This window comes from Gordionus sp. m RMFG-2023, chromosome 4, assembly GCF_954871325.1.
Source record: "Gordionus sp. m RMFG-2023 chromosome 4, tfGorSpeb1-WG-v2, whole genome shotgun sequence".
Taxonomy (NCBI): Eukaryota; Metazoa; Nematomorpha; class Gordioida; order Chordodea; family Parachordodidae; genus Gordionus; species Gordionus sp. m RMFG-2023.
Genome location: NC_088778.1, coordinates 34315532 through 34459710, shown reverse-complemented (window position 1 = coordinate 34459710; position 144179 = coordinate 34315532). Strand labels below are relative to the sequence as shown.

The following is a 144179-nucleotide window of genomic DNA, read 5'->3' as shown; positions in this document are numbered from 1 at the left end:
GGATTACGTTAATATTTCTTGGCTAAATTATTGGGATCTCAAAAACTGTGCAGTTTAACAACACTATTCTAGACTACTCCTGGCTCTCGCAGCAGGTCTCAGGGAATTTAGTAGAAACAGGGAAATGGAATGAGCTAAAAAAAATAAAAATATAGGAATATCTTGTATATGTTGAAGTAACTAAGTAAAGCATGATTGAATTTTTTTTTTGCACAGCTTTTTTGCAAAAAAATGTTCACTAATTCATAGGATAATTTTATTCTTGCGTTTCGTCTTTTCTAAATTCAGAGAGTGGATACGATACAACATATCGATACTTCTGATAAAATTTTGATAAAAATAGTTTTCCATTAATATTTGTATCCAGCTCCTCATTTTTTTGTTTTAATCTCTGGATTTTATATTGAACCACATCAAGATTAAAATTTTGATGTCTAGCAGCTATCAAGAATTCCACGAAACTTTAGTAAGGAGAATTGTGAAATTTATCAAATTTAAATTTAAGATTCGTTAAAAATAATATATTTTTTAAAAAAAACAAGATACTTTGCCATTGGGTTTTGGAAAAACCTGTTTTAAAACGGAATTATTTATTTTTTTTAAATGTTGTGGGATTCATTTTAGAACTTATTCTCTAGAAAAAAATTCTTTCAATAATTTTAATAAATCTTGAAATTTCGCCAAATCCAGGAAATGGAATTCCGAACCCACTTTTTTAAAAATTTTAGGAAATTGACCACTTTCCAAAAACAAAATTTACGAATAATTTGTACAAATAAATTTTTAATTTCTTATTGGTCAATATATTTTTTTATATATAATCATTATTAGTGTTCCATTTTGATTCTCGAATCGAATATCAAATAATTTTCGATAGACCTATGACCAATATTTTATTCCAAATGTGGTTATAATTTTTCAAAGAGAGCTCATTTTCAAAACCTAATAGCTACTTTAGTGAATATTATTAGATACTAATTATATTCATATACATAATTTATTTTTTCTTGTCTCGTTATCATCACGAAAATGAAAACTAAAACCTAACAATCAAATATTTATATAATTTAGGGAGATAGCGGTGGCCCATTAGCCTGCCAGTTTCAGAAGACTTGGTATCTTCGTGGCATAGTGAGCTGGGGCATATCATGTGCGAAGGCAAACAAGCCTGGAATATACACCAATGTGAATAGATATCTCAATTGGATAAGTAGAAGAATCGGAAACAATATGTGATTTAATGTTATCATTGTTTAATTCATTTCATATATCGCGCATTATATTATTAGAATATATTATTCGGAATTTAAATTTTCTTCATACTTATTAATTATTATCACCACTCATGCTCAAAAGTAAAAAAAAAAATAGAACTAAAAACGAGGGTATTGAGTTGCATATAACACAATAAACTTTGAATATAATGCTAGTTTTGTTAAAAGATATCGTCAGGCCCTAGAATTGGCGTGCTCCACGCCCAAATGTTTAAAGTGAGAAAATCAACATTAAAAATCTTAAAAATCAAATATAAGAATACCTTATTGATCAATTTTGACAAAGCTATAACTTCGGCAAAAATTAATTTTTTTTTTAAAAAAAATCTAGTTTTGTTGGGAATAAATAAGTTTTTATCCACCACTTCCGGTTCAAAAATTTTGAAAATGTCGATAGACAGACGATATATTAATTAAGTCTCATGGGGGTTCATGATAAAATAATATATATTTAATTTAATCATCCGCATAAATTGTCATCAGTCGATTTGAATCATAGCATAGACTTCTGTTGTAGTCAATGCTTTGAATACATTTTTTTTTTAAAAATATATAAAATATAACCTTAGACATCTCGTATAGATATAGAGTAGCATTATTTCAAATCATGCCTTCATCTTTAGGGATTACGTGGTTGACCATGGTAAAAGCCATTTTTTACATATATCGTTCGGGAAGATAGGAGTAGGCTCTTAGGGGAGATGGTAGAGTAGAAAATAAAATAAATAACGGGTAGCAAGGGGTATGTAGGTAAACTTGAGCAGGCGACTGCCGACAATTTTGCCTTTCACGAAGAAGGTCTTAACCCACCAAGGTAAAAATGAGAAAGATATTGATTAAGAATCATATCGCATTTCGGTAAAAGGACGAATTAATTAAAGTGAAGGCCAAATTAATGTAAAAACTTTTATCGTATTTTATTGTGTGAATTTTATATAATTTTATTTATGGAATATATATATATGTGGAAGAGTATTTATTTTTTTTAAAAAAAATAAGGAATATTTGATGATTATAAATAAAAAATTTAACGCGGTGAATTTAGTGTTGTTAAACGGCTCGTTTTGACGCGATTTTTAAAAACAGCTGGCTAACTCGATATTTCATCCAGAAAAATATTACGTAGTAGCCCTGAAGATTTTGCTTATAGAAGGAACAAAGGTCTAGACATATATTATCGGGATCTCGAGGATTAGGCAATCATTTTCTGGAATATTGAAGTTGGCTTTAACAACACTAGGTAAATTAAAATAAAATATATTTTTTTTGTGCAAATTTTTTAAAATACATATTTATTGATAAATAGTTTTAAAATGTGCTTAAATCTAGTTGATTTGTGGTTTTTTTTAAATGGTGGCATAAGAGTAGTGAGTATACTTTTTTAATTTAGGGCTATAAGCGCGCCATTTTTTTAAAAAGTAGCTTTAGATGTAGCGCGAATTGAAAGTAACTCTAGAATATGGAAATGTATCTCACTCTCAAGATTTTGTTATATTCTGCAATCTCTCTCGATTACAATATCTATGTATATCATCATAAACAATATTTAAGGTATTATAATTTAGGCACTCCATAACTTAGTGTAAAACGGTATCGCGTCATTACAGAGAAACCATTATAGAGAAAACAATTATAAGAGAAACTTTTACGGAGAAAACAATTATAGAGAATGTCGATTACAGAGAATGTATTTTACAGAGAATTTTTTATAGAAAAAACAATTATTGAATGTCATTTATAGAGAATGTCGTATATAGAGAATGAATGATTTTACAGAGAATTATTTTATAAAGAATAATTTTATAGAGAATTATTTTATAAAAGAAGTTATAGTATTTTACATAATTTTAAATATTAGAAATACCCTATATAAGCGAGGTTTTTCGATTATTAGATGAATTAATGGTAGAATAAAATTTTGACATGATTTTTAAGGAATTTTACGAAATTTATTTTTAAAGATAAGTATACAAAATAAAATAGATAGTGTTGTTAAAAGTTACTTTGGCAATGTAATGTAACTAGTTAAGTTAGTAGTTAAATTTTGGATAATATAACAAGTTACAGTTAATAGTTTTCATTTTTTTTAAATATAACTAGCCACTAGTTACATTTATTTTTAGTGGATAGAAGATTCAGGGCTAGCCTGATCTATTAAATTACGTTATTTATATTAATATAAATTCATTGGCTAAGATTTTAAATCATATAGCAAAAGAATGTTAGAAAAAAATTTACAAATTTTAATTTATTATGTAATTATATTTATTGAAATATATATATAAATTAAGTAACCAGTTACTTTTGCGCGGATGCCTGTTTCATATGTCTTAATGCATATGGCGCACGGTTCAAAAATAATCTGGCTAATTTGCAATGCATACAAAACTGAAACAAATTTAGCTACGCACATAAAAATGTTAATGTCACTGGCATATGTACCAATTGAGAATGTAATTCATGGATTCGAGGAATTATATGTCTCTAAATTTTATCAATAAAATAGGGATATTCTCTCCCCCTTGATAGAATACTTTGAAGAGACGTAAAATGATAACTATGGAGAGAAAGTAGCCAATATTTAGCATTTCTCTATGGAAATACTACTAATTGACACTATCTCGTGAACCGAATACAAATAATTCAGTAGAGAACTGGCATCGAAGTTTTTCGTCTCATATAAGTTCTCATCATCCAACGATCTGGAAATTTATAAAGAGTTAGTAATTATATTATATTATAAATTTTAGAAGATCCAAAAGGATTTTTCTAATTGTTGAAGATTTTTATTCAAGAACCATGGTGGATTATTTAAGGGCTCTATCCCATAATTTAAATTTAAATGTTTAATTTAATCATATAATTGTATTTTTTATATTGGTATATTATTTACACTATGTTTATTTGGATTTTTTATGAATAAAAATTTATTTGATATTTCGAAATAAATATTGTTAAGCTCAGTACATTATCAAGGTTTATCTTATAAAAACTTCATATACAAATAGTATTAAACATATTCTTTAAGTCACATTGCCAAAGTATCTTTTAACAACACTATACATTCACATTGCCAAAGTATCTTTTAACAACACTATACATTTTATTTTGTATTCTTATCTTTAAAAATAAATTTCTTACAAATCATGTCAAAATTTGGTTCATCTCTTAGTTACAAATAACTTTTAACTTGAAAATTTTTAGGAAGAATAATAATATAAGAACTAAATAAATTTTGCTGAAAATAAAAAAAGCTTATAAAATGAAAATTTCTACATTAGTTTTGTCAAATTAAGTGGTTACCATTAACTAGCTACACTTTAGCTAAAAAATATTTAAAAACTAGTTACATTTACAAAAATGATAAATTTAAATTTGTAAAAAAATTTAATCATTGTCAAAAATTTTGTTCTACCATTAATTCATCTAATAATCGAGAAACCTTGCCCCAAAGATAAACAAATAATTATCTGTACCGATCAATAATTCAAAAACTACTCTTATATAAGGTAATTCTAATATATAATATTATGTCAAATACTGTAATTTTTTTCCCTATGACTATAAATAACATTTTTTATAAAATAATCATATTTTTAATAAAATTCTTTATAAAATAATTCTATAAAATACATACATTATAAAATAATTCTCTATAAAATAATTCTATAAAATACATACATTATAAAATAATTCTCTATAAAATACATTCTCTATAATTGTTTTCTCTATATAATACATTCTTTGTAATGACGTGAAACCATGCAAAACTACCTTAACCCTGAATTCATAGTGAGAGCGATTGCGATCGCGATTTCGCAGCGACTGATCAGCTGGATCGATCGCAGCGATTTACATTCATAGTGCTAAGCGTTATTATTAATTCACAAAGAGCCGCCATATTATTTCTCTTATACAAAATAATATTGAAGAGGAGGAGATTAAACAATCTTAATATTAATAAAAGAAAAGAGGGCGAATTTTACATTCTCTTTCCTAAACTCTTAAAAAATAAGGTTAATTTTTTCAATTATATGAGGATGACCAAAGTATTTTTATCTATAAATCATTTTAATAGGAAACCTTTTATTACATACTTGAGCATGTAAAACCAATATTGCTTACAACATCCACAAATTTTATAAAATATCCAATAAGTGTTGAAGAAAAGCTAATGGTTTGTTTAAGGTAAAAATAAAGCAATTTATTATTTAAATATATTTTTTATTTAGATATTTAGCTACAGGCTGTAGATATCCTACCTTAGCTTATTCCTTCAAAATGGGAATATCTACAAACCAAAAAATTGTTAGGACCACTTGCAAAGCTATATGGCAAACTTTGGTGGTTATGGGCCGCTATTTCTACTATTAAAAAATGTTAAAAAAGCAAATAAGCTAAAATGGCTGTCAAAATGGCCCCTATAGGTTTGAAGCGAGAGATTTAAAAATATTAAAAATTTAACTTTTACAGATTAGACAGATTTTACTATTTATAGTAATTTATGTAATTAAAAATTTAATAATATAAATTTAAGAAAATATACAATTCTAATATTAATAATTTTAGTATATATATAATTCTAATATTTAATATAATTCTAATATTTAATATAATTATAATATAAATATAATTCTAATATTTAATATAATTATAATATAAATATAATTCTAATATTTAATATAATTATTGAAGTATCTTTGAATATAGGTGTAATCCATAAAGTATTTTTGAAGATTAGTTTATATAAAAAATCGTTTATTTAAACTATTTATATTTTACATTCTCTTTTAAACTAATAGACTTTGAAAAGGTTGCAGAAATCAAAAGCAGAACATAAATGGTGTAAACGTATATTACGTGAAATTTATTGATATTTATTAAAAAAATATAATGATCACATATTCAAAAATAGTTTGCTATATATATTGACAATGTAATTTATCATAAATTGATCTTTTTTTAAAAAGTTAATAAATAAAAAATTGAACATTAGTTTGTTAAGTAAATTGATTTATAAAATATAAAATTTAATATTAGTTTATAAACAAATTGATTTAAAATAAAAAAAGTTGTTTTTAACATAAAGAAAGAAATCAATTTTTATTACATTTGAAATATTTAAGTTACGCCATAAATGACTTAAGGATAAAAAGAAATATTTTTTTAAAGTTAATATTATTTAACATTTCACACGTATATTTTTTATTTTTTATTTGCCCTCTGTCTTAATGAGTTGTATGTCATTCTTGCTCGTTAACCCCTTCGTTGATCTTTTGTACGTTTTATCTATTTAGTTCCACACACATAAAAACTAATTTTGTTTTAATATAAGGAAAAGAAAAAAAATTTTTATTATCAAATTTAATTCATTATAAAATTTTCAAATTTTCTAGGCAACACACTATTTCTAACTGGTCTTTGAACGTTGCGATTCTGATCATTTACTTGTACGTTTTGGTTTCTTGGTTCATCAACTCTCCTTCTAAAATTCAATGTATACAGGTGATGCTATTATATATTATACATTCGCTTTAAAAACTGTTGCACCATTAGAAGAAAGTTCTACATTAGTTGATCTTCTTTCTTATTTGGTCCAAGTGTCTTATTTATAATTTTGTTCCGCATGTATCTATATCATACATTACAAATTTCCGAGATTTTTGACGCATTATTGTACCTTTTTCTTACCAATTATTATCTTATATAAAGTTTTATACCAGTATGCTGTCTCCTATTTCTATATCACTATCTATTGATATCTTGCGATTTAGTATATGATCTCTTTCATCCCTCGGTTTTATCAACTCCCATTTTGTCCTAATCATTCTGGAGAACATTACTTCGCTTGGTATTTTGTTGGTCGTTGCGTTGGGTGTATTACGATAATTAAAAAGAAACTTTTCTAGAGCTATGTCTACGTCTATTTTATTATTATTTTCCATATTCCTTTTCATATTCATTTTCATTGATCTAATCATACGCTCACATTGGCCATTGGACTGTTGGTGGTGAGGTGCGGTGAGCAATTTATTCTAAATAAATAACCAAGAGTTGTAGAACTAGGAGCCATTTACTTGCATCGTTTTCTGAATATAATTTCATGAGATCTTGTAGCTGGGTAATGGAAATAAAAATAAATTTGAGGGTACTAAGAGGTTCATATCAAATTTATTACAGTATCCTTCAAATATGCATATATTTTAATTTTTTTGAGATTTCTGATAATTAATGGGACTGTTAATCCTTTTTCATAGTAAGAACTCCTTATATAAATTTTTCTACCGTATGTTTCTATGTATATTATTTTAATTTTTTGAGATTTCTGATGATTAATGGGACTGTTAATCTTTTTTCTTACTAAGAACTTCTTATAAAAAATTTTTACAGTATGTTTCTATGTATATATTTTAATTTTTTTGAGATTTCTGATGATTAATCTTTTTTCTTACTATGAACTTCTTATGTAAAATTTTTACAGTATGTTTCTATGTATATATTTTAATTTTTTTGAGATTTCTGATGATTAATCTTTTTTCTTACTAAGAACTCCTTATATAAAATTTTTACCGTATGTTTCTATGTATATATTTTAATTTTTTTGAGATTTCTGATGATTAATGGGACTGTTAATCTTTTTTCTTACTAAGAACTTCTTATAAAAAATTTTTACAGTATGTTTCTATGTATATATTTTAATTTTTTTGAGATTTCTGATGATTAATGGGACTGTTAAGATTTTTTCTTACTAAGAACTCCTTATATAAAATTTTTACCGTATGTTTCTATGTATATATTTTAATTTTTTTGAGATTTCTGATGATTAATGGAACTGTTAATATTTTTTCTTACTAAGAACTTCTTATATAAAATTTTTACAGTATGTTTCTATGTATATATTTTAATTTTTTTGAGATTTCTGATGATTAATGGGACTGTTAATTTTTTTCTTACTAAGAACTCCTTATATAAAATTTTTACCGCATGTTTCTATGTATATATTTTAATTTATTTGAGATTTCTGATGATTAATCTTTTTTCTTACTAAGAACTTCTTATGTAAAATTTTTACAGTATGTTTCTATGTATATATTTTAATTTTTTTGAGATTTCTGATGATTAATCTTTTTTCTTACTAAGAACTCCTTATATAAAATTTTTACCGTATGTTTCTATGTATATATTTTAATTTTTTTGAGATTTCTGATGATTAATTGGACTGTTAATCTTTTTTCTTACTAAGAACTTCTTATAAAAAATTTTTACAGTATGTTTCTATGTATATATTTTAATTTTTTTGAGATTTCTGATGATTAATGGGACTGTTAATTTTTTTCTTACTAAGAACTCCTTATATAAAATTTTTACCGCATATTTCTATGTATATATTTTAATTTATTTGAGATTTCTGATGATTAATCTTTTTTCTTACTAAGAACTCCTTATATAAATTTTTTACCGTATGTTTCTATGTATATATTTTAATTTTTTTGATATTTCTGATGATTAATGGGACTGTTAATCTTTTTTCTTACTAAGAACTTCTTATAAAAAATTTTTACAGTATGTTTCTATGTATATATTTTAATTTTTTTGAGATTTCTGATGATTAATGGGACTGTTAATCTTTTTTCTTACTAAGAACTCCTTATATAAAATTTTTACCGTATGTTTCTATGTATATATTTTAATTTTTTTGAAATTTCTGATGATTAATGGAACTGTTAATATTTTTTCTTACTAAGAACTTCTTATATAAAATTTTTACAGTATGTTTCTATGTATATATTTTAATTTTTTTGAGATTTCTGATGATTAATGGGACTGTTAATCTTTTTTCTTACTAAGAACTCCTTATATAAAATTTTTACCGTAGGTATTTATACAATATAACTATGGATACATACAAAATTTATGTTTATTTCAAGTGCATAATGTGACAACACAGAACATTCAATTATTATTCATTATGAAATTTTCTAAAAATTCGCGTAGACAATATTATAAAGTATTCTATAAGGATGTAATTAATTATATTATATCAGGTTAAATAAAAAAATAATGTTTTAATGGTGCACGCAACAATAGTATAAACGATTATGATAGGTAGGGTATTACAATATGAAAAATGATTATTTTGAATTGAAATAATATATATAAAAAAATATCGACAATAAATATAAGTTATATAAACTGATAAAAAAAAATATATGAAGGAAGGGTTTAGTGTACTATTAGCATTCGAATGATAATTATGATTAGTAGTATTATGAACTTTTACTTAAAAAACTCTTCACAAATGATGATATAGCAATAGTTGAGGAACATAACATAGATTTTGAAATTGGCATATACCACTTCAACCGAACCCAACTACAATAAAATAACTTGGATCAACAGTAATGATATTTTTCTACTGATATCATAAAAAATATAAAACAAATAGAGTTAGATGATGGGTAAAAAAGTCACCAGTATAGTAATATAAAAAAAAGGGCTAAATGCCAGTAAATTTTTTGGAATATAAATATCTTGATATTTTTCCCAAATATTCAATAGGGCTATACAAATTTCCACAATATATGATTATTATCTCTCTTATCTTATCATCTAGTATGATATATTTTTTTTTTCTTTCGGAAACTTTTCGCCCATCATCTAACTGCATCAATACAAGATCCATATCCTGCTCTATATTTTTTATGATATCAATAAATAAATAAATGTTGGGGTGAGGATAAGGAACGTATTCCTTTAAAGCTCGATGAAAGCCTTCGACGTGGTTATTCGTCCTCACCCCTCTAACATCAAATGTGTTCCACATTTCATATTTGAACTTGGCATTACTGTTAATCCAAGTATTTTCAAAATAATTTAAAAAATCATAAATAGAACTCAATTGAAATGATTGAGCTTGGCGACTTAACTCAATCATTATAGATGGCACATCCCTTTCTAATAAAAATGGGATGGCCATTATAATACGAAAAAATTTATAAATATTAGGATTTCGTCTGCGCAGTTGGGTCAGGCGATATTCCTGAATGCGTCTTACGATGCATTGACAGAAATGGAAGTAGCAACCCTTTACAATAATTCTAGGAAAATTTTCCTTAAGGGCTAAAATACGCCAATTTTAAAATCTATTGTTGCACTTGGTGGCGAAAAAATTAAGCCTAATGATAAACAATAATTTTTTAATAAATAAAACATTCGAATATATGTATTTTTAAATTTATCTGGTAAAAGAATATACGCGCAAACAATTAAAGTATTGTTTATAATAATATTTATGGTGTAAAATTGTTTAAATAATTTAGGGGCGGCATTAAACGTGCCATCTAGATATATTTTATCTGCCCAACAAAGGCGAGATAAAAGAATACGAGTAGAAAAAATAAATAATTTATTATTATCATTACAAACTAAAAAATTATTATTATTCAAGGTAACTTTATGTTCATCAAGCAACGCTATATCAGCATTTGTGCGAGGTAACGATGGCCGCGTTGATTGAATAACGCGCGCCATAATTGTTTTTACTGACAAAAATGTCGGTAAGGTTTTAGGGTGTCGCATCGCAAAGGAATCTAATTTCCTTTTGCGCATAACTTTTTTATATACTTTATGTAAACTTAGGTATTTATTTACTTTTATTTGATTTTTAATTCATTTACTGTTAGTAAAAGTTCATAATACTCTTCATCATTATCATGACTATGTTGCTTAGTCATTGTAAAATGAGTACCTAATACACCCCTTCCTTTACAGTTATGTAAATGACATTTATAATAATGCTTAAATTATTATTAAATTTAGAAGTAATAAATTTATATGGGCACTTTTTTTTAAAAAAGTAAATCTGATTCTCTTGATAATTAGCTTTGTTTAAAAATAATGAATATAAATTATTAATAATATATTAAAGTACCTTGAATTCCTCTATCAGTAATAATTTCATTAGGTGCTGAAATTTTTATTATAATGATTGGTATGTAAAATTATATTTTACTTAAAAGAGATTCATTATCATGAAAAACAAAGTTTTCATTATCATTCAAGGCTGAGTTTTCATTAGTAGGTGCTAAAATTTTTATTATAATGATTAGTATGTAAAATTATATTTTACTTAAAAGAGATTCATTATCATGAAAAGCAAAGTTTTCATTATCATTCAAGGCTGAGTTTTCATTAATAGGTGCTGAAATTTTTATTATAATGATTAGTATGTAAAATTATATTTTACTTAAAAGAGATTCATTATCATGAAAAGCAAAGTTTTCATTATCATTCAACGCTGAGTTTTCATTAGTAGGTGCTGAAATTTTTATTATAATGATTAGTATGTAAAATTATATTTTACTTAAAAGAGATGCATTATCATGAAAAGCAGTGATTTCATTATCATTTAAGGCAGAGTTTTCATTAGCTATGTTTTAGGATTATGAATATAAATATAGATAAAAGTTTACTTTGACATTCATTTGAAATATAAATTGCCGGTCTGAGTAAATTTATCTATGGAATTTATATCTTCAGCTAAATAAATTAAAATTTTTTATATTTCTATTTATCATAAACTTTGTGTTGATGTTGATTTAAATTTTTGCAAGTAGCAATTAGGATCTTTAATACATTTAATTTATATTATTTAAAAATATTTTATCTACCAGTACACTCTTTGGATATACTAAATACATTATATTTGAGAATACCTTTCCCCTTACATGATGTTTTTGAGCATACATAGTAAGAGGTTGACTCATTATAATATTTGTGTATTCTGTAATTTGATGGTACTGGCATTTGGCTTAATTAAATGTAGTAAAGCTTCTTTTTTTATACTGTGCCAATTGAGATAAAGAGCTGCAAACAATATTTATGAATTATAATAGTAAGGCTAGTTTTACTGTAATTTGGCTTAATTAAATGTAGAAAAGCTTCTTTTTTTATACTGTGCCAATTGAGATAAAGAGCTGCAAATATTTATGGATTATTGAATTATAATAGTAAGGCTAGTTTTACTGTAATTTAGCTTAATTAAATGTAGAAAAGCTTCTTTTTTTATACTGTGCCAATTGAGATAAAGAGCTGCAAATATTTATGGATTATTGAATTATAATAGTAAGGCTAGTTTTACTGTAATTTAGCTTAATTAAATGTAGAAAAGCTTCTTTTTTTATACTGTGCCAATTGAGATAAAGAGCTGCAAACAATATTTATGAATTATAATAGTAAGGCTAGTTTTACTGTAATTTGGCTTAATTAAATGTAGAAAAGCTTTCTTTCTTTTTTTATACTGTGCCAAGCTGTAATGGAGGTCCTTTAGGAATAATAGTATCTATTATAAGATCACTATCAATACAATCAACTAAATAAAAAATATATTACCAATTCAAATGTTATATTTTACATTCATTTGTCTCCCCAATAATTTCATTAAAGATATTATTTACATCTTTTGGAATAGATCCTTCCCCCATATCTAAAGAGGATAACTGTAACCTTGGTGTTACAGTTTCTACCAGGAATAGCATATCCTGGTAGTATGGCCATGAAATATGATGGTCTGCCTGTGACCCACTCTTAAGTTTGGTCATTTTTAGTCTTTCTCTCATGAAACAATCTCTTAGATTTTTCCAAAGAGCTTTGAGAGATGAATCTAAAAAGGTTTATAAATATAATATATATGCAAAATTATTACTGTGCATATTATACTGGTGGGCTAATAATTCCCAAATATTATTCTTGTATATAATATTTTTATATAAATTATTATGTTTATTATACAAACATTCATATTCTCTGATACTATAAAAGCTGTTTTATCTATTTTCTAAAAAAATTTTTTAATTTAAATCATAATTTTAACTTGATGATTCTTTGATTTTACATCATCAAAAAATGTAACCATTGAATTCATTTCAAATAATTTAAAAATAGCGCTAAATCTTAAATTTTAAGATAAATTCACCAAAATGTGTATTTAACGAAGCAATATTTCAAAATCTTCGCGATAAACACAAAATGATTATTTCAATTTAAATATTGGACGAAGGAATTATAAAAAATAACTATGGTTGAGATTAAAACCGGTCGAAATAATTGAAAATACCTTATAGACGGGACCTACACTTTTAGATAAATCACCGAACTATATAATACCTTATAGACGAGATCTACACTTTTAGATAAATCACCGAACTATATAATCATAATCAATGAAGGAGCATGGAAGCAAAACCTTTATTAGAATCTATCAATAATTTACGGAATAGTGGTAGAATTTATACATAAGCAACTTTTTAACTTCCTTTAAAATTGGTAGCCCTAAAAAGGGCTGTTGGGTATTATTTGCTTTGGGAGCAAGATTTATTTTATCCGCCAAAACCATAAAGGGTTCGTCCTTGTCTTTTCAGGGCATAAACAACGTCCATGGCGGTGACCGTCTTCCTCTTCGCGTGTTCAGTATAAGTAACGGCGTCTCTGATAACATTTTCTAGGAAAACTTTTAGCACGCCGCGAGTTTCTTCATAAATGAGTCCAGAAATTCGTTTGACACCACCTCGTCTGGCCAATCTTCGGATAGCTGGTTTGGTTATTCCCTGGATATTATCTCTAAGAACTTTTCTATGACGTTTAGCTCCTCCTTTTCCTAAACCTTTTCCACCTTTGCCTCTACCAGTCATTTTATTAATATTATATTTTTAAAAAAACGAAGAAAAATGAATGAATAAATAAAATTTAAAAAATTCAAACTATTTATAATATAATTTATTAATAATAATAAAAATAAACATTTGGCAAAATACTATTGGATAGAAATAATTATAAAAAAAGGCGCAAAATTATTAGACGTTATTATTGGATGTTAAAAAAATACACATAATATTTTATTTTATTTAAATAAACAAAACAAAAATGGAGGGATATTGTTATTTTATTATTTTATTTTATGCATTCTTATTGGCTACTATTTAGAGACACATATATTTTTCAATTTTATTATAAATATTAAAATATATACGTTTTATATATTATAATTCAAATATTTTTTAAATTTATAAGTTTAAAATTAAAATGCCACCTAAACCAGCAGGAAAAGCCGTTAAAAAGACTCACAAACCCAAGCTCGCAAAAGGTGATAAGAAAAGGAGGAGATCTAGAAAAGAATCCTATGGTATCTACATTTACAAAGTGCTGAAGCAAGTTCATCCCGACACTGGAATATCTAGCAAAGCCATGTCCATAATGAATTCCTTCGTCAACGATTTATTCGAAAGGATTGCAGCTGAATCCTCCCGCTTGACGCATTACAACAAACGTTCAACCATTTCTAGTCGGGAGATCCAGACGGCCGTGAGACTATTGTTGCCCGGTGAGCTGGCCAAACACGCCGTGAGCGAAGGAACGAAAGCAGTCACTAAATACACTAGTTCAAAGTAGGCGTGCCCTATTTTGCGACTAACCAATACCCAACAGCCCTTTTTAGGGCTACATATTTTATTGAAGCAAACAGTTTTAGGAATCAAATTATAATATTGTACATTTTACCACCCCCCACCGAGATATTTAAAGGTTAGTTCGATATCATCTATTTTGCTTTTTAGTTTATTCCTCGCCAAAATAAAATCTCTAGAAATAATTTTATACTCCGGTCTAATGGATAAAATGACTTGAATATATTTTTAGTCCTTTTTTTTATTTTAGAAAGTCTATATTCAAAAAAGAAAATTAGCCTAAGAAATCTAGCGTGATTTGCGCAGAATTTGCTTCAGGGAAATAATTTCTGAGCTATCATCAGATAATAAATTTGTTATATTTTAGCTTTCTAAAAAAGTTGTTTATATAAATTTTGAAAGATTAGTTCTTCTACAAGTTTGAGATATTGTCTACCAATTCTTTTTAAAGTTATGTTATTTATTTGCTCCGGATATGCTTATAATACGGCCGCCTGGTTGGGACATTTAATTTTAACGTATGATTGCTAATATCATCATGGGAAATGCCAATTTTAACGATCAAGATCTAGCATATTTCGTGTAAAATTGATTGTACTTAGGTTTTATCTTTCATCTGTCACGAACTCAAATTCAATCTCTGCGATTTCTCTAATTCAAATGATAAGATTTTTAAGAAAAGGTATTTAATATAATATTAATCCACTATAACCAGACCAGATTATGTAAGCCATGACCCAAGTATACCTAAAACGAATTATTTGTTATTCGATTCGTATTTTACGAATACGAATAACACAATTATTCGAATCGAATTCGAATAAGGAAAATATATTATTCGTCGAATAATTTTTTATCTATTATTCGACTAAAATAATTTATACTATTAATATATATTGGAAAATAATCATATATTATTATTAGGAATTATTTCAATTTAATAAAATCTCCTAGTGGAATAATGAAAATTGCGCCAAATTTTGAAACTCCATTTTAATTTATCTCATAATAGACCATTACTTTAGAAATTTCTTTTATGATAGAGGTCGACGAAGAAGGTAATTTATATAACACATAACATATACAATTATAATAAACTGTTAATCCCATCACATCAAGAATAACGGGCAAACCTGATATTTCTCTTTCATTTGATGATGGAAAAATCATAAATTTGACTTTTTGCCTAAAGTTTTTACCACTTTATTTGTAAAATATTGCTAATGCCGTGTTATCTAAAATGGCGAGGGACATATTGTCGATACAGGGATCTTCAACCCATGTGAGCGACTCTTTTTTTCTGTTGGAGCTCGTATGGTTACAAAATACAGAATGTCGTTATAGGAGGAAACAATCCGAAAAACTTTATGTTTGAAAAATTGGCTGTTGTCAGATTTATCTTCTACATTATAGATATGAATATTATATTGATTTTTCCACATTGTATATAAATATATTATATATGTATGCTTCTATTTTGTCTCGCTAATAAAATTTGTTTGTCTTTATCCTTAGTTAAATTTTATAATAGATCTTTTTTAATTCATGGTAAATAAAATTTTCGAATCGAATAATCATTTTATTATTCATACGAATACGAATAATAAATTATTCGATTCGTATTTTTGTAGGTAACCCAAGCATAAGTGTTGTTAATATTCAACTTAATGTACCCACCTATCTAACATTGGATCTCCATTTTAAAAATATGTAAAATTATTAGAAAGAATTCCGTCTTATAAGATATCCCATTTTTTTCTTAAAAATAGCTGCACAGTTTGGAGGATATCCATATTTATTCCACCATTGAGGTTAAAATATTTGAGTTGAGACACTGTGTACCCTTAGTTTTCTTTATTGATGTAAAAATGATTCATATTGCAGCCAATGAATTTCAAATTAGATTAACAATCTTGAGTGAAAATTTACATAAATTATAGGATTTTGGTGGTTGATGTGAAATTAAAAACTGGAAATTAATTACAATAAACTGTCCATATTTTTCTTAAAAAATATAGATCCGAATGGCGTTCCTTTCCTTCAAAAAAAAAGGTAACGAAGTTACTTTACAGCCCTGATTAGAGGTCTGAATTGGGTGGGTCGAAAATTTTTAATGGGCGGTTTGAAATAAATTTTTGATATTTTTCAGGCGAAGCGAGCAGAACGGACTTGAATTTATTAAAAATAATAGTTTTGTTCCGTAATATTACACATTATGTTTAATTAAAAAATAGATTTAAAATAAAGAAATAGCCAGGCCAGCCATTTAAAAGATTTCTTAAACATTAGGCTAGTGGAACAACATTTATAGAAAAGGGGGAGATGGGCGGGTGGTTAAATATTCAAAACGAGTGGGCAAACTTTGTGGCTAAGACCCGCTAATTGCAGACCTCTAGTCCGAATTTTTCTTTAGATTAATATATTTTTTGTATACGAGTCAATTTTTTTTTATTTGATTGAAATGACATTTAAGCAGGGATCCAAACCGAACCTGACCGTTAAACCGCTAAAAACCGGTATTTTTATTGAATCTGAACCGAACCTAAACCGCTAAAAAAAATTCTAGCCGAACCTGAACCGTTATTTTTATCCGATATTCGTTTCGGTTAGGATCCCTGCATTTAAGAGAACAAGGAAATTGGCTTTGGGTACTGTAAATTTTTTAATGATTTTATTTGCTTAATGAATGCATGAACAGGTAAATGCCTGTCATGCGCAAAGAACATAAATCTTTTTCCCTTAATCATCTCAAATAGCCACACAAGGTTAAAAATATTTTAATCGGCCTTCCATATGGGCGAGATAAAAAAAATAAAACCAGTAGGGTTTAGCTTTTTAAACTATAACTTGCTCAAATTTATCAAGATTAAATATATTTCGCTAAGCGGTTAATCAAGAATACTCAAAAAAAACTTTATTAGAATGAAGCACTACATTTATTGGTTATGTTAATTATTACACTTTAAAAGCTGTTTAGCATCCATAAATTTTTGGTGGCCCTAAAAAGGGCCGTTGGGTATTTAATCATTTAAGATTTAAGCGGAGGTTTCGGACTTTTTCGGCAACAAGATACTTTGAATATTGGGCAACACTCCACCCTGGGCAATCGTTACGCCGCATAGGAGTTTGTTCAATTCTTCGTCGTTCCTGATAGCTAGTTGCAAGTGTCTAGGTATGATCCTCGTCTTTTTGTTGTCTCTTGCCGCATTTCCTGCCAGTTCCAAAACTTCGGCAGCTAAATATTCCATCACAGCTGCGAGATATACGGGGGCTCCAGCACCGACTCTTTTAGCGTAATGTCCTTTTCTCAGTAGCCTATGAATTCTTCCAACGGGGAATTGAAGTCCAGCACGGCTCGATCTAGTCTTTGCTTTGCTCTTTATTTTTCCACCTTTTCCTCGGCCAGTCATTTTATATTAATTTAATTTTTTAAAAAGGAAGGATAAAAAAAATTTATAATAATAAAAATTAATAATTTCCTTGCATTTATAGAAATTAGTATGTGTCTTTTTAATAAGCCAATCAGGTGAGAATATAAAAAAACAAATAAATAAAAACGCGCCTAAAATTTATTTACTCTCTTTTATAAAAAAAAAATAATAAAAATATTTTAAAAGAAATGGCGCAAAAATAAAAATTTTATGTGTACATTTTTAAATATTGTGTTTCTGTGTTAGTTTAAAATAATTTTTGGCGCTAAAAATGTTATTTTTTTTAAAAAGGCGCAAAAATGAAATAAATTATGTGTATATTTTAAAAATGTGTGTTTCTGTTGTTTTAATTTTAAAAAAGGCGCAAATGTATGAATTATTCTTCTCTCTTCACTAAGAGCTTTGCGAAGGTCGGAAACCGGTCTTAAAACCGGAATTCAAATAAAAACCATACCAAATACCGATATCGAAGGATGGGATAATTTTAGTGTTGCGGAACTTCCGTTCGACCATTTTTTTAAATGTTTTTAAAATGGGGAATTTCTTAAAATTATTAGTTTCTTCTGCTAGTAAAGTAAGTTTTTTTTTAAAAAAACCCAGGTCAAATTTTTAGTACTAATCTATCCCCCCCCTCCTACTTTCTCATTGAAATCAGGAAGAAGAAAAAAAGTATTTTCAGAATGGTACCATTTAAATTCATGAATTTTTTCTGGTGTCGTTGGTAATCCAAAGCTATAAAATTAGCCCTAAAGCTGTTGGCGATAAAAGTGAAATTTTTTTACAAAATGCAGAAAATATTTATAAATCACAACCGTGTTGTAGAACAGCTGAATTAGCATTTGTAGTGACTTCTGGAATAAAATGAAGCCTGATTTCAAATTTTTATTTCACATATCCCAAAATTAGAATAAATGCTAAGTCACTGAAACTAGGCGAAATTTTTGGTTATATCTTTTTTTTTTAAATTGGTGTAAATTTTTCCATGTAAATTTAATGTATAAGGTAATATTTTTTTAAATTTAACAAATATTTTTTTCCCCTTTTTATTGGATTACATAAATTTTACCGAGATCATAATTTCGTATACAAGAACCATGGCTTTCTTTAAAATGAGTTTCCTATTAATCATAATCACACGTGCTGTTATATAATAGCCTCAACATCTTATAGAGTAAGATGTTGAAAATGAATCTTTCCTGTAAACAAATGTATTCATCTATTACATCTTTTAGTGTCCAGGATTTTTATAAGTGATTGTCTTCGTTTAATAGGGTTGGCTTGGCAACAAAGTAATCTATAAAATTTGTGTATAAGCTTTTTTTAGGTATAAAATATTTAGAAAAATCTGCTGCAATACACAGGCAATATCTTTTGAAAAAAATAGGGGGCCCTGGGCATATTATGTGATCGAAATAGATGAATCTAATAAAAGGAAAAATATCTCAGGGATTTAAAATAAAATGCCATTTGGGTTGCCAGATATTCTTCACTTGAAAAAGTTAGTTTTTCTTTTATAATAATTAATGGGTTGGTTAGTTGGACTATATTAACAAATACTACAATTTTTTTTAATATTTTAAAATAAAATTATATTTGTTTTTAAAAATATTTTAAAAATATTTTGAAAAAATATAAACGTGAGAAAAAGTGTGATTATTTTAATTTACTCAAAAAACGTGAGAAATGCGTGAAGTGTGAGAAAACGTGGGTAGGTAAAAAATTAGGTATGAAGTGAGAATCAAGGCTAAATCGTGACATCTGGCAACCCTGGTTGCAATTGGGACTATTGATTTTAATCGGGCCTAATTTTTCCGAAATTATTACCGGCCTGGCCCAGCCCGAATTTATTTAAATATAGAAATTAATTCTTATAATTACTAAAAATAAATTCCATGTTATATGGCGTCTACTCTTCTATAAATAAAATCAAATATTTTTATCTTACATTCCAAATTCTAAAGAAAATTGATTAATTTAGATATATTATAAAAAAGAATTCCAAAGCGACCCGAAAGTCTTAAAAAATATTAGGCCCGGCCCAACCCGAACCCGAATAATTTAAAAAAAAATAAACCCGGCCCTAAAGTCGGTAAGGAATGATAAAACAGAAAAAAGAAACCCTTCCTGTTATAATCAGTAAGCACATCCAAACTGATTCAACTAACGATGGACAAATTAAATATTGATAAATCTTGAAAAATGGATAATGCTCGGTCAAACACAGCAGAAACAATGATATATAGATAGACCTATATTCAATCTGTTGAGCGTTTATGGATGGATTTTAAAGAGGGCATCTAGAAGCTGGAAGAAAATCTTCTACTCATTTATATATATGTGAATATTCTTATTTTCGTAATATTAAGAGTATGTCAAATTTAAGTAAATTAATTAAATGATATAAATTTATACAGAAAATTTCCTTAAAATTATATGAATTCCGGGAAAATAAAAATATTTTTATTTGGATTATATTAATAGTATTTTTAGAAAAAAATATAATATTAATAAGCTAAATTTTTGGCCCTAATTCATTATTAGATTACTCATATACCCTCCATAAAAAATGCTCACTCTAACAAGATAAAATTCTGACGTTCAAATTGATACTGGCAGTGACTTACCTATTTTATTTCCAATTTTAAGAGCAAATCAATTGGCCAAGTGAAAAATACAAATGTACAAAACTGACCAAAGTGCATTTTTAGCTTCTAGTGAGAAGGAAGACGTTCATCAACAACCATTCCATTCTTACATTTATCCTTAAATTATAAAGAAAAATATTTATAAGTTGATCTCAAAGGTGGGAGAGTTAGTAAATGCCATTAAAAATTCCCAAAAGTCAATTACATTCGTATAAAAATGAATATTTTTTGGTTAGAGCCTTGGAAATTTATGCAAAAATTCTTAATGGGCGGAGGTTTCTGATCGATTATAAAATAGTAAAATCAACCAATGATTCATAAAACTATTTGCTTCAATAAAATATGTAGCCCTAAAAAGGGCTGTTGGGTATTGGTTAGTCGCAAAATAGGGCAAGCCTACTTTGAACTAGTGTATTTAGTGACTGCTTTCGTTCCTTCGCTCACGGCATGTTTAGCTAACTCTCCAGGCAATAACAGTCTCACGGCCGTCTGGATCTCCCGACTAGAAATGGTTGAACGTTTGTTGTAATGCGTCAAACGGGAAGATTCGGCAGCAATCCTTTCGAATAAATCGTTGACGAAGGAATTCATTATGGACATGGCTTTGCTAGATATTCCAGTGTCGGGGTGAACTTGCTTCAACACTTTGTAAATGTAGATACCATATGATTCTTTTCTAGATCTCCTCTTTTTCTTATCACCTTTTGCGAGCTTGGGTTTGTGAGTCTTTTTAACGGCTTTTCCTGCTGGTTTAGGTGGCATTTCAATTTTAAACTTATAAATTTAAAAATATTTGAATTATGAAAAATAAAACCGATATGTTTTAATATTTATAATAAAATTTAAAAATAAATGTGTCTTTAAATAGTAGCCAATAAGAATACATAAAATAAAATATATATAAAATAACAATTTCCCTCCATTTTTTGTTTTGTTTATTTAAATAAAATAAAATATTATGTGTATTTATGTAACATCCAATAATAACGTCCAATAATTTTACGCCTTTTTTTTATAATTATTTTTATCCAATAGAATTTTGCCAAATTTCCCTCCATAAATTTGCCGTTTATTTTTTTTATTATTATTAATAAATTTATAATATAAAAAGTTTGAATTTTTTTTAATTTTATTTATTAATTCATTTTTTCAAGTTTTTTTAAAAATATTATATAAAATAAAATGACTGGTAGAGGCAAAGGTGGAAAAGGCTTAGGAAAGGGAGGAGCTAAACGTCATAGAAAAGTTCTTAGAGATAATATCCAGGGAATAACCAAACCAGCTATCCGAAGACTGGCTAGACGAGGTGGTGTCAAACGAATTTCCGGGCTCATTTACGAAGAAACTCGCGGCGTGCTAAAAGTTTTCCTAGAAAATGTTATCAGAGACGCTGTTACTTACACTGAACACGCGAAGAGGAAGACGGTCACCGCCATGGACGTTGTTTACGCCTTGAAAAGACAAGGACGAACCCTTTATGGTTTCGGCGGATAAGAATAAATCTTGCTCCCAATGCAAATAATACCCAACAGCCCTTTTTAGGGCTACCAATTTTAAAGGAAGTTAAAAAGTTGCTTATGTATAAATTTTACCACTATTCTGTAAATTGTTGATAGATTCTAATAAAGGTTTACCCTGTATGCTCCTTTATACTGTTCGGTAATTAATCTAGTTAAACTTACGTTTGGTCTCTGGTTCCCTTATAAGATATTTTCAATCTTTTTGACGTGGTTATTTTTGAATTGAATGAGTTGGTCTTTTATTTTATGTAAAATGCGATTCACAATATAGAAAAATAATTTAAAGTTTTTAAATAATTGTAATTTTTTAAAAAATACTTTAAATTTCATTATAAAATATGTTTTTATCTGCCCAATGTTTGAATCTTTTACCCCACCTCTAGAATGGTTGGATTTGCGGTCATCTATATACCGACTTGCATAGTTGACTGAACAATTGGAATCAGTAATTCCTGAATCTAAACCCATTTTTCTTATTAGTAAATCAACAAATATTTTTTACATAATTTTAAGACCCTATATATATGTATTAGAGATCCAATTTTTGTGTATGTTTATATTTAAAAAATCTTTTCGGCTTGGGGTCTCGTCTAATCATTTTTGAAAAAAAATTGGATAGCCCTTAAATTTTTTAACTATTGTTATAGATATCATTGAATTTTGTCAAGTAAATTGGTATATTTTAGATACAATCAAAAAATTAAATTCTAGCGGGTCGGGCTTTTCGAGATAAAGAAAATTCGAGCCGGTCTTGAAGATTCAGGGCCTATACAGTTCACGATTATATCTGAAATATTCTAGGAAAACTCCCATCGCAAGTAAGAGAAAATCTATTCGTACTATTTGTAAGTTTTTCCCTTTAAATTTGCACAAAAATCTGCATACACTATAAAAATGGCATCTGCCAGATCCATCTAATGCATCATGCTCTTATGAATGCGATTTTTATAATTAAATTTTATTTAACATAATATATTGGTAATTCGATGAAGATTTATGATTATTTTATAATAATTTGGTCTAAAGCTAAATTGATTATTAAATTATATACAGCAATTTTAGAGAAAAGTGAATAGTATTTATAAGAGTCGTTTAGTTTAGGTATCAAGAAAAAGAAATGTTTACCTTAATATATGATGGGTAGTTATATCTACCGCTGATTAACAAATTAAGATATATTTTTAATAATATGTATCAAGATTTAACTAAAAGCAAAAATATAAATTTGTTATTTTTTTTGATCTAAAATTCTTAAGAACATTTAAAATGAATAATTCTATAGGGCTAGCCCAGGCCAAAATTTTGATGTATTTTTATAAAAAATTATTGAATTTTTTTTATTTATGATAAGATCCTATTATAAATCCAGAATACAAATATCTAAAATAATCAATATGTAAAATGGTTAGGAAAAAAATATAGGTAATAATGTGATTGACGGAAATTCCGGGACTGATTAACGGTCCAAGTCTGACATTTCTTAGAGCTGTAATAGACCGTGCTTTGCAAGTATTCAGGGCTCTAGCATGGTTACTTTTAAATTTGGCATCTGTAGCAATAAAAAAGCAGTCAATTAGATGTTATGGCATCTTCGGAATGTGATAGTTAAATAAGATTAATTAGTTATAGATTATGACCCAAATATATTTTAGAAAACCTCAAAATGTCAAAACTTTTGTAATTTTGTAAATTTATTGAAATACGTCAGAAATCTTCCATTAAAACACCTTTTAAAAGTTTCGTAAATTTCTAATTCCTACTATTTTAATATTTACCATTTAATTTAAATCTTTTCCATTTTGATTAATATAGCTGCTACACGCGATCCTGTTAATGAATTTCTATCCCGCGAAGACGCGACTCAATGTCCGGAGAAAAAATAAAAAATCCCGCCTCGCTAAATAGTCATAAATCTTAAGATTTTATCTCTAGTTGATTTCAGGGCCCCGGAGTTAACCGGAATGAACCTCTAAACTTTTATAAATATCTGAACCGAACCAATCTAACTTGTTTTTGATGGAGTAAAAAAAACGTTTATAAAAATTTAAACCGGTTTCAAAGTTAATATAATAATTACCATATATGCTTCGTTATTTATAATTATTAAATTATCAAAATATTTGTTTAATATCCAAAGAAGTATGTATAGGGCTGTAGTTATGGGGGAGTCCCGGAGTATCGCCCCTCCTCCAATTTTTTTGGCCCCCAAACCTGGCCCTCAAAAATTTTTACGGTCCCCCAAATTTTAAAAAAAAACTGGACTGCTAAAACATGAAATCTCAAAAGCTCATTTAAATTCAATAACAATTTGCCATGATAAAAATTTTAACACAGATAAGGATACTGAAACAACAACAATTTTGGTAAGCCAGCAAATTAACCTTAATCGTTATTATCTTAGATCAATATTTGATTTTATGCTACTTCAAACAAAATTGTGAAAATTAATACCCAAAATAATTCCCAATATACATCACCCCAAATTCGAACGAAGTAATATCTATTATGGCAGATATGGTAATAGATAAATATAACAAGAGTGAGTGTCTTTCTATTGTCTTAAGGCCGATAAGGCAAAAGATGCATCATATTGTGAAAACTTGAGCAATATTATTCGTTATATTTTTTTTCTGAAGAAATCCAAGAAAATTTAATAAGAATTATTAATTTACAGTGTCTTTTTAAAACAACTTAATGAGTTAAATATTAATTCAATGAATAAAATAAGCCAGGCATATAATAATGCAAACGTCATGTCTGATGGAAATGGAGAAGTGCAAATCCTACTTCAAAAAATAATTAATAAAAATGTTCCTTTTATACATTGCTAAAACCACAAGTTGCATCTTATTGTTCAAAATTGATATAATACTGTTATCATTTCTAATTTTTTTATAATTTTACTAATGCATTGTAATTTTTTAGACATTTTAACGTATCCCGTAAATATAAAGGTCATGCTCTTTAGAGACTTTTAGACCAGAGATGGACTGGTCATTTAGAAACATCTAGAACTCTTAACTCAAAGTACTCAGGATTCAGTCGAAGCCTTTGGCTATTATCTCAATACGTTATTTTAATTATGTTATATTCGCCATTATTAGATATTAATACCAATAGATACATTAAATAAGCATCTATAGTCAATAGCCACTATTGATTCCACGGTCAATAAAAAAATAAAAGAAGCGGAAGTTCTTTAGATTTGATTAGAATTAAGGCTGAAAAACTTTCAACAACTAGTTAGCCAGATTAATGGAACTCTATTATAACATATTCAAATTTTTTCTTTCTACATCACTTCCAACACCATCTACCCATTAGTAGTTTGATAGAATGATCATTATTCCCATATAAATTTAAAAATAACCAAATTTATTATATTTTAATTTTATAAACTATTAATAGAATTTTAGAATTTGAGCTTTAAAGCATCAGTAGTTATTAGGTTATTATGAAAAATTGATTTTGTGTTATCTTGAAATTTTGTCAATTTTATACTATTTTTTAGGTGTGACGGATTATAAATTTTTAAACAAATAATATCCAAATGATGTGGCTTTACAAATTGTTGTTGAATTCTAATTAGTTGATCATTATCATAATTTCAACTTTAAATATTTTTTTAATATTTGTCCCTCATAGTATTAGAGTCTGCATTTCTAAATACAATTTATTATAGTCGAAAGTTAATTAATCTAAGAAATAATTAATTTTTACATATTAGAAATCAAAAAATTTTTGAACAATCAGAATTATATTAACTTGCTCTTATATTACTTGTGTCCCCCACAACACAAATTTGTTTTGAAAGGGCCTTTTATTGGCTAAAATTTGTGTTATTAAGCATCGACCAATTATGAATCCACTTATATTGAAAATGTATAATTTAATCGTTCAAATAATATATATAAAAATGAGTTATGATTTTTATTGTTTTTTTATATATAGTATTTAAATTTATAGATACTTAATAAAAAAAATTAATTATTTTCATCTATTTTAAAAATAAACAATATATTAATTTATGCGAAGGCAAAATTTTAATGAATAATATTTATAATTAAAATAACTAGTTGAAAGCCCGTCAAAAATGACGGGGAATGAGATTTTTATTCATTTTTTACGATAGATGTCATGCCAGGTTCAAGCTCACAATATTAGGAAGCATCCAAGATCTTATAATTTTAAAAAAGTTTATCAAGCTCAACTCAACCCTTAATAATTTGATTTTGAGGTTCCAAGCCCAGTCCTGCCCATTAAAAAATTTTTCCCACCTCGGAAATAGTTAAATTTTTAATATCATCACGTGAACAGGAAATATCTGATTTACCAATTAGTCTAATAAAAAACATATAAATTCCGTATTAAGGGAAACCGGGAAGGCCTGGGCAACCACTTATTAGATAATCATGACAAATAAAATAAAAATAACCGACTCTTATACTTTTTTGTAATATGATCAATTAAAATTATATATAAAAAATAAATTGTAGTTTATCATATAGGGTTATTGTTGTTTTTTAGATAAATTTAATGTATGTATTGCATTTCCGAAATTATTTGTCAAAGAATTTAATAAGGGATATATATATTTTTATGTTAAGTAAGAAAAAAAATGCTATTTATACAAATTACAAAAATGCCATTAAACTATTTATATACTTTTTAAGATATTTTTTTTATTGACATATAAATTTAGGATATTTTTTAAAAAATAATGAGGATTATTTATTATGTATTTGATAAAATTAAGAGCAAATCCTTGTTGACATTTTAATTTTTGATGAAAAAAGCGTAAAAATAAATCTTGGCGGTCGTCTGGAGAGGAAATAATTTAATGTATAATTTTATATCATTTAGGGTTGTAGATGAAGGTAATGACGGATTAACAAAGCAGTGTACAAAACACATTACGTCCTGATAAAGATGATATGCCTAGGCCTTGGGATACTGGTAAAAGAAGAACGCAAAGCGATATTTCTGTCAATGTCAGCATTGGTATCCCCCTTTAAAATAGAATCATGAACGACAATGTTAACTCAACCATTAAAACGGTAGTAAGTATTGTTATAAAGGCCACAACAGAACTACCATATTTTTCCATTAATAAAGTTGATGAAATTGGTCGTACTTTACATTCAAATTTGAACATTCCTCTAAATATTCATGAAAGTTTCTCAGAGAATAGGAGAAAGTAAAATTTATATTAACTCCTAGTGAAGTGAATGATTGTACGGAATTAAATGCTTATATTTGTTAAAAAATAGGCGGAGGTGGCATAAGGATTGTGGTAGTGGTGATAGAAATATCATTTGGAGAACTGGGTGTAAATAAAATAAACATAGATATAAAACATAAGATAAAAAAAACAAAATAAACCTCCAGATGAGTTCATTTCAAGCGTAGTTCTTTATTAATTTGTCTACCAGTAACTCTGGAACGGGTAAGGCGTTTTTTTAATCGTCATTATTTTCTTTGTTTATCTTTAATAATAGATTCATCATGTTTCATAGCAATGTGAGGGATTAGGGTTAGCCTGGACAAATAAAGAAATAGGCAAAGATATAAATAAACTATTGTTAATATTTAAAGAAATCAGGCAAAAATATAAATAAACTATTGTTGAAATTAAACAAACATTAAAATAATGTAAACCAGTAGATGGGTCAATATTAGATGCTTATTTCTAACAGTTGTAGGTCAATCGTCAAAAAATTTTTTTGGGGGAATCAAGCCTATTATGTATGATATTCATAAGGTTTTTGTTTATTATTTTTGTTAAAAAAGGTAGGATCCTTAAGAATAAATATATAATTTAATTTAATTGAATAAAAATAAATATTGTAATTATATATTGATATTTTGGAATAATCCCTATATAAAATTATTTATAATATAAATAATGTACTCTGTATATTTTTTTGAGCATTACACAAAATATTCAGCAGGGATAATAGAGCAATGGTGGATCCGACAAAATGGTAAGCTTTTAAAAAAGTAGGATCCTTAAAAATTGTTATATTAATTTAGTTAAATATTAAAAATGTACTTTGTATATTTTTCAGTTAGTTAGACAAAATATTCATAAGAGATAAAAGGGCATATTGTGCGGCCCGACAAAATGGATAGCTTTAAAAATACATAGGAGGATGCTTAAATAATATAAATTTGTTTAAATTATAAAATAATATCATACTAAGTAAATTCTAACAATTTATTTTTTATAATGCTTAATGATTTTTATTCTTTTTTTGTATTATGATCAAGGTTATAATTATATTTTGATTTTATAGCTTTTATAAAAATAAATTAGACTGTTGGTAGGCTTATCTGTTTGTATAAAATAAATAAATAAAATCAACAAATAAAAAAAATAAAAATAAATATGACGTAGCGAACATCACGTCACGATGACGTAGTGAGAACATCGGAAAATTATAATATAGACTATTCTATGGTTTTGCTTCAATATAATTTTCGATTATGAATAAACCTTTACAATTAACTGAACCTAATCGAAACTTTATAAAATATTTCTTTAGAACCGTAACTGGAACGTAACCATTTTCTGCATACTGTACCATAACCAAACTGAAGCGTTATAAATGGGTCTCTGGTGGCGATGAGAAAATAAGGTGCAAAATATTCAAATTAATGGAAGTAAAACGATTACTGAGTTTATATAATATATCGATGAAGATATTCATAATGAAAAATTATCAAAAAATTCTTAACACTCTGGATACTTTATCCTGTAGTACTATCGAGTGTAAAAAGGGTTTTAAAGATTTAATTTTGATCAAGTAGATAAATGAACAAGTGAGTTAATAACTTTTCAAAGTTAGTGTTCATAAATATTATTAGGCTTTCGATATAATAAGATTCAAGATTTATGTTTTAAAATTTTAAAAAGGAATCATCGCGGGACAATGAAATCTTATCAAAATAAAAATACCGCCATAAAGAAACAAATGGAAATTTATTATTTCATATCTATATATTTTAACTTATACACTCTTCTCTCCATGCCTATAATAATCAGTAAAACAATAATTTAGCCGATAATTTAAATATATATATACGTTTCATAAACGTAATGTTTTTATTATTCTACTGAACTCTCTAGATGTTTTAAAACATTTTTGGTATATATTTCTTATTGTTCTGATCTAGGTTATATTAAACACATGTTTTAATAGAAAAGGACTTGGGATTATTTTAATAAAAGTTTATATTTTCCTCATGTAGAATTTATAAATCAACTATCTGATATCGATCATATGATTTTGTTATTTTTCATATAATTGAATGAAAATTTCTTTGTCTTACTGCAATATGAAACCTTAGATCTGATTATGTATTGATTGCATTTAAATAAGTGCATGAATCATTTTTCGCGAAACAAAATTGATGTAAGATTTAAACATTATTCATTAAAAAATAACCTAAAATTAGATTATTATTATCTTAATTTGATTAATTTTTGAATATATTTATTTTAATTCTTACTAGGTTTACTATATTTCTAACATTACTATTAATATGATAGGAAGGGTTATTAATTTTTTATGCTAAATTAAAATAAAATAGATGAATTGATATTGATTAAACTAATAAATTAAAATATTTTATACATACTTTAATTTGATTTATTTTTATAAAAATTAAATTTTTGTTATCTACATTTTTTTAAGTTAAACATTATCTCAAAAATGTTAATTTATTTTGTATAACATTTGCCAATAATTCTTATATAGAGTTAAGGTGCTCTAAAAAGCTATTGAATGGGAGATTATATCTTATATATTAATAATATAAGGGAATTAGAGATATGATTGAAAGGCCAATATTAGTGTATACTTTCCTACCAAAAATTGCAATGACCCCCCCCCCCCCATATATTTAAAAGAAATTAAATTTACCCATTTTAAGCCATTAATTAATTTAAAAAAACAGTGATCTACAAATTTCTAAACCATTAAGGGAATAAGTAAGAAGATGTTTTTTAAGTTTTAATTTATTTGATTTTTACAAATTTACTATATTCATTATAAATTACATATATAAAAATAAGATAATATTAATCAATTATATCTTAACTTTTTCTTCTTCTATATACATTTATATTTTTATAATATTTTATTTTGGTATTGATATCGGTAGTATCAGCTGACATCACATTGATATTGTTGGTGTCAATAATTGCCAAAAAAGTTGTATGTGTGTATCTCTCAATTAAATCGTCGTATAAGCTTAATCAGGACCTCCCCCCCCCATAATATTTTATTTTGAACCTTGAGCTAATTCTTACAATGCGCTGACTGGCTTACATTATATATTTGATTCTAACTATATAATTAGCGTATTGTATTTTTTATAAAAAAATTTAAAATGATAATTATTTTTTAAGTAATTTTACACTTTACTTTACTTGCTACTATTATAATAAAGAATTCAAGACTCCTTTAATAATATTATAATTAAATTAAACCCCCTCACATATACTGCAGTTAAAAATTCTGAAATCACTATTTCCCAATCTCATAGGATTTTCCATCCTAAAGATCTTCATTCTTTTCATTGAAAATAATGATGATTTATTTTTATTTATTCTTACAGAAGGCAGATTGGGGATTAAGTGTAGCATTTTCCATGCAGATTTTGCCAAGGAGCCTCCCACTTTGCCATGCTCATTGTTCTTTGTTATCTTCTTCTTTTTAAAAAAAAAAAAACTTAAGTTAACAAAGAAAGGAACAATAATTTTTTCAATTTTAAAATCTCAATTGCTTAATTATAATTGTACACAAAAACGGAATTTTTACATCATACATTTTCTAATATCGAAATTTCGATAACAGATTATTTTAAAAAAAGTTAAAAATCTATAATAGTGCTCACAAATTGAACATTTCAACGCTGCGTTTCAAAACGCAAATAATGCATTTTAATTGCATTCGTTTAAATTGAGTACGTTTGCGTTTTGTATTTTAAAATATTGATTTGCGTTTTAAAACGCTGCGTTGAAACGTTCAATTCGGAAAAAATTTGATTTAGAAAGTCTTTCAAAGCATTTACAAATTGCATTTTAAAAACAACTTAGTGGTTTAAAGATTAATTTATCTGATATAATAAGCCAGAGGCGTGTGATGGTGCAAATTAGAGATCTACAAAGTTAGGCCCGAATCCGCCCCGGCCCAAACGGGCTTCGGGCCGGGCTCGAGCCTAATCTTACTAAAAATCGAGTTCGGGCCGGGTCGGGCTTAAAAAATTAGGCACGATGCAGATCACTAGTGCAAATGTCATGTCTGGTCGAAATAGAGGAGTACGAATAATGATCCAATTTTTTTTTTCATAATTAAAACGGTGCTTCGTATACATTGATTTGCATCTTGTTAATAATTGGTATAACAATATTCCTAGCCTTTATGCAGATCGTACTCTTAAGAGACTTTTAGTTTAGAGTGGGAACATCTATCATTTATAAGAATTTTAAGCTTATTCGAATTTACAAATTTTCAATTAAGAATAGTTAAAGAACTATACTCTAGTGTCTGACTGCTTGTTTTACTTCAAAAAAAAAAATAGTGCCCCCCCCCCCCACAAAGAATTTGCATGGTGGTTAATTTACATTTTGCTGGAAAATTTTCTTAGAGAAATTATTATCTTATATTTTGTTTTATTTCCTAGGATATCGTTTTTCTAAAAAGAAACGAAGTGGATAAAAATGGTCAATTCTTTTCATATCATATCGATTAATGCTCAAATATGATATTCTAAAAAAAAAAAAATAATCCTAAATAGAAAATCTAGCCTGGGGCGTGTCTGCACCCGCAAACAAATCAGAGGGGGTTAAAACTAAAATAAAACTTATTTCTTAACCCTCTCTTCTCTATCGACCCAATAATTTTTTTTTCCTGCACACCTTGAGAAGTGATATTTCCACAATTCAATTTTTAACCGATAAATCTTAATGCCACGTCATAAATCTTAGTTCAAATTTTTTTTTAAAGCAAATCGATTTTTTTTTTTCTTCTAAAAAAATTTTTTTTTAAACTCCCGGGGTTCAATTTTTTTAACGTAAGTACCTCGAGTTCGTTATTAATTATTATTTTTTTTATATATAAAACGATTTACGATATTAAATAAATCAATCAATTTTTTGATTGGCTTAATTCGCTTTCTAGGAAATGACGTGCTAAGCGTTTTTCTAATTCTAGAACGGAGCCTTAATTTTCACCCACTTTGATAGTTATTACGATTTGTGTGTAATGGTGGCTTGAACGTCTTTTCACGCAATTCTGATCACCTATTTTTTTGATAAGTTGAGTGTTGTCTATCAAAACTTATGCACTAAAATCGATTAACGTTTTATTTTTTGAGTACTATAATATAAAAATAATTTATTTAATCTATTTAAAAGGAAAAAAAAAGTTCTGAGGACAAAGGGAGAGGGGGGGGGGGTAAGAAAAAATAAATTTAATGATATAGTGCCCCCTTTGAAAAATTAAACTATCCAAAAGATTAGTTTGCAAATTTTTATATTGCAGAGCAAGGTAGTATCTCTTTAAATAGAGGTGATATGCCCCTGGTTAAATAATAATTATAGCTAGTTACTATAACAGTTACATTTTTTTTGTATTTTAACGATACAAAAGAAATGAAATATGTATATGAAAAAATAAATCAGTTTTATGAAATTACCCTGTATTCACAGCATGCTGGAAAATACATTCCTGCTAAAATAAAATTAATTAAAGATCGCATTCGGTAAGGGATTTAAATTTGATAGACTCTGGATCGCCGTAAGTCCATATCCCATATGTATAAAAAAATATATTAGTTCTAAAAAAAGTTTCTAATTGATGTGACTAAAAAAAGGCTAAATATATAACTTGAAAAAATGGTATGGGGTTCATCTAAGATAGGGTAGTGTATCCTCCGGAAGTTTGATCAACAGATTTCTATAGTAACTGCAACTAGTTACTTGTTAAGGATAAACCAGTAACTGTAATTGCTTTTCTAAAGTAGCTTCAAGGAATACTGAAGAAAAATTTCATAGTTTTTAAAATAACTGTCTTTAGGCCCGGAGTGACCCTTACAAGAATAAAAATATATATTTCACCGCGTCATCTGCTGACGGATTAATGCGATTTTTTTTTAGCTTCGAATTTGAAGAGCTGGCTGGTCGGTATTTTTTTTCTTTCCCTTTCTTCCATCATTCCCCTCCCTCTATAAGCGTGGTTATTTAAATTCTCACGGGGTCCGTTAGGCCTCACTTATAGTAGCCAGCCATCATAAATAACGCGCACCGCTGCACGCAGCTTAAGTTACATAATACGTAATGCTAAATTATGCAACTATGATATCCTTTAGCCATAGACATCTCCTCGCCCTAAAGCCGTCATAGCGGGTACTATAAACGAAGCCTTAGTTTCTTTATGAAATGATTATATATAATGCCAACAGATATAGTTTTTATTATTTATCCTTATCACGCCGCCATCACCATCCGCGTTTATTACCGGTCGCGTCTTATGACCAGAGAATCAAAGTGACCTCAAATTTGGCGTTAATTAAAACAGAGTATAAAGAGAGATGATAGAAGTGCATTATTTACCCTGGGTCGTGTGCCGCACTGCAGGGCTTCGAAATAACCATGCATTCATTATTGATTCCTTCAATATTCAAAAATACGGAAATGGAATTTGTCAAATCATACCTCGATATGGATAATACGAATTTAATTAAAAATGACACGAACAAGATTTGAAAATCATAAAAGGATAAACTGCCAATTCATAAAAATTAATATCCCTTACAAATTACTTCTTACTAAGGTGTATTTCGCCTTCTCAAATTTATCACGATTTCCACCGAGCCGGGCCGGGTCGGGCCTAATTTTTTTTAATAAAATTCGGGCCGGTTCGGTTTTAAGAAATTTGTTTTTAAAAATATATCTTAAATTTATCAATTTTATGTTGCTTTTTTTTTTACGTAAAATAAAAAGTATTCGATTTTATTTATAGAAAACTAGACCCCCATATATAAATTGTATCGTTTATTTTAGTAATTTTAATTAATTTCTTAGTTTAAATAAATTCGAGCCTGGCCGGACTTATATAATAAAGGTTTTGGGGAGATGGGTGGGCAGTTACTCGTAGAATAATTTATCTTTACGGTTTTTGATAAATGACCTTTACGTTCTTCAAATTCCCTTTCCATTGAAATCGAAGACACGAAAGTCAAAATTTACCGGGTGGATATGAATTTTATTTCCCATTTTTTTTTATGTAAAATAAAAAGTATTCGATTTTATTTGTAGAAAACTAGACCCCCATATATAAATTGTATCGTTTATTTTAGTAATTTTAATTAATTTCTTAGTTTAAATAAATTCGAGCCTGGCCGGACTTATATAATAAAGGTTTTGGGGAGATGGGTGGGCAGTTACTCGTAGAACAATTTATCTTTACGGTTTTTGATAAATGACCTTTACGTTCTTCAAATTCCCTTTCCATCGAAATCGAAGACACGAAAGTCAAAATTTACCGGGTGGATGTGAATTTTTTTTTCCCATTTTTAAACCCGACCCGGCTCGGCTCGAAATTTATAAAAAAAAAATTCAATCCCGGAATGGCCCCAAACCGACCCGGAGAACCGATGTGCCCCGGTGAAAAATAACTTCCGAGGCGAAGTTGCTAAGGGAACAATGGTACCATTTCAGTATATTACAGCTGTTTTCCTATCGTAATTAATATACAATATTTGTTAATTTAAAAAAAAACAAAATTATATTTAAAAAAAAATCCCGCCCGATAAAACGAAGTAGTTTTGTTAGTTGAAACATGAAATTGTTTACCTTTAAAAAAATAAACGTAGCCCTTTCACGCCTAACGTTACAGCGATACACACCACTGGTTATAAGTCGGAGCAGCGTCCTGACTTAATTTTGATACTTAATGTTGTTTAACTTAGGCTAAACAGGGTGTTACCTGAAACCCCTATTTTTATGGTCTTTTCACCGTTACATATTTCTCTTACTTTTTAATCGCAGCTAGCTAGCTGTCTAAACAGCTGGTGGCTATTCAGTAATAATTCGAAGCAAGGCGCGGCTCAGAAACTTGGTACCATTTTTTCTTCTTCTCCGCTTCTTAGCATCAAGCGCCATATCAAAATCTGAATACATGATTTAGGATTAATATTTAGAAACTTTTAATCTTGGATCGACAAAATATTGAATAAATAGTTATCGAGCTGGGCAAAAGAAATAACGAGACCTTAGATATCTTATCTCCTTCCATTTTAACAATAATTAAAATGATCTTTATAGTAGGAGTTTATTACGCCAAAAATTTAGGGATCAACACTTCGTTTAGTGTTCCATTTTCAATGTTCATCCGTGAAAACCAGTTTCCCTTTTGATCCACCTTTCTCAATTTTTCATTGTCCTGACCTGAGCATCGCTACAAATCTAATCCAGCATTTTCACTTGGCTTGTGTCTTTGATCGCTCTCTGGGTCTTGTTCCTTCCGCTTCCATCAGGCGGCATCTACTCATCCAATCATCTTTTGCCGGATGTTAGGGAGCAAAATTTTTTACAATCGGATACCCCATTTGTACTAATATTCAAAATATAGTAAAATGAGGTACGATGAAAAAAATCGTACAAAAAAAAAGGAATTGATTTATATGCTTGATCGATTTAAATCAATATAATTTTTAAACATGCCAGTCTTAGTCTATGATTAGATAACTTTAACCCTGTCAATCATTCATTTTAACCCACCCATAATCTTTCAAAATTCATTCCGTGATTTAAACCAGGCGGCATTCAAGGGCTCATATAATTTTAAATATCAATGTTATCATGTTTACGTAACCTTTCGAGTCACGCATACATTACGATATTTTATACATTTTTTTAAAAATAATACTTCGAAGTTTCTCGAATGTTGAGTATGACATGTTACATTATTATGATGCGATGCGATATGATATGATATGTATGAATGATTATTTTGTTAACCTTGACTTACAAAATAAAATAATAAAATATTATATCAGAAAAATGAAAGAAAAAATTGATAATTCGAAATTTAAATAAAAGTTTTGCATAAAAAATTATTCGTTCGGTAAGTAGAGAAAGTAAAGATTTTTTTTGTATTGCTTTGAGGGTGAGGGGAGGGGGGTGGGTGGGTGGGAATTTAAAAAAAAACATGATGGAGTATTTCCGGTTAATTTGCGTACTAAAATTAAAAGCAGTCCTTTCGTACTAACTTTACTCGTATAACGATAAAAGATAGGAACCGATCATATCAAATTCTGGAATCATTTTTTGGCATATTGCTAAACGATCTACGTCACTTAAAGGGAACCGTGAATAAGTTCCTTAGAACATATTGTTTAGGTATAACACTGAGTTGGTATAAAGGTCGTAAACCGCCGACTTCCGTTTTTACGGGATCCTAAACTTGCGGACACCCCAAATGTCTCCCTTCCCTTTGTTGTGGACCCCTTAAATTTTGCCGCCAGAATATTATTTGGGGGTTGGGAAGCGTTACGGTAAGCGTTTCCTGTTAAAGATGAATTTGATTGTTAGTAGCAGAGTTGTTAAAGGATCTAGATACAAGTATCTAGATCCTGTATCTAGATATATAAATGTGGTATCTGTATCTAGATAGATTTTTGAATAAAATATCGGTATCTAGATATTATTTTATACGATGTATCTGTATCTAGATCCATTTAAAAAGTATCTTTTAACAACTCTGGTTAGTAGGAAGCACGGAAAATGATCTGATGGCTCAATACATGGGGAATGGGAATGAAATTTGTGCGCATAGAATTAGGTCTCGTTTGCTCGCGGTTAAAATGGCCCTGGGATTCGTATTCCTCAATTTTTAATTTAAAAATAAAAATTTATCAACCTTCATTCAAATCTTCCACTGATAATAATCGAATACTTTAATAAAACTATTCGTAATGTATCGGATACGAACATTGTTATTATTCGATACGGATATCGAATTATTCGAACAATAATTTGAATTATTCGTAAATAATGAATTTAAATGTCGATATTTCACTTTTCTAAAACAGACAAATAAATATTTTTTGATTTTCCAAATGGTAGGTTATCAAAAATTTAGGTCAAAGAATTTTATATGCAACAACAACAATAATATTTACAATTACTATCTATACAATGGACTACATTACAAAATTACAAAAAATCGCTTTTTATGATGAATTACATAGTTATAATTTCATTTTAAAATCGTTCAATTATATTAGATGTTAAAATATAGGTGTCTAAAATATTTTTGTCAATAACAAAATAATTTATTCTGTTTTTACAAATTTAAAACGCGACGCAAAAAAAAACGGAAAGACACTTATATGACACGTGTTTCGACCTTTCATTTTTTTGTATACGATAGCGTCAAGCGTGTTATTTTTTTTTCCGACTTTCGAATCATTTTTTTAGGCGCGTTTTTTTTAAAATCTGATTTTAGACCTGAAATGTATTTCAAACATGTTTCCTATTTCCCGTATTTAACTTTGGAGTAAAAAATCTTTGAATATTAATTATATTTGAAATCCATAGGTTAGATATTCAAAACATGATGGAATAAATTCCCGCTAATTTTTTTAACAGTTATCCTAAATAACAACCAGAGTAGGTAGATCGAAATGGTCAATAGCTAGTTTTCTTCTTCCATTCAATTTTATCTTATGAACTTGAAATTATTATATAACGGCTATTTTTGGTTGTGGGGCTGAGCAATGAGCACACCAACCATTCCAAATAGGAATCAAGGAATCAATGTTTTATGTGGAACAATTCCTACTGGTCTCTAAATGTCGCTTATCGTTTAATATGATCGTCCAATCAGACCTGACGCTTTTTTTGGCAATGTGACCTTTATCATTAAGTCTCTTCATATTGTGAATGTTATTTATTTTTTAGGGGACAATTGTCCATTCAAGATCCTTGTGGAAGTATCTCCAAACTAATTTTTAAAAGTTATATGGCTCTACTTTTGCCAACGCCTCCGAGAACATGATTTTTGAGGGACTAGTGTTAAAAATTCCAATAAGATAGTAATCAAAGTAACATTATGTTAGCCTTAGAGATTTAGTTCATAGATGCCAGAATATTTGCTAAAATCTCGCATTATTATTTTGGCTAGGATATTAATCGGGACTTTTAACAACACTAAGTGTGGACAAGATCCCTTAAATATATCCAAATATCACTTACTACTCCTATCTAAAAATAATTTACCCAATCAGCCAAACCGCTTTTTTAGCTTTTTGGCACCAATTGGCGCCATTTTCTTTAGAACAGGACCTGATTTAGCGCATTTTTTTTTTTTTGAAAAATAAAAATTTCTTTCGATATTTTTAATTTTACGTAAAAAATATTGTTTTTCAATTATTTAAGCTTCGTTTTTATTTATAAACTCTCACGCAATTTTTTGTGTAAATATTGGTTATTGCGTTTTATGCGTACATTTTTGTTTTTAAATAAAAAAAATTTTTAGAGATAAAGATGGAAGGGGGGGGGGGAGTACATATTTTTTTTAAAAAAATAGCATATGTTGAAGCATTCGACTTGATTTTGGAGCGTTGCGTGAATCGCTTCATTTTCGAACGATGTTTCAACTCACTACTCTGAAATGACTTTAAATTTCGAGTAGAGAGATAAATTGAGACACTAAACCTAGAGACGGCCAAAAAAATCGGAGAACGAAGTTGCGACCCGAATTCGTTATAGGGTTCGGTGTCGTTAACCGGCTCGATTTTAGCCGATTTTTAAAAATCGGGTCAAATGAGTCGTTTAACAACACTAACCGGGCTCACCCGATAGAATTGGCCGATTTTGCTACGCTGTTATCTAATTTGATTTGGCCAAAAGCAACCCCGCACTATTTACGAACTCAATGTGTTAACCTCGATGTTTGGATAAGTTTTTGATCGGCTTGTGTACTCGTAACCGAAACTCAACCCGACCATATCCGTTATTAATGTTAGCAACCTGTCCGGTACGTGGATCCCTAAGGTTAATGCTATATGAAGGAGGGAGGGGGTGGAATGGATCCGATGACACTAAGGAATCGTTAAATTCAAATCATTTATAGGGCCATTTTATTTAAAATGATTCGAAAAAACGTATGCGTTATTTTTGACCGAGTCGTTTTTCGCATCATGGAATAGTTGAGGTCGGGTTAGACCGGTTATTTTTGAAAAGGTTTTTCGGGCAGACCCTAAAATAATTATTTGTCCGGTCAAGCCCAAAGATACTTTTTCGGGCTGACCTGAGACCTACCTACACCACTCTTTTTCACAATATTTATCTCCATTTGTTTAGGTTGGTTAACTATTTTATTTATTATTTTTTTCATGAAAATTTCATTGATTTGTTGTTAAAAACAAAAATAAAACATTTGAAAACAAATATATATATTTTTTTTTTGAAAAAAAATTATATGAAAATGCTGAAAGATTTGTGGAAAATATTGATTTTATAATTATCTGAGCGATCTTAAATTTTATTGGGTAGTTAAATATACGCTGTCAGTAATCGTATTTACCAGAGTTGTTAAAAGATACTTTTTAAATGGATCTAGATGCAGATACATCGTCTAAAATAATATCTAGATACAGATACAGATACCACATTTTTATATCTAGATCCTTTAACAACTCTGGTATTTACACACTCTCAAATAAGAATTCCGGCATGATGGAGTCTTTATAAAAGTTAAATTTCAAGCAAATCTATTGGACTCGTTCCTTACCCTCCTACTACGATAGTGTTGTTGAAGAACGACTCATTTTGAGCCTAATTTTTTAGAGCGACTAACCCAAATATTTTAGCCAGAAAAGTATTGCCTAAGCCTCGAGATGTCGATAATAAGAAGTCCAGGAACTTCGTGTTCCTCCTATGAGCGAAATCTTCAGGTTCGCGCAATAAATTTTCTGGATGAAATGATCGAGGTTAGCCGTTTTTAGAAATCGGCTCAAAACGAGCCGGTTAGCAACACTATCCGGCGATATAACATTGCACAGATCAATCATTTATTCGGTTTCATTCGATGACCTTTTTCAAAATAACTAATAGCTCGAAAAAAAAATATATAGTATACTTTTATTATTAATGAAAAATATATTTTTTGTATACCATATATTTATATAAAAACATTTATTTCAGAAATCGGTATTATTTTTTTTTTCTCTTATTTTTTCGCAATTATATACAAAATCGATATTTTTATATCCCCAAGGAAAATGAGTAAAAAAAACACGTGATTAATAGGGGGGGGGAGGGTTTTTAATTAATCTAATCAACTCCACTTCTCCTACAGGGGTTAGAGTTGTACACTGATTTCTCGCCATTTTTATAAGGAACAAGAACAGAATCTGGAATAACCATCTCGAGTTCAATTTCTTTTTAAAAATTACATTCAAATACGAAAACATTTTTTCGGTTTCGATATTCGACTTCTTGCTAATTCGCTTTACCGGACCGGGGCGTTATAATTATATGCGAGGCGTTGGCCTCTAAATAAATAAGGGGAAATCCGATATACTAGGAATCGACGTTTTGTCCCCTTGGCGCTTGCGGTTAGTTCGGACCTAAGACCGATCGCTAAACGACAAGAGGATTCCTGGGTCGTTCCTAAGGTCCGCTACAATTTTTTTTTTCCTGACTGAACAGCTGATTTTATCCTAAATAGCAAAAATTATATGTTATATATTTTTTTTCCCCCCGTGCAACTTTTAAAGCAGTTTACTTTTCACTAAGGAAAGCTGCGTTGAGTCACGTGACGAAATGATAATATTTGAAGGAAGGAATGTGAATTAAATAATTTTGGCAATTTTACCTACTAACACGCACGAGATGAGATGTGTGTCATAAGACTTTCTAGCGAAAATGTCAAATGATTTTATATTATTTTATATATAAAAATATATTTAATTTCCATTGCCATATTTTCTTAATATCTTCTAATCTATGCCTTCATTTATTTTTACTACTGCTTTTTTACTGGACAGGGCAAAAATAAAAAACAATTATGCCTTGTTATTTGTTTTGTTTTTTTGGAAATCGAAAAATACGAACGGGAGATTTTATATACCTCGTGGATGGGAGTGTTTTTTATTTTCAAATTTTTTTTTTACACTCTCTATTTTTATTTTAGTTTGCGAAATTTATTCATTCGGACGAAGCTGAGATCAACAAACAGTTACCCAGGGAACTCTTGTTGAGGTTAGAGTCAGAACATCAAATATTATTTTAGCATTGTTTCCATTATAGCGTTTAGGCAGGCTTGCTTATTTAGGGAAAGCAGAGACCTGTAAATGTACCATAAAAAATATCCGGCTTGACCCGGCCCGGTCCGGTCCGGGTATATTTTAAAATAAATTGAGATACGGCCCGGCAGGTCTCCGAAGAAAGGAAAGAATTAATCTTTTTTTAAAAATTGATCACTTCCTTCGCTACATTTTCTCTATTCCTTGCGGATTTATCCCCAAACAATTTAAGTCCTCTCAAGTAATTTTAAGGGGACCGGGCCTTGTAAATGGTACCTCTGTAGGTAGACCTGTGCGCCGACGAAACTATCGGCGCAGGCGCAATTTTCAAAAATCTAACCAACGGCTGGCGGCGCGGCGATTTTTAGCCGCCGTCAATAAAATCGGCGGAAATCCGCGCAGTACAGATACCTCTCAGCATATTTTTAATATTCATTTAATAGAAAACTTATTATATCCAAGATCGATTATCGTAATTTTATAATTATCATGTATAAAAATTATTTTATTTTAAATTTTCGGGACATAATGAGGATCTCCTTGAATTTAACGTCAATCCAGCGGTAGAGAAAACTCTTTCGACTAGGTGTGCTAGTCGCCGGAATGCAAAGATTTTTTTTTGTCGAGCCTGGAAAGATTGGGAAGTTTACTCTTAAATTTCTCTCCAAAAATTTAGAACGTCCATATTTTGAGAATGTCGTTTTCCAAGAAAACTGTGGCATTCTTGTTCTAAGTCACCTAACTTGGAATCATAATTTATAATTTGTTGAAGGTTCATTTGCCAATTTTGTCAAATATTGAATTTAATAATTCATCTTCATCCTCATTAGCTGCTATATTTACTACCTGATTATCATCATTCTATAAGTTTAAGATGTTTTATTATAAATTCTGAACTGAGCAATTTTGCTTTGACACAATTGTCAATTTTAAAAATCTTGGATATAAAAGAGAAGCCAATACCTAGATAATTTTAAATAAAAAATGAAAGAATATACTTAATATTATTTGCAGATTACAAACCGGAAATCGTAACGCAAGTTTTTAAAATATATTTTCCTTATGTGAAATAAGAACTATCACTATCATTTACTATTAAATGTGTTTCAGTGTCACTTCTAAAAAGTAACGTCAAGTTTAAAGTAGGCCCTTTTTGTACTGAAAGAAATTCGACAGCTTCTTAAATTTTGAAAGTAATGCTAATAGTTCTTCTACCAGATCAGATTCATAATTTGAGAAAGTGCTTCTTAATTAAATCCTTATTTAATCCAGATATGCTTTCTAGCATAATTAATATACTATGCCAACGTGTTGGGCTTAGGACATTTAATTTTAAGGTTTTCATATACGTGGAATTATTGTTATTATTATCATTGGAATTGCCAATATGAAAACTGGATCAATGCTGCCAAGACCTAAGATGTCTCATGTTAAATCCATTGTACTTAGACATTTTCTTTGATATTCCTCGAATTCAAAATCAACTTCTGCAAGTTTTATATCTTAGAGCAGTAATAATTTCTCTAATTCTTTTGCAAAAAATTTCCAGAATATGGATTTTTTTATTAGCCAGAGTTGGGAGACTAAAATTATTTGTAGAATTATTAAATGTAGATACGTCCATTTTAAAAAATATGTAAAATTATGGTAACTTTTGGAATTTTAGATTTTTGATTGATTGAATTCTACAATGACGTCAATTATAATTATGATTTTAAAATAGTAGAAAATAAAAATTCATCAAAATCCTGATTGACATTAAAAAAATTACAAGAGTGATGTTGACCAATTATTAGAATAAACAGGTATAAAATATGAAAGAAATTTCTGCGCCTGCGTGATTTTCTTAAACGGCAGCATTTTCGGCGTAATCAAAAAGCCGGCCGGCGCACAGGTCTATCTGTAGGTATCTGATAAATATGAAATGTTACAAAAAGGGTTGTAATTGTTAAGAACTTTTTTTTCCTTCTGGAAGATTCTAGAATAGTATTCCTGAATGATGGAGTGGGAAGAGTAAGTAGAAAGGCTCTTATATAATTTTTTTTTTGTAATATTTTATATATATATATACTTTTTATTTATATTGGGCAGAATATTTTCTTACCTAGATGTCGTTTCCCTCTGTCGATGTGCTCGAATTTCGAAGGTTCGAAAAATATTGCTATATACTTATTAATTATTATAATAATTTTCAAATATAATACCGACCCAAGGTTTATATTTTAGCGCTCAGGTTAAACAAGTAGCATTATGTATCTGTGTCTGAAAAGAGTTACTTCTTTTCGAGACTGATATTTATTTAGACGATAAAGATCGGGATCGATGCTTCCTGCATAGCATTTCCCAAAATTTTATTTCAAAGTTTTAAAAAATGTATATATTGTATCGTCGATACATTTGTTGTGTTGCATAAACGCGTGTGTTTATCGGGAGTACTTTTAATGTTAATGTACCAAAATCTCTAATGTTTGTGGCGCCATCATAGAAGAAGATATAGCTTAGAATAAAAAAGATATTCTTGCGAGAGAGAGACATAAGCCCTCCCCCCCCCCCTGCAATCAATTTTACAATTTAGATATTTTTGTAATCCACTAATAACCTCCGCCGGAAATTGAAAGATCTAATTATCATCGCTGACATCATTTTCAGATGAATAAGCTAACAGAATCTATACCATCAGAGTTGGATAGCAAGAACACGAAAACATAAAAACCCCCAATTTAACTAACAATTCCACCAATTAGATTCTCTTTTTTTTTTAGAATTTCATCATCCAAAAATTAGGTTGTTTTACGATCTGCTCCATTTTCTTTGATTGGTTTAACTTGGCTTCCTTTACAGATGTTTTATGTCTATCTCCGCTGTAATGGTCACTTTAGATACTTTTTTTTACCCGCACCTTATTGACGTAATTTTCTGCGTCGAACGGAATAGCATAATAATCAAATATTACCGTCTTTAATTATTACAACATATTATATCTTCTCTTCTCTTCTCTTCTCTTCTCTTCTCTTCTCTTCTCTTCTCTCTCTCTTCTCTTCTCTTCTTCTTCTCTTCTCTTCTCTTCTCTTCTCTTCTCTTCTCTTCTCTTCTCTTCTCTTCTCTTCTCTTCTCTTCTCTCTTCTCTTCTCTTCTCTTCTTCTTCTCTTCTCTTCTCTTCTCTTCTCTTCTCTTCTCTTCTCTTCACTTCACTTAATTTTTATTTATTTATATTTTACTTTTTCAAATAAACAGGCATGGAATATCTTAGCACTAGATGGCAGTAATTGGCAGAGGGTGGATCTGTTCGATTTCCAAACCGATGTGGATGTAATTAATTTTCATTTTTAATGTTTTTTTTTTATTTCATTCTTTTCCTTTCATTTCGCGGCCTATTTAAAAAAAAAAAAGGTTTATAAATTCTATCCGTAATATATTGTTAAAGTTATTAAAAATTGGATTATAATTCTTCAGAATGTAAACGAAGAAGGTATGAAAGAACTTAAGAGGTGCGCAGGCCAGGAACATGTTGTAAAATGAATGGTATGATTTTAAAAATCCGGGTCGTGTTTTAAAAGTTTATGAAACCGGTGCCGGACCGGTTCGAATTTCCTTTCGAAGTCGTTTATAAAATGTGCCCTAAATTATTTCGAATTACCACTTTTTCGGAGAAGCATTCGAAGTTATAAAAATCAAGACTAACCGTATCCCGGAAGAAGAATTTTTAAAGTCTCCGAAAAGTGACATCTTTAAAAAATCATCTTTATCAAGATGTCAATCTACATTTTTTTTTTTGGTATATTATTATAGTTAGATAATTCGTGACAAATAAATTTTCTTTTTTTAGTTTCATTTAAAAACCTTATTTTAATAAAAAATAATTTATCAGTGCCATCTAGATAAGAGAAAAATATTTTTTTTTTTGGATTTTTTATAATACTGTGTCGCGTAGGGGTATGGGAAAATCTTTAAAATTTAGATCATTTATAGGAGTTGAAAACAGCCATTTTCATATGATTTTTGCTAAACGGAAAACCATATGTTAAAAAGGTTTAAAAAAACCCTGAATATTAATCTCAACGTAGTCATTTAAAATGTGTCATCTCTCGAAAATTAAATCGATGCCTTGTAGATGGATTCTTTTAATTCTAAACGAACTTTCGATATTCTATATAATATAGAGAAGAAGAAACTATTTATATATATATAATTTATTTGTAACTTGATGATTTTATTATTGTTATTATCATAGGGCAACGTGGTGGAAAATATATCCAGGAGGTGTGGCGGTTTTCTGAAATACCTGAGTCTTAGGGGATGTCAAAGCATTTCCGATCCTGCTTTAAAGTAATGTTTAATATATCAAAGCTTGATCTATCATATTTGAGTGAAGATAATAATAACGGTTTTAAAAATGGTGTCGAGTTAGGTCCAACCATCACCCATGTTTTTTTTTATGCAACATGTCACTCAAATGTTGAAATATATATGACAACTTTTCGAATTATTCCTTCTAGAACATTCTCGGAACAGTGCAATAATATCGAAGAACTCATCCTCAATGGGTGCAAGAAAATTACCGACGAGTAAAAAAAAGAGATCATTTTTCTTAAATTTATGAATTATACTTTCCTAACCATTAAATTGCAAACATTAAAATTTCATATCCGGCCGGATAAAGTTCGAATCCGAATTTTTTAGCCGCCCACCCACCCGTTCGCTCATGGTTTATGGTTTAACCCATCCCAACCTACGTTTAAAAAATTATTTTGTGAAATTTTTGAACACTTATATAAAAAAACAAAATGCCATATTGTGAAATAAACAATCGGGTGATATTTCACACAACTCGAGAAAATATTTTAACTACCCTAAAATTATGTTTCAAGATATGAAAATGTGGTATCTGTATGTAGATAGATTTTTTTTTAAAGTATCTGTATCTAGATAACTTTTTAGATGATGTATCTGTATCTAGATCTATTTAAAAAGTATCTGTTAACAACTCTGTCGACCATTATAAAATCTAATTTATAATAATATATAAAAAAAATATATTTGTTTTTAACATTTCTATCGATCTAGTCGTAATATTTGCATAGGAAATTAAGATAAATTTTTTTTTGTAAAAAAAAATGTCATATTTAAAAATAGATCAGCTGATATAACGACCATTTCGATTTTCCCGAAACTTAAAATGTTTCATTTTATATCTCATATGACACGATTTATTCATTCAATATTAATCAAATAAATTACAATTTTTTTAAAATAGTTTATTATATACACATGACAGAGTTTTTAAAAGATACTTGTCAAATGGATCTAGATATCGACAATTTTGTATCCAGATACTTTAACAGCACTGACGCGTACCGTATTATAAATTAATGTGATCGATTTTGCTTTCAAAGTTATTCGCCTATAATTTATATCTCGCGAAACGCTGAAATTTATGAGCAGTTCAATATAGTTTTTTTTCTCCGTCTCGGTCCGTTGTTCGATATCGTTGCGGCCCCTAAAATTAACTAGACTCCCCGTAATATCGTAATTCCTGTCCTATTTGGTCACCGGAAGTTATCGATAAGTTTAACTTAGGGGGTGCTCGAACCATAAACAATTATTATTTTTTTTTTAATATTTAAAAAAAAACAAACAAATTATAATTAAACCACAAACCACGTCACCGGTGTAAAGCGTATCACTCTGGCTGAAGCTATTTTTCCCGCTCTCCGACCGAGACCCATTCTCCCTTGCTATTGGCTAGGGATGAAACTCCTGGTCACTTTAGAATAAATCATTTTTTTTAAATTTAAAATAGAACGTGCAAAAGTTTGAGCCAGAATTGTCCGAAGCTCAAGGTTTTGGATATAGGTTCTTGCTCTCAGATGACGGACATTTCGCTCAAAGCCATCAGGTAATTTATATATGTATGTGCGCATGCGCAATGTTGCGGGTAGTGTTGTTAAACGGCCAGCCGGTTTTTAAAAACGGCTAACTCAATATTCTAGCCGGGAAAATATTGCCTGAACCTCGTGATTTCGCCAATGGATGTCCTGAACGTTGTGCTATCTATGACCGAAATCTTTCTGATTGCGTAATATATTTCTGGATAAAATATCGAGTTAACCGTTTTTAAAAACCGGCTCAAATTGAGCCGGTTAACGACACTGATTTGCGGGCAACGTACCTAATCAGGAAATGCGTTTATCGTCTGATTAATATTTCATTTATTCCTCGCACTTCCATAAGTTCTTGACACCAAATTGTCAAACTTGTGGGGTAAGTATTCTAAATATATCATGATACATTTTTGAATCAGATTTTCAAATTTAAAAAAAAAATGGCGCTCAAAAAGATTGCCCAGTTACGTATTTTTTTTTAAATTTAAAAAAAATTAAATTTTCGGATAATTTTCTAAGATATTCGTATAACAACACATCGAATATTTTATCCTATTTTCTTTTAAGGTTCTGATAGCCAGATCTACCATGGTGGGGGGGGGGGTGTATTGGTGGGTAGGGAACTGTGATGTTATGTCACTATCGTTAATAAAATAAAATGTATGGGGGGGGGATGTGGCCACACTCCCTTAAAAGATAATATTGAGGAACCTCGGCAGCAGAATTGATGACGTTTATAGTTGTTAAACTGCTAACTCAATATTTTAGATTTTTAGCCAGAAAAATATTGCCTAAGCTTCGAGATTTTGCTGATAGAATGTTCAAACCTTTGTTCCTTCTGCTAACAAAATCTTCAGGGCTCTCGTAATCATTATTCTAGATGAAATATATGAGTTAGCCGTTTTTAAAAGTCGGCTCAAACTATCGATGTTAAATAGGAAAAAAATTCCTAGACTAAAATATATCGAACTTAATCGAGTCACAATTTATAACCCTCCTTACCATAAAATTAATGATCAAAATTATTCCGAGCATCATAATTTAGGATAGGAAGAACGGATGAATCGCCTGCCTAGAAATTGGAGTGCTCCACTTGCGCGAATGTTCAAGTTTAAAATCAAATTTAGGAAAACCATATTATTCGATTTTGACAGAGCTAATAACTTTGGCAAAAAATTGAGATATTTTTTTTAATCTAATTTTTTATTTTTATATATAAAGGGAATAAATGAGTTATTAATCCATTTCTAACAATTTTGAGAATATCCATCGGGGCACTCCAATTCTAGACCGATGAAATGTTGGCTGGCGATAATTAACTATTGGCGGTTACCAACCGTAATCTATAAATTAGACCCGAACGGGTATAAGGTCACAAACTGCGTCGAAATGTTATTTTAAATGAAGGATTCGAAATTTAATTCGGCATTCAAATTGAAATAAGTATCTACCAATAAATTAGAATCTTTCGCCAATTATTTTTCCCTTAATCTACGTTTATTTCCTACTATGCCTTGCACTCATTATATGCACATTTCCTCTATCCCCTTTTTAAAAAAAATAAGAGGCAAATGTTTCTTACTCCCTAAAAATTAAAAGGCTTCCGGTTCTTATATTTTCGAAGGGCAGTTCTTGTTCGGTTCTTAAAACTTTTTAGGAAGAGGTCCTTCCTGGCTCCGACCTTCTTACATTTGGTCGGGTTCTGGTTCTGATTCAAAACTGCCTAAAATTCCCTAGAATCCACTTAAGAGCTATAGAACAGGAAGTACAGTCTTCAGATCCGACCTGAGGACAAAATTTTTAAAAATTTGTCCAATCTTCGCGAGCCGACCGAGTACAATCAGAATGTCAATTTTACTTGAATCGGATACCCCCCCCCCTCCCCAATCCAATCACGTAGAATCCTCTATGACTGCAATATAAAATGGATTCTGGGCTATGTATGTTGACCGAGGTACCCTTACCCCCTCAGATTCGGGGCCCTGCTAATATTTGACTAGGGTGCATTTGCGGGGCTCTAGTAGGCCGCCACTATCCTCTACCATTTTTATTATCGATTCATTTAAATCGGTTTGATAGAGTAGTAATCCTTGTCAGAAGAGAGGATCGCATTCACACCTTATTTCTAAGTGATAAGATTTTCTAACAAATTTTTTTTTACTTTTTTTTTTAAATTGGACACTCGAAAACAAAAAGTGACAAATGTTTCACCCTCTTACACATAAACATATCCTGGTGCGATCAATACACCGAAAATGGTATCCAAGCGCTCGTTAATGGCTGCCCCGGCATCAAGGTCTTTATATGCAAGGGCTGTTCCCAGGTTAACAATATTACCTCCCATTTTTTTTGAGCTGTGAGATTAATCTTTGTTTAATTTGATTTTTTTCCCCCTTTCTTTTCGAAGAAGATATACCCCCAATGAGATAACAAAGATTTTTTTTAAAAATTTATATTTAAAGATTTCTCGTTTAAATTTGCTCCTCCAGGAAAAAAAATTTTTAATAACAATACTATTAAAATGGCTGATTTTGTCATTCCAGATTGTCTTGTTAAACGGCTCCATTTTAGCCTATTTTGAAAAACGGCTTAAACTCAATATTTTATCCAGATGAATATTACTCAATTCCTGAATATTTCTTTCTTTCTTTCTTTCTTTCTTTCTTTCTTTCTTTCTTTCTTTCTTTCTTTCTTTCTTTCTTTCTTTCTTTCTTTCTTTCTTTCTTTCTTTCTTTCTTTCTTTCTTTCTTTCTTTCTTTCTTTGTTTCTTTCTTTCTAACTCAATATTTTATTCAGATGAATATCACTCAATTCCTGAAGATTTCGTTCATAGATGGCTCCAAGATCCGAACATCTTTTAGCGCAAATCTCGAAGGCTTAGGCGATATTTTTTTCTGGCTAAAATATCGAGTTAGCTGTTATTTTAAAAGTCGGCTCAAAACGAACCGTTTAACAACACCAATTTCGGATACTGATATCCGTATATTTATATTTAGTTAGGGAACTCGGCCATAGCGCATATCGGACGTCACTGCCTGAATCTACAAACCTTGAACCTCAACAACTGCATAGTACGTTCGCAAAAAAAACTTTTAATAATCCTCATATATATTTTTGCTTTATCGCTTTATTCGTATCAGAGACCTGTAGAGGTGCCATTTGCACGGCCGGCCCGGATTTTGGCCCGGCACGACCCAGACCGGGTTTTATATTTGAAGGCCCGGATCGGTTATTTTTTAAAAAAAAATTTCAGGTCCGGCCCGGGTATATTTAAAAAAAAATTTAAATACGACCTGGCCCTAAAATGGATTCTGCAGAAACTAAATTAAAAATGACTTTTTAGGGGATATAAGGCAATAATACTATTTAGATGGAAATTCTGGAAATATAGGAAATTCGAATGTAAAGGTGATCCTATCCAAAAAAAAAAATTGGAAATAAAGAACCTATTTTGATTGACGTGCATGCCCATCCTTTTTTTTGGTTTTTATGATATTATCTTATATTTAAAGGTGATCGGAAAAATCGAAAACCAGAAAAATCTATGCGACTTTCTTTTTCTTCCTCTCAGGTGATTAATGATCTTCTTTCTGGAGACAGAATTATATTTTTGGGAGCAGATTAATTTGTCTAAAATCGAATTGGAAACCGTATCCTATATGTTGGGCGAAAATTATAAGAAACTTTCAAGATGATGCTAGAGATTATTCTAACTAAGCGTCATCGACGATATTATTTATCCAGATCTTTCTATCTAGAACATTTTTAACGATATTCCTGCTTATTTTGGTAAGAAAATTTATATACCGAATTATTGAAAAGAGACCCTAATTTTTTGTGCATCGTATTGAGTCGAGTTATCCATCTGAAAAATGGAATTACGTTGTGATAAGACGAAAATGAGGCAATAGTAGCTAAGGTTGGAACGATCAATTTTTCCAATCTTGGGAGCTCAAACATCCTTCTAATTCTAAGGAACTCATTCAAAAAAAATAGGAATTTAAATTGGAATGGATATGTGTACATGAGGCTAGTAAGATGAGATCAAACTGTGAAGAATTTACCATATAGGATTCCCAACTTGGCTAATTTTCTGAGCCATCCGTTTTTAATCAGGACCTGCAGGCCAGCCCAAAACCTAATCAAGCCCGTAAAGATCCATATTTCTAAACATCATGACCTGTATCTGTATCCTGTATTATAAACTATAAGCCCGGGGTAGGTGTAGCCCAATTTTTTTATACTGATTAATCAGTTGGAATCTATGACGGATCACGTAACATTCATTTCACCGCTTATATTTTTTTGATTTCCCTTTATAATGATTTGCAAAATGGAGTCGTAATTATATAAGGAAACTTGATAAATCCTGGAGGCGCTTAAAAATAAGAATCTCGAAATACTTTCCTCTTTCTGGGACACGTGACTTTAAAGAAAAATATATATATGCATGCCATTCATTTTTTTTTAAAAAAATGCTCATCTAACTTGATAGAAAAAAAAAAGGAGTATGGACTCTATGTTAATAACCAAAGAAAAACAATTTAAATGTCAGTTGTATTATAAAGTGTGATAAAAATAAAATGGTTTTTTTTTGTCATGGTGGTTTAATTGTTCCCATTCTTCCTTTTACTTTAATTGAATAAAATGAAGCAGTTGGAACATTTTAATACGGGCAATATTTTCTAGGGCCAATTTTCCAGCAAGCTATTTATGTTGTTATTGAATAAAAAGAAATATTTTTGACGATAATTAGTTAGTGCTCCTGCATAGCATCTGTCAAAGTAGTTATTTACTATATAGCTAGATTAATCCAGTGAGAAAGTGTGGTTCGACTTTTATCTCAGATTCATACCCAAATCTGGGCACAAGCGAATTTGATGTTAGAATCGATTCATAGGAAGGGGGGGGGGGGTGAAGTACTTCTCGTCGAATATCAAATTCGTTGAAATATTTGAAATGTTATTGGCAGACGCCGTTCTTGAGAATTTCTAACAGTAGGTATACTCGAAAATTATTAGTTCACGAAACTGTCTTAGATTTTTTATAAATAATTTTTTTTTAATCCGAGTCCATGTTCCCAATATTTAAAAATTTAAAAGAAGAAAAATTGTTTACTCATTTTTATTCTTTTTTTATAACTAAAACTTTCTTTCTCTCATCCAATCATAATTAAGAACATAACAGACGAATCAGTTGCCACAATATCAGAAGGCTGCAAACAAATTCAGCACTTGTGCCTCTCGGGCTGTTCTCTACTGACGGATTCCTCTCTCATTTCTTTGGGAACCAACTGTCACCATTTAAAGTTTCACAAAATTATGCGATAAGAAAGGATTGGCACAGATGAATACGAGGGGGGAAATTAAGTAAGGAATGAATAAATTCGGAAAGACTATCGTGCTTTTAAGCAAGCAACTCTACTCTAAGTCATTGAGTATTTATTTTTTTTAATGAAGAACTACATTTTTATATTTTGTATCTAAAATTCTTAGAACCTTAGAAGTGTCGAGCTGCGTTTTATTGACCGATAACGGATTCCAGAATCTTCTGAGAGTAAAAAAAAAATTCTAATAAAAATTATACGAATTATTTTTCTTATCCATTTTGTCCGATTCAGTAAGATCAATTAGTGAACCCTTCCCTGTTCTCCATTTTTCATGAATTTTTTTATTATACCCAGTTTGTCTAGCGAGGGTTTAAACCTGAATTAGATGTAATTAGGTTTAAACTGATTATAAAATTTACTTTAAAAACATGTGATATATTAATCAAATTGTTTTGCGAAGAACATCAAACTTACACGCTATAACTTAAACTGTTGTGTTTAATTGAATATTAACTCGCAATTGCCCATGAATGATTAGCTCTTCTCGTGAGAAATATATAATTCTAATTCTTAAAAAAATGTAACTCAGTTACATATGATGTAACTTGTAAACAGTAATAAATAAATAACGTTAACAAGAACGAATTATAAATCATAAATTTTACAATTTGTAATTTCAAATCATTTTCAAATTAGAATAGCCATGAGCTCGAGAAAATGGATTTGGAAGAATGCGTTCTGGTAAGCTGCCATTTTATATATTATACAATGCATATTGAATCATTATAATAATTTGTCGTCTGGAATGCGTTATCTTCAGGGTTGACCAAGCGATTCTAATAGTGCACACATATTGAGCGTTTACCTTTTGCCGTAGTTTTTTTAATAAAAGAAAACGTAACGCGTCCCCTTGTTTAAATTGAGGGTGCTTTTTTATTAATATCGTCGATTTAAAATTTTAAATAAGTTTTTTAAAAAAAAAGGATTTGTATTCGAAAATTAGATTATCGTCTGCCTCCTTATTTCTTTAAATTTCGAAATATTCCTATTTTTAGGATTATAAGTAAGTTATTTGTATTATATTTTTCATATAATATTGCGAAAGCGAAAGTAAATGGAAAAGCAAACCTATTTGCGTTTTTTTTTAAAATGGTCGTTGACGCCAAACGGTAATTTTACCGATTTGCGCCAGGCCATTTAAAATGCATTGTTAGCGCTTGCAACGCAGTGTTTGACTCAATTTGTGCGCACTATAATACAGATGCGAATACTTTGGAAAACATCTGCGATACTATACTGTTCACCATTTTTAATTATTATAAGTTACTTTTCCTCGTTTGTACCATTTTCTAAATTTATTATAAAAAAAATAAATACGATTCAGGTCACGGATCACACTCTACAATTCATATCCATGCATTGCCCCAAATTACAGAAACTAGTAAAATTTATTTTTTTTTGAAAAAAATGTTCGATTGTTATCATTTCTTTTTGCGAGTTAAATTGGCGATATTATTAATTTCAGAAGGTATTCGAATGGATTATTGAGTATAATTAATCTGAAAGCCGTCTTTTTAAATACCTCGCCGTCACTCACTTCTATATAAGTTTATTATACATTCATCTTATTTTTCTTTATTATATAATTACCTTCCCCTTATTCCGCTAAAAATATTTGAAATTAATCAAGAATTAACGCACCACTCTTTATTACCTAGTTGTGATATGACATAGGTATTAAAATCAGCTGATAATATGCTTAATTTCTTGTTAATCGTGTGTCATTTGTTTATGTACCTAATCCTTGACAGGTGTCTTAATATGCCACGACAATATTATAAAAAATAATGTTCCACGAGGTCTTTTTATATAATTCAGTGCTTAGAGCAATGTTTTATTTATTTTTCTGAAAGTGCGAAATATGGATGCTAAATTAGCAATCTAATATTCGAAGCTACTTGTTATAAAGAAATAAATTATTATTCTGTATTTTTTTTTAAACAGAACCTTTCCCATTGCGAGTTGATAACGGACGAGGGCATAAAACATCTGACCACGGAACCGCGATTTCAAGAACTCGTAAACGCCCTGGAGCTCGATAATTGTCCGCTAATAACGGACACCTCTCTGGATAGGTTGGTCCATTGCGTCGCTCTCAGACGTTTAGAGCTGTACGATTGCCAGTTGGTGACCCGAGCTGGCATTCGTAGACTCAAAGTAATTAGCGAATATTTTTATCCGATAAATGTTTCTAGTATTGTTAAACGGCTGACTCAAAATTGTATCCAGAAAAATGTTGAGCAATGAAAATTTTGCTCATAGATGGCTCAGTTTGGACATCTATTGTTTAAATCTTGAGGTTAAGGCAATATATTTCTAGCTAAAATTTATAATCTGCCGTTTAAAAAGCAGACTAAAATCTAGCCATTCAATAACACCGAATGTCCCTTTGATTATTATTAGCATTGAAGGGGCACTCTATACCCAGTCTTAGAGATATCAAAAAAGTATCGACTTTGTGAATAGAAATGAATGAAGGGAAAGATTGTATTCCAATTTTAGACGATGTAGATTATGCCTTCATTTATCATAATTATTACAAGATTAAAAACTAAAATCTACATTGTGACTAGGTATTTTGTTAACATAAAATAGTGGCTTTATTATAATCCAGATATTGGTCTTCAATGAATGAGCATAAAATAATTTATATTTTTACTATCTACTTGCATGGTTAAATATCTTAATCTCTATTAGCCTTCCACTCTATATACACTTCCATCTTTCCATCATAATTAATTTTACTTTACGGCATCAATTCTACTACTGCTTTATGGGTTAAATATTTTAATCTAGAATAGCCTTCCATCATCCCGAAAATCTCCAAGAGTAAGACCACCCCCCCCCACCACCACTTTCGCCTACGCTTCTTCGGTTTGTACCTTGTCCTCATTACTTATATCAAGACGCATATCTTTACCCAATCGTTTATGGCCTTTTTTTCTTCAAAATTCTTAACCGCGTTCGACTTGTTTCTACTTATTACGCTACCCGTCACCTCTATCCGAATTTTTCAATTCTGCATTGGTCTTGCTCTCGCTCGAGACACGAAACATTTACAACCCATTCTAATATTCAGCTCTATTTGTCATCTTTAACTACCATGTTTCATGTCAGTGACTCCAATTCCTTGCAAAGTTTTACTAAATTTTGGGAATTCCCACATCTCATCCTTTTTTTAGCACCTTCGAAAGAGGGATTTCTTAAATAATACCACTTTTCTCAAAGCAATCATTAACACCTCCAGCATTCTGCTCTCATGCCACACCTTTACCCCCCCCCCTTCCCTCTCTTGAATTTTGAATTCCTCGCGATACTGTTGTCGCTTTATACACAATTTGGCCATGCTTGCATCTAGTGATGCAAAATCGCTTCATTTGAGCCGTTCCTTCAAAACGGCTAACTCATCATTTTATCCAAAAAAAATACTACGTGTGCCCGATGATTTTGCTCAAAGGTGGCGCAAAGGGTTGGACATTTTATAAGTAAAATGTCGAGGCTTGGGAAATTTTTGCCGCTAAAATATTGAGTTATCCGTTTTTAAGAATCAGCTCAAGTTGAGCGATTTAGCATCATGACTCGTATGTCTCTTTCCCATTTCCTATCCCAACCTTCTGGCCATGAGCTCAGTTTTTCCGCCGGTTAATTTGAAACCTTTGGCTTCCGTGCTCCTTTTCTATTATAAGATATCGATTGCGTTTCACTTTTTACCGTCAACTCAATAGCCTCCGCGATTTTTATATATACCTTGAAAAAAAAAGAAAATCTTAGATGATTTTATAAGAAATAGAAGCAGAAAAATGAAAGTGGGGTTTTAGGGGGGGGGAAGGTTTCAACCCCAAAACTACTCGCCGTTGTTTATGTCATTGATCGCCTTAGCATATTTTTAAACGCCATTTTTATTTTTTACGCGTCCGTCCTTTAGGCCAGACTACCCAACATCAAAATTCACGCGTATTTCGCTCCGCTCACGCCCCCAACATCGTCCCCTCCTACACGACAAGGCTATTGCAGATGCTGTAACATCATATAACACAAAAAACAAGAATCGAAAATAAAATAAAAATTGTATTATGCCAATTATTCGGACCAAATTATATACTCCTCCTGAATAACCCAAACCGGAAAGATTCCCCTTCCTAGAGGCGCAGACGATTATATATAGCATTTTTTAAAAAATCCTTTAATAAATATACCGTCGTATATATGCAATACGAAGAAACGATATTCTTTCGAAAATTAAAACTTATATTTATTATTATAATTAGTATTTTTTTGAAATATCAAAATGATTTGATAAGACAACAAGTCATTTATTAACATTCGCTCAGTAACCCCCTTCCCTATTATATATAGGAATATGTTTTTTTTATACAATAATATTGCATTTCTTACCAGATTTTTTTTTTGGTTTATTTTTTTAAAGGAAAAATAATTACTCTAGAAACAAATGAATGAATGGATAAATTGATATTTATTTTTTTAAATTTAATTGATGTTTTTCATCATTATTATTATCAGCTTTCAAATATTTTTTTACTTCATTTAACCTTTGGCAACTCCCAATTCTCGATACAATTAGAAATCATTTGAATTATGATTTTTTTTTTTAAAAAAAGAAAGATATACAGAATTTTTTTGTAGGAAACCCCATGACTCTTATTGTGATGGAACAAGTTATCATTCAAGATGACACACTTCCTTCTTGTGTAAATATGAAATACAAATTTCTTTTTTTTAAGATATCTTTTTATAATTACAGGAATCAAAAAAAATCTTCTTCATGATCCTAACCCCATTCAAATTAATTTTAACATCCCTCGACAAATATTGCAGATAGAAATCCTGAAATCCCTATTTCCCAATCTCATAGGATTTTCCATCCTATGTTTATCATTCTTTTAACGTATTTTTTTCTTATTTTTTTTTTGCAATTAGGAATTTATTTTATTTTTTTTAAAAAGAAAGTTTCATATTTTTATTTTATTTTTGTCAACTTTTATGCAATTATATAAATTATTTATTGTTATTTATTGTTGTTTGAAGAACATACCATTCAAATACTATATATTATTTTTAATATATTCCGAACATTATATTTTTTTAATGTTTTTTTATATACATACATATATAATATATTTAATATATAACTTTATATAATTTTAAAAATAATAATACATTACATATACTTTTATTATATTGTAATTTTTTTTTCCTCCTATTTTTTTGTATTTATGCACGTATTAGAACTCAATAAAATATACTGTTTTAATATGGTAGAAGTTATCGGACCCGAAGGCAGTTTTTTTATAACCGGTCTTCGGTTATCCGGTAAATTACGATACTTACGTGAATACATGATGGTTAATATTGTCGAGTTCCTAAATAATATTAAGCATTTTTTTAACATGTGGGGTTAAAGGACCCCCTCCTCCCCCAACATGCTAAATTCATATTACTTGTAACTGGTAACATATTCTTCCTTTGATATTGTGCATCTATTTACAGAATTAAAACTAAGGCGCTTTTCAAAATTGAACATTAAAATTGGATAATATATACAACTTTTTGTACACTCAAAATCAGCTCAGCCCCAAAAATGATTATCAACCTTGAGGTATTTTATAAATTAAATATTAATTATTATCGATTCTTATATAAGCTTTATTTGGAAAAAATTGTACTTTCCTTGAAGTAAGTTTGCTCAGCGAAAATTAGACCCTACCCGAATATATCTCTCAGCGTGATTGCGTTTTTTTTCCCGGTAAATGTGTTATTTTTTTCAACTTTGAATAACTATCGGAGCAAGTTTTTTTCTAAAACTTAAAAATTTGATTTTACCGAAAATATATTCTATCATGTTCGGACATACCTCGTCTATAATTTTCAGACAATTTCGCAATAAATCTTTGAACTTGATATTTATTTAGGCTGCATTCAAAATGGTGACGGATGATCCTTTTTTTTACATCCGTTCCGTCAAAAGTCAATCTCATTAAAAATGATATATTGTTCCGATACCTTCCGTCTTGATAAATGAGATTGACTTTTGACGGAACGGATGTAGAAAACAGATCCGTCTCCACTTTGAATGCAGACTTATATTAGTTTTTCCGTAGATTTTTTATATAGATTATGAATGAATGGCTCAAAGGTTAACGGCAAAATTGCCTACATTCCATTTCCGGTAAAATTGGATTTTTAAATTTAAAAAAAAACAGCTGAAAAAAATGACACGTTGCCGATAACATATACCTAAACAAATTATTCAAAAAATATAAATTTTTTACGATCTGGAGCAAGCATAAACTGTACAAAATAAAATTTTATTTTCTTACTATCCTGTTTCTTGCTCGAGGCAAAAGAAAAGGAAATTGTGATAAATGGATTTAATAATGACACGGGGAAAATCATTTATTTAAAATAAGCCAAATTTCACATGGAGGCGATTCAAATAAAATATTATGTATTTTGTAAAATGGGTGCTGATTATAAAAATGTAATCCATATTTCAAAATTGGCGCTAATTTTTGAAAAGTGAGGGAGGGGGAGGTGTTTTAGCGCCCTAACTAGAGACGCCCCCCCCCCGCTCTATAATCGTCAGTTGTGTTAAAGGATAAGTAACCGTATAGTTCTAGTCCTTCTGTAAGTTAGTGTGGTTCCAGGTATCTGTATGATCGTCATAATCATTTATGGTTAAATCGTAAGTAGGTTCATATATTTCCAGTTCTTCTAAAACCAATTTTTATCATCCTGGTAGATTTAGTTCTAATCCCCAAATTAATAATTCCCTGTGATTTTTATTTGTATGGTCTAGTTAAAACTCTATTACTTACATACATCATATTCTATCAGGTAAAAATATGACATATTACATTCTATATTTAGCCAACATAGTACTCGGAATATTAATCTAATAATTGTAAAATATTTTCATTTGATAATGTTGTTAAACCGTAACTAGTTATATCTAAAAAATTGTAACTAGTAACTGTGACTAGTTACGTTTCAACTAAAACCTAAAGGCCTCCAATTAAATTTATGGCGGAAAACTCCGTCTAATAGTGTTCCACCTATTTTAACTTCGACATTAAAAATATTACATTTCATATGCTTCGTTGGTTTAAATTCGAAACTTGCCATTTTACTCCAAAAGCTTTTCATTTAATCTAGAGTAGTTGACGATAGCAAAAAAAAGTGTGACTTCTTACAATCCTGGATGGCATCTAATCTTTTAAAGGCAGGAAGCTCGTTCTAAAAATTTTAAGTAAAATGATGAAGCTATCTCCAATCATAAAATCCATTGATTGATGATAGGATTCACAAGCTCAAATCTAGTGGGTTCGAAGGTGCAGCCTAAGGAAATTGGATTGAATTTAAGGAAGATTTTTTTTCCCCATTCTTCTAGATTTTAAGTTACAATCACTTTTGTAATATTCTAACGTTTTATTTATTAATCTTACCTTCATACAATCATTAAAAAAACCTACTTAAACATTTGGTTCGCTAGCCATGCACCCTCCTTCCTCGAGGAAAAATGGCATCGAATAATTTTTAAAAAAGGAATTCATCCAAAATGTGACCTTGATTGGATGTATATTAACTTGACCGAATCGAAACGTTGGATATACGGCAATTCCAATATATATGAAAAGAACCGCCAAATGTTTCAGCGCGACTTTTTGAGCAAGATAATTCTCATTTTTGTTAGTTTCAGTATTATGAGTTTTAGCTTGAGAGTTTTAAGGTTTAGATTATCTCTTTTATAAGGATACACTTTCTCTTGACACCGACACCTTTATCACGTGATAATTTTTATGATTTTTCTTTTGTATCTAACGAAATCTTTAATAATAATAAAAAAAATATCTTCTATTCCAACCATATTCCTTCCTTGAAGATTTTCTCACTTGTATTGGATTTCGTTTTATCGAATGAGAATAATCTTGTAAAATTCAATTTAACATAAAAGCAAAAGCACTAAGTAACTAGGGGGAAATGTAGAGGCTTCGCAGAGTGACATTTCTAATATAAATTTAATATAAAATAAACATTTTATTGGTATTCTTCCTTATAAAAACCAATACTAATAGCTTGATAAAATCAATCGAATAGCACTGATATATTAATATTGTTGTTATGTAGCATAACTTTAGCCTCCAACAAAGCTTAGCCAAGCTTTTAGCCTAAAAATTAGGACCGAAACCTCTAAGTACCACCTAAACTTAACTATTGGAACTAAATCTTTAGGATAAAAACTTGACAGACTCATTTTGGAATTGGTCAAAGTTAGATGATTTAACAACACTAGGTTTAAAATTAATTAATACAAATTAACAGAGTTGTTATCTAGATATAAAAATGTGGTTCTGTATCTGTATCTAGATCCATTTAAAAAGTATCTTTTAACAACTCTGCAAATTAAGCTCAGTTCTAGTTATCTCAAAATTAAGGTGGTTTTTCTTGTTGGCTAGGTCATTCAAGTTTTCATCTTTTAAGATTGAAAATGTGCTTCGTTTTCTATTACCTTCAAATTTTCTTTATTCAAAAACATTTTCGCGACGGCGTATTGAATGAGAAACTTGTTTCTGAACCTCAGGTTCATTTTCCTCTTTTCCTTTCATGCGGAACAAACTGTTGGTTCCTTGGAATGTATTTGAATTTCTCTTACTTAAAAAGAAAAATGTAATCCTTTAAATAGAATTAAATTCCTTATATACAAACCAATTATTTTCTAATTCATACTATATTACTATATTATTATTATTATTTTATATATATTTTTTTACAAAATTTTATAAAAATTAACATAAAGTTAATAAATTTGTTTAGTAAAGTAAAAATGTTAAATATTGTAAGAATAAATACAAACTTACGTTTATAAAGAAGTCAGGTGATAAAAAAATTTACTATCCATATTTATTTTTGCTATAAGTTTATTTACATTATTTTTGTTTTACCGTGCAAGGCGCCAAAAATTTCCAAAGATTTAAAATCCTCTAATGAATAGCAATTAAATCCACCTTATTTTTTTTGTTCAAATTAATTTTATTTTTCCGGCATAACAATGACAAAATAAAAATTATAATTTAAATTATTTTAAATTAAAAGTAAAATTTTTGGACATCGGTCAAAAAAAAATTTTTTCCTTTTAAATTTGAATTCTCTAAAAAAAAAAAATTAAAAAAAGTTTTTTAAATGATCCGTATCCTCGCGGAAAATAAAATTTTCCCACAGTTTTGAAAATTTTTTTTTGTTTTTTCAAAAAAAAAATTGACAAAATGTTATACAACCAATCAAAACAGTTCGATTTCCCGGGTTCGGTTAAATTTGAAAAATTCGATTCATTCACGCCGTGGTTAAAAAGATTTATTAAAAGCAAGACATCATATTTCGAAATAAAAATATTTCTTCAAAAGTTATGTTGAGCTGTGTATGCATTATAATATTATCGCCACAGATTTGCCATATTCTGACCAAATTATTATTCTCGGATATTGACAAGGATCGCAAAATTATAGCACCACCCCCAAAGTTTAGCGGCCTTTTATGGTTTTTATTGGTGTTAGCGTTTTTCGGTGGCGGTTTGATCGTGCCGGCAATAAGCGCGGAAGATTCTAATCATTCTTTCGTAACTACCCAGAAAGACGATAACGATTTGAAGGTTGGCAAACGGTCATCGTCATCCCTTTTCGACTTGGGTTTGAGACAGGAAATAATGAAGAATTTGTCCAAAAACTTGACTAAAATCTCTCCCAATATCGCAACCACTGAGGGAATGGTAAGGAAAGATGTCAATATGAGGTTAGTAGACGAAGTTCCTCCATTCATGCTTCTGCTTTACAGTGAGGAATATAAAGGTGATTCAGATCACCTGAAAACCACGAAATCTAGCGACTTATTTGACGATATTCCGAACGATACCCATGAAAATCGTCACGTGATCACTCCTTCGGACCCCCTATTTTTCGACAGATTATTACTACTCGATGAGGGTTACCGTAAAAAGAACTCGAGCTACATGGAAAGTAAATACTTTTCTCTCCTAAAAGCGGAAAACGAGTTTCGGCGGCGGGGTGGAAATTACGAGCAACCGGAACTGATTGATCGGCATGGAAAATATGATTTCGAATCCATAGTAGCGACCAAGCCGGATAGAATCGTGATAAGTTTTAGCCTTCCTCTTTTTTCTAAGATAAATTGTATATTTTTTTTTCCTTTAAAGTATAATTAGAAGAGTTTCATATTCCATTTAACAAAATGCGTTTTATTTTTTGACAAATCCGATCCATAATTTTTGGGGTAGTTTTGGTTTTTATGAATGCCCGCCCCCTTATAGTGCACAAATTGAGCGTTTCATAAGATGCGTTGCAAGCACAAAGAATTCATTTATGGGCCCGTGCAAATTGGTAAAATTACCGTTTGGTTTTAGCAACCATTTTTAAAAAAAACGCAAATAGGTTTGCTTTTTCATTTACTCTTTTTTATTCTTCGTTTCGTAATATTATATAAAAAATGAAATATAAATAACTTACTTATAATCCGAAAAATAGGAATATTTCGAAATTTAAAGAAATAAGAAGGCAGACGATAATATAATTTTCAAAGATAAATCTCTTCTTTTTTTTAGAACTTTTTTAAAATTTTGAATCGACGGATATTACGTTACGTTTTATTTAAAAAATTACGGCAAAACGTAAAACGCTCAATTTATGCGCACTATTACTCAGAGACCTAAAAACCCGCAACCCAGGCTTTTTAAATAGCGCGATTGAAAAAAAAAAGACAAACCCTGGCCGTCTATATATATATTTTTTTTAAAAAATCAATTTGTAAAATATATTCCAGTATTTAACATTTATTTTATTGGTTCATATTTTACATTTTCCTTTTGAAACAATTTACACAGGTTTTTAGTTAAAATGATTCATTCATTCACTTACCACGCCAGCAATGGCGCTAAGTTGTATTTTCACTGGTGTATACATCCTATACATGATGGTCTACCCGTTTTATACTAGTGGACGGTACCACTATGTAAAAGTTAAAATTATTACAATTAAGGAAATTTTTTTAAAAAAAATTTGGACCGAACCTCAAAAATGAATAATTTATAAAATCTCAACCTGGTTTGAAAAATAAGGTGGCGTGCAACCAGGTCGTAATTTCAAAATAATTATGAAACAACAACACGTGATAAAATATGGTAAGTTATGACGTCATTTGTTACTATAACATTTTTCCTCGAATTCGACGTTTAAAAAAATCAGACGATTTTTTTTTTAATAAAAAAAATAATTGAATATCACATATTTTATATTTAAAATTTAAAACTCATTCATAGATGAAAAATTCGCTTGGCATTTTGCCAAAAAAAGTAAATTTTATTTTAATTCTTTTCAAAAAGTGTTTTTTTATTACAAACATTCATTCCTTTGTGTCATTAACCTTAAACTATTATTCCAATTTTAAATGATTATCTCATTTAAGCCTGGCCTCCATGTTTATTTTTTTGGTCCCTGAAATGACCTCCAAAAATCCACTAGTTATTTAAGTTTTTATTCGCTATTGACCGTCAAATATAGACGAAATAAACAGCAAAAGATCTTAGAAAAATATGGCTATTAAAGACATGAAACCTTCAAAGGATGTTTAGATAAGACTTGATAGAAATCGTAATATGAAGTAGGATACAGAAATATCAATTATTTGATTTGTTAGGGCTCTCTTTTTATTCTGGTTTTACTACAAACAGGCAGATGAAGATATAATTTATTCTTCAGATTAGTTTTCATACACCTGCCAAAGAGATGAAAGATTAAAAAACATAAAATCGATATCAAGAAAATGCCCAGTGCACATCACCCAGAATTCAAAATAAAGTGATATCTATGCAGAAATGTCATTGGAATCCCATCTCAACAAAGTGATAACAAAAAGTGAGATGACTAAATGAGACAAAAGATTCAATAGCTTTTGAAAATTCAGGTGTATTTTTAAGAAAATTTAATAGGAATAATTGATTAGAATACAATTGTGTGACAGGACGATACTCCCTAGAAACCGATGGCGACTTTCATTCCTGAAAGAGGTTGCCAAGGTTACAACCATGGAGTTAATCTAATTATTCATGACCGCCAATTCTGTCTTCTGGTTAGTGGGAAAGTTGGATACAGTTCAAAGGTAGATTGATTGATAATTTATGTTAAAATTTAATTTAAAAAAAATTGTGGTATTATACAATGTATTGCAATTGAACTGATGCCTTTATTTGTTTTAGCCATAAATCCGTCAATTCTAAGAATAATTCAATAAAATTTTTTAGATTAATGAGGGATAATTTATCTATGTTTCCCGCAAATTTTATCAAATTCTATAAACTGGGTTCCAAAGTTATGCATATTCAAAGTTGGACAAACAAAATTCCAACTTTCCAACATGTAAAAATTCATTTTTTTAAAAAAATTAAACTTTTCAATCCCATAGAAACATGAAAACATTAACATTTAAAATTATCTTGAGTCAAATGTACTTCAAATCTGATTTTCAAAATTCCCACCATTAGCTCGAATACATGCTCTAAAGATGTCTCACTATTATACGAGCAACAATTATCTGATCAAAATAAATTCCACCACAAGTCGCTGTTTGAGATGGTCAACGTCGCGTATGTGGGTTTGATAAACATGTTCTTGAATGAGACTCCATATAAGTCGGCCATTAAAATCAGAGCTATTAGGGGGGGGGGTGTAAAGAGTGGGTGAAATATAATATGGAATTTCTCTTGAAAGTCCACAATTTACTGCCCTACTATTCTTTTTAATAGTCAACAATAAGTGGTCACCCTGTAAAACGTAGGCATATGCACCATTAATTTTGACCCCTGGATCGATGAGCTCTGTGCAGCCAAAAGCTTGATACCTGAATGAAACAATGACAGATTTAGATAAATGACATATTTTTTCTTCATTGAAACTGTAACGGGGACCCTATCTTTTGGAGATTTACCGGTGCAGTTATTGTAAACAGCTTCTCACCCGTGAGCCATATGAAATGAACTAACCTCTGAGGGTATTTTCGTAGAAGTTGTTTGTTACATTAGAGGGGGGCGTCAATCTTATTTTTATAGGTTAGTTCCCGGGCCTGTTTCTTTTTTAACCATTTCAGACGCCATTGTGGTAAATCCGTTGCACTGAAGTTTGCGAAATACCGGTTTTCTCGGATTACTCGACGAATTATTCTGTAGGTGCCAAGTCGGTCTTCTTGGCTCGATACAGTGTTTCGATAGAATCAAAATTTTCCATTGCACAAGCTGTGAGTGATCTACCTCCGCTACCGATTTTTTACTGTATTGTATTGTAAAATCGATTCAAGCAGAGGTCCAGTTTCTGTTAGATTCCTTCAAAAATTTTTGGCTACATAACATAATGTATTTATTGTCTTAAACAAAAAATTATAGAATGCGGGCCTGTAAAACGTTTTAAGAATTTATTAGACACGTGATTATTAATTAAGAATATATTTAAAAGGGAATGGGAAAAATAATATAGAATGGAAAAGAGTTATTAAGGAATTCTTTTCCGTGGAATTAGAAGGGATGAATAGTACGATAGTTCCACAGCAGATTTCATAGAAATTGTATCGAATATTTAAATATTCAATTTGTTACCCTTCCAGTCACATATTATTGAGTGAGTTATGTAATTCATTTTTTAGGCTTATTAGCAAGAAAGAGGGGCTTCATCCGACTCACAAACTATTAGAGTAAGGCCACTCAGAAAGACTCCTATGCTTATTAGATTTAGGGGGTCTAAACAATTTTATCATAAATGCAGCATTATTAATTAATTCACCTTCAATAGAAGATAATACAAAAAGACTATGAGTTTCTAATAGACAGTATAATATTAAACCAGAAAATGTCATATAAGCTAATTAAAAATAATTTGTAATAAAAAAAATGATTATTCGAATAGTTTGAAACCGAATTTATTATTCGTATTCGAATATCAATACAACATTATTCGTATTCGACGAATTCGAATATTCGTTATCCTGTCTTTTTTAATAAATTGAGGCAGCATATTCATACTTATTTTTGCATATCAATCCGCCACTTATAATATTATTTATAATATATACATCTAAATTTAACCTTACATATATATAATATAAGGATCCCCTCTGAACATCGAAATTCACTTCAACACTACCAAATCCTTGACGCCCAACACGGCATTCAACGAATTAATTTTGTACGGAGAAAGACTTTATAATCAGAGCAATTTAACCCGATCGATCATCCCGAGCGAGGAGAATCATTTCATTAAAGTGTGCTTGAAGTTGAGTCGAGATGATTTCTCACTCCGAGGTTCATGCACCTACCAAACACTTTCGTCTAAATCTAAATACGACATAATTGTCGTTAACATCTCTTCCAATTTTATGAAAGAGGCGCGAAACACTGGTTTCTTGATTTTGACCGTCGAACTATCCAGGAATGACTCCGAACCTCCTTCCATGAATCTCGATCAAATTTACAACACTAATATATCTTCTAAATATGGGCCCTTTTTGATAACTTATCAAAATTACGACGATGAAACGAGGTTAGGCAAAAAAAAAACGAATATTGTGTGGATATAAATCTAATCAAAAATTTTTCTAAAAATATAAGGGTTTTTACTTAGACATTTTATAGTTCACCCTGTCTTTATAATGTATCAGATTTAAACGAAAGAATAACGTTATCCTCAATCACTCCAGGATTAAAAGACACATCTCCTCCGATTACAAATATTGCCAATTGCGTGAATGGTATATCGACTTTTCGACTCTCGGTTGGAAAGATTGGCTCATTAAACCCGACGGATATTACATCAACTATTGCACCGGTATATGTTTAAAATCCGATTCGATAGATTATATGGCTTTGAATGAATTTTAAAGATCAAAATTTTTTTTTATATGTGTCTACTTTCATCATTTAAAAACAAATTAATTGTGAAGGAATCATTTTTTTTTTGATATAAAATAGTTTTAATATAATTTTATATTTTAAATCGTCTACGCAAAGGAATATGCGTATCACCTCTTCTCAACGAAAATTACAACGCTAGCATGCATGCCTTTATTAAAGATTTGTGGCTTATAGCCACCAAGTCCCATCCTAACCATGACCAGGGAAACAGGAACACATCTATGAAAGGTATAAATAAACTATTATTCTGGAAAAAAAAATCGAATTTATTTTTTATTTCCAATTGTCATATCATGGAAAGATAAGAAAAATAGGGAAGATCTGCCACCTTTGGCTTCTTGCGTTCCTATAGAATACGAACCATTGAGTGTTTTGTACATTGAGGAGTCTAATATAATTCTCAAGCATTTATTCGATATGTCGGCATCGAGATGTGGATGCCATTGATGTATTTTAATAATTTATAACGTATATATTATATATATCCTAATTTATTGTAAATGATAGTAACAAAAAAAAATATAGAAAATTTGTTTTTTTGGTTAGTTTCAAAACAAACATGATTATTTATGCTAATAGACAACAATTGTTGCCTATATTAATTAAATAGAAATAACATTTTTTCCATTTTCTAAATGACAGGGTTGATTCAGAGGTAAAGATCTGAACGAAGCTTAGCAAATTAAAATTAGATCTTAAAATTTCTCTTGTTGAAGCGAACTCTCCAGTGAAATCAAAGCGGGAATGGTTTAGTGTTACTTACTCTTACTTGCTGCCTGTCGCATTGCATATAATTTGTATTAATTATTAATCCATCATCTTTGTCTATTTTTATTACCATAATTCCATTGTAAAAATATTTTGTTATTATGTCAATCAATTGTTGGATATTTTAGTTACTTCGAACAAAATTATATTAACCCCCCCCCCCCAAAACAAATTTAACTTTATACAAAAATTCCTAAGAGAACAACATTTATCCCAATATAAACAGTATGATGCTAAGTCATAATATGCAATAATATATATAATGTATCGTTTACCATGATAAAAGATGGCAATTAATGGGACGATTCTTATTAATCGGCTTTAAGTAGTGATGTAATCGATGAAATAGACGACATTACAGAGATCGTTCTTTTTGGTGGGGAAGGGATACGCACCATTAGTTACTTGTTTCAAAATGTAACGATTTTGAGTAAGGGTGAGGCAAGACATTACTCGTTAGAAAATATATATTTTATTATATTATACTTTTAAAGCCGAGTTTTTTTTATATTCAGAATCAGATCAACCACCCGAAGTTATATTTTGTATTTTATTTAATACACATTTCTTATATAATTTAATATTTAATTTATAAAGAATATATGTTCAATAGGATTTATTTCTTCAGATGAAGATGCTTAAATTGTGCCCTGGCTCCAGTAGGAATTGAGTCTACACTTTGTATGTTTAATTGTGCCCTAATTTAAATATTTCAAACTCGATGCCCAAGCAAGCTTAAACAAAAAAATATGAAAGCAATAATAATGAATTTCGATTAAATTCTGACAAAGATAAAAAAAAAATTGATGAGGATCCGTATGAAGATTTTTGTGAAGATGATCTAAATAATCATTCTTTAAATATTTTTTAAGAAATTCCCCCAAATAAAATTTTATTTATTTAATATTACGCGACTCTCCCCTCCTCTACGCTATTTGAAAATGTGTTTGGGGAGCGAAAGCTGTGTTAAGTATTCCCGTTCTTAAAAAAACCAGTGGCGTAAATGAGGGTGTTTCGAGGTTTGGACCACTCCCAGAGGAACAGTTCATCATACGTTGCAAAGCTTTAAAAATTATTTTATATTCGAGTAATACCTCAAGGAAAATGATATTTTAAATATTAGATTTGGTATAATATTTTTAATAATAAGTTTTCTGATGTTTATATATTTCTGGAAATATATCATTTACATACTTATTTTCTATACTAAAGTAGATATCTTCAACAAAAATCTAAATGACGTTGAAGTAATGAATGACGCTAAAACGCTTCTTAGATTATTTGACTAAGCTGGAGCAAGTGCCATACACATTTTTCAGATCAACTTTAGTATTTTTTAAATTTGAATGAAAAACTAAATTCTAAATTTAATAAACTTAGGCTTATCATCAATATCATGTTTTCTTAAATTATAATATAATATAGAAATATAGATATAGAGATTGATAAAGGATAAAGTCTCTACTGTTATTATGTAAGTTTACTATAAGTAGTCTATCACAGTTTTCTGTTATTCGATATATTAGCAACACTTGTCAGCCCATGGAGTATTTTTGAATGTATAAAGAAATGTAGTCAAACTACTTTCTAAACTTTATTTGAACTGTGATAAATTATTTTAATAATCTATCTTCATTTTCATTCATTTATGGATGATAAGGATTGCCATATAAATACATTTCTTTTCGATAACAATGATTCGGCCATATTGGCAAAATTTTGAATTAATTTTGAATAATATTTTGTCAAACCTAAAAAAAGATTACATCATAACCATATTTGTCGTGATTCCATTTTTTGAAATATTTTGACATAAATATCAAACATTCTGAATTATCAATACTCTACTGCGAACTATCAAATATTGTGAATATAAAAGAGCTATAATTTAGAATATGAATAAAATTAAAAACCTTCCCATCATTTACGAAGAATTTATTATTTATTTGACATGAATATGAGTGTTCTGAAAGTGTTTAACCCTTTTAAATTTACATTTTAAGTGTAACAGAGAATTATACATAAATAAGCTTTATTCGAATTATAATGACTATGATTATGTGCAATATATAGATTTAGTCGATATTTAGTAAGATATGTATATTAAATACCTACAACTTACACCCTTGATGGAGAAATGTTCCTACCCCCCCCCCCCCCATCTTCTTTCCCCCGGCTCATTTAGACGCCGCGTCTTGAAAACAGGCTACTCTCTCAAAACTTTAATAAACATAATTGCTTATTGAAATATGGCGGAAAATGAAGCTTTTATAAAAAGGAAGACATGTATATTAAAATAAACAGATGTGTCTCAAATCCGAAAGATAAAGAAAATGAAAACTAACCCTTTGATAATAGTAACCCTAAAACCTATATACCAAAATATTAAGTATGATTATCAATACCTTTTATTTTTCTAAACTATATGTTAGATGGTTTAAAGGAAAAAAGATATTGATAACATAAAAAAATAATTGGTAATAGAAGTTATATATATTTATTTAAACTATAATTTAGAGCCACAAAATATTTCTTAATTAATTTCGCTATTCATAAAAAGTAAACTATATTATCACGCCTAACTTTAAATTTTGGTTTAATAATTCAATCCATTTGATAGAGAGAAGTTATTAGCAGAAAAATGACATTCGTAAAATTGTTATCAAGATTATGGCGGAAAGAAAATTCTTTGACTCCAACTTTGATTATATTTCCTAGAATTCAAATACACTTGATGCATCTTTAAGTAATGTCATTCCAAAATAAGAAAAGTTTGTTATGGTGAAATTTAAAATAATTACAATTAATGATTATTTACCCTTAAGGACTAAGCATTCAATAAAAATGAATTTTATTATATATTTTATTAAATTTACATTGGTGTTTAGAACAATTTATCCGTCCATTTAAGATAAATTTTACTGAATGTGTGGTGTTTGTGTCTAATTAGGTATAGTATTTATCAAAATCTAATATAACCATTAACCACTAACGCAGTTCTCTAGTTTGGCATTATGACTTAACCTGCAATAAGCAGTCAATGCATCTTTTAGTTTTTACCAAACGTAATGGGTCGGTTGTTACTATTACTCTTCTAACATAAACCTTTTACTTTGTTGCTTAGCCCTATGCTAACCCCTAATATGGTCCAAAAGCTTAAGAAAATTCCTTTAATAGAATCTTATACTTCGCGCTGCTCAGTTGCTCTAAGTTTCATTTAGATTTTACCAAATGTTAAGGGTTGTCTAATAAAATGAGTATTTATACATAACCTAAACCGTGTAGCTGGTGTCTAGTAAATTATTGAATTTCTCATAATTTTATACTAACTTTAGCCTTTAACTTTATTGCATAGCCCTAAGCTTATGCCCTATGAGTTTTGTATAAAGTAAATATTAAAATATCAACAAATATCCACATTTGTTTATGATAAAAAATAATATCAAGCGAGTATAACTCAGGCTAAATTTTCTAGCTTAATGCCTTATTTACTTTTCATTCAATTAGAATTAAACTTAAACCAAAAAATTTCTACTAAGCCTGGATTGAATTTGGATCAAAATGGTCTTCTTACAATAATTAGTTAAAAAAAACTCATATACCTATAATAATGAACTCACATAAGTTTTTGGTTATAACCACTTAATTTAGTAAAAATAAATAGGTATGCAGCCAGCGTCTACATGAATGGGGGGGGGGAACAGTTTGCATCCAGCTTTAACTGAGGGAGGTAGGGGATAGACACCTTTAAGGGGGGTAAGATAAATTTATTGGGAGGATATCTTTTAATTTTTTAGATGAAATAGGAAAAATATATTGCTGTATAATACTTTTATTATAGACCTATTATAATATAATGATCATCGACTAAATATATATTGCAAACAATCATAGACATTAAAGTTTTCGTGAGGGGAGTTATTGCCTTATTTCATAATTATAAGATTATGAATGGTTGGACGTTCTCAGCAAACTCATATTCATGCAAATATGCTATAATAATGCATTCATTGTAAATGAAGGGGTTTTTAATTGAATCCATAATCCAAAAAATTAATCTTTTATATTCTTCATATTTTGATAGTTGGTAGTAGAGTTAAAATAATTTAATTTATTCTTTTTTAAATTTATGAAAATTCAAAAATTGTAATTAATAATGTGACAAATAAATTTTTTAAAGGTAGATAGGCATAGGTTTTTGAGGGGGGGGGGGGTTGCATCTAGTGAAATTTGTTGATACATATTCCTAAAAATATCAATAATTATTCATTTTCTTCAGTCTATAAATCTTTACTTGATGATAATTATGGCAAATTAAAATTAAATAAATTATAAATATTTTAAGCATAAGATTTTAAAGATATTTAATCACATCCTCGAAAAAAATCAAAATTCTTTTAAGCTTGATTTCTAATTTGTGTTATTTGTCGATGATTCCTTGAAACAGTCTATTAAGGTTTTCGATATTAACCGGGGTTACCTTAGCACTAATGTTGTTAATAGAGATTAGCAGATAGATGTCCAAGCCTTTCTAAAATTATGAGTAAAATCGTTAGTCTTGCCTAATGTTATTTGGTTATAATCTTAATCGGGCCGATTTTTTAAATCTACCCAAATCGGGCTTTTTAACAACACTAATAATCACTAGCCCTTTAAATACTCTACCTAACATTTTATTCAATAATATAATCATTCCTTCTCACATTTTTTGAAGAAATGACAAGTTTAGCAAGACAACTTAAAAATTTAACTGTACCCCAAACCACCTTGTTTAATGTACAAGATAAAATAAGAAATTCATTAATATTTGATCCAAAAGAAGCAGCTAACTTTGATAAAGAAATATTCTTTTCACTAGGTATAAATTTTTATTATTTTAGATAATATTTTTATATCAAGGAGTAAATGGTTTGCAAGAATTAGAATTAATTGATCCAAATTTAATAGAATATGAAGAAAACCTATTTGGGGAAGTCTATAAAACTAAGCAAAGAGTTGTGGAAGACATCAAATTTAACAAACATTTAAATGAACTAATAAAAGAATATTTAATTAAATTATCACCCTATTTTATGTTAAAACCATCATTGCAAACATTAGAATGGCTTGTTTATAGGTTGAAATTAGATTCTTGTAGGATATATATTATTTTATGATATAGATATCACATCCATTTACTTAATCAAGATGAATTAATGCTTTATGCATTACCTTATCACAACACAAACTATTTTGTTAGAATCATTCAACTATTTGACTTTAAAAATACAAAATCTAATTGGGCTTGGCTAAAAAGTTTGCAAAAAACTGGATTGCCACTCAATAAAATTGATCTCTTTAAGCAAATTTTAAATGATAATTCATTCTTAAAATTTATAGGGAATATGCCATTAGAATATATAAAGGTTATTGATGAAAATTCATAAATTTAAGTTTATATTGAATTATAGATTTATAAAAATAATTCTCAATTGCTCAAAACAATATTCAGTTTCTATACTTCAACAATCATCGGAGCCATAAACATATCTGGCTTATCAGAAAATTTTATTTCAACACTTGCTATATTCATTGAAATTGGTTTAAAATCAGAAATTACCTATTATAATTTGTCCACTCATATGATTATATGTTCACTATCTAACAAAATAAAACTCAAAATCAAATTTTGGAAGACTATAGTTAAAATTATGTCTCAAGTAAAATAATTAAGCTACCATATTTTATTTATAGAAAATGCAAACAATAATATTTTCATTGATTTTTTTATATATTTGATTAATTTATAGAATATAAGAGAAAATATTTTTCAACACACATTGTTATGCTTGATAAATATCATAAATAATCAACCATGCCAACCATTTACTTCCAAGTATAATCATATATATTTTTTATATTAATTTAATTTAAAAAAAAAATTATTATTATTATAGATCCATCGAAAATCTCTATCTAAATCAAACAATACTATTTTGTAATACCTTAAATGCCATTAGTTCACAATATGACACATCAATATTTGTCACCAAATTTGGGCAGGCCCTTATAAAAGCCTATTTTGACATTTTAGCAATTTGCGATAATACGCTGGAGATGGACATTAGCAAAAATACAAATAGGAATCAGAAGAAAATGTATGGCCAAGGAATGATGAAATTCCTTAAAAATATAATATTATCCAAGCAATCTACTCAAGAACAAATTATTAAGTAAATATAGTTACTATTATTTTCTTCTGGTGAATCAGTTTACTCATCAGAAATACTCTCTTATCATCAAAATAAAATACAAATATGATGTTGTTTTTATAATTCTATTTTTAACTTATATCCACATATAAATACCCAAGATTCTGTATTGACAACTATATAAAGGCATGCCAAAATAACCCCCATCTCGTAAAATCCAATGCTAAAACGTTGGCGAAAATATTTAACCACTTGGATAAGAGGTATCCCAAAGCCATGGAAACAGTCCTATCCACTTATTTTTCTGAATCTTTTGATTCAACTGTAGATCCTAATGGTGATGCAGGCAAAAAGGCTCTTAGGACATTGGTTAAGATGGTGACCTCACCCAAATATATGGTTTGTGCATGATACAAAAATTAGTGTATAATTCCTTCCATTATCTATTAGATTTTGGATACTTCCAACACCACTCTTCATTTGAGTTTGAATCATTTCAGCAAGGAGATAAGATGCTTGGCTGTTGATACCCTCGTTAAGTCCTTTAGGAATGTTCGAAATGTTTCCATAGAAACTAACACTCACGATGACAAACGGTAATTATTCATATATATATATATATATATAATTTTTGGGGTTGTAAGAATAAGTTGGAAAAATGAATAAATTAAGAAAAGAAATTATTTAGGGGCCATGCCATGTCAAATCAATAATGATTCTGGGATTTGAACTAAACTAGACAGACATAGCTAACTTGGTGTTCAAATTTTAGCATTCCTAGCTTTTTATTTTTGGAGATATGAAAGGTCAGAATATGTAAAATGACGTATTTTATGCTTATTGATTGTCTTTCAATCCAAGATGCAAAATAAATTAATAAAATTCTTTTTTATTTTTTAAAGTATTTTATTTACATTTTTTTTAATTGTGGCAGTAGTTTAAAATCTTTGTAAAAAATTTATATAAAAATTTTAAGTGTCACTCATAACCAATTATATAAAAATAAGTTGAATGCCAAGTTTTTCCTTTCACGAGAAAAATCTAAAAAACACTTTTAAAAAAAAGAAGTTTTTCTTTATACCAATCGTATTTTGAAAGTGTATTATATTAACATTGAGACGCGTTACGCTTTTTTATTAATCGCGCGGCATAACGCGAACGGTAAATATTTTTAGTTATTTCTTATATTGCGTAAATATGTGTTGTAGGACCATAATAAGGCGCATGCGTGCATTGTTTTTTTCACGATTTTCATAAATTGCCCAATCTCATCGGAAACGTCATATGTTCATTTTTATGTAAATAAATGGAATAAATTGACGTTTAAGTATATCGTCTGTTGCCTAGTCGGTGATCACGAATCCGATAGACCGGGGTTCTAATCCAGCAAGGTCAGTTTTTTTATCCCCTGAAGCCAACTCTTGGTGGTTCCACACTTTCAGACTCGACCACGTGATCCCGATTAGAAAATAAATGAGTTTTATTACTTTTCGACAAAATTTGATCAGATGGTTTGGCACTCACTATCTTTATTTTTTTAATGTATATTAACGGAATCACGTGATCGAGTCCGATTTATCACCCCCCCCCCCCTTCCATCGGGCAGGAGAACTTAGTTGATTTTAGTAATAAAAAATGGTTCTTGCTGGATTTGAACCCAGAACTATTGAATTGAACGACTTAGGCCACAAAAACTTACTCAAAAGCATTCTAATATTTTGATTTAAAAAAATCAATAAAGTTCAACTCCCATGCATCATTACCCCATGATAAACGTATTATAAAGATATTTTAACTCGGCATTCCTTTTATTTTTATACGGATATAGATTGGTTTTAGCGATATTTTCTTAAAATTATATGTAACCTGATGAAATTCAATAATTTTACTAAGGTGCATAAATAGTGCTGCTAAACGGCTAACTCAATATTTTAGCCAGAAAAAATATTGTCTAAGCCTCGAGATTTTGATGATAGATCTCTAGAGATCTTTGTTCCTTCTAAGAACAAAATCTTCAGGGCTTGCGCATCATATTTCTGGATAAAATATCGAGAGGGCCGTTTTTAAAGAATCGGTTCAAAACGACCCATTTAAAAATGGATCTTATACACTTGTATTTTGATTTTAAGCGTAAAAAAAGGTTATTTTATCAAACTTTGACCCTCGATATCTCAAAAAAAAAAAATGTGAGAGATAGGATGGATGCTAAAATTTGGATTTTTTTTGTTAAGTGCCAAATTTTGTCTCCAAAATCCTTAGGAATTCCTGGAAAATCTTCTTCTTTTTTTTTATTATATCATGAAAAATGATTACTGAAGAGAACTCATCAAAATGCGGGATTGGGTATAACGGTAGCCTTAATCAAGTTTTTTAACGGTTCAAACTTTTCTAACCCCATTTTAAAATATTCTAATCTTGAATTTATTCTTCAAGGAAATTCCAAGAATATTCTCTTTTCGTGAAACAGTCGTTACGCGATAAGCTTAAATTCGAGACCGAACCCTCTGTCCTCAAGAGGTTATTCACTACCTTCAGGATCGAAGAGTTTAAATCGCTCTTCCTCGTGGGTGATGGCGACGGAAACGAGTTATTTCGAATTTTGTTGACCTTTTTGCAGTCCGGCCCTGTCATGGAGAAAAAGATATGGTTTTTTTTAAAAAAAAAAAAATTTTTTAAACATAATTTTTTTTGTTTTGTGGGTTGGCAAAAAATCATAATTTTTATTATAAAAATCAAAAAAAAAGAAGAGATTTATTTGATTAATTTTTGAATTTTTTTTAAAATATTTTAATCAAAAATATATATGGTTCTAGAGCAAAATACCTCCTGGGATAGATAAAGTTATGCTCTTATTTTATAAAATTGAGCATCGGTTTCCTCGTTGAAATTTACGAATAAATCATCATTGTTTAACTAACTATAAAAAATATTTTATTAGGCGATTTCCAGGTTTACCCAGGTTGGCCAGTTTTCTCTCTAATTTAATCACGAGGAAATTTTATAGCATGGGTTTTATATCGGATGCCCTTCCTGACATTATCCCCTTTAGGTCCACGTCGAGGAGACGGTGATCCTATTCTAGACCCAGACCACAGGGAACCTTTTAGACCTACATTAGCCGCCAAGAAGTTGCCATTCCCCCTCCCACACTACGACAGCTGAATGTAGGATTAGGGGGGAGGGGATATTTAGCAGTTGCCCATTTATAATAGTTTTTATCATGTTCCGAGTGGTACAATTAAATTTTTACTGTGTGCAATATTTGATTATTTTTTTAAAACTAGGATTAATATTTAAGAAGGGCAAAATAGTTCTAGACATTTTTTTATATATTTACTTAAATAATATTAAAATGTAAAAAAAAAAAAAAATTATTAACACGACATAAAATCATTTATAGAAATAATACTTGGCGGTTTTCGTTTGCCAGATATATAGTAAAATAAAATATCAAACACAAGCAAAAAATAAAAGTGATTTAAATTACGATTTTTTTTATTCAAATAAAATTATTGATTTAAATTATGTTACTCTTAGAACGGTGTCAGAACCGGACCTTAGACCTTTCGCTAAACATTATCTAAGGAGATTTTTAAAAATCATAAAATTTTATTTAAAAAAAAAACAAAAAAGGCTGAAAATTTATAAAAAGGCACTCTACCTGTTGGCCGAAATCGGTGCCGGAAATATGGCTCATCTATCCAGCGCGCCATCTTCTTTGGACGAAGAAGTGTCGGGCAAGAATCGGAATATTCTAGGCTTTTTCGTGACGGTTTTACCGTATCTATATGCCAACGACGACAATTTGAAGTTGTTGAGAAAACTGAGTTGCACCGATTGGGTTAAAAATTTCGCCCTTTTCCGATCCCTGGATCAAAGTTATACTCCCCAAAAGAAAATGTTTATTTTATTCAAAGAAAGAAAGGAAAAGAAAGGAAAAGAAAGAAAGAAAGAAAGAAAATATCGAGTAATTTTTTGTTTAAAATGTTATATCGTTTTTTATTGTTCATTTTTCTTTCCTAGGCGAATGGCGGAGCTTGCTCACCAACAAATACAATTTACGGTCCGCTAACGAAACCCTAATCGCCTGCGTAACAAAAGATATTTTAGCGTCGCTACCCGACAGGGAGCTCATCTACCAAATAGTTTTTTTTTTATTTCTCATAAATTATTTTTTTGCCATCAAGGAATTTAAATCTCGATATAAAAAAAACCACCAAGAAACTAACTTTAACGGACCCCCCCCCCTTTATTATTTACTATTTAAGTTTCGGCCATTTTATCTATGATTTACGAAACTCGTGTGCTCATTTATTCGGACCAGCATTTCTGCGGAGGATTCGTATTATAAAAATTATTTGATTGGTTGGTTTGGCTCTTAGGGTCGTTACAGAGACATGTTTAGCCAGACCCTATAAGAACTCTTTTTTCTTTGTAGCTTCCAGGTGAGTATTTGGTAATTGAGTGAATTGTTGGAGTTATTTGATTGGAATACCCTTAGTTAATGTTAAGTTCTATAGAATAGAATATATACTTGCCGTAAATGATTTGTTTCACTTTAAGGACGTAGCTTAAAAAAAAACTATAATAAATAAAATGTTAGATTTCGGCCATGTTGCTTAGATGTCGTGTCGATTTGAAATCATCACCTATAAACGTTGACCAGGATGGCGGTAAAATATCTAAGATTTACTTAGAACTAGTGTGGTCCATCATGACACGCATACTGATGACCAGCTCCCATCACGAGATGTTGTTCGAAAACGGAAAAATCTTTGAAGCTTATATAGATGGCGTTAGGGATCTGATGACGTATTTGGCCGCGATCTCTGATAAGGTGACTTGTTTATTTTTTTTTAGAAAATTCTCCAATCAAGATCTAAGAACTAAGAATTTTTAGGTCACGTGCTAATTAAAGGGGCCTCGAACGGAATAACCATAAACTCGATTTCCTATACCCAAAATTTTTTTACCTTTGAAACGATAATGTATCAAGACGCAACAGCTGTCTATATGTGGAACTTGAACAACGTTGAGACATTTGGGTTCAATGACGTAACTGCACGAAACTGCAGAGGAATAGGCCACCTCTGTTCCTCTATATGCAGAGGAATAGGCCACTTCTGTTCCTCTATATGAGGAAATATAAAAAAAAATTTTGAAATTTGCTCTACTTGTGTGTGAATGGAGAGTAGTGCATAAATACACTTTTAAATGTTTATTTTTTATTTTTTTTAAAAAATATTAATATTATGAATAATGTTAAATTAAAATTATAAAATAGAAAAATAATTATATGAGCCCAGTTGTAAATCAAATCAATTAATTTATCGCAATGAATCTCAACTTGACGAAATAATATACAATTATTTCTGCAAAATAACGAAAAAAATGGAGTAAATTCTTTTATATTTATTTAGTTATATTTAATAATTTTTTAAAATTATATTCTTCTTACATTTGTAGTGTACAAATTTTACATTTTATACCATTTTCACCTATCCGATATTGGTTCAAAACCGATCCGATATTTATATCGATTTTTACCACCCCCCTTTGAACCAAATGTAATTAAGAAATCAATATTTTTTTATGCGAAAAATCGAATTATGCATTTAATTACGGATATTGGTGGTATTAAATGGATTTTTCATTATTCCTCTCCGTGTGATTAGAATTCCGCAGATTTGCAAAATTATCTTTGTTCTTATGTAAAATATTCCCATAATTCAGATACCATATTTAAAAAAAAATTCTTATAATTATTTAAAAAGATTTTAAAATAAATAAAACTATGGGTGGACCTTTCTATTTTTATTAAAAAAAAAATTTTTTTTTAAATACTATAAAATCTATTTTTTTAAAAAAATAAATATAATTTAAGGGGGTGTTTGTGCATTCGCATTTGTTTAAAAAATAATTATTTAGAAAATATTATCAACGTAAAATAAATATACATAAAATAACACGCAAAAAAAAAAGAAAAGTAAAAAGATCGGATCGAATCGGTTTCTTTACAGGTATCGACCAGATCCGATATTTAATATCGGCACAGCCCTAATTTTATCTGATTCAAACCCCATGTTATTATACGTTGATCTATTATTATAAGCAAAAAAATATTAGTCCTCAAATTTTATTGTGGAGTATTTTTGGTAACACCCTTTTTAGGTTAGCTTCATGCTGCCCCTAAATTTTGGGTTGCAAAAGTAGGCCTGGCCCGAACCCAGCCCCCGAGCCTAAATTTTTTTTAAAAACCGGGTTCGAGCCGGGTATGGTTTAATATTTTTTAAAAAAATTTGGGCCGGGTCGGGTCGGGTTTTGGAATTTAAATAGCCGAGCCGGTAAATTATTTTAAAAAAATTTTCGGGTTCGGGTCAGGCCGGTAAAGATTTTTTAATAATCTCTACTACGTGCCGGGTCGGCTAAATTTTTTTAAAAAACCGGGTTCGAGCCGGGTATGGTTTAATATTTTTTAAAAAAATTTGGGCCGGGTCGGGTCGGGTTTGAATTTAAATAGCCGAGCCGGTAAATTATTTTAAAAAAATTTTCGGGTTCGGGTCAGGCCGGTAAAGATTTTTTAATAATCTCTGCTACGTGCCGGGTCGGCTAAATTTTTTAAAAAACCGGGTTCGAGCCGGGTATGGTTTAATATTTTTAAAAAAATTTGGGCCGGGTCGGGTCGGGTTTGAATTTAAATAGCCGAGCCGGTAAATTATTTTAAAAAAATTTTCGGGTTCGGGTCAGGCCGGTAAAGATTTTTGAATAATCTCTGCTACGTGCCGGGTCGGCTAAATTTTTTAAAAAAATTTCGGACCGGGCCGGGTTTGAAAAATTAGGCCCGATGTAGATCACTAGTCTCTGGTACGCCCACTGTGTTGTGTTTAAATACATTATTATCTTTTTACAAAAGTTTTAAAGATGGATTTAGGAATCTAGGAAAATAATTCCCCGGAAATTACAAAATTAATAAAATAGGAGGAAAAATTTCCTATAAATATTTCTTTCTTTCTTTCTTTCTTTCTTTCTTTCTTTCTTTCATCCATGGAATATAAATCATCAAATATAATATATTTAAAATTTTTTGATAAAGTCAATTCCGGAGATATTATTTTCTAAGAATTATTATTGGGGACTTTTTTTCTCCCGAAATTATTTTCCGCTTACCGGTTTTAGGCCTAATGATTATCCTCAATTAGGAATGGTTATTTATTTTTTTTTATTGAGCAGCTGTTTCATATTTTTATATTTTTTTTAAAAAAAAAATTCCTCAAGGAACGATATTATCCAGATCCTCGTGCCTTCTCCAATCTCTTTATCGCCAACGACGGAATCGACGCCGAATTACCGCGTTCTTTCTTATCCGTATCGGAACACGTTTTACGATGCTTCTCTCGATCGTTGGGTGTATTGGGACATATATATCGGGCACTTTGCCCGTCTCGATCTCATCTATCCCCTTTCGATATCATGCCTCGTTCACCGAATGGTCAGTATATAATTTGGATACCCGCATGCGCGTCCTAGAACGGCCCAAATTAATGCTACGTTTTTAAAAAAAATTCTCTCCGTCACCCATATATCTATAAATTTTTGTCGTATCCGCCCGCCCGTCCGCCTAATGTTTAAAAATTTTTTTAACTCGCCCGCCATCCGCGCCATGTTGAAAATATTTTTATGAACCCGACTTTGCCCATTCAAACCTCTAGTTTAAATTATACCTTCGCTAGTGCCCATTTCCCATTAGCGATCTTATTGACCATCTCTCGCGAAGCCACGAAGAGCTCCGCTAGGATAGTTGAATTATCGCGCAATTTCTTTTAGTCATTTAGAACAAATTTGCCGATAACGGTTTCCCGATCGTATTTTTTTTTTAAACATTCACGCCATCTCGTTTATTTGTGATATTAATTATTATTAATTTTTTTTTTTTTAATAAAATATCAACGCGATTGCCCTTTTCGAATACCTTTATATAGATGGCGCTAATAACTCGAGCCGCAAAATAACGGCGCGTTTGTTGAGGAAGATATCGATGGAATGCTTACGGTTTATCGTGATCAAAGGGGCCGAATGTAAGCGCGATTTCGGAACGATCCCTGGACAGAATGACGAAGAGAAGAAGGTATCCGTATTCGAGGCCCTACTTGATCGAGTGCTTATTCAAGTATATTTTTGTATTTAAATGAAATCAAAACCGCTCCGAATCTGTAAAAAAAATTTATCTAAGTTTTTATGAACAGAACCGTGAACCTGGAAATAGAAACTGAATTCTCCGAACACGGTTAAATATGACAACTGGAATCAGAACTGCTTTTTTAGTATTTTCAGGAACCGGAACTACTAGAATTGCCTTTCGAAAAATATTCAGAGTCCGATCTCCTTTACTTCGGGTTCTAACATTAGAAGAAGGATTATAACTAGTTGAAGAATGGTGTGATTTAGGTCGATTTTTTAAAAACGGCTAGACGTTGAAATAATATTAGGAATGCCTTGAGTTTTGGAAAATAGACGTCTAAACCTTTAGGGCATCTATGGGCAAAATCTCCAGACTTGCTTTGGATAAAATGTCACTCATTCGGGTCATTTTCTTTAAAATCGATCACTGGTTGCCACTCATAACAATGATGGAGCTAAAAATGACATTGAGATGAATCTGTTAATAAATACTTTTCGAAAAATTTGCAACAGAAAATATTAGGGCCAGACCCCAGCGATTCCGAGATTTTGAAGTTCCTAACCCATTTCAGTCTTTGTTCATTACGCTCCGCATCGAATTCCGAGATTCGAGACGATCACAATTCGGGACTCATGGATTGTTTTGACCGAATCGTCGGCTTCGAAATGATGGATAAATACCTGATCAAAGAAAAAATGACAAACGATAACGGAGGCGGTCACCTTGATATATGGAATAGCAAAATGTTTTGGGATCATGGTTCGGATATTATGCAAATACAAATATATTTGACTTTTTAAAGAAAAATATTTAAATAAATAAAGAAGAAAATATAAATAAAAAATTGTAAATTATAAATTATAAAATAAAAAATTGGCGATAAATATTGGATTTTTAAAGTGTACCTTCTAGTTTTGAACGGTTGCTCCAATCCTCACGAAAGCGTCCGGAAATCGGCTCTCCGATTTTCGCGTTCACTCGCAAACATCTCCAATTCCGCTAAAACTGATACCCTCTTCGAATCCTACTCGAAGCTTGCCTCCAAAATAATCAAAAAATCCGACCAAATATGCAAAGATAAGAATGCCATATCGCAAGTTACATGATACTTATTTTCATATAGAAAGAAAGAAAGATAATTTAAACCAAATATGCAAAGAAAAGAAAGAATTTAAACCACCGATATATCTATTAACTTTCTTACACACTTTAAATGTGTAAATTTAATTCGATCAAAATATATCAATGACATATAATAATACGTAGACTGCGAAGACGATGCCTTCATTTAAAAGTGTACATCGAATGAAAAACAGCTGGGGACGCCATTTTGATTACATCATATCATTATTTTTAAAAAAAATTTATACGAGAGGCCAATTTATTCCTACGTCTCGACGCAAAACTTTATTGAAGAATCGCCCGATCATCGAGATAATAAGGAAGCGTGTTATCAATTTGATAGTAGTTTTTTTTTAAACATGAGAATAATTGACTATATGGGTTTATCAAAATGGCGGGCCCAGCTGATTTGGAATTCAACGACGCTTTCCGCATAGTCAGTCTAGGGTATTATTATATGTAATTGTATGTTATTAATATCTTTCAACGGGTCCTGTTGGAAAACGTGGAATGCGCAAAAGCGAAAAACTGAGAATATTTGTTATATATTGTCTAGAAAAATCTTTAAAAAAATAAATAGTATTGATAGATACTAGGAAAAGTGGGTACTTATTTTGTTGAGTTTTTATAATGATATTTCGAGAAAAAAAATGGAGATTTTCTTAAGATGTTCTTGATTGATATTTCTAAATTTAGGATTAAAAATCTACCCCATATTATCTCCCACGCCCATCGTTTGTCGATATTATCTTCGAGAACTTGGAATATTTTCCGTTTTCGATATTTTTAAATTTCGCGTTTTCCTACCTTCATACCAACCCAAATAATAATTAATTGGCTCAATTCATTTTTTTTTTTGAAATAGACACCTTAAATATATATTTTTTTTAAAAAAGAACCAATTAAAACCCCGTATTTTAAAAGAACCAATTAAAATCCGTATTTCGAAAGGTCGCATTCAGATAAGGAATGTTAGGTTCACCCAAAAGAAAAAATATAATTCTAAATTGATTTTATATTAATTTTTTTTTTAAAAAAAAAGTCAAATAATTAATAGATCAAATTTTTCTAAATTCATAACTTTAATAAAGGGTATAAAATTTTATTTTTTAAATTCGTTTAAAATTTTTGATTAAACTTTTAAAAACTTGAAATTTTATAAAAAAAAAAAGTAATAAAATAATATATTATTAAATGATATAAATTTTATTAGGTAATCAATGGTTGTCGTAATATAATGTTACTACGATTTAATGGATGTAAAATTACACATTTTTTCTATTTAAAAAATGTATGGATTTGATTCAATTATTATTAATCTAGTTCCTGAATTTTTCTGCCTCCTTGTCGACAGGCGTTTTACTTACATTATACAATTTTCCGTGGCCCACTTGTTCCCTAGGCTGCGTTTTGGCATCGCGAAATTCGTCTTTATTTGAATTATATTTTCTTGTTTTTTTTAAAAAAAAATAAATATTGTAGTGTTTTCCTTTGATGATTTGAGAGAATGGTTATTTATATTTCACTTACCTATCGCATATCAAATATTTTTATTATTGTAAATATTAATTTGGTCATTTAGTAATTCCTTAGATTTACTACATGTAATATACTGTTCCACTGACTGAATTCTAGTATGGCTATGCTTTAAAAAACAAAGGAAAGTTAAAGAATCATAAAATGCATAAATATATTTATTATTTTAATAAATAAATGGTTGTAATATGATATACGATTAATTGACGTAATTACTGATTTTTTAAAAAAAAATTGATTTGGTTCAATTGCTAATCTAGTTTCCGGGATTTTTGATTTGGGTAATATAGTAATTCATTAGACTTACTAGATGGAATATACGGTTCCACTGGCAGAATCCAAATATGATGACTCTTTTAAAAACGAAGGATTATTTTATTCAATACTTTCATATAAAAATAACAAATAATTACACTACATTTAAAACGATAAAATATAACAAAAAAAACGTTATTAATTTATCAAAATGCATAACACTTCTTTAATAGTGTTGTTAAACGGCTAGCTCAACATTTCATCCAGAATAAATATTACGCGAGCCTGAAGATTTTGCTTGTAGAAGGAACGAAGGTCTCTGGACATCTATTAGCCGAATCTCGAGGCTCAGGCAATATTTTTCTGGCTAAAATATTGAGTCAGCTGTTTAGAAAAATCGGCTCAAAACGAGCCGTTTAGCAACACTACTTCTCTAACACCAATCTCCACTATACCCCTCTCTCGTACACTCACAATTGCAACAGTAAACTTAACCAGGTTTTAAAATATAGGAAATTTTAAAAAAAAATTTGAAAAATATTCGAATTTTTTAAAAGAAATATTCATAAATTAAAATAATACTTTTAAAAAAATTATTTTTTATAGTTTTTGCGGTCAAAATTTAGTGACGACAATCCCGTTTCGCGCCAAATCTTGAGCTCCTTGGCATCGAATTTATTGCCGAATTGGGACGACGATATCGGCGGCAGTATTCGCAATCTCGTTGTCGACATTCCCACCGTAATTCGAGTGAAGATAAGAATTCTGGAAATTTTCGGGGAAATTGGGAACGATTTGGTACACAAATTTTGCAAATTACGAATTATTTATAATGTGTCTAATTGAGACCTGAAAACGATAATATCGTTGCAAATGTAATTCACAATGAGGATATTTTTTTAAGTTAAACTGATTATTAAAAATTGCGATCTTTAGTTACCGAATGGTAAAACAATGTGTAAATCGTAACCAAAATGATTTTAACATATCATTCTTTAGGGCTTGAATATAGACCTCCTTCCCCCTTAGACCCCTTGTGTGTTTTCAGCTTTTTATCTTGTAAGTCTTCAATACCCATTCGAACTAGGTAGGGTTCTAAAAGAAATTATAAAAACCGGACAAGGGCTCTGACTCGAGAAAAATACTTAATTGATGTTTTCGTTTCCCCTATCATAATTAGAATTTCTTTGGGATCAGGAGAAAGCAATTAGTATTTCTATTTTTTTTTTTCCAAAATCATTTATCGAATTTCGGAACGAGACCTTAAAATAATATCGGGTGGATGGGGGGGGGGCTTATAAATTAAGAAATCGAATTTGCGGGTAGCGTTCTTATATATTTATCCAAGTTGGGAAAATACCAACAGTTCTATCATTCTCTGCTAGCCATCTTGTTCGTTTAATGGCGATTGCCGGGTTTTATCCAGGTTGCCCAGTTTTCCCTCTAATTCAATCATCAGGAAATCTTGTATAGCAAGGGTTATGCCCTTCTTGCCTGACATCAACTAGGTGGTTTTTACAACCGGTCGAGGAGACGGTGATCCTGTTTTATACCCAGACCACGGGGAAGGGTTTATTGTAAGCAACTTCTTTTTACTTATTTTATCCTTGAATTTTAATTTTGGCTCCAGGAATTTTACAACGTATTCTGCTCGCCTTTATTTGCTTCCGTAACCTCCATCTTGTGTAAAGGCCGAAAAGATGACGGCTTTGAAGAAATGAAGCGATCCATCTTAACTCTATTTTCCCTGCTTACGTCTAAATTAGACGTTCGTATAATGGGTTCCACCCAGGAACCCCTGAAATGCATGAAGTCGATTTTGGATCACTTTAACCAGGGATCGAATGAGGAAGACGACACTTTGTTGGAATGCATCGAAATTCTGTGCCGAACGGTAAATATCGTTATTTTTCTCGATATCGTTTCGTCTCCGAATCATATATTGACTAGAGATCTGAAAAAGTAGGTCTGGCTCGTACCTGGCCCGCGAACTCGGGTCGAATTTTTTTAAAATATTCGGGCCGGGCCGGGTTTGAAAAATTAAGCCCGATGCAGATCACTAATATTGACCCAACATATACTATGGAGGAGTTCTATCTAATCCCAATAAATTATTTATTTTTAAAAATATTTAGATGACCCGAGAAATCTTCAATTCCATCCCCGACTCCCAATCTCGATGCCAACTCTTCGAAGCCCTGCTCAAGGTCAATACTGGGCGAGCCGGCCACTCTAATTTGGACGAGAGGCTGGGCAGCATACTCGCCTCCAACCCTGACCTCATATCGGATACGCTGAAACCTATGGTGGCGGAAGCATATGGGGGAGCGGAAATGGTAATGACGGAATCGCCGGCCGGCATTAAGAAGATCAGGAAAAGTCTGAAACTCAACAAAGGTTTATTTGGTCTTTTAACGACTAAATTTTCGTACATTGTCCTCATCACTCCCCTAACCATAAAAAACTCGATTTTTGATTTGGAAGAGTATTTATTCTTGTTCCGCTATTAAGCACCTTTCCGGGTAATGCCACTTTTTTTCCTTTCCGCGATTCTGAACATACATTGTAAATAGTTCCTATCTCCCTAAAATTTCTATATTTTTAAAATTAATTTTGATAATTATGTTATTCAATCAGCCAAAAAAAGGGAATTGAAAATTGAAAATTTATTAACCACGAGCTGGGCCTATATTTTAATTATATCACCCTTGAGCCGGGCTGATATCATTTTTTTTTTGCTTGTAATGAAGTTAGGATTCTATGTGGTTCGCGAACAACAAATTTCTAGCAGCTGGTGTTATATTTCGCCAATGGTGCTCGTTTCTCCTGGTATTTTCTGAATTCTGCACTTATAAGTTATAATAATTACCCCTCGTCTTTCCTTAGATTCTCTTTTACAAACCTTCCGTTATCATTGCGTCACTAAGAAATTAAGTATCAGTTATAAGGTGAGATACTTTAGAAATTTTTAATTATGATAAAATTATATCTTCCTATCCACTCATTATATAATCTAATACGCGAACACGCACAAATTTTAAGCCAAGGTACCTATCGAATTTAGCGGGGATCGAGCTGTTGACGGAAGAAAAGATCTGCCAAAAAATTTGACGCGTGTCTTGGAAATATTGTGCTTAGGTGGCGCAATGGATGCGGATAATATCCAATCATATTGCGATGTCGTGATGCCCATTTGCTTCCATATTTTAGATCGGTAATTAATTATTGCAACATAATTTGTAATAGATAATATGAACTATCTTCAAGTACAATCATTAGCATTTTGTTTCCATTCAAGACTTGCCCATTTCTGATATTACTTTACATATATATGATGCTATATTTTGAAGTTATAACGAAACGACCAATCTCCGAACACAAAATGATACTCATGTCGCGTGGCTGGCTTTGAAACAGCTGACAATGATAACGTCCCACGCTCGGCCACATTTGGTCGAATCTCGCTTCAATATGGCCATTTTGCTATCGTGCTTGCGAACTGTTGACCAATCGGAACACGGTAATACAATAATCAAGGACGCCATTTTTGACGTTTTGAAGCGAGTCGTGCCCGTCTTTTCGGAGAGGATTACTCATAACGTGGTATCGCTATTTACTTTTATGGGAAATGCCGAAAAGTAAAATATTTTTATACATTATTGTAGTCACCACTTCCTGTACATAGGATCGTTTTATAGAACTTTTTACCACGTCTGATATTTTAGTCCCCTTCTCTCTCAAAAGTTTTATACAGTTATTGTATATCAGAGACCTGCAGAGGTCCCGGGTACTCCCTGATTAGGGCCGGACCATCAGGTCTCTGCTGTATATTCATTCATTTAAGTAAATGTTCTGTAATACTTCAAGCTTCTAGTAACGGCTCTCATGATTTAAACGTATTTTAATAATCTAGTAATTTCCTTCTTATATATATCTTTAATTTTGTCGTTCATAATATATTTATTTATCGTTCGTTTTTAAAAATCAGAGATGGAATGGTCAGAGATGACAAAAATACCTTCGACACTATATACAGGGTTATAGATGTGTTGGTACCTGAGCTAGTTCGGCATGTAAAACTAAATTATATATACCTTTATTTAATTATTTTTTTAAGAAGGAATTTTTTGATTAAGTTCACAGGTTTTAAATTGCTGAAACACGAGATAGTTACAAAGCTTTAAACAAAATTATTTTGTCGTAACAAACCAAACATTGTTTGCAGAAAAAAGGAATTTGCAATTTATTTTTGTAAATGGCATTTTTTTTCTTCTGAAGTTAAGTAACGATCTCGATCTACCGTTGGCATGCGCCACGTTCTCCCAAATATTTAGCGACGCCGTTCTTCATATTCCATCCCACAGACGATTCCCGCTCTTCCACAAACTCGCTCAAGTTTTGGCCTCATTGTCTGCCTTACCTGTTAGTGAATCGTCTGCTTTACCCACCGAGAATATGGACGATGCGGATGGATCGTCTGCCTCTCTAAATGTAAATTTTATCATTTATTCGATTTTATTTGCCTTTTGAATTCTAAAAAATAATATAATTTTATTCTTAAAAATTTACCCTTCTAGTTAAACAAAACACCTGATGATGCCACGTTATCGGAAAGCGACATAAAATCGTCTGCCATCGCCACTTCGGAAACGTTGATTCGTTTGGTCGTGTTCTTGTATTCCAATGCAACAAAAGTAATTTTTTTTAAAAAAAATCGAGCTATTATTTTACGATTTAAGTCCCATCTTCTAAAAACAGTTAATATTTCGCCTCATTCGCACAATTTTTTTCGCGAAAATTTTTCAAAACATACTTTCAAATATTATAATTTGGCGAATAAAAATGTGGTTTGATTTCGCAGTTTTTTTATAATTTGTGAATACGTTTCGGTGTTCAAAATATTGATTGTCTGTAAGGGGATCTTATTTCATAATTATTTTACTGGTCTGCAGGCCTAACATTTACTAAATTATATATAGAATTACCTTATTTCACACACAATTTCGCCCAATTCTCTGATTGGTGAATTTGAATGGGGGTACGTTAACATTTTTAATCATAGGTGGAGCCGCTAACAGAGTTTTACCCTTCTCGGTAGGTAGAGTTACAGTGTCAGATTAGAAAGATAATCACGCTATAAGATCTGAAAATCTATATCAACCATTTATACCTTGATATTTATTATCTTTACATTAGAGTCCTCTGGGCCCTGAACACTGCCGGTTAAACCCCGAATGAGCAAAAAAATCCTTTGATTTTTAAAAAAATTGGAGCTGGTCTTATAAAAATTCGGGCTTGGCCAATTTTTCACGTGAAATTTTTTTTTTACCATAAAAAAAATAACATTTTTATGGTTCTAAATTTTAATCATGTATATAGAATTTAGATAACCAAGCTGAAATTCGCCAAACTATAGCTGATCTCTGTTCGGATCTTATTTTGCGAGCCGGAAATCAGGTTCACAACGATGGATCGGCGGCGCTCTGCATGCGTAGGTTGATGGATCACCTATCCTTCCTCATTTGGAATTCGAATGGCAAGACTCAAAGTTGGGAAAATAAAATACAATTATTATTGATTAAACCAAGTATCGTTTTTAATTTCAATAAAGTTTTAGTGATCTATTACTAATCGAGCAGTACTTTTACAGAGCTCGGAACCAGATAAAATCCTAAGAACCAAATTTAAATTTCCAGGAACCAGAAACGTCATTTAAGAGCATATTATAAATTTTTCCAAACATTTTTGAAATTTTACCTTAATCTCAGACCAATTAAAATAAGTTATTATTTGTCAACAAACTAGCCAAACAAAAATCAAACGTAAACCGCGAAGATGAAAATGATTGGAGCAAATCAACCAATTTGGATTTCCATATTTATCAAACTCTAGGTGTATTTTCCTCGGGAATTGGCGCCAAAAACATTTTAGCCGAAAATCTGAGCCACTTGTTAGTCGAGTTATTAACGATCGCGTTTAGGCCTAGAGAAAGCCATCCCATAAAAGATCAAGTTTTTTTTATTATATAAAAATTATTTATCATTTTTTATAAAAATAAAGGGTTCACTTGGGTTTTGTCGCTTTCGTGTACGCAAAGAAGATACGTATCTTAACAAACGTCTCAAATGAAACGATATTTTTCTATAATTTTAATTTTTAAGGAAAAAATGTCTGATTTTTAACAATCGCGAATTGATAAATAACGCAAATTTTTCTTATTAGCTAGTGTTGTTAAATGATCTGTCAAGTTTTTATCCTAAAGAATTAGTTCCAATTTAGGTTCAACTTAGAGATTTCAGCCTATTTTTTAGGCTAAAAGTTTGTCTAAGCTTTATTAGAATTGTGTATGCGACATAACAACATTATTTCATTTTTTAAGAAATACCCAAGATTTACTTATTTTTAAAAAAAAAAAATTATTATTCAATACTGACTTATATTTGGTCCACTTCGATTATTTTTTTAATTAATCAATTCCCTTTTCCCACAGAAGAACCTAATAAATTTATTAAATTTTGATCATCATTTCCCCTCTCCCTTTTCAAGGAAAAATTGTCGAAAAAGCTTATGTCTCGTTTGACCCAGTGTCAAATCTACTTGGCTTCATCTTCTGACAACGACATTCCTGCACCAATAACGCTCTTGAGTTCCAATCTGGGTAAGGCTCTCAAGTTACTACTAAATAAAATCAAAGTCAAATTCGTAATTAAAACTTTGGCTAGCATGATGGGCCAGAACTGTGCATATTTGGTAAATTAATTATTTTTTTTGACGATTGGTTAATATCCTTATAAATTTTAAAAAAAATTTCCTAGGAAGAGGAAACCAATCTTATCGGCCGTTCCCGCGCAATGCTTAAAAAATGCCTAGAAATGCTTAATCACGTGCTGGTTTTTAAGAGAAACTCGCTTCAACTATCAAATGAAACAAGTGTTAAAAACGATTCTCCTTCTCTCATAAGTTCACAAGAAGTTAGTTGTATATAATTTAAATTTTTATAAAGGTGATTAGAGTTTATAGGGTGAATTATTATCTTTGAATATTTCGAGATAATCATCATCTTCACAAATTAAACGCTTATTTTAAAACGTTTTCTTTTTATTTTCGCAGAAAAATTTGTACCTCAAAATAATCCTTCCCATCCTGTCCAAAACCATCACACATTACTTCCGTTCTCTTCTCGACAACCGAATGGAGGCAGATCTGCAGGAAGGCTCTGACAGAGATATGGATGAGACGAGCGCCCAACTTTCTTTGACCTGCATTAAACTTATTCTTCCTTTGATCTTTCCGAATTTGGATGACGTGGCACAAAATAAACTTTTGGTCGAGGAAAATAGGAATACCATCGAATCGGTATGCATTATAATATTTTGATTTCTTATACGGTCTTCGAGACCAAAGCTAAAAATTATGTTGATTCATTTGGCAGATAAAATAATTTTAAAAATTAGTTGTTACTCTGTAGATGACAATATCAAAGTCGAAATATAACCAGGAAAATTGATTTCTCAAATCTTTTAATTCTTGGGCACTTTTTCATTTTATATAAAAGACGTCATCGATATTATCATGTAAGTTATAAGTGCCCAAAAATAACCCTTATATTATCGAAATATGATATTTTTTGATTGCATGGTGATTTTTCGTATTGATGGATTTTATTTTTTTACGAATGCCAGATCCTGGAAGCTATTTGTTCCTTGCTCCCATTTTTCGAATCTTCCACCATTGATTTTCTCCCAAAGAAATATTCGAATCTTAATCTTTCCCTTTTGCTTTGTTTCGCGGAGGCTTTTCGCCTTTTCCCGCTCCATTCAATCTTATTGACTCGTGCTTCCGAGTTCTTAACACTTGCGATCGAATGTTTGGTAGTGGATGATCAAAATGAAGGTATTTCAAGTAATTTAATTATCGTGGGAGTTATTGTTGTTATCGTTTGCTAAAAATTTGTATTATATATCATTTTCAAGTTTTTTGAGTTCCTTATAAATATTGGCTTAATTTTTTTTTTAAAATAAAATATATAAATTTAAGAAGAATTCTAAATAATTGACAAAAAATGTTTGGGTGGGTAGGAAAACAGTATTACTATATTAGATTTTCCGGAAATGCTTTTCATTTATGGATTTAAATCTTATTTTGATAGAAACAGGACCGGATCAAACCGCGAAATTAATGACACGAATATCTTGCGGGCTTTCGGCGCTTAGCAAAGTTTTAGCGATTAGAAATGAAAGCATAATTGATTTGGCCATCTCACCTCACGCTGACAAAATCGTAGAAAAGGTATGACGTTAAATAATTTATTATAAACGAATTGATTGTCATTTCCCGCGATAAAAGCGCGCCTATTTTCGTTTTATCGTGATTATTCATGATTTTATATCTCGATAAACCCAATTTTTTAAAAAGCTCACTTTATTGACGGCTTATTTGACACCTAATTCTTCCCCCGCTTCCTCTTCCGCTCTCAAATGCAATTCGGCTTTAAAAGATCGCGTCCATATTTTGACAACTCAAATGACAAATAAATGCGTCATAGATCCTAGACTTTACGTTGAAAGTCTAGACCGTGCCTTTAAATGGCTTAAGTCTAATAACGAATATAACGTCGGTTGGATCAAGGCTTACTTCCATATTCTTAATCGTTATCTAAAAACCAATCCCAAACTCAATAAAGTAATAACTATGAGTACAACTGTTAATAGCGATGACCGAATTATAGGTGCTAGGATAAAAGAAGCCTTTCTAGAAAATTGGCTACAGATCACCTCCTTACACGTAATATTTTATTTGAATTGATCAAACGAAATGGATAATTTTAATCCAAAGTTTTTAATTGAGATTTTGTTTGATCATTATATCCTATCCCTGGTAAATTAAATTGGTATAAAAGATAAAATTGTGATAAAATGCATCAGCTCTGCTGCGATTTTATATAATTTACTTTTCAAAGGGTACCAATAATTTGCCTTGTTTGCATTTTGACTCTAAATTATATGATTTTTTAAAAATTATTTAAGCCAAACATTAGCTTTGCCGAAATATTGGAAATTCACTCATGGATTATCAATGCGTTAATTACTTATTGCATCAAATTGTCTGAATTGACTCTGAGGCCATTCCTTCTAACTGTAAACATATAATGTAATCTCTAAATAATTTCAACGATGTTAAGGCGACGTCTCTTAGGATTATATTTTTTACGGAAACCTGCAGGCCTAGCCCGAGCCTTATTATAATTTTTTTTAAATAACCAGGCCAGCCTAAAAAATTATTTTTTAAAATACCCAGGCCAGACCGTATATTTTAACCCAAATATTTTAAATCGCCATTAGCTATAAAAAATATATATATTTTAAAAACTAATTTTTTAATAAAACTAGACTTCATTTTTTTTGTATCTTTTAACATTGACACCAATTAATTTTGGCTTCATTGACTAAGATGCAAATAACTTGTATTTTTTTTAAACCTATTAGTACGAAGCCAAAATGTTTTAATATGTTAGTTTAAAAAAAGGAAGATATATTCATAATTATTCACTGAAAAGCCACCTTTTTTTACACATTTTATATTCATATAAAACAGATGAAGGAATGGGCACTGGCTGATGGTACCTCCAACGTGAAATTCATGTTATTTCTAGATTTTATGGAAGCTCTAGCCAAACACTTGGGCGTGTTATTTTTGTTGTTTGCTGATATCGTATTTGAACCAATGTTAGATATTTTGAGCAAAAGTAATTTTTATCAATAATTTCTTTTAAATAAGTTTATTTCTTAAGCTTAATTTAAAAGATTTTTAAAATATAGGAGACAACTTAAAACATTAGTTTTTAACTCTAATTGGGTTATAGATTAGTTCCCCTTCCCTCTGACCTGTAAAAAAATAATTAACACTTATTTATTGGATTGTATCGTTTTTTTGAAAAGCGTGTGAAGGCGAAGAGAGTTGTCATATGGTCCTATGTTCCTTGCACATTCTGGCCATCTGTATATCCATAGACGATGGAACATTTTTGACCAAGGATAAATTTAACCATCTCGCTGGACCCCTAGTCGATCAGGTTTTAAGCTTAAAACGCTCTACATTTTGTATAAATAAGTTTGTCGATTTCGACATAATAAAAACCCAAACAAAATGGTATTTATATTTTGTTTGCAAAAATATTCAGATATCAGACCGAGAAACTTCGATCAAGGATACTCGTAACCATATTATAAACTCAACCATCCCCATTTTGGCTGACATGATAAAGTCTCACAAAGACGACATCGATTGGAAAAATATCAACCTACTTATATTAGACAAAACTAAACACACCAACCCTATGGTTTACATTTGAATATAATATTTAGACCAGTTGCCATATTCATCTCGGAAAACGCCATTCACAAGATAGGGGTTATATAAGTTTCATGAAAGAAAAGAGGATCGGATTTCCTATCTTTTTGTTTGCTAAAAAAATATACTGTTTTCCGGCAACCTCTACCACTAAGTTGGCGTTGAATTTAAAGAGATCATCATCTCCTGAAAATTTTAATCAAATTATTATTTTTTTTATACAATCGATTTTGAATTTATGAATTTTCTTTTAAAGATCAAAAGATATGCCGAGAAATTAGCAATTTTAAAAAAATTTATACCGACGCACCGCCTGCCGGCCACTGATAGTTTTTTTATCGACCACATATTCAAATTTTAATCCTAGAGTAATATTTCATCTGTTTTTTTATTATTATAAAATTAATCAGGTAAGAATATCGGCCATTAGATTGCTCAAAGATGTGTATACAAAATGTAGCGAAGATTATCTCACCCTTTTGCCTGACATGACTGGCCATTTGGCTGAATTGATAGAAGGTATAATTAATATTATCAAATCCTTTGGCATACGATCTAAATGTTCATTATTAATCTTTAATCGTAGATGATGACATAGAAGTGGAGAAAGAGTGCCACTCCTTGGTGAAAATTATTGAGAAGCTGTTAGGGGAACCGCTGCAAAAATATTTTTGACAAATTTTCGTACATTTTTTATTTTATGTTTTAAGATATATTTTCTTAATAATATTAAATATTATTATTACATGTGTAAATATGATATTATTATTTTTTAAATGTTTGCATATGTACATTATAATCAACATAATTAAATAAAGTAAATTTACTTCACTTTTAAAAATTACGAAATATGGTAGAAAAAAAATTGAGACAAAAATAACTTTTTTAGATTATATAATTAATTTATTTAATTCTATATAAAAATTATATAATATGTACAAACCACCAACACAATATTTAAAAGTAATTAAAATAATCGTATAACCCAACTCTGATCAATTGTTATGATGATATATTTATTTGAGGAAAAATCGTTTTAAGATGAAATTCCTAGATTATTTTTTGTGATGCGATGGGATCAACTGAGGAGTTATATTTAAAACGGCATCTTGTTATAATAAAATATAGAATATTTTAATGTTTTACAATGTATTTTCAAGTTTTTGATCTAATTCATATTGAAGATTAATTAATTGTACTTAAATTTTGAGAATGCTGTGATTGCAATGGTTCCAGCGTTTTATACTTATGAACGATTCCTTCTAATCCGCCATTAAAGGGCGGGACTATTCCAGGTTTTGTGTTATTTCCGGGGGAGACCATGGAGGGCGGAAAAAACATGAATGAACTGTTGGGCGTAGAATGGTTATTGTTGGATAAAGAGCCGCTAAAGTTATTCAGGTTAGTAAAACTGTTGTAGTCCAGGGTATTGGGGTAATGGTGAACACTCCCACTATTACTGTTGTTATAATTGTACATTTGGAAATTAGCATTATCGGAGGCGGCATAGGGTAAGTGATATTTACTGTTGGCGGAGCCGGAAGAAATCGCTTGAGGCAAAGGAGGCTTGTACATTAAAAAGGAGGGAGGAGGTGGGCCGTGGTGAATATTTCGGGTTGGGTAACGAATCTGGTTATTCGAGGAGGGGTTGCATGAATTGGGGTTTCCGATATTGTGATGATTTAAATGGTTGCTCAAGTGATAGTTGACGGTGTTGATTGAATGATTAGTATTGTGGGGAAGTGAATAATAATTTGCCCCAGGCAAAGAGACCCCATTGTAAAAATTTTGGCCATGGTGGTAATCGGTCTGCATGCCTATTAAAGGGTATCCACCGTTGGTAAGTGACGATGGACAAGAAATTCTTGGGGTATTGTTCGAAGGGGGTGGAGCATTCGCCGTTCGTTTCAAGACGTTTTCGATGGCTGCATCAACATTGTTTTCTTTTTCCGTGGCATGAATGGTTGTATTGGTAGTATTCTTAGATAAGGTAACGGAGGAACTGGTGTTACAAGTACTGATAACGATACTATTTGAAGAAAACAAGGCGCCATTCATATTCAACGAAGAATTGGGTAAAGTGAGAGGAGGGGGCGGCGGGCTGACACTGGGGGGTGCCGCTAAGCTAGACGAATTTGATTCATTGCAACAGTCTCCACTATTGTTATTGTTGTTGCTACGTTTCTTGAGAGGCTTGTCCCGTTCTGAGCCCACAGACCGGACTGACCGGTTTTTAACAATAACCGACGGTTCCGATAATTGCTCTTCAGTATCAGATTCGGTTTTTGAATCCGTTTTGAATCCCACTTTATCGTAGCCATGGGTATATGAAAATGATGAGGGGAGTTCCAGGTAATGAGGGTCTGTGGTAGAAGCGCGTTTTAGGTGAGCTAAGGCAAGAGAGGCCACCATTTCCATGGCCGAAGTATCGACTATATTTTAATAATTTTTGAAAGAAAAAAAAATAAGCTTAAAAATCAATTAATTATTTAGTGAAAAATTAAATATAAATATTAGTCAGTATAGTTGTTAGATTATTGAAATGTTTTAACACTTCGTATAAATGGTTTAAGACAAATTTCAAACGATTTAGTTAATTTTAATTCTCATATATAAATCTAATCAATTTTTATAATAGCTTTAAAATAATCCAGAGGCTAGTTTATATATAATGTACATATTACAGTTCACTATTTAGTGAAAAATTAAATATAAATATTAGTCAGTATAGTTGTTAGATAATTGGAATGCTCTAACACTTTGCATAAATGGTTTAAGACGAATTTTAAACGAAATGTTATGTTTATTTAAACTTTTACATTTTTATTTTATTAAATAATAAATATATAATATCAGAACTAATGTTATATTGAAGTTATAATTATGGTTATTTTTTATATCGTTTTATGTCATAAGAAAGGTTAAACGATATTTAAAATAAAGATATAATTGGTATTCTATATATGTTGGAATATATTTCAGAAAAATTAAATTATTTAAATTTTAATATTCCACCATGTGTAGAATACCTATACTATAAATCAGATAATTTGATCACGAACTTGTAAATCACGACTAAGATTTAAATCAGACAATGCGAATCGAAATTAGATGATTTGACTATAACATACATATAAAATGTAAATGTAAAATGCATGTTAATTGATATAATACATTGAGTGGTAGAAACGATTTGTGAGGGCATGCATAGAGTAGGAGGGAGTGGCGAGGTCGAAAAGGTATCCAACTTATCAGCCGGAATAGTCCCTTCTTCCATGCCATTGACGATAGAAGTAGGCGTGAAATTCCCGTTAGAGGAGTTAAAGTTTGGAGTAGGAGTAGGCGATTTGAAGTGAGTGCCCGAGGAAGCGTAAACCAGGTGATTTAGCTTATGGCTTGGCCGACTTTCCTTGTTACTTCGCTTGAAAAATTTTTCGCCTGCTCCTACCATAAGGGGTTGTGGCGTGATTTGCTTAAAGAAGGTTTTGTAACTTTTCAAAAAAAAAATTAGAACAAATTTATAATATATGAAAATTCTAGAAATCTTTTGGAGATGGAAAGAATCGAAGTTTTATTTATTAGGTATAGGGCTGCACCGATATGGAAAATATGCCAGAGTCTAAAGGAGGGGGATGCCAAAATCAGTAATTGGATAGGCGCCGATATCGGACTTTTAAACAAAATATAGGATCGGACGATATTCTTTGAAAATTTAGATACCGATTTACATTTTTGAACCAACTTTCCCTTTCCCGTAATAAATCTTCATAACTCATAAAGAAATTGTGGAGGAAGGAAAGTTTATAAAATAAAATAAGACATTATTTACTCTACATCTTATAAATACAAAACTTTAAAAATTTACTTTCAGGTAAGACATATTTTTATTATAATTTTTAAAAAAAAAGCTCCGAGGCTTTGTCCCGGTGTGACTCAATCTTGATACTTTAAGCTAAACAGCTGTTTAGTCAGGTCGCACCAGGATTAATTTCAAAAGTGGGGATAAGTGAATATTTTGGTTAAAAACGTTTTAAAAAAAAATAATATAACAGATTTTTATTATTCCATCCTCTTTATTAAATAAAATGATTATAAAAGGCTGTTTAGGATAAATATTGGAACGGATCGGTGCAGCTCTATTAAAACGGTTAATAACATTTTATGAGCCAATATTAATTCAAAAATCAGCACTTTCATAGTTAAGTTCAATGTTATTTTTGCTGTGAGCATACATTGTTGATAAAAAGTTTTTATAAAAGGACCTTAAGTTTTAAAGTTTCCAGAAATAACAAAATTATTCATACCTCATTTCCTCGTTTAATGAGATGTCTGAAGATGTGGTTTCCATAACGGTGTCCTAAATGGAAGAAAAAAAATATTGATGGTATCAATTCTTTTTTTATATGTCAAATTAATTTCCAATTCCCCGCAAGCAGCAAAAACCACTCAAATCATATGTAGACCAATTTTTTTAAAATATTGACCATTTTTGGTTATTAGGTAGAATTGCAAAGACTGTCAGGGCTGGAACAATGCCAATATTTTCTTGGTTTTTAAAACAAAAGCTGATAAATCAATCCAAGAGCAATAATTTACATTGACAATATCAATCTATTATTCAAAAAATTAATTAACATCTTATATTAGATTTATTTGGTAACTTTTTGGCTTTATTTCGCGAAAAACGCTATATGCCTAATTTACTAAGTGATACCTTATTTTTCAATTTACCATAAAATATAGTTCAAATATATATTTAGAAATATATAAAATCTAGATCCCTAAATTCTACACTGGGAAATATTTAAAAATTAAAAGTGTTTCCTTATTTCAGGTAAAAAAAATAGAATCGAAATTAAAAGTCATCTATAAAATTGAGACTATTACTCACAAGGCAAACTTCTTAAAAATATAAAGTTACCTTAGAACTTCCCATAACCGCAATTCTTTCTTCGGACTTCAAGGTGAAAGCTAAGCAGGTTTTGGAAGCAAAGGAAATAACCGATTTCCCGCTGTCGAAGGAATTAGTCATATTGCTATGCTTAAAGGAGGAAGTGTTGATAGTACCCTCGAGGCCATCTTCTTGAGAAGCCGAGGTCACTTGAGTCGGCATTTGAAGGACTAAGAGAAGGGGACGGGACCATAAAATTAAAAATATTATTAATAAACAATTTAACTTACGGTCATATTCATGACAAGTCAGGCGACCCCCTTCGATTTTTTCAAAAATTTGGTAAAAGTTAATAAAATTGTCGCCAAAATTTTAGCCTCAAATTAATCTAAAAATAAAATGTCACTATACATAAATTTTTACATTTAAATTTATTATTTACAATTATGTAGTTTCTTAGGAAATGTTTAATTGGATGAAAGGCTTAAACTCTGATATCTCTAAAAAATATAAATGTTAGGAGGCTAAATATTTTGGCTATTTCTTAGTTATATTAACCACCTTTCTTTGCTTACCAAATTTTTTAAGAGGATTCGCCGAAAATCTTATTCGTTCTCGCTCATTTGACAATGGAATAACAGTAGTACAACATGCTGGTCACCCAATCATTTTTATTTGTAATTATTTTAATAATGAAAAATAAAAATAAATTGAATTGCACCTTGAGTCACTGTACCGTTATCGGATATCGAATTATCGATTTCGTGCTCATTCAGGTTTACGCTAGTGCCCGGTTCCAATACCGATACGAGCGACGAAGATATCGGAGTAGCGGCTAATTTGAACGTTGGCTAAAAAAAAAATTTTTAAAAACCCATTTTAGTAACAATGTCCCTTTTCCAACATCCGGATCTGATCAATATCCAGAAAAGGAAACTATGTTTGGGAGAACATGTCGCTTAAAAAAAATATGTTAACGTCAACGTGAAATTTCCGATAAATTAAAAAGGAACTCTAAAAGTATCGTTTTCAAATTTAAAAACGGCTTTCCAAATTATTTTTTACTGTTCAAACTTAAAATAACAAATTTAAGCGCGTTTTTTTAAGGAAATTTGATTCTGCCACAAATGTATTTCGGCGAATACTTGTAACAAGTAGGGGAGACAGGGAAACCCTAACAGGCGAACGTCAATCAAAATTAAAACTACTTGATAATATTGAACAAATAATTCTCATTTTATTTCACCTATGGGAAGGATGAGGTATACCTACAAAATAGCCCTCACGGATTGTCGATCGTCATATTCAATTAAATCAATCTCATACTTCATGTTGGAAGTACAACATTGAACACCGAAATTCGCTACATAGTAGCACCCAAGAAACCAATACTTTAAAATTTCCTTGGAATATAAACAACTAAACAATGTTCCGAGTTGAAGAGTATTCTGCTTTACTAAATTATTTACACAGAGACGAGAAAATGATGATTATACCTGAAAAAAACAAAAAACACGCTTTATTTTTCTTGTATCATAAAATGAATCAAAAAGTTATTTAGATTTTATTTTGCAAAACCTGAATTCCTGTACCATTGTCGATAAAATTCGAAGATGTAGTGTTGGGATTATTGCTATTATAACTACCGGAGCCATTTTGCCCATTGCTGAATTTCAGGGTAGCCGGCAATTGCTTGGGAAATAGGCATGTAGTCGATCTGGATTTGTTAACACTGAGGCTCACTTTCGCTCCAGCCAAATTGGAATCGTTCTGCTCGAAAGATTCCTGACAAGATGTTTGAGCGGTTTTATGGTTGTTAGAAATATTAGGAGATGTGGACTCGGAAATCTCGCAGTTATTCGTTTTGACGCTGACTTCTTTATCGATGTCGCCGAGTGCTGTAAATAGTTAAGGAATAATTGATTTACATAACTTTCAAAACGTATATAACCAACACACCATGTTTCATTAATTTCTAAAAAAAAAAAATCGGCCAAATGATTGGTTGATTTGATATGGAATTACCTTTATCATATTTAAAAAAAATGATTAAAAATTACCATTTTGAGAGCTATGGTTGATGACTAAGTTTTCGGCATTCTGAGCCTGACATCTAAGGGTGCCGTTAGCCATGGGCAAGGAATTGGCCAAGTGGCTCTCAATCATAGCTTTCGCTATCACGTTTCGCACGTAAGATGCGCACGCACCCTGGTCGACCAAATCCGAGAGGCTGCCATTGTTAGAAAAATTAGGGAGACTTCCTTGAAAGGTTCCTATCACATTTCCGCTGGACGATGAAGTGCTAGAATTATTGAGAAGCGGAAATGAGGGTTTTTGACGTTCCAGCTCTTGCATGAGTTTGGTGAACAAGAGTGTCTTTTTGTTGTCATTGATTTTATCAAGACCGGCCGAGTTATTCGGGTTCAGGAGGTTAAGCGGGTGGTATAGGGGGTTCAAGTAGGCGTTACTCAGGTTACTTAGATTGTTGGTATTATCTAAACCGTTGAAATTAAGGAGTAACATGTTGGCCGCTGCCCCTTTCATCGCATTGGAATTAGAAATGACGTTGGCATTGTTGGTGAACGAAGGCGATTGGGAATTGGCTGAAAGTGGAAGGAGCGTCGAAAAATTGGTTAGGAGGTTCAACATAGGTGGCGCCTGGGGTGGTGGGATGAATACGTTTGAACCATTTTGAGGAACGAAGCTACTCGCAGTGGAACTATTAAACGAGGCTAGAGCGGTGAGGGGTAAATTGCAGAAGGTGGAAGAGGAAGATGAAAAGGGGGCCATGAGCCGAGAAAATTCGCCGATCCGATCCTTCAACTCCCGATTTTTTGTGGTCAAGTAATCGATTTCGGTGTCGGCTCGAACTATGGATGATTTGAGATTGTGCTGCAGATTCACCACGTTTTTGGCAAAGTGTGACAAATTCATGGGCTTCGTTATGGATGAGTCTAGTTTGTTCATCTTGAACTAGGGTAGTAATATTTGATTTATTATTTTTTTAAGAAAGAAGAAAAATACGTACAAACTTTCAATGCCTGTGTTTGATACTGAAAAAATCTAAACCATCACATACCGTATCACAGGGTATATTAGTAATATTAAACAGGTTCTTCTAAAATTTTACCTCTATTCCCCTCCTATTAAATAAAAATTAGCAAAAAAAATTATATCCAAAATTATGCCTTACATTATGTGATGATAGCACCTTCATAACTATCTAACCGAAATGTCTGGTCATTATCTTTTTATAAGTAACTTTAATTTTTCTAAGAAATTTTATGAACCAATACCACAAGCCTAATTCGCGCTTAAAATTTGACTATTTACTGGAGGGATTCTACTTCTTGATAATACACAGCATATAATATTTCTATGATAAGGTTTACAAGACCTTAAGTAATTTTGACATAACCGTGATATTACAATCAGCTTAAATCATAAAATTAAGGAAAAATATCACAGCTGACGCGGTTCTCGGTCCCATAACTATCCCATCTTAAATAGGCCATGCCATAGATGGATCGATTGATCACATGGTAAAATAAATGTTAGCAAACCTGAAGCAATTTGCTGATTTCAGCGACCATTTCCCTTTTTGCCTGCTCCGCTCCGACTATTTTGTTGTAGAGACCCTGATTTTTGGCGGTTTGGGAGGAGATTTGATCGGCAAATTTTTCCATGAGTCCGCTATCGTTGTTGTTTTTGATTGCGCGGGACAAAGTGCCGTAGAGGGAGAACCAATCTTGGAACAAGGTTTCTGCAATTTAAAAAAAATCATTTAATCGTATATATTATAAAGTAGTAATCAACCAATGTGCCCTATTAGTGGTGTGGGAGTCTTCATTCACCAAATTCAGGAACAAGGGCTCTGTTAAAAAATGGTTCAAGTGCGATTTTTTTGAAGGTATTTGTAATAAGTCCCCTTTCTTATAAATTGGAAATCTCGCTAAAAAAATGCACTAATAAATGCATTTGACTAAATAAAAACAATATAAACAGATATGATTGGTCTTTGCAAATATGTGCATGCGCATCAACATTCTGGCATTTTATTTAGGACAAAAATCCCTTCACGTCTTATTTATGGGAATCTAAAATTTTACGCAGCATTTTTAGATACAAAAAAAATTTCTTTTAAAAATAAATCTTTTATTAATATAATAAGCCCTTCATTTAAATCAAGCTTATTTAATATCTAATAAAATATTATATAATATTAGCTCCCATTTCATCTTTTGTTAATAACAATAAATTAATTCCAAAAAAAACAAATAAAACATAATCAAATAAAGAATAAAAACTTACAAATGAAAAACTTTTTTTTGAGGTGAGAAGCTGGAAAATCAAAGAATAATATGTGACGAGAAGATGAAGACATGGTAAATTTTTTTATAAAGGTATCAAAAAAATACTGCCCTACCCTATTAGATATGGCACAAATCTGAAACGTTAAAAGATATATAATATGACTTTTATAGACAACCCAAAATGTGAATATTTTTTTCTTTAAAAATAGTATTTTGAAATACTAAAAATTTTCTATTCGTTTCTCTTTTTTTTCATTTTTTTTTACTTAAGTATTAATAATAAATATGACGAAATTTTATAAAAACGTATTTACTATATATTTAATTGTGAAGGTTAAATCAAAAACACGTGTCTTTTAGGAGATAAATAGAGTCCTGAAAAGTGTTTCACGTGAAAATAAATAGTAAATATAAAATAGGCATATGTGCCTTTTTTAACTACTTGGCAAAAACGTACCCTTTTATGGATGCAAAATTGGGACAAAAAATTATTTTAACGAAATTTTGAAACACTTAAAAATATATTTATAATTTATCTTTCTCAATTTCATCTAATAAGCGAATTATAAAAAAAAAATGCAATAAGATAGTTGGTAATAATATAATTATATAAACTCTAACCCATTGCTTCTTTGATCACCCTGAACTGTTCTCCATCCATTCCGGCTGGCTTAACCACCTTAAACACGCTACCATCATCTACGTTTCCCGAAATTGGTTGGACGAGACAAACGTTGTCAGGTTTAGGGCAGATTTTTTGGCTCTGGTGATCGCTGATAATGTTGTCGCAAATGTCCCTTGTGGAATTAGAGGACGATGCCTCGAGTCTGACGGAATTAAGTGTATGCTCGTGGAGAAGATCTAGGGAGGATTGAAAGTCTGGCACAAGTTTTTGTATCACGTTTAAAGGAATTTGTGTGAATTAATATTTGAAGAAAGTAAGGTATATTTGAGATTTCCTCAGTTTTCAAAATTTATCTTCCAACAAATCTCATTCGAAAGATAAATTGATGTTCCTTTTTTTTAAATCACTACATAACTAATTATTGGAGAGAATTCACATGCCATTGAACAATTAGATTTTAAAGAAAAGTGCAAAATTAAGGTGGAAGAAATGGTCTTAGGAAAAAAGGAAATATCTTTTTTTTTCGTGGCATATATAAACGAGGTAAGGAGGCATGAACCTGTCTGACAAATAAATGGTTGCCCAGTCCTGAATAAACTATGAAGGAAAGAGATATAATTTTTAAAAAGCCGATAAAAATATTTTTCAACAAATTTTTCCGATTCAGACCAGCCAGAAAATCTTTTTGTCAGGTCACCCCGTGCTCTAATGCAGATGTAGGACAGAGGATATTATTCCAAAGTTCCGAATCATCTCTGTCGCTTCAGCCAAGAGACGGAAATAAAGGTGGAATCAAATAGTGGCAAGCATATATATATATAGAATGGAATATTCTAGATTTAATTCTTTACCTCCTTTCCTTTTCTTGCCTTTCTTGGCGAGGACCGTGTTTGATTGGCGCGTGGTAGCGTTTGTAGTTTCTTCCAACAATGAACCGGTGGTGGCCTCGAAATCGGAGAAATGGTCTTCGGTTACGTGATTATTATTTGGGTGATAGATCGAGTGAGTTCGACTTGCGTCAGGATCGGGCAAAGCGGTGACGCCTTCGGTTGCGCGGGTAAATAGAAAGGAGGGAAGGAGAGGGGACGAAGGGCCCTTTTTCTTGAGATATGTTTGTTTTTTAAAAAAATAAACAATTCTTAATTTTCATACATTTCTTTTTTCACATTTTATTTATTTTTAAAATTGTGGCCTTTCGTTTTTTTTACCGTGTCAGGGTACTTCCTGTTTTGTTTGGAATAATTTCTCAGGCCCATCTCAACGACGGTCTTGATAGCGCTTCGCTTCACCACCTTCTTGTCTCTCCCGTCTGCCAATTCTAAACGAGCGTAAGAATATTCAAAAAAAAAACCATTTTATTTATTATTAGGCTTTTTCATAAAATGTAAATAAGAAAAAAGTGGAATTGAAATGAAATGAATGAAAATGATGATTATGGCTAACTAACTACCTATAGTGTAATCACTGTGATCGGAAATCTTTTCGACCGTTCCCTTCCGGGAAAAGAAGTCATCGTTTCTTATAACTTCCACCAAACCTCCGATCTTGAAATATTAAAGTAAAAAATTTATACATAATTAAGTTTTTGCGTCATTGAGAGTTGATAAAAAAATAAATTTTTTGAACAAAATTAAAACGAGATTAGAAAAATGTTACTTCTAGTGGGCCGTTGATCTGATCTTGATTGAGAGATAAGAATTTGTTGTCCTTCAGCCTAATCTATTTTTAAAAAAACGAGTCAAATAATGAAGAACAAAAAAAATCTATCTGGCATAGACTATACATATCGATTTTCACCGTTCCTTTTCCATACAGTACAATTACAACATAGACCATTATTTTAAATTATGGCCAGTCATGCCGATATAAATATTGGATTGGGCCAATATTTTCAAAAAATTTGTAACGAGAAGAGAATTTTAAATAAATTTAACGAGTCATGTTCGGCCATAAATCGTCGGCCTAGAATTGGAGTGATCCACTTGCGCAAATGTTTAAAATGAGATAAATCAACATTAAAATCTTATAAGAGGAAAAGCCTTATTGATCAATTTTGTCAGAAGGCTATATCTTTGGCAAAAAAATTGATATTTATATATATATATATATATCGAGAATAAAAATAAGTTGTTATTCACTTCCAACTCAAAAATTTTGAAAATGTCGAGTGGGAGCACTCCAATTCTAGACCGACGAAATATTGCCTATATTTTAACTATTTTAAATGATTAACCTTTAGGGTATTATAGAAAAATACAGTTTTTAATGCACCAAATAATAGTCTTAGCTAACGAAAAACGGAACATCCATTTTCTTGCTCTGTTCAACATAGTTTACAGTTGGTTATTATTTTTTTTGCATATAAATAATTCTTTTTATAATGACAAATTTTGATTGATGGGTCCGTAACTGCCCCCTTTTAAAATATTATACCTTAATTTTAAGGTTGAGGTGGACCTTGCTGATTTTGGCTTTGCAGGGGCCGTCGTTTTCGATGATGACTTTGGTTCCCTCTATAAAGTATGGAATGGACGACGCCAGGTGCGTGGTTGGGGAGCATGTCGATTTAGGTGGCATCTATATATTATTTATAGTTCATTTAATTTGTTTAAATTAGGATGCCATTCAAGAATTTTACTTACCTCCCCCCCCCCCCCAACTCCAAGTTTATTTTACTAAGCTATTCCCACAAGTCCAGTTATAACCACAATAAGCTTTACTGCTGAAGACTACTTTTTTAAGATAAAAAATGAGCAGTTTGAAAACCTTTTCTACGTCTACGAGTCCATTCATGCCCGAGACCACTTTTAACGGTGTGTTAACGGATAAATCTTCGATATCAACAGCGTCAGTGGGAATAGTTGGAGTTACGGGCTCGAACTCTTCTTCGATCTCCATGTCTTGTATCTCCATCTCCTCCCTATTTTCACTGGTTCTGCCACTCGTTTCCTTGATTTTAGGATTGCGAGTGGTAGCAATGGTGGAAGCAACCACATCAATCTTACGGTAAGAAGGATCAAAGCTATTGAGCGTTGGTTTGGGAGAATTGAAGAGCGGTAAACTGTCCCTACTGTTGGAATCCCTTTCGATAAAGGAAACGGGTGAGGAGTGAGAAAGAGAGTCACTGTTGAAGATAGAGAAAATAAATGTTATTATCCTTTCACACATAAAAAATTAAATTTAAAAAAAGGTGAAATCAAAAATTTTGGGAAACCTGGGGTCTGCTTGAACCAGCGTGTCAGAGTTGTCCCAGGATGAATCGCTGCTGTATACCGTGGGTCTTTTTTGAGCCGAATTCTTCCCTATTTTTCTAGTTCTGGCCATTTTTCTGGTTTTATTCCTATCGCTACGACCACTCTCACCGACTGGTGGCTCGACCAATTTGTATCTTTTGCATACCCTTTTTTCGTTCTTTTTGGCCTCGGATTTTTGGGCAATTTTTTCTGATTTGACGAAATTTTTGGGCATTATACCATGTGACGCCATTGGAATACGCTTTCCGTTAATTTTTACGCCCTTCTCCGGGTTTTTGTGTTGGGAGGGGATCGATTCGAGGGAGTCGACGGAAGATAGGCGGAGCGATTTTTCAAGCAGTGGCTTAAAACTGGATGTTAATGTAGCAACTGAGTTTGGATCTAAACTGTTGGAACGATCTGTGTGATAAAAACATAATTATAGTGGTAATTATTTAGGTAACGAAAGCAATGATCAAGTTTGCAGGTATTCAAAATTATTCAATTATTAAACACATGTTCCTTGAGGAGCTTTTTACTTATTCTTACGTTTATTCGATCTCTATTAAATCACTTTCTAAATTTTAATAATCCATTTTTGAAAATATTTTTAAACAATATAATTTTCTAATCGAAATCAAATATTCAACACGAATCAAATATTGGGTGAATAAAATCGAATATCGTTTTTATTATTCGTACGATTACGAATATAGAAATATTCGATTAGAAAAATGTGAAGTGAAGAATAATGCAAATATTCGACTCGTATTTTTGTAGGTATAATTAGAGTAGACGCCAATACCCAATCGTAAAGAAGAACTTAAATTAATATAGTATGAAATTGAGCATGCGCGTTACTCGTTTTATTGGAAGAGCTAACGCTAGAGGTTTCCGAAATGGAATCAAGGGTGTCCAATCCCGTCTGGGATGAGGAGTTCTCGTTATGGAGAGAAGATTGAAGTCCGTTCACTAGAGTAGTGGGCTTATGCTTTTTGTGATGTTTGTGGTGATGGTGAGTTTTTTTGGTTTCCTGGCGAGGGTAATCGGATGGAAGGGGGGCGAAATATTTTTTTAAATAATAAAAATATGTACAAGTAGGAAAATCGGGATCGATCCATCGATTCGGAAAATATGAACGGATCACAAAATTAGCATATCTGTTCAAAAATCTCAACTAAAACGTTCACCCTCACGATTGGAAACGAAAGCGATATAGGTTAGGGTAAGGGTTAGCGATAAAACAAGACCCCTATCAAGGGTTAATGGTTGAGGAAAGTGTCATTTCTTAGGGTTGGGGTTAGCGATAAAACAAGACCCCTATCAAGGGTCAAGGGTTGAGGAAAGTATCATTTCTTAGGGTTAGGGTTTAGCGATAAAACAAGACCTCTGGTGTTTTACCAAACATTATAACCAACCCAAATTACGGATCGAATCGGTCAGCCTCACCTACCCCATTTGTGTCTGGTAATTACTTACTTAAAATGAGTGATCATCGGTCAAACTCCACTTGAAAGTTTAACGAACGTACTAAAAAATAAGGATGTTCCATTTTACCCCAGCAACCTCGGTAATTCGAGGTAGAGAGTAAGGCGAGTAAATAAGCAAAACGAGAATAAGGGGGGGGGGGTAAAAATATTATAAATTGGTATCAGTGTGTGTGTGTATATATATCAATATCTATATAAGTACTTACGTTGATGTTTTTGATGTCAAAGTATTCTTGGAGCTATATAACAATATTTTGTTAAATAAATGAAATTATTGAATTTGAAATATAGATATTAATAATATCGGGGAAATAATTCGGTTTAGTTTTTAGCGAGATTAAAATCAAATTTATTACAATGGCGATTTTTTAAATTTTTTTCTATCTTTTTTTTAAAATAAAAATTATTTGATTTTCTTCTTCGTATTTAATAATTAGCTTTTTGAATTCAAATATAAAAAAAAAACATTTTATATATCTAAATTAAAATAATTCAGATATTGTTTATTAACATTAAAATTTAAACTAACATATTAAAAATGACGATTTATTAAAATTATTATAAATCGGAAAATTTTAAATATTGGTAAGAGATGATAAGACTGATTTCTAGTCGTTTCAACTGCTATCAATGGTTTATTTGTCAGAGACCTGCAAACCCGCCTCTTATTTTAATTTTTTTAAATTTATCCGGGCCGGGCTGGGCCGAGCCGAAAAAATGGTACCTCTGCAGGTCTCTGATAAATTCACAACAGGGAAACAGATGTTTAATGTAATAAAATTAACGCGCATAACTTCGTCTTAGGTTGTTCTCCTAGGCTATATTTTAAGTTAAATTTTTGAACAAAAAAAAAATCATATTTGGCACCCAAGGAAATGAGGATATAATAAAGATCGATCATATTCGAGTATACATTCCAAGTGGATTCATGAGATAATAAATAATTAACCTAATAAAACCAATATATTAAAAAAAACATATATAAATAATAGTGAAACCAAGCTCCTGTCTATGATATGAATGTAGTAAGGAACTGGGCTTTGTGTCCAGGAAAACGCTCCGTCATCGCTCATGTATTTCGATACCCGCATTATGGCGGCCGGATCTGTGATGGATGATTATTTTTTTTTTATCATATAAAAATCCAGTTTCCTTTCATTGTATTTCATTCTCTACGAAAACTCTTCTAACTCAATTGTATAAAAATGTTTTAAGAACAGCTGACGTGGCATAAATTTCTTTCTAAAAAACATTCTAAATCTAAGAAAAATCCGCTTACCGTCTAGGTTCCTGTCCGATATCTTGAAATATTCCGTCCTGAAAGGGTACGTGGAGACGATTCGAGTGTCTGCGGTAATAATAAATAAATCGGGAAAACAATGTTAGTTAACTACATTAGTCACCAAAAAACGTTTATATTGAATACGCTACGTGTTCGTTTTTAGCTCATTGGATCTATTAGTTGAAAGATTCGAGTCAGGTCCCAACTCTTAATTTAGAAAGTAATAGATCCGATCTGACCTAAAATAAGATCCAAAAACCACGAACTCCATTTGAAATTAATGGGATTGAGATTATTTTTTTGAGAATTGGTGTTTTTCTAAAAGAATATTTTTAAGGGGCATTAGGAAAACAAAATAATTCAACATCTCGTCAGAATCCAGTCCATCTAGCCTGAAGGAGATTTCAAAAATAAAAGTCCAACCCTGACCCAACCTAAAACGTCTGTCCGTCGAGTTCGAAAGGATAAGAGTTTGATTCAGTGGCACAAGTAAGTGAAGAGCTAAAAATGATAATTTTAAAAAAAAAATGGTATAATTAGTATTACTATTATCCAGATTGCCGAAAAGACCTTTGAGCTTGTGATTGACTTCCCGAAAGGCGAAATTATTGACAAAAATGATGGTAGATTGGTAGATGAGATCAATGTGCTCGGCATCTAAAAAGTCGCCGTTAATCAGCTGAATTGTAAACAAGAAGAAAAAAAATAAATAATTTTAACCGGAAATCAATATATTCCACGAGACAATTAAATGTAAATGTCCGACTTTTTAAGATTTTCCTTAAATCAAGTAAAGTAAACCTGGTAATGATGAAACTTTTTCCCGAACCATTTCATGACGACGCCGAATTGCTTGTCCATTTGAATGGCGTAATGGGCCCTGGTAGATTCCTTCTCGATCCCAACACATGACCTGCATTGGGTAGAGGCCGCCACCTGCAGCACTATGTGACCGATGCCTTGATTAGATACACATTTTAATATTTGATAAATTATGCTTTGTTCACGTGGGGTTAAATGGCACACAATAATAAGGCAAGCTTTAAAGATGGAATTAGGGGGTAAAACAAGTTATAACTATTTTTTAAGTCGTACCGCTTCCCAGGTCGATGAAGGTATCGTCGGGTTGAATGTTCAGCTTCTGTAGAATCTTCTTGACTTGTTCGTAACTCGTTTCCCCGTAAGTCTTGATATTGAGAAGAAATATTTAGAAGAAATATTTAGAAGAAATAAATTTATCTGGGCCCTTTAAACCCGGACCCATTTCTCCTCAACTAGGGTAGCCTCTTAGAGACCGACATTGTTAGGGTCGATGTTGACCGCTAGCGGCCGAAAGAATAGTTTTTAATAAAGAAGTTGTCGGCTTTTATCATATGGCTTAAAAAAATGAATGGAAATCTAGTTACTTTGCTAGCTAACTTGACAAATTATCGAGCGGTCTAAGCCGGTCCTGGCTGAAATTGATCGACAAGACCGACCCGATATTATATTATCGGTGCGCCCATTCCTACTTGTAAGGATCGCCAAAGATAAATGTAAGATTAACCACTGGGGCAAGTTAGCGGTTGGCAAGAAAAACCTCAAAACTCTTCGCATTTCGTTGTTCGAGGCCTTACCATTTCTCTCTCGTTCGAAAAATGTACAGCCGATAGCGAATGAGTTGGCGAAGTTCCAAGAATCACTCCCAAGAGAAAAAAAAAATTACCTCTGGCAACGAGTTGGGCTTGCATCTATTGAGAAGCAGGGGTTGCGATATAGCCCTCATGTAGACGAAATCCATTATCCATTTGAGGAGCTCGGAGGAGGCGATGGGATTGCCGCACACCATGGACGTTCCTTTCGACTGAATAGATGGTAAATAAAAAAGTTTCGGGTTTTTAAGGTCCGGTTGGTTGATTTAAAAAAAACCCAACATTTTATCCAGTCCGGGTTCTAGTTAGGGTCCAAAATAAATCACAGGGGCCCAGTTCCGATTTCTGGTAATTTGACTTATATCTTAATCAAACCGGTCACTTTTAAAGGGGGAACGTTTTGGCCAAACATAGACGAATGGTGGAATAGTAAGAATTTTAATGGCCACTTGGAAGATAGTCGTATTTTAGAGTATTTAAAGTGGCCAATAAAAGTGGCGCGCTTTTTAGCAATCTTGAAAAAAATAATATTTTAATTTAATATTTTTAAAAAAAAATGATGAATATATATATCTAATTTTTTTTTATTGTTTTATTTATAATATTAACATTTCTTCCATCCTTCCATTCATTCATGACTCATTAATAAATCGGGGATAAACTTAGCCGTTCCGTAGATTAGTTCATCAATTACATATATAGTAATCTTCATACTCAGGGAAGCCTAACAAAGCTAGAAAATCTTCTGTTTTTTTTTGAAGATATTCCGATGAGGATGATAAAGAGATCATGCAAATCGGATCTCTTCTTCTTCTCCGCCTTATGGCGATTTCCGGTTTACCCAGATAGGCCATTCCCCCCCCCCCCCCCCGATTTTTATTTTACATTCTTGACGGTCCTGAGAATCAATATTTGTAAGGATCACGCTTCTCATATCCGTCGCTATCACATCTGTTCGCGTCATCTTGGGCCTCGATATCTCACACTATCTAAAGATTCGCCCTCCCCCCTTGCTAAAATGACTTATCATAACATGTAATACCCCCCCCCCCCCTACTCCCATCCAGTTCTCCTGTCAGAGGATATTTATTGTAAAAATTAAAGAAAGAAATGAAATAAAAAATTTAATTTTACGATTTAAAAAAACAATACATAAACGCGATATTTTAAATTTGGAGCTAATTTTTAAGAGTATACATTTTTCAAAATTTAATAGCGATAAGCGCGCCATTTTTGAGAAAAGATACTTTTTATGGAAGTAGCCGTAGCTATTATTAGCTACTTCTAAAAGTAGCTTTAACAAAGCCTCGTTATTTTTGTATTATTTTTTTATTATACGGCATTCGTTCAAGCATGCAAAGTAAAAAAAAAATAAAATAAATAGTATTATAATAAATATGTAATATTTTCGATATTGTAGTATAAAGAGAACAAAAAAATAAGTGGCAATATAAATATTTATACAAGCCATTCATCCATCCATCCGTTAACCATAAAATACTAGTGAAGTGTTCTCGTTTTCGTGGTGGATGTATCATGCGTGAATGCCATGTGAATGCAATAACATTGGGCCAACAATATAAAATTTAAAAGCAGGCCAAAACAAAAAGGAAATGAATGGAAAGAAGAATCTAGAAGATTGCAAAGACGTTTGACGAAAGAAAGAAAAGAATAATGAGGGGGGTGCTCGAAAATCGATATTTTTTTAAAAAAAAAAAATTATCAAAAAATCAATACATTTTCTAAGTTTCGCGCTATTTTTATTTTTTTTTTAATATAAACTTTAATTCAAGAAAAAAAAAATGAGATTATTTCGCGTAGCCTTAAGGAGTGCGTAGCGTTGTTTTATAGTGCAGTTCTCTTATTTTTATCGTTTTATATTGCGCTTACGATTTTTGGATAATGACGGATGCGGATATTGGATTTTTTTTTTAAATTTTCTTTTATCGAAAATCGATACAATTTCGAAAATGGAATAGAGGGAATGAGATGAGGGAAAAAAAAAATGTTTTACGGGGATGACGAATGCCTCTTTTTTTTGCCAATTCGCCAGAAAAAAAAATGATCGAGGACTTAAAGTCTCCAAGGGGGAATCGGAGATTTTTAGCAAATGCTAAACAAGAAAATAAAAATAAATAAATAAATAATTTACCATGGACAGAAACGTATCTATGACGTGGTTGAACCTGGCGCAAAGAGCTTGCATATCATCGTAACTATTTATATAAAAAATGGGTATGAATAAAAATACTCGGGTAGCTTATAATTAACCGACCTCGCGGGTCGGGTAGGGCTTTAACTAGTCTCTATCGTCTAGACTCGGACGTTAAACGATCCGAACTCATGTTTATGGCGAATAACGAGACCTTCTGGCAATACTACCCCCCCCCCCCGAAATTTAACGAATCCCTATTATTTCGTCTATCCGTAATCGTTCTCTCTCCATTCCGCTCCAAGGAATGGAATGGAGAGAGGGGGGAGGAAGGGAAGAGTAGGAGTGAAAGAATGAAACAAAATCAATATAAATAAAAAAAACTAAGTTTCCCCGGGAAATCGAAAATCGATAAATAAGTAAGTAATGGAGGAGAAATATAATATTTCTTATTTTTTGAATATCTATTATTTTTATTTTAATATCATGTTATATATTTGTTTAATATTCCCGCAAAAATTTATCAAGATTTTTTACAAATATGAATAGCGTAGCGTCAATCTTTTCCACGTTATGAATTATTTATATTACAATTTTTTTATTGTACAAAAAACAAATAGAGAAAAAATAATAATAATATGGCATTCAAAAATTCGTAATTATAAAAAAATATAATTGTAAATCTTATCTAAAAACTTGATATTTGTTCACTAAACATATGATTTGCTTGTTAGTCTTCGTGTTAGGAAGACCTAGAATAAGTAAACCCCATTTCCCCCTTATTTTCGGCAGGAAAGCCGAGATTCTTAGGCTCGGTGGCGGCTTTCAAGTAAAGATGGAAGCCAATTCCTCCATACATATTATTATGCTAACTGTAGAACCCCCCCCCCCCCAACAAGTTTCCGAAGCCCCCGGTTAGTGTCATTTTTCAAAAACCGGTTGGGCAAGAATTCAAGAACCCTACCCAAGGTCGGACTCGGGTTATAAAAAAAATGATTCCGTGGTTGACTATCCCTCATTCCTTGATGGCTAAAACAAGAATTGATTGGTCACGTTCGATTCATAAAATTTTAAAATTATATCGTCGATAAGATTTTATCGATCTCTTTTTTTAGAGGATAACGATAAATAAATATAAACGGGTTTAGTTTTGGATTCGGAGAAATCCTGTATGTAATGGCAGCTACCACAACCATTACGCGCTTCGCGTATCACGTGTTAAGCGTGATAAAAGCAGCTACCACAACCATTACGCGCTTCACGTATCACGTGTTAAGCGTGATAAGCAAATATTACGCATTTTAGATTATGTAGTAGAGAAGTAAAGCAAAGGTTCTAAAAGAAAGAAAGTCTGTGGTAAATGGAATTAACTTTTTTTCCCTTGGAATATAAATATCGTGCATCTGGAAAAATAGCAAACGGAACTACAAAAGAAATGGGGGAGGGGGAACACTGGACGAAGCTGGCATAGAACATATGTTTTACCGGTCCGATTATATTGGATAAATAAAAATCCAAAACACTATAATACGAGTATTTTCAAAAGATTCAAGTCAGATCCCAACTCTTATTCTACGAAGAAAAAAAACCCGCGAGTCTGACGATCCGGGAAAAAGAATAAAAATATTACAGAGTAAGATTTTTCTTCTTTTCCAAGGAACGTTGGACAAAAAAAAAATTAATGTTTTTCCTAGAAGTAATCTTATATAAAACGATCGGGAAAACAAACTTACTTAAAATTACGAGAATTTTAAAAATAAAGGGTAGCCCCGACCCGACCAGAAAGTCGGAGAGGATCTCCGTTAGAGGCGCGGTCAGGTTTTTCCGATTCTCTAGAAATGATATTAGCATCGAATTCTTTGTGCCTTGGTTAGAGCTGAGCAGTTCCGGAAAAATTTATCGTGCTTCTTAGATTATAAAATAAAATGTTGAAGATAAATTATGAATCGCGTCAAAATTTTCGAAAAAAAGGGGGGTTAAAAAAATAATTTAACTCTGTTAACTTAGTTCCCGCCCTATCAATCACGCGATGTTGCCTCATTTATATTATATCCTAAAACTTCGGAAAAATTTAGCGCGATAAAATTACCGTTACTTGTTTATAAATAATTTGGAGAGGCAGCGCCCTGTCTCTAAAATATATTCAATCCATATCTTAAATCCAACTCCAGTTTAAGAGTGGGAAACAAATTTTGCCGGATACTTGCATTCTCATTCCCAGTTAGAGTGAATCCTTTTAACTTAACCCCTAAAATAACATTAGGCCAATCAGGGAGCCACGAAAATCATAGTTAAGAGTAGGTCAGAAATAATATTCCCAACACCCTAGATATCAGCGGTTCCGAACTAAAGCCCGGCCCGTTTATTCAAATAAACCCGGGTCAGACTTAAATATCAATTAATAAGAATTCGGGCTGAGCCGCCAACAAATATCGGATCGGGTTTGAAGGTGAAAATATTCGGGCGGGTAGTAATAGCTTTATGAAATAACCAAGCTTTCTGATAATAATGAAACTCAGTATTTCTAGGAGGTGCTCTTAGCTTAATATATTTGAAAAGCACCATTTTACACGATATTCGCGACATTACTTCATCAAAAATTTCTAAATCTTACAAGGTGCTTCAGGTACTTTGGATGCAAATTTTACTACGCCATCACAATGCTTAGTTAGACATTTATTTCTGCTAAACCTAAGGAGTATTTCAGATATTTTGATACCAATTCTACGACATCGTACAATGTTTATCAGATCTGTAAAACGTGGATATTGAAATTTAAGGATTTTCTGTAACATCGGATTTAATATGCCAACATCATAACAGAGTAAAATGTATACCAATCTTTCGATGTCTTAAATCAGAAAATTTAGCTTAGCAAAAATATTTTTATCGCTGGGTTACTACTATATAAACGCAAAAATAATATCTATATGACCCATCCATCTCGACAAAATAGCATTCGGAGTTTAAATCAGACCATCATGCCCCAAGGCCCATTGGGACCCCGGTAACTAAGATTACATTTAATAGCGAGCCTAGTTTTTGGGAAAAAAATTTAAAGGGCTTGGCCCAATGATATATAATACCTGGAATGACGATGCATTCATTAAAAAGTGCACATCAATGAAAACAGCTGGTGACGCCATTTTGGTTACCCATATCATCGTTAAAAATTTTAAACGAGAGGTCAATTTATTCCTAGACCTGACGCAAACCTTTATTAAAGGATTGCCTGATCATCGAGATAATGAGGAAGCAAAGTTATCGATTTGGTAGTAGTTTTTAACACGAGAACAATTACCATATGGGTTACCAAAATGGCGGGTCCAGCTGATTTGCATTCAAAGACGCTTTATTATGAATGCAGTCTGTGTAGGTATTATTATACGTCATTGGTTTGGCCACAAAAAATTTCTAACCAATCAAAATTTTGGTTATCGGTTTTTGGGACAATTTTTTGAAACTTGTTACGGACTCGTGAATTTTTTTTTAAGATTAAACATCGGCAGGGGTTAGATGACTAAATAATTTTTTTAATAAAGCCCAACCCGGTATCACGAATAAAATGAAAACCGGAGCCGAGCCCGAGTCAAGTCTAAAAAACCGGTTTTAAAATACGGGCCGCCGGGTTCGGATGTGCAAAAAAAAATAAAATAAAAACTAGGCTTGTAAAATCCTTAATCACGGTTTAAAAACTAAATGTCCTCACAATATTCCTATTTTTTTTAAATTTTAATGAATGAATGAATGAATGAAGAATACCTACCCTAAAAGAGAGAAAATAAAATTATTATCGATTTATTGATTTTTCTTCTCGCGATATCTAATGTGTAGTAAGTAAGTAGTTAGTAGTAAAAAAAATAAAAATAAATTATACGTATAAATACAAAATAACAATTTCATTTACGAAAAGTTATTTAAAAAGTTTATCGAGGCGTAAAAAATGAATTTTATAAAGGATGATTATAACAAAAAAAACCACGCAATAAATAAGTAATCGCGGTTCGATAACTGAAAAAAAAATCCTATCATTTTTTTTAAATACTTAATTTGGTGTTATTATAACCACTTATTAGCGCCTTTACATTTTAGATTACAAAATAAAGTTGTCGGCATGAAGCGTGGGAGGTAGAGAGGGGGGGAGCTATCATTTGGGAAGAGGAACGGAACGGAATCTAGGAAAGAGTACATAAAAAAAAATATCGTTTTCGAAAACTACTGAAAAAAATCCTATCATTTTTTTTAAATACTTAATTTGGTGTTATTATAACCACTTATTAGCGCCTTTACATTTTAGATTACAAAATAAAGTTGTCGGCATGAAGCGTGGGAGGTAGAGAGGGGGGGAGCTATCATTTGGGAAGAGGAACGGAACGGAATCTAGGAAAGAGTACATAAAAAAAAATATCGTTTTCGAAAACTACTGAAAAAAATCCTATCATTTTTTTTAAATACTAAAATAATTTGGTTATTTATAACCATTTATTAGCGCCTTTTAAATTTTAGATTACAAAAAAAATCGGTTTAAACAATAAATTTTAAAAAAATATAATTAATTACGAGTTGTTGACATGGAGCAAGCCGGAAGGAGAGATTGGAATGGGATCTAGGGAAGAGTACATAAAAAACATCCTTCAAAAACTGGAATTAAATACTCAACATTTGGTATATTATAACATTTATCAACGCCCTTTAATTTTAGATTGCAAATAAAGTTGTTGACATGAAGCAAGTCGGAGGGGGGGGGGATCATTTGGAAGAAGAATGGAACGAGATGGGATTAAAGAAAGATGACGTAATCATTTTTTTTTTTTAAAAAAAAGGGATTCGTATATAAATATATTAAAATTTGTATAAAAAAATATTTTTCTTTTTACCTGGACCTGTCAACTTGTCGAATGACTTTGATGTCTATGATGGACTTGAGTACGGAATACTCTTTACAAACCCACCTGTAACGAATGTAAATACATAGATATAAATGATTAATATATGCGTAGAGGCGGATCCTTAAATGCGTCGCGAAATTTGACGCGACCCCTTGAAAATAAATCGTAAAATTTTTGTTTCCGGATAACAAACATCTACCATTTTTCTTTGTTTACAGTCGATTTAAAAATTGGAAATATGCTATTTCCGGTTAAGTTGCGATGGTTAGAACTTTTCGATAAATTTGACTTTCCGTTCCAATTTGACGCTCGAAAATAAACGAATAACCCTAACCTCATTTTATGAACGCTAAATAACGCAATTTTAAAATAAAGTGCGAGTTCGCGGTTCACCCGTAACAGCGGAGAAACGGCGCACCTATAGTTTTACCCGTTTTTTGACAAATTTATTAAACATCGGAATAAACCGATTCAATATCGAATATCTAGATTTTAATTAGACCGGTCCTCGGGTCCGCTTCCAAAACCCGAGTAGGATAGACCGAGAATTAGGCGCTTTTAAAAATTTAGGAATCGGACCCTTTTTTAAAATAATTTTGTTTTAAAATCGTATTCCATTTCCGTTTACCACTCAAACCGGCGGCGCGAATGGATGGCAGCAATCCAAATAAATAAAAACAAATTAAGGGACTGCCACGAAGACAAAGTAAAATCTCGAGATATCAGCTGACCCAAGTGCAAACGTATTATTTCATAATTATCATTTTTAATTTTAAAACAAAACGTAGAATCTTTTCGAGGTCATAAATTTATAATTTTAAGGTATTTTTAAATGTCACGTGTCCATTGAAACTAAATCTTAATGATCCAGTCACGCCATTCATTCGAACATCTGTTTTTTAACCATTCATTTCCCGTTCAGTGCATTTTTATACCATTATAAATATGTCATAAAAGATCACTGCAGCTAGAAATCGTAAAATCTCCTATTTACCAAACCTTATAGGATTTTCCATCCTAAGCTTATCACTCATTCATTTCTGTCATAAGAGTTCAGTTTAACTATTTCAATTTTGGGAGTTAAATTTTGCATGATTGCTACTTCTTTTCCACTTTTAAAAGAGATTTTTATAAAAACAAATTTTCCGTATTATAAGTGAATAAAGATTTTGGCCAAAAACGTTTTCAGAGCTCCTTAGAAAATGATTAGGAGGTACCATCATGACTTACTGAATGGATATCGGCTCTGTATGTTTATTAAGCCTAAAAGTGTCCTGTACAAAAAAAAATGAGGTCAACCATCTCCAAAACGTTATAAAAAATGGATACACGTAAGCACTGCTCTATCAAGTTTTATTGAGTGCAAAAATAAATGTCCCGGTTTCGGTTTGCATATAAATTGGTATCCGTTTAGTCCGGTGTTGCGTTCGAAGGAACTGTCCAACCAAACCGAAACACCGAATTCGGGTTCGAAGCCCGAGCATTTTACTCAAATAATATTAATTTACAATATCCGCTTCTGAGTGTCAGTGAGTGAGTTCGGCGCGATTGACCCATTCATTATTTTAAAATTATTTTTTTTATCATTATTCAATTCATTTAACCGAAAATATTTGTATCATCATCACACACAAATACATAAAATAAAATGAATGGTAAAAAAAAAATAAAAAAATTGTTTGATGATATTACGATGTGTAATGTAATGTAATGTAATGTGTATTATGAAGGGAATGATAAAAAAAAAATTTACTAAAAATAATACGAAAGGTTGATAAAATATAATATTACATTGTACACACATATTATATATTATTATTATTGTATGTTGTGTAGAGTAGTAAAAAAATAAACTTTACCTCCAGGCAGTTTTATATTTTTATATATATATATTCTTTTATTATTAATACAAATATTTCCTTTTATCGGAGCGGAGCCTATTTTATTTATATATTAATTTATATTATATTATTAATATTCCTTGATTTATTTGTAGTATTTTTGTATATCGTACCAAACCAACCACACAAAACATGTATTTATTAGTATTATTATCATCATACATTATATATATATAAAATACCTAATAATAATAATAATACTAACAATAATATACGAAAAAAGATTGAAATTATATATGATTTTGAAGGTAAGAAAAGAAAGACGATGATAATTTGATAAGGTATTTATTGTAAATGTAGAAGGAAGATATAACATTATATATTATAATAATAAGCTCATCTCAAAAAATAAAAATAATAAAACTATTAAAACTTGTATTCAAAAAAAATAAATTTTATCAGCTGATAACAGCTGTGAGGGCTTTATAAATAACTCATGCGTTAAAAATGAAAACACTTATATAATAACATAATGTAAAAAAAAAATATTAATATTATTTTGCTTGTACTAAAAAAAATAATTAAAAAAAATAGGAAAAACACAAGTTTTTAAAATTAAATTAAAAATTAATTAAAAAAATGGTTTTTAATAAAAAAAAAATCAAAGTGCATAATAAATTAAAAAATTATTTGCAATACTATTAATAATGAGTGAGATGGTGGTGTGGTAGTACGTTATTTTATTAGATATTAAAAACGTTAAAAAATTAAGTTGTTTAAAACTTTAAATATTTATAAAATACAAATCAATCAGTAGCCAGATTCCGGTGGTGGGAAGGGGGGGGGGTGTAAGTTGGGACTATCGGGGTCTTTTGATAAATTTATAACCGGAAATTGTAAACAACTCATCTAGAAAATAGAATAGTAATAAATGTGAGAGATGAAAGGGATGAAAAACAAAATCCTTGAGATAAGTCCTTAACCAGGACTCGAGCTTAACCAAAGAAAGGAAGTTTATTTTAGGGTTAGCCCCTCTTTCGGATCTTGGGATTTATGGTTATTAATTTTCTCGTGCTTACATCCCGAATGCTTCCAGAAGATTTAGCCTTTTTTCGTAGTGCAATTATGAGGTATAGGGCAATGTTAAACTAGGTTTTTTGGCTACTTGGAAGTATTGCTAAAGCAAAGCTAAGTTTTGGCTGTTAAGTTCTATAATCCATGTTTTCAAAATAAAATTGCTTCTAGAAATTCGGGCCCGAGCCCTTGTTCAGCGCTACGAGGGAAGAATAATCTTCATATTGAAACATAATATGGGTAAACAAGCCCATTCTCTGCTTTTTTGGAGTTGAAAAAGGTGAGGATGTTTGCTGAATTCAGCCAAGCTAGGCAATGTAGTTTCTGACTCCTAGCTCTAGATGGAAACCGTAAATTGAAAGAAATTGGGAATCGTTCATTCCTGAAGTTTATCCACTTATGGAAAGTATTCTAACAGCCTATGATTCAATAGAATATGCTGCAAAGATTCCTATGAAATATAGTTAAATCGTGAAATTGCGCGAGATTAAAAGATAAAAATTCTCAAATGAATCAAAAGGGTTGGATTGCAAGGTTTATTGACTCTAGATTGTTTCTATTTTCAATGTTTACCGAATCTTCGATATTTCGCGTTAAATTAGCGATACGCATAGACGTCTACTCCTGCCTGGGTATAGTTGGTTAAAATCTTGTACTTTTCGATCTTTTTTCAACCTGGTCCAGGTTACAAACATGACGGTTGGTTTGATCTGGGCAGTGCCTAGTAGTTTCTCGAAAATTATTTGCCACGCGAAGAGTTTAACGTTTTTCTCGATCCACCTCACCCTATCGCGTTATCCCGCGATATTTAGGCTATCGGGAGGGAGGGGAGGTTATAATTTACCTTTTAATTAGTGAATAATACATTTCGTATCCGAGCAATTAACCTATTTACACAACCTTTCGTGAATGAGAACAGAATAAAGATTAAATAACGACTATATCGGTAATTTTTTTTTAAAAAAAACCTAATAAGAATATGATGAAAAATAAATAGAACGCATAAAACGCAACAAAAAAAAGTATGAGCCGTAATTAAGAGTGCGCCAGTGGAGCGAGAGTTGCGGCGGATGGTTCGGATTCCGGTTCGAATCCGTCCGCTCTGCGCGGAATTCGCGTTCGGATATCCTTTTAGAGACCATCAATCCAAATATATCACGTGATAAAGGATGGTAGTCTATCGTCAAAATAACGAATTTTTGACGAACGAAAATAGCGCGCTCTGTATAACGCGCCCAAATATAGTAAGAAAGCCTAATTAACGTCCAACTTTGTAGAGTAGAGGCTTCCCAAAATACCGACGATTTTGTAGAAATTATCGCTTGACCCGACTTCCCAAGTGATCACCCGATGAATCGGCGATTAATAGGGCAAGATACGGATTCTAAATAAAAACCGGATAAAGTCATTCATAAAAAAACCGACCCGAAGCCGAACTTTGCTAAAAAAATCTCAAACTATATTTTAAACATAATAATGCATACTACACTATGCTATGTATGCTATGCATAATAAATTAATTAAAATTCGCCAAATTCGTTTGTAGGTTGAAATGAAGGCAACTTTTATAATCGTTTTTTTTAAAATATTTTTTTTTCACTTTCAAAAAAATAAAATAAATAAAAATACGACTTAGAGCCCCCGGGGTTAGTTTGACTCCCTTACCTATGTTATTATATTATCATTTTAAACATCATTCATTTTTATTTAAATTTATTTAATCTATTCAATCTTGGCTATGAAGGTTCGATTTAATCTTCTTACGTGAAAACCCCAATTTTAACATATGTTTTATTTCATCGTTGGATGATCCAATCACCGCAAAGCAAAAAAAAAATTACAGAGGGCTAGGCTGCAATATGCTGAAAGCCAGCGGGCTTACTACATCTAGAATACTCTAAGCTAGTGCTTAAGGACTCATCGTAATCTGGGATGAAAGCCGGTCAATCGACCGAAGTTATATTTAGCCGGTCAAATACTCTGAAATGTTATTTTTGGTGACACTTTGATAGATATACAACATTATTAAACAGCTGTGTGTGCTGGCACCTTGACGAATCAGATCTCTCATCCCAACTTAAAATGACGTTGTAGCAGTTATATCATCGAAATCAACATAATATCATTTAAGTTATTTTGTGTTAGCTCAAAGTTGGCTTTCATCCATAAATAGTTGCGAGCACTAATTTTGGGAAAGAGTGAGTTCTAAAGGGCAATCATTGCTGTATGCTCAAAATATGAGCATCCCTCTCCTTACCAGAGAACAACTGAGTCTGAATACTTTAACCTATCCACCCTGTCCCGGTAAAATTTCGGCGACGCCAATGTTAAAAGAAGGAGAAATTTGTGTTGCTTTTAAAGGAATCAAAGTCTGCTTTTTCTTTGTCAGGAAATCTTCTCAAACTGGAAATAAGTTCAGGTCTTCTACCTTCGCTGACCTATAATTTTATCCGGGGCTAATCTAATTCACGTAGCGGGTGAATCATTGCTGATATAGTTATAAATGTAATCAAAATACAAATTGTAAACAATATTTCAACTGTATACCTTTTATATATATGCAGGATTGCATCCAAAAAATGCAAAACTTGTAATTATCTATAATCGTTATCGTGGAAGTGAGATATCCCAAATGTTCTAAAATCGAACTAGCAACAGGCTCCATAACATTATAAGCTCATAACCCTAACCATACAATATAGATGAAAGACTTGTCATTATCCGAAAATCTCTGCAATTAGGATTCATCAAGATTCTCCAAATTGGTTATTCTCCTTGATAAGACAATTAATTTCAAGCTGTAAAAAAAAGTTCCATCTTCTTACGACCGTTTTACTCAGCTATCTTCTTGATTTATCCTTAAAATGGCGGAGCAGTTTCGAAACTGCCATGTTTATTCCACAATTGAGGACATAATATTTGAGTTGGTGGGACACAATTTCATAAGGTGTAGACTTTGTACCCTTATTTTATTTATTGGCTTAAAAAAATGTTCCATATTGGGACCAGGGCAGGTTGAATCATCTTTTATCTCAGGTAATATTGGCATAGTATTTTGTATAAGAATATTATAAATCTTGATTGATTCATTAAAAATATTGACTGAAAATTTATGGTGGTTAATCTTAAAATGACGTTACTTTAACAGCATAAGCTACGACACATAAATTGAGAAAGTTAGGAAATGGCAGTTGTTATAGTATCGAAATACGAAAATGTGGTATCATCTGTTTTTAGATACTTTTAAAGATACATTTTGATTCACTTTATAATTGAGTATTATGGCCGTATTGTAATCCACTGCAACTCAAGGATCATTTTGATTGGACGATTTTTATTTTCAAATGGGAACGGTTAAAATTTAGACTAATATTTCTAATAGTAGTGAGTGATGAAGGAGGAGGAAGAAGAAGATCGGCAATCTCAGACATTAATTTTCCATGGCCAATTTGTGAAGCATATTTTTTTTATAAAAATATATCAAAATAAGCGCAATTACATCTCCGATAACATTCATGTTTACCATATCAAAAAAAAAATTCACAAATTTCAGTTCTTTTACTATCGCAAAATAGATACTAAATAAATATTTACAAATTGTAATTTTAAGCTTTAAAAGAAAAACGGAGTTTTTTTTAATGCCTCGAAAAAAATAAAAATCTGAAAATTTTTAAAAGCTTAAAAAAAAATTTAACACCAAAAATTATTTGTGTCGCATTTATTTAGATGGGAAATACAACAAGAGATTTATCCAACGGCAAAGTCGATGTTCCCAAAATCAAACAGTCGTCAATAATGGGGTTAAAAAATATTTTCTCGAGGCTGCTTTATTTTCATGCCATATATATTTTTTAAAATTTTTCGTGATAAGTTTAGCATCTACGATTAACAATATTATTATTGTAAATACGAAAAAACCTTTCATATCAATCATTTGCTTTTGACACCGTAATTGAAAATCAAAGATATAAAGAAATCAATGCTTAAGCAATGCTGACTCTAAACACTTCTTCTAATGTACATGGAAAATAAAAAATCTATCTTAAGTCAAAAAATAAAAAACAAACTTCCTACCAATAAATCATATATAATGGTGATACAAATATAAGGAAAATATTGTTTAAACCAATACAATAAGTTTGTAACCAATTACCAATATTTTGGTATTGTAATCACCTGCCCTAGTCTAGTTAGTGACCAATGAGATGACATAAATAATACCTAGACTGACAATAAATTCATAAAGTGTACATCAACGAAAACAGCTGGGGACGCCATTTTGATTACCCGTATTTAAAACAAATTTTAAACGAGAGGCCAATTTTTTCCTATGCTTTGGCGCAAAATTTTATTCGAGAATTGCCTGATGATAGGGATACTAAGAAAGCAAGTTATCGATTTAACAAGTGAATAACTATATCTATCAAAATGGCGGCTCCAGCTGATTTGCATTCGACGAAGCTTTCAAATGCATCGTCAGTTTAGGTATTAATTGTATGTCATTTTAGTGACTAACCCCCGCCAGACACACCTTAATAATTTGTTTGCCGACTATTTTTAAAAAATTTTTCGTACACACGACCGTAATAAAAAAAATATATATTAAATAAATAAAAAAAATTTTGGCGGGAAAGCGTAAAATTTTTTTTTTGTCATCTTAAGTTTACATTTTATTTTATTTATTCTATTTTTTATTCCATTTATTTTTTTTGAACTAATTTTAATTATTCGGTAAATTTTTTGCTTCAGGGCCAAATAATTATTTATTTCTGGATAAAAAAAAACAATAATTTGTTTTGTTTTAAATGTTTGATAAAAAATATAATGTCGAATTACAAAATATGGTTACCTAATTTATGGGACGAAGTGAAGGAATGGAGGGGGGGGGCAGTGGAATTGAGTTAGGACAGGCAGGTATTAACCCGTTCTCCCGCAGCGCAAAGGAGAAGTGTTAAAAGTCCCTCGCGTTTAACTTCACAACGAATCTTTCGGATTTTTTTTAAAAAGGCCAGTTTTAGCGCCACGAGATGCTTATTTCTCCGCGTGCCAAAAAATTAAATATTCGCTTCTCGAAAAGCGAAAGCGGCAAAATAAAAACATATGTTTAAGATACGATATTTTTTTCCATTATTTTTTTTAAAGTTCAAAAATTATTTAAATTGTAAAATGAATAAAAATAAAAAGGAGTTTATGTGGTATAACCAAATACGATTTACAAAATTCTAGAGAAATAAAAAAAAATATATATATCTAATTTTACAAAATGAGAACGCAGCTGAAAATCAATTTATATTGATAATAATATCAAATATTAGAATATTTAAAAATTTACGCCATTTTTTGATATTGTTTTACGTGCTCCGATTGGACTAGATGTAGACACGTGATCATGCCCTTAAGATGAATGTATAGCGATAGAAAAATCCATTCTCTCCGCCACATTTTTTTCCCCCGCATTTAAAATCGTAGAATTAAAAAAAACGCGAGCGGCTCTCGTAGGTAACCGTTGAACAAACAATGTATCGCGTTTTCCCTTCAATTCCTCGCGGCGATAAAAGATAATAATCAACCACTCGTTCCGCAATCATTTCCGAGATAAACCAATATTCAAATAAGGGAAGAGGGATTGTATTTTATATCTTCTTTTATTCCGTACACAATAGGAGAAGATGAAATCGTGAATTGTTAATTAATCTAATAATAAGTAGGAGGGGGGGGGGGATAGATGAAAGGATTCTCTTATACAATAGAATTTTTTTATGACAAAGGCTTTTAACAAAAAAAAATAATATTATTATTATATTTTTTTTAAATACCATCCGAAGTCTTACTTAGGAGATCATTTTACCAAGTCAATCAACTACGCGCATGCGTAAAAATATATTTAACTCCTAAGAACGCGAATATCGTTGTTCGCATGATGGCAGACGATAATTAAAAACGAGGATTCGTTCATTTTCGTCTGCCAAGATTCGCCGACACCAATTAATTTTCCGAGATCATTGAAAAGATTCGATTGTTCAAAAAGAATAGAAGGAATAATAATTTTTTTTTTTAAAATAAAAAAACCGAACAAAAAAAGATGAAAAGATTTTTTTTTTGATGAATACATTAAAAGCTGAGCTTCATTTTTTTTCGAAATAAAAAATAAATATTTTTAAAAAAAATTATTCTTTCCGAGAGGAGCATTGTTTACTTCTTTCTTTTTCTTTTCTCTTATAATTTAAAAAAAAAAAAAATCATGTGATGTTATTTTTTAAAAATAATTTTTTGGACATCTTCGCGCAAGATCATGCCACCGACCAATCTCGAATATTGTGATTGGCCGAGTCGGACGTGGCGCGGGCTAATTCGATAAAAATTTACACCGGAAAATTACGATTGGCCAAATATCCGCTGGAGCAGACCGGTGCTTTTGCCATACCGACCAATAAGATCGTATTGAATGTATCATTCCTTCGATCTCTTTCCAGTTGGGGTTCCGAATTTAAGAAAAAGCTAAAATAATAAATGACAAAATGTAAGTTAGGGGGGGGGGGAGCGGTTGACAAAACTTTGCCTTATAAATGTCAAAAACAAACCTCGTTCTTTGAGCCCCTGTAAATTTCAATCAACTAAAAATATTATCGAATAAGTTTAGTGGATAACGTATTTTTAAAGACATAAATTTGGTGCGTTCATGGCAGGTCCACATAATACCGTAATATTTTTATATTTTTTTTTTCCAAATTAAATAAAAAAAATTATCGATTTTCTCGGGGATAAATAAAATCGATAAATAAATAAATGTATTTTGTAAATAAATATTATTTTCGTGTTGCGTCATCTTAATATTTTTGATTTTCTTACCCTTCCTCCGAGCTGAAACATTTGATTCTTAAAAAATGAATATTCCAAATTTTAATTAAATCTTCCCTTTTTTCTTTTGTCATATTTTTTTTTAAATCCTTAATTATTAAATTGACACTTTTATGAGCGAGAAAATCTGCTGGATAATTAATTAGTCGACAGAAATGGTTTTTTTAAAAAATAAAATCGGTTTCTTCTTTTAGTTATTGATTGATTGATTATTGAAAGTATTTTACGATTCCTAAAAAAATTTGTGTCCTCCAACTTGACAGAAGGTTGCAGAATACTTTTTGTTAATATTGTTCGTTAAGGCTTCTCTGGGCACCGTTTAATAAATGCTTTTCCCATTCTACCAACGTGCATATTTTTTTAATTAAATTTATTTCGTATATTTGGTAATATTAACAAACTAGAATAAACATTAAATAGATTTCAATCACGATTATAATAAACTCGTTATATACCCTAGTTAAGTCAACTTTAATTAAAATAGAACTCAATCCCATATTTAAAATTATTGATTATTGGGCATAGTTAAAAATCGATATTCGTCAAGAAAGAAAGAAAGAAAGAAAGAAAGAAAGAAAGAAAGAAAGAAAGAAAGAAAGAAAGAAAGAAAGAAAGAAAGAAAGAAAGAAAGAAAGAAAGAAAGAAAGAAAGAAAGAAAGAAAGAAAGAAAGAAAGAAAGAAAGAAAGAAAGAAAGAAAGAAAGAAAGAAAGAAAGAAAGAAAGAAAGAAAGAAAAGAAATACTTAAATTATAAATTTCAAATTGTAAGATTATAAAAAAAATGAAAAATGGTCAATAATTATGTCACCTCATTAAGTATTAAATATAGTAAAAAAAATTATTATATTGAACTTACACAACATTTATTATCATTTAAATGACCTTGAATGTATGCATATATTTTTTTTTAAATATTAAATTTCAATTTAATTTTTAATTTTTCAATGTATTTTAATTTAATTTCAATGGAAAATGTTTTTTTTTAAAGTAATAAAATAAAATAAAACAAATATATTGAATTAAAATTTTGTTTCTCAATAAGCTTATATAACATACTTCTAATTGATATGTTCGGCATCAATAATAAAATTTTAATACACGTATACCTTGAGGGTGTTTTTCAAAATTATGTAATTTTTTTTAAAAAAATAAATAGAAATTGTATATTCTAAAAGGATATATTTGTCTAGCTGCAAGTGATGATGTACGCCACATAGTGTAGAACAACTTTGCATTATAAGATTTGTTTTGCCCAATATTTTGAAAAATTTTTTTAAAAAATTGTAATTTCAATCATGAAAGATTTTAAAAAATCACAATTTAAAATACTATTTAGAATGAAATGTAAAATTTTATCATAAAAAATTATTAGCCTTCTTAAAATCTTAATTTTTTTGACATTTAAGCATTTTATCCTCTCTTCTATTATAACTAAGGTAACTGGACTTTTCTTATTAAATCTTAAAGACCAAGATTATCATTTTATTGGCAATGTCTATAAAATGTAAGCCAAAATATCTATATCTATGCTAGAGATCTGCAATGGTTTTAACCAACAAGAAATTAAGCCCCCCCCCCCTAAAAAAGTTCTCATACATACGTCTGACCATTTATACAAAAAATTTACTTAACCTGGATGACAAAAATGATTTTTAATAAATAGAAGTCTATTATATTCATTTACCAACAAATTTATTTAAAATTTACCAGCCCATCACACATCAATTTTTAAAAAAATAGTTTTTACCCACCCACCATCCACGCAATGTTTAAAATATTTTAGCCACATTACAGACCTCTATACTGTGCATCTCAGCAGGTCAAAATCAATAACAGCAAAATAGTATTTTTACCAATTAAGATGCAATTATTGAGAAATTTATTCTAGGGTTACTAGTTATAATATATTTGAACAATATTTTAAAGTTAGGAACAACTTGTGTCAAATATTTTATGGGCTAGGATAAAATTCGAACAACATATACACATATTTGCATTGCAGGGGTGGGGGAGTGGTATATACAGAAGGTATAGGCCCTTCATCTGGGGGTGGGGGCGCCCTTTAAAACTCTGTATTCATTATTAATTAAATTATTTAATATTCTAGATCGTTAGTAAGCGTCATTGACCTGAGGAGATGGGCATCAAAATGCCCTAATTTAATATTTTCAAAATATTGGTAATATACAAGGCATGTTTTATAAAAAAATAATATTACCGTATTGTTTCCATAATTGAATCTGAAGGAAGCTTATTGTTAATTGATTCATTCCATTCAAACGATAGGTACCCTTGCCCACAGGGACTTTTTAACTTCAGAGTTTTGAACTCAGTCATTTATAAATATAGAATAATATCTTCTGCATCAAATAATAGAATCCAAATAATATACAACATGATATGATCCTCTATTTACATTTAAAAAATGTTCGAAATGAATATTATTTTTACAAAATAGAATCTATCATTACATATTAAACTAATAAGTGTTTTCATCTCGGATCATATTAAAGTTATTTATTTAACATCTTTATATAAAATAAATAATGCTTTGAAAATATATAAGTTACATGTAATTTCTAATTTATTTTATACAATAGTTTTGAATACTTTATCATCTTTATAAAGTAATTTATATTTAGTATCTATCTAATTGATATTATTTGAAAATATGTAAATTTTAAAATGATTATTCACAAATAAAGTAATATCTTTTATATAATATATATGATTAATAATTTATTTTTTATAAAATCATTTTGAAGATATACTTTAAATCTCTATTATCCCAGAGTGATTTTTAACAAATAAATCTATTAATAATAGTCCATTATTTATGATCATTTTAGTTTGAGTTTTTACACCTTTGGATATCATTTTATCTTTCTTATTTTTTAATAATTCATTCTCATATCTTTTTTAATTGATATTATTTGAAAATATGTTATTTTAAAAAGATTTTTTCAATCTTTTTATATATATCGTATTGGGATACGGAATCATCTGGGATTCGAAATTCCAACGTGGGATTCGAGATCTTGAATCCCCACGTTTTATTCAGAATCTCTTTTTTAAACAATTATATTTTAATTTCTAATCATTAATTAACTCATTTGTCAGGAGAGAATATATTTTTGTCAAAACTATGAAGGAGCATATATATTTTCTAAAAAAAATAAGGGGCGGGTTGCCTGCCCTCTCTAAATCTACTTTATTTAGATCTATAAAAGTAACTTTTCGCATTATTCATATTTCTCCTATAAAATATGACCAAATTTCTCCACCGATTTGAAAATTTTGACTTTTCAATTTACTCAAAAAAATGTAAGAAAAGCGTGAAGTTATTAGATAACTGTGTTTATATTTTTAAACAACTTTAAGCGAATTACATTAGCTTGAATCGTTGTATACTAGCCAAAGAGCTATCCTAGACTCATTCTACTTCTTTTTAAATTTTTTGCACATTTCCCCATTTAATTTAGATTATAAATATGCGCTCATATTATTCATTATTGGTATTTTTATAAAAATATATAAATTCGTATAAAAAATTTTAGAAATATAAATTTTATGTAAACCATTCTAACAAAATTTATAAATAACAAAATTTAAATTTTATATAAACTACTGTAAACAAATTTATAATTAATAGTTGCTTATTTGAAAAAAAAAAAATAATAATATATAATACCTTTTCTTTCTTTTTTTGCCGTCTGGCTGGCACCAGAAAATTTCCTTTTTTTAGAGTTATATTATTTTCTCTATTTGTTATAATAAAATAACTGATATAAATTTTCAATAAAATTATTTTTAATATGAATTAATAATCGTATGAGCGGGATTTTTTTTTATGGAATTTCTAAGTTTTTACATTTTGAAATGTTCGTAAATCATGGAATTTCTAAATTATTATATTTTTAAAATTTTGTTTTTGTAGATTTATATTAATAACATTATTTTATTTTTAAATTTAGTTTAAATTATTTTTACCCAAAACTGATACAGAATATAGTTTATTTAACATATTAAATCGATGGTTCGGTTTTTTTCCGGTATGATGGTGGATTATCTTTAAAGTTGGAAATAAAGTACTAGTATTATTGATAAGTTATTGTACTTTATTTGTACAGGTTCTCACTAGTGTTGTTAATTGGCTAAGTCGAGTCGACTTAGCCTAAAATCTATCGGCTCGATGAATCGGCTTCAGAGTCGGCTCGATGAGTCGGCTTCAGAGTCGTCTAAGGTTTATTTTAAATCTGCCTGCTATTATTATTTACTCCACGATAAATATATTAAAAAAATTTAACCCCTATGGTTCGAAAATTTTTTAAATTCGAAATGTATTATTTTAAGAATATGACCATGTTGTTATTATTATTATCTATACCCCGACATTTCGCTGATAGATGTCTAAACTTTTGTGCCATCTATGACCAAAATCTTAAAGCTTACATAATAGCTTTCTGGATAAAATGTTGAGTTAGACGTTTTTAAAAATCGGCTCAAATTGAGCCGTTTAACAACACTAGAAAATATACCCGGGCCATGTGGTGTTTTACAGATCCCTAATAGGTATACAATTTTTTATGCTACTCTATACTTTGTAAATGGTTCCAGATTCATCGTTTAAAAATGGATATAAATATAAATACATCTGTGATGCAAAATAACCCATTTGAGCTTATTTTTAAAAATGGTCAACTAAATATTTTCAAAAAAATTACCTAGCTTAAGATTTCTAGTTATGAGCAAAATCTTCAGGCTTGCATAATATTTTTGATGGATAAAATACTGAGTTAACCATATTTATAATTACTAAATACATCTTTTAAAAATGTATCTACATATCGATACATCAACTATTGAATATCAATACAGAAACTGACTTAAGAAATTTATTGAGCTGATATCGCATCTATATACAAATATATATAATTAAGATAAATGATTGTTAGATTTTAATGCTCTGAGCCCATAATTTGGTTGTAAATTTTACGACTAATCAAATTAACACTATACATAAGTCATTTTGAATTTTAAAATATTTAAATTCTCGAACCATAGTGGTTAAATTTTTTAAATATTTTATCGTGGAGTAAATAATAATAGCAGGCGGATTCAAAATAAATTTTTTTCGACTCTGAAGCCGACTCATCAAGCCGACTCATGCAGCTCATTGAGCCGCTCAATTTGAAGTTTTGCGACTCCGACTTGAGTTCAGAGTCGTAAAAACTCGACTATTTAACAACACTAGTTCTCACTACACTAATTAATAGTAAAATTAAATAGCCAATATAACCCTTCATAATCAAAATTTTTTATTTAATCGGGCATGGGCTTTTTTTCCTCTCCTTATATTTTCCATGGGCGTTTAAGCTAGTGGCTTTGCCTCATTCGCGCACAGGTAACCGTGGCCTGCCCAAAAAAACGTGGATGATCCTCTTAATTATTTGCCCCAGTTTGATGAGTCTTTTCATGAGAAGGGTTGCTCTGTTGTATATATAGGACTAGTGCGCTTAATATTACGTAAAAACATCCAAATACAAAATATTACCGTCAAAATTAAATTTTAAATATTTTCATATTTATATTTAGAAAACGAATCTTTATTTTGTGGAAAAAAAATCCCCATTATTAAAATATCCGTGAAGTTGGCCGAACGATTGGAAGCATAAAAGTTGAATCCATTATTTAGTTCCTCAATTAATATCCAATATTTAATCAATATAATAATCTTCCTTGTGTTATTACAATTAAAAATATTGAAACAATATACGAATCTATACAAGAAATTTATGATTTAAAAATTAAGTGAGTAACCCTCAACAGTAAATTTTTAAAGTTTTTTATTTTAATTAGACCTAAAACGAATTATTCTTTATTCGTTATTCGACTCGATTAATTCGATTTTTACGAATACGAATAACACAATTATTCGATTCGAAATCGAATTCGAATAAGGAAAATATTTTATTGGACGAATAATTTTTTATCTGTTATGTGATCGAATTATTCGATTTTAATTTTTTTAGGTCTAAATATTGGAAAATAATATATTATTTGAAGAAATTATTTAAAATATTTTTATTTAATAAAATTTCCTAGTGGAAAAAAAAACATTTTATATTTCTAAAATTGTAACAGCTGTTTTTATTCGAATAACTTCTTAATACTAATTGATTTCCATACATTCACTTGGTAATAAGCATCAGGGTAATGATAATGCACGGTAAGCGTGCACTATTTTTTTCATGTTTTTCATAAATTTGAAGAATATAAGTTCGACATTCATTCAAAATAGCATGGCTTTAGAAAATTAAATGTCATTCCTTTGATTCCTTTGGCTAGAACAATGACAAATTCTTAACAAAAATTAGAAATAAGATTAGATTTTGTAGCTTGAACGTTGATCAAATGCAGTGATAGAACGGTAAATATTATTTTATTTTAATCATATTTATTTACAGATTCTATGAACATTATATCACAATATTGATAGCAATTATAACTTACACTAAAGAAATTAAGCTTAAAATCAGCCATCACCCACCTTTAAAGTAATTAAATTATACTGTAGTTCTCGGGTATAGGCTTTTTCTTTGTCCCACTCCTTTTAAATTAAAGTCTATAGAGGTTTAAGCAACATTTTTCGAAATGTTGTGCCTATAAGTACGTGCGGCTTGCCCACAAACGTGTGGAGGGCTCCTCATATTTTTACTTTTATACCCAAATTAAATTGTTCCAATTAGATGGAAATGAGGAAAACCTAGCGTAGCTCTGTTGTGTATTCAACGTTAGAGGGCGATGCGCTATATATCACGTATCACGTAATACTAATTTACTTCCTAAAATTGTTTTATAAATTTAAATATGATGGAGATGGACCAAGAAAGTATGTGAAAGTTGTCTTTCTGACCAGTCAAAGCTTAGTATGTATTGACTGGCTATTTAACTGGCCATAATATAATATTTAATTATTTTATTATAAATATGAAATACTTCCAAAAGATCTATCTTATATCCTTCATTTTTTAGGTAAATAAATATTTAATTATATACAAATTTAATTAGTAACAACTAGATTTTTCATCATCCATTTTGTTAATATTTTATAAATTAATATCTCTTTTGTTAAACATTCTTATTTCAATATAAAATTAATCACTTTATATGTAATGATTTTATATATATGTTAAAATGATTATTTTAATAATTAAATCACAGCAATTTATAAATTTATGAAGCTAAATAAACTAAATTAGACATTAAATTTTTTAAGAATTTTATAATAATTATGAAATATTACATTTAGAAATATTTGCAAAAGACCTATTTTTCATATTTAGTTAATAAAAATTTATTTATAAACTAATTTAATATTAATATCTAAATTTAATATCATCCATTTAATGTTAAGATTTTATAAATTAATATCTTAATTATTTTGTTAAACATTCTTATTTTCTTTTGGCCATGCTATAAATTTTATAATAATATATGTAGGAAATTCTTATTGCTTAAATCATATAATCTAAAACTTTAATATGAATCAAAATTCACTAAAATTTATATTATCTATATAATTTTATGTTCTTGTTTCTTTTCCCAATAAAATTTTTTAAAAAATATCATCTACATTTGGGGATAATTTATAAATTTTATGAGCATTTAAAAAATATATTATAAGTGACTCTATAAACTTTGAAGTATAGTTTAAAATATTTTATATTATTTATGTACAACAATCAAGCTTTAATTTATTCTATTATACATAAAATTCTTATATGATAATTATAAGATATGATGATTTTACATAAATTTTACTGACTAACCTATTGCCCTTTTGGCCATGCTATAAATTTTATAACAATATTTAATTTATTAAATAGATGTTCAACACAGTGGTATAATTGATATTTCTAATTCAGAAAGCTTTGGAGAACAAAGTGAATGGTCATTCACATCAAATTCTATAGTGTAAAAAAAAATTACTTCAACTTTAATTAATCATAACAAACGATTCCATCAAAAGACCTATAATAATAAATTTATTTAGTCATATTTTAATAATGATTCAAATAATAATCATATGTACAACAATAATGATATGAATCATCATTTATTAAAATTTTTGATCAAAAATATTTGCAACAAATGAATTTAAATGTGTTGTTAATGCATTAAATCCTAACATTATATAATGTTCAATTCCTACAATGAAGCAATACATAGAATTCAAAAAAATTAAATTATTGATAAACAATTCAAAAACTCAAATAAATTTTACAATAGATATTTGGTCAAGTCCAACAAATGTCCCATTCTTAGGGTTAACCTGCCATTACATTGATGATGAATGGGTACTAAAATCTATATTATTAGACATTATTCCATTTTCAAATTCCCATTTTGAGGAAAACATATATAAAACATTTTATAGAATCATTAATATTTATAACATAGATATAAACAGCTATTACATGTGACAATGCCACATCTAACACTCACTTTATAAATACCCTCAAAATTAAAAATCCCAGATCAAAAATTGCATATATTCGTTGTTTTGCACATGTTTTAAATCTTATTGTTCAAAAAATAATAAAACAAATAGATGTTAGATAAACCTATCAGGTGGAATAGCTCATATTTTATGATAGAAAGAGCAATAACAATGAGAAAAGCCATTGATCATGTCGTTATTAATAGTTATGATGTATCTATTATTGAAGAGAAACAACTAAGTGAAGTATTTATCTTTAAATGCTATTTTTTTTTGTTAATGTAGGATGAATGGGTCACATTAAAAAGAATACATGCAAACTTGAAAACATTTTATGATTGAACTGTTTCTATATCAGGGGAAACTTATCCTACCCTTAATTTGGTCATTCCATTTTATATTTCAATAATTGAGCCCTTAAATCTCTTTGATGATATTACATAAAGGCAATTTATGCTCAACAAAAAATTATATCTTATTATAATTTAATAAATTTGGAGACCTTGACTATGATCCTAAACTTAAATTAGAGTTTTTTGAATGCCCACCTCCTTCTTATAATATCAACATTTCGATTATATTTTTGATAATTATAAAGTAAAATATGATGCAGGATATATCAGTCAGTTAACCTTTAATACAATCAAATATGGATGTAATTTTTAAACAGAATGTCTTAGCAATTTCCGAAGTTGAAACCTATTTAAAAGAAGCGAGAATCACATCAAATAAAAACCCACTAGAATGGTGGAAACTACAAGGAGATCGTTTTCCCGTTTTATCTAAAATGGCAAGAGACATATTATCTATACAAGGATCTTTTACCCCATGTGAGCGGCTCTTTTCTGTTGGACATATGGTTGCTAAATATAGAATGTCATTAAAAGAGGATACAATCCGAAAAACTTTGTGTTCAAAAAATTGGTTGTTATCAGATTTCCCTTGCATTATATATATACTATATGTATGTTTTATCTAATGAAATTTGTTTATCTTGTTAAATTTTACAAAATAAATTTAATATTCGATCTTTTTTATTTATGATTAAATAAAATTTGCGAATCGAATAATGAATTATTCGATTTTAACGAATACGAATAATTCTACTATTCGATTCGTATTTTTGTAGGTCTAATTTATACAATAAATTTATGACTTAAAAATTAAATATTGTTCAAGATCATTAACAGTAAATTTTTATAGCTTTTTATTTTACCTATTAGTATTAATATTATAACATATAAATTATTTAACGACCATAGTCGATTTTAATTTTGTTATTAAATTACGCAATATTCTATTTATTTTTTTAATTATTGGAAGCTTGTCCCACTTAAATTGGTAATGATTCCTATTAGGATTTACCTAACATTGTCAAATTCCGAAGAATCTAAGTTATGTTAAATCGCGATTTTAATCTATATTATTTAGCGCCATCTATTATATTATTTGATATAGCAATATATTTAATGTAAGTTTTTCTTTATTGATGTCAATCAAATATATTGTTCTTCCTTTATATAATTAGGCACTTTATTAATTATTATATATTTAAAACATATTATATTTAAACGAAATTTTTTTTTTATCATTAAAAATAAATACGTTGAAATATAATTGAGCAAAATTGGAGAAAATAATTATTGATTTACAAATTATTTATATTGATGTGTTGTAATGGAATGCAATCATATAGAAAAGGTGCTGTTGATAAATTTTTTTTGAAAAAAATGGCTAACGATATATTATATTTTTACATTTAAATTAATTTGAGTTGTCCAAAAAATTTCCTGTACCCTCTCATTTCTGACTTGGTGTCTACTACTATTCAATTCTGATGTGGTTAATTTTAAGTAATTGGAATTAACAATTGGTTCCTTAGTTATGGCAAGGAAATATAAGATCATATTTGTTAGAGATGGACAATATTTAGAATCATTAAATTTGTTTTTTATATACATTCAAACATTAATTTGTTATTATTATTAAATTAACCATTTTTAGCATTAACATTTTTAGGTTAATTGATTGTGAATTGATATAAATACATGTTAGAAAAATATAAAATTCAGTAATAAAGTATTATGTGATAAAATATTTAAAACTTATTTGTTGCCTTCCATCAAACTTTCAATATTAAAAAAGAAGTGAAATTATCTGGCTAATTGTGAATAAATACCAAAATTTTTAATATTACTTATTTCATATCTCATATTATATAGTATTTAACCTATGATATTGAAGAAGATCTCGTGGAAAAGAATGTTATGTGGGCGAATTACAAAAATGTTATTTATAGGCGCCAAATTTAATATAAAAAATACTATTTCCGGGAGTTTGTTTTCCCACCGGAATTTTTTTCAGAGTTTTTTTTCTTCCTATTGCCATTTAATATACAATGCATAGATTGCTAAATAACGACCAAATCTATTTCGTAAGCAATAGGTAGAAGTATCGCCGTCTTTTTTTTAGGGAGGTAGATATAGGTTCTTGATGGAGAGGGGGAGGTGGGGTTGTATTTAATAACCTTTTTGTCATGTAGGCGCTGAATGAATGAAGGCTAACAAATATACCAAATTGAGAGCGAGAAATCCCCTGCTGTCTTGTTTGGACTTAAGTTGGGATCCATTCAAACTCGGATTAATAAATCTTAAGGATAACTTCTAAGAAGTTTTTTGTTTTTATGACTATCATAAATTCAGCCTTAACAAATTTAAATTATACACCTTTGTGTACAGGGTTGCCACATCTCCCCCCATCAGCGGGAGACTCCCGCAATTTTTTAGTTTCTCCCGCACAATTTTGTTTTAGCAATTTTAACGTTTATAAAATATCATAGTGATAATTTTGAGAGACAGTAATTGATTATTTTTAAAATAAATTTTAAATATTTATACGAAAAACATGTCTAGTTTGTAAATTATTTCATCCTGTTTTATTCTTTTCCAATAATAAATCAATATCATTCATATTTTATCATTTTCAGTGTTTTTTTGTAAAATATTATAGGACTTGGCGCTTAATTATCACGTTCAGGTTAAATTAAATAAGTAATACAATAATATCATACTTATTTCAATGATACTGATAATTATTTTATATATTATAGTTCAATCATATTATTAATAAAACAGATGCAACTACAATTGCGAAAATCGTATACACCTAACATGTATTTCAACATTCACAGAGCTATCTACCATCACAGTGTGGGTCTAATCTTTTCCCCTTTAATATTTAACGACTCCGATATAAGTGCAAACTTTACTTGTGGTAGAACAAAAATGAGCAAGGCTATCACAAATGTTTAAGGACCTGAATCTAAGAGGTTAATTCTGGACGATTTAAAAGGTCAGCATCCCTATGCAATTTTAACAGATGCATCTTATAAGGGAAATATTAAAACATTTCCCTTGATCCTTCGCTATTTCAACAAGAATAAGGGTATTTCAACAAGAATAAGGGCATTTCAATAAAACTGAAAAATTTTCCTCGGACAGTGAAAAATCCAACGATATAGCTAACCACATAATGACAAATATAGCTGATTCAGGGTTATCTTTCTGCGCTGATAATGCCCCTGTGAATTTTGGCAAAAACCAAAGCATATTTACCGAATTGAGGCAGCACAATAATGACTTAATACCAATTGGCTACATATGCCATATACTAAATAATTCTTGCAAGAAGGCAATGAATCTATTATCTGTGGATGTAGAAATAATTGTGATGAAATGTTTTAACGAATTTGGTTCATCAACTAAAAGAGGTAATGAATTAAAAAAGTGGGTGAAGTGGTCTCTTAGAATCATGTGAGTTGTTGCGACATGTCCCTATCAATAGAATTTTAAAATATTACGAACCTTTAAAAAAATACTTCTTAAATAAAGATTATAAAGGTTGTCCTAAAATTTTGAAAATTTTTTCGAGGATAAAATGGCAGAAGCATATTTAGGAATGGTTTCACGTGTAGGAAATCTACTACATGCTATTCATATTCATTTGTAATCAGAAGAATCTTTATTAATGAAGATTTACTAAATTATGCTGTAGTTGTGTTCATCTTTCATTAAAAATTGATAATAAATTTTATGGCGCTATTGCTAAAAATATTATATTAAAATGTTCAAATAATACTCTAATTAATGTATTTTTAAATGAAGCAAATATTTTTATTAAGAAAATTTTAGAATATTTGCAATCAAAATTTGATTTTAATAACTCTATTTATAAATGTATAAATATTATGACCTTGGAACAGAAACCATCAATTGACGATTTTTGTAATTTAGTAAATACCGATAGATATTGATGTCTTGTTTGATGAGATTGTAATTTATTTTTCATGAATTCGCCAGAATACTTAAAGTTAGATGGTCTAAAAACAGAGGAGAATTGGGTGGAATTTTTTCGTAATAACAAAATATCCCCATGCTTGGATGCCTTATCGGAGCGCATTATTAGACTGATGAGGACTGCCGGATAAATGAGAGAAATCGGATTGGTCTAACGACATTAGAGGCCGAGCTAATGGTGTAAACAAAATTATAATATGTCATGCCAGCAATTTTATAAATATCTCAATAAACGATGAAACGTTTAGTTACATTATTTAAATCTCAAATAAAATATAATTAATAATATAACTTTTCCATATTTTTTTTTATATTTTATAAAATATAATATATTTTAATAAATCAAGATGTTATTTATTTTAATAATAATTTTTACAAAATAGGTAAATATTTTATTTTGAAAAAATAATTATCGATTTTGTATTTATATTAAAATATTTATAAAAAAAATAATAGGTAGATAACTAATTCAATTAAAATCCCGGTTAAAATCCGGGCCGGAATTATACTTTAAACTAAAGTTTAACTCAGTTTTATATCTTTCATTTTTCACCTCTTCCCTAATACATATTGAAAATAAAGATAAATATTGAATAAATCACTAGAATGATTATGAAGATTCAATTACCCGTAAGGTGAATCTAAAATATATTTTGCTTCCTTCCTTCTTTCTTTCTTTCTTTCTTTCGTGGAGTTTGCCACAATTATAATAAAGAAATTCTTTTAAATAATCGAAAA

At 30.3% G+C, this 144179-nt stretch overlaps 11 protein-coding genes and 2 long non-coding RNA genes across 15 annotated transcripts in view; 7 read left to right on the top strand and 6 right to left on the bottom strand.

Moving 5' to 3' along the window:
* Positions 1–1250, top strand: part of LOC135928875 (trypsin-like) — a 4310-nt gene extending 3060 nt beyond the window's left edge. Inside the window, exon 7 of the mRNA XM_065465338.1 lies at positions 1072–1250. Within this exon, the coding sequence (XP_065321410.1) occupies positions 1072–1236 (165 nt within the window). The 3' untranslated portion in view covers positions 1237–1250. The remainder of the gene's footprint in view (positions 1–1071) is intronic.
* An 11332-nt stretch (positions 1251–12582) lies between these two features.
* LOC135928425 (uncharacterized) lies at positions 12583–13092 on the bottom strand. The gene is made up of 3 exons (XR_010572324.1): positions 12979–13092; positions 12688–12936; positions 12583–12645 (listed from the first exon to the last, which is right to left on the bottom strand). It is a non-coding gene; the product is annotated as an uncharacterized LOC135928425 (long non-coding RNA).
* Positions 13093–13201: 109 nt separating this feature from the next.
* LOC135928424 (histone H4) lies at positions 13202–14007 on the bottom strand. The gene has a single exon (XM_065464885.1). The coding sequence runs from the start codon at positions 13961–13963 to the stop codon at positions 13652–13654; it is 312 nt and encodes a 103-aa protein (XP_065320957.1). The 5' UTR covers positions 13964–14007; the 3' UTR covers positions 13202–13651.
* Positions 14008–14330: 323 nt separating this feature from the next.
* On the top strand, positions 14331–15475 carry LOC135928423 (histone H2B, gonadal-like). The gene has a single exon (XM_065464884.1). It carries the CDS (start codon positions 14355–14357, stop codon positions 14718–14720), a length of 366 nt encoding a protein of 121 aa, XP_065320956.1. The 5' UTR covers positions 14331–14354; the 3' UTR covers positions 14721–15475.
* A 2192-nt stretch (positions 15476–17667) lies between these two features.
* Positions 17668–18157, bottom strand: LOC135928421 (histone H2A-like). Its single transcript, XM_065464881.1, has one exon. It carries the CDS (start codon positions 18142–18144, stop codon positions 17770–17772), a length of 375 nt encoding a protein of 124 aa, XP_065320953.1. The 5' UTR covers positions 18145–18157; the 3' UTR covers positions 17668–17769.
* Positions 18158–21206: 3049 nt separating this feature from the next.
* Positions 21207–21572, bottom strand: LOC135928422 (histone H2B.3-like). Its single transcript, XM_065464883.1, has one exon. It carries the CDS (start codon positions 21570–21572, stop codon positions 21207–21209), a length of 366 nt encoding a protein of 121 aa, XP_065320955.1.
* Positions 21573–21969: 397 nt separating this feature from the next.
* LOC135928344 (histone H4) lies at positions 21970–22362 on the top strand. Its single transcript, XM_065464787.1, has one exon. It carries the CDS (start codon positions 21993–21995, stop codon positions 22302–22304), a length of 312 nt encoding a protein of 103 aa, XP_065320859.1. The 5' UTR covers positions 21970–21992; the 3' UTR covers positions 22305–22362.
* Positions 22363–29591: 7229 nt separating this feature from the next.
* On the top strand, positions 29592–58106 carry LOC135928894 (F-box/LRR-repeat protein 2-like). Of its 2 annotated transcripts, XR_010572399.1 has the most exons (16): positions 29592–29745; positions 41542–41609; positions 43745–43799; positions 44888–44962; positions 45885–45979; positions 46150–46218; positions 47454–47549; positions 49732–49858; positions 50532–50606; positions 52713–52843; positions 53031–53091; positions 53561–53605; positions 54249–54305; positions 54869–55081; positions 56850–57633; positions 57687–58105. XR_010572399.1 is itself a non-coding variant. In XM_065465350.1 (15 exons), exons 1-15 carry the CDS (start codon positions 29716–29718, stop codon positions 56955–56957), a joined length of 1305 nt encoding a protein of 434 aa, XP_065321422.1. In that variant the 5' UTR covers positions 29592–29715; the 3' UTR covers positions 56958–58106. The 2 variants fall into 2 exon arrangements, 1 of the variants encoding a protein (XP_065321422.1); XM_065465350.1 differs by having other exon boundaries at positions 56850–58106.
* A 4027-nt stretch (positions 58107–62133) lies between these two features.
* On the top strand, positions 62134–69351 carry LOC135927828 (uncharacterized). 2 transcript variants are annotated; one of them, XM_065464027.1, is made up of 6 exons: positions 62136–63093; positions 67101–67533; positions 67652–67818; positions 68001–68132; positions 68206–68352; positions 68547–69348. In XM_065464027.1, exons 1-5 carry the CDS (start codon positions 62346–62348, stop codon positions 68349–68351), a joined length of 1626 nt encoding a protein of 541 aa, XP_065320099.1. In that variant the 5' UTR covers positions 62136–62345; the 3' UTR covers position 68352; positions 68547–69348. The 2 variants fall into 2 exon arrangements, with proteins under 2 accessions (XP_065320100.1, XP_065320099.1); XM_065464028.1 differs by lacking the exon at positions 68206–68352 and having other exon boundaries at positions 62134–63093; positions 68547–69351.
* A 4037-nt stretch (positions 69352–73388) lies between these two features.
* On the top strand, positions 73389–94457 carry LOC135928874 (uncharacterized; the record flags this gene model as incomplete). The annotated part of the gene is made up of 32 exons (XM_065465337.1): positions 73389–73530; positions 73572–73788; positions 73834–74077; positions 74123–74371; positions 74462–74547; positions 74609–74884; positions 75025–75262; positions 75314–75459; positions 77297–77509; positions 78497–78741; positions 78887–79008; positions 79467–79700; positions 82139–82352; positions 82843–83030; positions 83555–83801; positions 83943–84139; positions 86562–86753; positions 87586–87849; positions 88091–88352; positions 88998–89169; positions 89306–89593; positions 89944–90028; positions 90234–90446; positions 90533–90649; positions 91335–91503; positions 91761–91966; positions 92502–92705; positions 92771–92926; positions 93066–93311; positions 93638–93848; positions 94105–94244; positions 94371–94457. Coding segments are annotated over exons 1-32 (6270 nt in total), but the record flags the coding sequence as incomplete, so codon positions are not given.
* Positions 94421–97120, top strand: LOC135928973 (HEAT repeat-containing protein 1-like). The gene is made up of 7 exons (XM_065465440.1): positions 94421–94739; positions 94982–95092; positions 95550–95700; positions 95894–96027; positions 96136–96294; positions 96716–96824; positions 96892–97120. The coding sequence occupies exons 1-7, from the start codon at positions 94479–94481 to the stop codon at positions 96978–96980; spliced, it is 1014 nt and encodes a 337-aa protein (XP_065321512.1). The 5' UTR covers positions 94421–94478; the 3' UTR covers positions 96981–97120.
* A 113-nt stretch (positions 97121–97233) lies between these two features.
* On the bottom strand, positions 97234–133038 carry LOC135928972 (uncharacterized). The gene is made up of 28 exons (XM_065465439.1): positions 132802–133038; positions 120800–120874; positions 115923–115986; positions 113845–113982; positions 113235–113325; positions 112941–113098; positions 112686–112818; positions 112137–112205; positions 111856–111962; positions 111064–111096; positions 110229–110400; positions 109349–109787; positions 108901–109258; positions 108568–108711; positions 107791–107853; positions 107585–107678; positions 107343–107452; positions 106986–107235; positions 106131–106388; positions 104760–104959; positions 103257–104169; positions 102775–103094; positions 101918–102047; positions 101227–101426; positions 100610–100662; positions 99480–99796; positions 97505–98737; positions 97234–97413 (listed from the first exon to the last, which is right to left on the bottom strand). The coding sequence occupies exons 1-28, from the start codon at positions 132918–132920 to the stop codon at positions 97361–97363; spliced, it is 6294 nt and encodes a 2097-aa protein (XP_065321511.1). The 5' UTR covers positions 132921–133038; the 3' UTR covers positions 97234–97360.
* Positions 124399–129384, bottom strand: LOC135928878 (uncharacterized). Its single transcript, XR_010572384.1, has 3 exons — positions 129059–129384; positions 124997–125110; positions 124399–124570 (listed from the first exon to the last, which is right to left on the bottom strand). It is a non-coding gene; the product is annotated as an uncharacterized LOC135928878 (long non-coding RNA).
* Positions 133039–144179: the final 11141 nt, after the last annotated feature.

Excerpts from the sequence above, each read along its gene's own strand:
- LOC135928423 (XM_065464884.1), top strand. The coding sequence starts at position 14,355 with ATGCCACCTAAACCAGCAGGAAAAGCCGTTAAAAAGACTCACAAACCC.
- LOC135928344 (XM_065464787.1), top strand. The coding sequence starts at position 21,993 with ATGACTGGTAGAGGCAAAGGTGGAAAAGGCTTAGGAAAGGGAGGAGCT.
- LOC135928973 (XM_065465440.1), top strand. The coding sequence starts at position 94,479 with ATGACAAATAAATGCGTCATAGATCCTAGACTTTACGTTGAAAGTCTA. Across the intron at positions 94,740-94,981 it reads TACAGATCACCTCCTTACAC|CCAAACATTAGCTTTGCCGA; the intron begins GTAATATTTTAT and ends AAATTATTTAAG. Across the intron at positions 95,093-95,549 it reads TGAGGCCATTCCTTCTAACT|ATGAAGGAATGGGCACTGGC; the intron begins GTAAACATATAA and ends CATATAAAACAG.
- LOC135928421 (XM_065464881.1), bottom strand. The coding sequence starts at position 18,144 with ATGACTGGCCGAGGAAAAGGTGGAAAAATAAAGAGCAAAGCAAAGACT.
- LOC135928972 (XM_065465439.1), bottom strand. The coding sequence starts at position 132,920 with ATGACTGAGTTCAAAACTCTGAAGTTAAAAAGTCCCTGTGGGCAAGGG. Across the intron at positions 113,099-113,234 it reads CTTCATCGACCTGGGAAGCG|GCATCGGTCACATAGTGCTG; the intron begins GTACGACTTAAA and ends TATCTAATCAAG. Across the intron at positions 109,788-110,228 it reads TAGCTCTTCCAATAAAACGA|ATCGTTCCAACAGTTTAGAT; the intron begins GTAACGCGCATG and ends TTTATCACACAG.
- LOC135927828 (XM_065464027.1), top strand. The coding sequence starts at position 62,346 with ATGTTGAGCTGTGTATGCATTATAATATTATCGCCACAGATTTGCCAT. Across the intron at positions 63,094-67,100 it reads GCCGGATAGAATCGTGATAA|GATCCCCTCTGAACATCGAA; the intron begins GTTTTAGCCTTC and ends ATATAATATAAG. Across the intron at positions 67,819-68,000 it reads TTACATCAACTATTGCACCG|GAATATGCGTATCACCTCTT; the intron begins GTATATGTTTAA and ends GTCTACGCAAAG.
- LOC135928894 (XM_065465350.1), top strand. The coding sequence starts at position 29,716 with ATGAATCATTTTTCGCGAAACAAAATTGAT. Across the intron at positions 43,800-44,887 it reads GATGTGCTCGAATTTCGAAG|GCATGGAATATCTTAGCACT; the intron begins GTTCGAAAAATA and ends TCAAATAAACAG. Across the intron at positions 44,963-45,884 it reads ATTTCCAAACCGATGTGGAT|GGCAACGTGGTGGAAAATAT; the intron begins GTAATTAATTTT and ends TTATTATCATAG.
- LOC135928422 (XM_065464883.1), bottom strand. The coding sequence starts at position 21,572 with ATGCCACCTAAACCAGCAGGAAAAGCCGTTAAAAAGACTCACAAACCC.
- LOC135928424 (XM_065464885.1), bottom strand. The coding sequence starts at position 13,963 with ATGACTGGTAGAGGCAAAGGTGGAAAAGGTTTAGGAAAAGGAGGAGCT.